The following is a 105958-nucleotide window of genomic DNA, read 5'->3' as shown; positions in this document are numbered from 1 at the left end:
TTGAATGAAAGCAATTGATAAATGTCCAAAAGCATTTGCAATTTGTTGGAAGGAATGAGAAACTGCTACTATGATGTGCACAAATTACTACTTGTTTTGAGAAATGCAAATGTAAATAGCGTTGTGAGAAATGCACCAAAGTGACTGAGGAAAACTGTAATAAACAATGGTGTCAGGACTTTTCATTTTGATGACTCTGACACTTTCATTGACATGAATACTTGCTTTTGAGAAATGAGCTATCCATTTTGAGCAAGTGACACTCTTTTGCAGATTACATCTAGGTTTCGCAGTTTGTACTAATTGTTTTTAGAAATGCATTAACTGTTGTGCAATTGTAAATAGTGTTGTGAGAAATACACCAAAGTCACTGAGAAAAACTGTAAATATTAAAAGTCTTATTTTATTGGTTATTCTTCTTAAAGTGAAGGGACAAATGGGGCATATGGGGTCAAATTCTGTACTTTGTCAGATGAGGTGTGGGTCATTCGAACAATTATTACTTCATGTCACCTTATACAGTGTGCATTTAGGTTAAACACCTTAAAACTTTTTTATATTGTTATGATTACATGTGTTATTATCAAAACATTTTTTTTTTATTCGCATACAGTAAATTTTAGGTTGACACTATGTAAACTAGCTAACTATCCTCATCCAGGTTCCATCTTGTGTAAATAATGTTAGTTATAATTAATAAAGTTTTAGCGGCTAAACTCCACCAGACTATATATCTGAAAGCTCAGTGTAGGCTTTATAAAAATGATTTCTTAAACTGCAACATTTGTTATTGTAATATTACAGTGCTCATATAAGGCACTTCATTACACGAATGACCCATATTTTTATGATGCAGAATAAACATGGAATGTGTTTAGGGTGAAACCACAGGGGGCTGCAGAGGACGTTGTTTACAATCATCAGCATAAATCAGTTCAGATTATTGGTGCATGAATATGAATTTAAACAAAGGCCTCTTAACAAGGTCAGACTGTACATAAACCATCTAGGGAAAAATATGTTTTAACATTCAGCTCACTACAAATATGAGCGCTTGTTTTACATTACCAATAATAAAATAGATTTATTTTACTTTAAATGATCTAACCCTTATATAATCTCTACAATTTATAAGACCGTCTTTTTTTATTTACCCAAGACCTTGTGTTGAACTTAAGTCAGAATGTGCCTATTATAAATGATGATGTCCACTGTCATGTTCTGAATTTGAAAATCCAAGTCTGTGAGGAGTGACTATGAGGGTGGGACACAGACAGTATCAAAATCCCACCCAAACCCAATGTGCACAAACCAAATCAGTTTTCTGTGTTCAAATTGAATTCTGCGTTCAGTGCTGGGTAGACAATATTTTACAATTGACAATATAAATTACATGAAGTAAATTGTTTCATTAACTATTAGATTTAGCATTTCTTGTGCCATATACTGTATGTCTATTATTACTGACTAAGTTTGATTGCTTTTAATACTGTTACTTCCCAGGTAGGAAAGGATTTTTGCCCAGATTTGGTATAAAGATGGCACAGCAGGCATTTATCCGGCTCTGCCATACAGCATGTGGGCCAAACATGGCCAGGGTTTGGCAGTGGTGGCATCGTCTTTAAGGTGGCGTGCAAGACATAGGCCCGATGTCAAATGTAGTATTTGGCCCAGATGTTAAAAGTTGATATGTTGGGCATGTAAGTTTGGCCTATCTTGACCCACTTTTTAAAATTTACTTTTTAGTAAATAAATATTTTGATGCACAAAGTCATCCCAAAGTCATTCCATCTTCCTGTTTGCATCTTCTAATGCCTTCATTTTAATCCAGGAAACAACAAGATTTATTAATCTAGCTTTTCCTGTATGTCGCAAATTAACAGAATTTAACCTATATTAAGGAAAGCACGGTGGCGCAGTAGGTAGCACTATCCCCTCACAGCAAGAAGGTCACTGGTTCGAGCCTCGGCTGGTGTTTCAGTTGGTGTCTCTGTGTGGAGTTTGCATGTTCTCTCTGTGTTCGAGTGGGTTTACTATGGGTGCTCAGGTTTCCTCCACATGTCCAAAGACATGGGGTATAGGTGAATTGGATAAGCTAAATTGTCCGTAGTGTGTGTGCGTGAATGAGAGTGTACTGTATGGGTGTTTCCTAGTGATGGGTTGCAGCTGGAAGGGCATCAGCTGTGTAAAACATGTTCTGGATAAGTTGGCGGTTCATTCCACTGTGGCGATCCTTGATTAATAAAGGGTCTAAGCCGAAAAAGAAAATGAATGAATGAACCTACATTACATATATTTTAACAAAATTATGTTATTATTAACCAACCATTACAATTATTAACGCACCTGAAGCACAGTGCTTCACGGGTTTATCAATTTATGATTTACAGTTTATTAATCATCAAGTCGTGACACCAAATATGGCTTCCAGACAATGGCCAAACATGGGCCAAAGCTGGCCCAGTTCAGGTCGAATTATGGGTTATTAACTTGGCTAAGACTAGACCCAGATATAGTCCATGTTTGGCCCTTATATGGAAGCCAGACTTGGTCTAGTCAGGTACCGTAATTCACAGCAGTATGCGGGCCACGCAAAATCTGATTGTGTGGGCCAGATCTGGTCCAAAAAAATGTTGCTATGTGGGTTGTTATGTCTTTATGTAATTATTTTACGACTTACAAGGAAATTGTTCTAAAGTGACTCCTACATCCTATAAACAAACACCTGAACACACATCAGTGAGATAAAAACTACCTAAAATGAGAGACAGCACAACTGAAAAAAAAAGAAACATTAATAAGCCTATTGTATTTTTTTAATTCAGCTCACAAAGGCTTTTCATTTAGTACAGGGGTGTCCAAACTCTGTCCTGGAGGTCTGCTCTCCTGTACCGTTTACCTCTAACTTCCTCCAAGACACCTACCTGGAGGTTTCTAGTATACCTGGGCTGCGTCCGAAACCGCCTACTACTCAGTAGGTACTGCATTTGAATTTAAGTAAAGTACGTTCTATACAGTATGGGTGTAAAAAGTATGAATAGAATTCGGACATACTACATCCGCCATTTTGTCATGGTCATGTGACCTATCTGCGTCAGTTGCGTCACTTCACTTCCATTCAAAAATTCTCTCGTGGGGTATCATGGTATAGCACAGCGTGCATGGGATGGGCACTTCAGAATCTCGCCGGAAGTTGCAAGTCATCCGGATACTTCTCGCATACTGATTTTTGAATTCTATGAATTCGGACATACTATCGCATACTGATTTTACCGTACTATACAGTATGGAAGTATACGGTTTCGGATGCAGCCTTAGTAACCTAGAAAGAGCTTGATTAGCTAGTTCTGGTGTGTCTAAAGGGGGTTGGAACTAAAATATGCAGGACACCGGCCCTCTGGGACCAGGTTTGGACACCCCTGATTTAGTAAATCGAGAAGACGGGTTTATGGCCTGTATTGCAGCCAGCCACCAGGGGGCACTCCAAAAATATGTTCAGTTTTTTTAGGATCGTGTGAGGTAAATTTGCACTGGTTTCCAGTCACAAAATAACTACTCATTGTACCATGGCCTAAAGTTTCCATCATTTGTATTCCTCAAATCCTTCATTCCAAAGGGCCCTTTGAATTGGCCAGTTTGAGCACTTCGGTTTGGAATGACACTTTAATATGGCAGCCCTGTCATGAATGTTTTGACTCCAAAGTGCCCTTCTGAGGGCAATATCTTGTTTGGAATGCAGTGTGGTAACTGTATGCCATTGGACTTTTATTTTGATAGAAAACCACAGGGAAATTATTCTTTTGAAATGATACTCTTCAGCTAGCAACCATTGCATTTTCAAATGTACATTTTAATGTGACCCAAACTTACAACACTTGCAAAGAGATCATTTGGATGTGAACCAAAACACATTGAAAACACTCCTATCATGAGCTCACTGTTCCGCTCTACCCTTGTTCACTTCACTCGCATAATTATAAACACAATTTAACATGCGAAACCATGTTTACAGAAACACCAATCAGCAGATCTAAGGCAGTGAAAGACGTGGCATAGATTCAACAAGGTACTGGACATATACCTCAGAGATTTTGCTCAGTATTGACATGATAGCATCCCGCAGCTGCTGTAGATTTGTCGGCTGCACATGCATGATACGAATCTCCCGTTCCACCACCGCCCAAATGTACTCTATTGGATTGAGATCTGGTGACTGTGAAGGCCATTTGAATACAGTGGATTCATTGTCATGTTCAAAAAACAGTCTGAGATGATTCAGAAGATGGATAGACTATGGTTATTAAGGTACCTAATAATGTGGCCGGTGAGCGTATATAGATCTGTGCAATTCATTATTTGGTAAAAAAAAAAAAAAAAATGTATCATAATCTTTTAATCCATACCTCATTGAAATTAATTTTCTTCACTTCTGGTCACATGGATTTCCTTTCAGCATGGGCTATCAAGCTGGCTCTTGTTTCTGCCTTGCTTTTGTCCCTTCGTTAATCTTCATTTTGTTAGCAATAACCATCTTCCGACGATCCAGTTGGTTCCCAAAAGACAAAGTCCTGTACCACCCTACATTTTTTTTCTCATTTTAGGACCGTTTCAATTGGATGTACATCATATTATGGGGACAAAAAGGACAATATTAACCTCAGTCTCATAATGATTTTAAATTTAGATGATTCACCTCCTATTACGGATTTGTGTTTGACTTAGGTAACTCGTGGTGAGCCTCTCAAGTTGTACAGTAAATGAATGCAAAATTGATGGGTTGATGAATCTTCTGAATCCAGATTTGCATGACAATCTGAGCAGCTTCATTCATTCACTCAAAAAAATATTGATTTTTTTCCCTATTTCTAACTGCTTATTTAAAATGAGCTGAAACAACACAGTTCTTGAGATTTCATCGGGACAACTTAATTTTTTTATGTTCAATGCACATAAATTTGTCAAAAAGTGTTAAGTCAACTTAATCAATTTGCGACAACATGAAGGAATTATGTGGAACCCTGCATTTTTTTACAGTGTTTATTTTCTTTTCGGCTCAGTCTCTATTAATTGGGGGTCGCCACAGCTGAATGAACCACCCACTTATCCAGCATATGTTTTACCCTTCCAGCTGCAACCAGAACTGGAAAACAACCTTATACACCCCTACACTCTTATTCACACACATACACTACGGCCAATGTAGCTCACCCAATTCACCCATAGCGCATTTCTTTGGACTTGTGGGGCAAACCGGAGCACCCGGAGGAATACCCCACGAATGTGCAAACTCCAAAAAGAAATGCCAACTGACCCAGCCGAGGCTCAAATCAGTGACCTTCTTGCTGTGAGGCGACAGCGCTACCCACTGTGCTACCCTCTGAGCAGCTTGTTACGTGTTAAATCCTCTCCCAGATTTCATCCACACTGTTGGTGTCAGAATGACTGTGATCAAACAGACCCGCTTAATCTCAACACAAGACACCCTAAGGATGCCAGAGGAGGGCACTCTTACTCCAGCAACTGAAGACTGAGAGACAAGCGCAAATTCTGGACTTTGGTTTCACAAAAATAGCATGCTGATGTTGAGATCCAGGAAATTGTCTCATTAACAGGGATAGCTCACCTCAAATAGAAAATTTACCCACCATTTTCTCACCTACAAGTGGGTCCAAACCTTTAAATGTTTATTTATTCACAAAAGAAGATATTTTGAAGAAAGTTTTCTTAGTGTTCAATAGAAAGTCGAATAAATTGGCAACCAAATAAAGGCTGAGTGAATATTGACAGAGTTTTAATATTTCAACGATCCCTTTAAGGGTCTTTAAATTCATTTGACATGCAGGTGCTGTGCTTAAATTGAACTGTGGTACACCAACATCTAAGGTTATCAGAGGATGTGAAAATGATTTCTCAGGATTACCTAGTTGCAGATTTTCTTGAAAATAGTGTTACTTAAAATATAAAAGTGATTTCTAAAACCTTTAGATAATTGTATATGATATCAGAAGTTAACACTATGTATAAATGGGTCACACACAAGATGTCCCATTCAAATAAAAATTTTAAAAGTGGCTATAAATGCAAAGACATATTAGATATTGATTCAGTTTAATGTTTCAAATAACTTCAGTGAAAATAAATGTTAAAATATGGATTAAATAAAAGTCACAAGTAATTCTGATAATGGCTCTGGAAAGCCTGAAATTTAAAGTAGTTTTAAACGTTTGAAATATGATTTGACATTTAACAAAGTTTTAAAAGCTCAGAATTTAAAGTTTCTCAGAAAATGCGCCATTCATGCGAAGGTGGTTTTTGAGTGATTGCTAGTGTGTTCTGTGTGGTTGCAAGAATATCAATATGCATTTACTAGGGTGTTGCCATGCAAATTCTTTTGCTGATGCACGTAGATAAATTTTTGCTCAGTATGTTTTGGTGTAATCTTTTCTTACACTGAATACTGTTTTAGCCCTTAAACTGCCGGCTCTTGCAAATGGTTAATCATATTTTGACTGTTTTAAATAATGACTTTAAGTCATTTAAAGAGTGATTGATTTTAATAATGGTTCACACTCACAGCATTGTTGGCTTACAAAAAAATAAAACAAACATTAAACAAGCATTACTACACTTGATTTTGGTTTTATTGTAAAAAAAAAAAAAATCTTAAATGAGAACCTGAAGTATTTTATAGCATACTTCAAAAAAAAAAAAAAAAAAGATGATATAGTATTCAAAAATGTTTTATTTTGAATATATATATATATAATATAAATTGGTCTTACACTTCAGATTTTTAGATTTATGTATTTATTATAGGTATTTTTCTATAAACTAACATATAAACTATTTGGAGAGGTTGCTATTTATAACATTATGGGTTGAAAACAAATGCATTGTGTTAGCTAGCAACATTAGGAGTTAAGAAATGCAATACAAACCGTTTGTTTCTTAGTGAGGTAGTTAAAGGGTTAATAAATGTATTCTGTAAATCATGGTAAAATGCATGGTAGATATTTTTGCACAGAAACAGGACAAAAATGTTTTAAAGCTACATTTCATTTGAATTTTTGTTGTTGTTGTTGTTTGAAAACGCTTTTTATCATCTATGTATAAATTCAAACACAAATAAAAAGTGTGTTGGTCTTTAAAAAGCACATTTGTCAGGAAGAGTTAAAAAAAAAATCCCCATTGTGTTTCTGGAGGGCTTGTGGCAGCTTGCAGACGTCCTGTGTTTCCACACCGGTAACAAGAGAGCTGATAGAAGAGCAGGCCATCGATGACATCATCAGCAGTTTCCTTTTTTAGTTTCTCGTTCACTCACTGTCAGTCCAACAACAACTGAAGCCGTCACATTTGTAGATATGGAATTGACCTTCATATGTTTTAAATGCATTATATGAATTGCTGCTAATTATAATTTCATAATGCCCTTTTAAATTAATTTAAAATAATATAAACATATAATAATTATTAGAGTAGACAAAATGTTTAGCCTTACATTCGTCTGAATAGTCGCTGGAAAAACTAAAACTTGATATAGCATTTAAAATTTTAACATGCCAAACAAAACTAAACACACATACCATAGTTATGAGTTACTCATATACTGTTAATGATTTTTGTAAATTACACGGTATTTAACTGTAATATCAGCTGTATTTAACTGTAGGACACTTTTGCAGTATGTTATTGTATTTTAATGTTGCATTATGAAAATTACTGTATATTTTACAGTACAGATATAAAATACTGTAAATATACAGCAAGATAAATGGTACTGTTAATGTGAATGCAGTATTTTTGCTGTAATAGATTTACAGTAAATTCCTGGCAAACTGAACTGTAATATGAACTGAAGTTTACTGTATATTTTACAGTAAAGATATTTAATACCGTAAATACATAGACAGCAAGATAAATGGTGCTGTAAATGTAAATACAGTATTTGGTTGTAATTGAATTACAGTAAGTTACTGGTAACCTGCTGCCAGTGTTACTGTAGATTCTACAGGAAATTATTAGCAGTGTATATCGCAGACACAATATGACCTGATGTGATGATCTGATGTGTTCAGGTGATGAAATCTGTGTCCAGTGCTGGGTAGATTATTTAGGGACTATAATCCATTACTGATTACAAATTACATTAAGAAAATGGCTACATTAACTATTAGATAACACATTTTTGTAATGCAATCAGGTTACTTTTGAATTGGTTTAAAGCAGTGTTACTTCTCTTTTCTTTCTAATTTTATCGGTTCATTTGTTTTAAAGTGAAAATTGATTTCAAATAAAATATGCTCAAATAGTGATTTTTGCTACTTGTTAAAAATGAGCTGGATCAGCACTATTATTGAGTTGTTGTTTTTTTGGACTTGAATTTAATTGTTTTATGTTCAATCCACTTAATTTGTAAAAACCAATTAGTTTAACATATTCGAATTGTGTTGGGACAACAAGAAGGAACTGTGTGAAACCCTGCTTTTTTCTTTTTTTTTTTTACATTTTTAGCAAATTTCCAAATGTATTTTAAAAAGAAAATTCTTCCAGCAAAGAAAATCACAAAATATTATTAAAAATATTAATGATATTATAATAATATTGTAATTTTGATGCTTGTTAATATATATATATATATATATATATATATATATATATATATATATATATATATATATATATATATATATATATATATATTGACAGTTACCTGACCTTATATTTGAACATAAACTAGTCGGCGTGTGGTTCATTCAAGAGTGCATTTCTGTTAAATTACCCTTTTGAATTTCATTTCAGGACCTTGATGTACTGACTTTTCTTGCTATTTTTAGTAGTTTGATACAATACATTACCTAAACCGGTCATGTAATAACTGGTGTAAAAACAGGAAAAGAGCTCCCTGTACATTTGTTGTGATTTTAAGGAACTTTTCTTAGAGTGCGAAATTGGAAACATTAATTATTTGATTAAGTTTTTTTTCAAATTTTCAGTTATATAATCTGATTACTTTTGTTTATCTGTCCTTTACTTATTTTAGAAGAAAACAGTAAACCACACTGACATAACAATAAAATAAATTCAAACTAAATTATTGGCTGCAAGTGTCCTTTAGGAGTTGGTGCAAAAACTGTGGTCAAAAATGTTTCTCAAAATTGCTTTGAACACCTTTGACAGACATTAACAGACATCAGAGAGCAATATACATGATGTAAAGGTGTTGTTAAAATGTTAATAAAATTTTAAACTTCAGGGGTAGCTACTTCAAGCTAAGAAAGTCTTTAAAACAGCTATCGAAAACTGTTATACAAAGTTTAACTTCACAGTTTAGTCAGTTTGATTGATGACAAAAAAGTTAATTTAATTCAGCTAAAAAAATAAGGCAGCAATTTTTTACAATGTGTGAAATATATATAAAAGTAATCACGCACCAAAAAAAGTATAGTAATATAATTATCACCATTTTAAAATGTAATCAAATTACAAGTGTTTAGTTTGTAATCCAGATTATATCAGCAAGAACCCAGCACTTTTTATTTTATTTTATTTGTGTTTTGCTTTTTTCCACCTCGCTGTGTGTGTGTAATAAATAATGAGTTTAGAGATGTGTTTCCTGTGAATGTCAGTTCAGTCTCTGTCCGAGACTCTCTTCATCTTCCTCTCTCTGGCCACAGTGCTGTGAATCTCAGCCTCATAGTCTCTGGCCTTCGCCCTAAGTTTGGCAATACTGCAGGACCGCAGATCTTCTGGACCGGGAGCCTCAGAGTCCTGCTGGTCTTGGAGCAGGTCTGTGACGGGGCTCTGGATGGCTGAGGGCGAGGGTTTGGGGTGAGCAGGGTTTGTTCTGTCTTGGTTTCTGTCCCAGCATGGGCTGGGGCTGTTGTTGTGGAGCTCTGGGTTGCTGATGGATGATTCGGGGTGTCTGGTGTCAGTGTCCCGTTGGCTGCATTGCTCCCCTGTTTGGATCTGGAGCTTCAGCTGACGACGCATTTTAGCCCGACGGTTCTGGAACCACACCTGGAAGAACAGGAGGTTTTTTACTTATTGTGAAGTTTATGCTGGTTTTAGATCGAGTTAGATTGTGTTATGCAGATATTTAGAATACAAATGCTGGCATGAGCTTTGCTTTTCAGAGATAAACAAAATAACATTTGTCCTTTGGTTTTAAGTCAGATGCTGTTAGGTTTAGTGCATTTAGTAAATATAACTTGCACTAAAAAAGATTTGAGGAGATAGGAAGAGTTGCTAGACATTTTCACAACCAGCTAGAAACACGTTTAATTAAATGTAAAAGAAAAATAGTTTTAAGGTAAATGTATTCCAATAATATGTGTTGTTTGTTATAAGGTGCAAGAGCTGTTACTGGATTACTGAAATTGTCCATATCTTAAATGGTGCATATACAAAGTATAAATAAAATGATACTTTTTGAAAAGGTACGGCCACAGTCACACAACAATTAAACCCCTTAATTGTAAGCATCACACATGTAGGTCTTTTTGGTATATTAAAATTAAAAGGATCATATTCATATCCCATGTACCATTTTCAAGTCTAAAAACAATGGTGTGACGGTTAAGTGGTTAATTTTACAATTATTAATAATGACCTTAGTCTTGTTTTCAGTGGCAAGCAGATTCTTCTCTGTATGTATAAATTATAAAATGTAAAATATTAATTGTGATATAATCATTATTTTCTCAATAAGAACTTTTTTCTGTTTGATTTTTCTAAATTTATTATTTTAAGAATATATTTTATATTTGAATTCTCTAAATTTAATTTCCAAAAGTCTAATTTACTTTTGTATAATATATAATTTACTTATTATTTAATTTACTAAATAACATTTTTTCATTTCTTAATATAATATGAATTAATAAAAAATAGTGTTCCCCCATTTTTCCCCTCAGTTTTGTCTCATTTTATGAGTAATTTGTAATGCTATTTTATTACTTATTTTTCGAAATATTATGTTTTACATTTATATTCATTACATTTCTGGCGTTTGGGTATTTGGGTACTGGTATTTGGGTAGGCTAAATTGTCCGTAGTGTATGAGTGTGTGTGTGAATGTGTGTGTGGATGTTTCCCAGAGATGGGTTGCAGCTGGAAGGGCATCCGCTGTGTAAAAACTTGCTGGATAAGTTGGCGGTTCATTCCGCTGTGGCGACCCCAGATTAATAAAGGGACTAAGCTGCCAAGAAAACGAATGAATGAATGAATTCTGCAAAACTCTTTGTTAATTATTAATATCATTTAATTTGTACATTTTAAAATTAATTTCTTAATTAAATAATTTTCCCCTTAATTCCCTATACTTATTTGTAGGGGGAAAATAAATATAATATTTAGTTCCCCTTGATCTCACTTTTTATTTTCAATATGAATTATCATTTTCAATATTTCTATAATAGGCCCACTTAAAGTCACGCTGTTGTTATTCTCCTTATTTTTTTCAGTTGTTTTCTAAAACAGACTCGAATATTTAGCCTACACTAAAGATCAACAAGGCTTCATTTAGTGAAATGTAAACATTAGAAACATGCATTAGGACAATATATCTCCAAATGTGTCCTGAATCCTAGTGAGAAAGAGAGAGCGGGACGGACCTGCACTCGGGCCTCTATGAGGTCGAGTCTGAGCGCCAGAGCTTCCCTCATGAAGATGTCCGGGTAGTGTGTGCTCTGGAAGGTCTTCTCCAGCTCCTCCAGCTGCCAGCTGCTGTAGTTCGCGCGCGCCCGCCGCTGCTTCACTGGCCGCGGTTCATCTGGAAGCCACATCGCAGCCGCCAATTAGACAATTGCCAGCGGCTGACAAGGAACTAATGGCTCTAGATTGGATAATTAGCGCGGCGTTCATTAAGGCCTCTTCAGCCGAGCCGGATAATTGATTGTTAGTTACGAGCTGTTAGCCGATCCTTTGTAAACATTTCGAATCCTATTAAATACTGTAAAATGAGGATGGACAATTATGAGTGAATATGAGTCGCTAATGGACTCTGTTAATGAACCTTATGCTTATTAAGTACAATATGTTATTAAGAACAAATCAACGAAATATATACGTGGTGGACTTAGTGATTTGGGGGCCCTAAAAAATTCTAGGTAGCCTATATGGGGCCCCATTGAAACTCAAAACATTCTCTTTCTTTCTAGATATTTTTCTCTGTAGATTCATTTATTATTATTATTATTATTATTATTATTATATTTTATTTGCTTTTATTTTTTGTAAATAAATGGCATGTTAAAAATATATTTAAAATAGACCCTTTTTTATTTTATTAATGTAAAATTAAATTGTACCCATCGCCACAGAATATATTGGACAAAGCTATGATAGTAAAAACACACAGCACTGTCATTTTTCAAACTAATCTTTTCACTTGTAAATGAATAATAGCTGTTTGTAAATCGGTGACCATTGCTGTTCACTGGGGAAAAAAAAAAAAAAAAAAATTTATTTGAACAGACCCTTCTTAACAAGCTAAAAAACATTCCACTATTCATGGGGGCCCCCAGATTAGAAACGAAGTAATAATGCTAAAAATCTTAATGGTTGTACAAAGATTTTACATCATATGATAGAGAATTAATAAAAGAGCTATATGATTAATATTCTTGGCATTGGTGGGGGCCCCCTAAATCCCTGGGGCCCTAAGCGGCTGCTTACCTTGCTTATTGGTTAAGTCCCCCCCTGGGCCTATATATATATATATATATATATATATATATATATATATATATATATATATATATATATATATATATATATATATATATATATATATATATATATAATCATACAATATTTATAGGATAAAACAGGTTCTAGGTGTGTTTATATATAAGATAAGGCAGTTGTAACACAATTTTAAAAAGGTTTATTTTGCCTTTGTGGTCATAAATAAGTAATTTTATGGGCAATTTATTAATTTTTATTATTTATTAGCATTAACATGTATTAGGCCTATAGTAACCTATGTGTATTGTGTATGTCCAGAATTGTACATACATATAAATCTTTAAAAAATAAAATATATAAGCAAAGTGCTCTAATATCTCAAACAACTTTTGAAATATAAAAAAAGACGAATATTCATTGTCATTCTGGGTGACAGATATTTTGAAACAATTCATTTATTCTGATCTGATCTTAATATATAAAAATCTTAAAATATATACAGTTGCAATCAGAATTATTCAACCCCCTTTGCATTTTTTAAATATTAATTGCTTATATTATATTGCATATAATAATGCATTTTTAAATATTGCAATAATGCATTTTCTAAATGATGTTTAACAGAGCAAAAAAATAAATAAATAAAAAATCTTCACAGTATGTCTGATAATATGATTTTTCTTTTGGATAAAATCTTATTTGTTTTATTTTGGCTAGAATAAAATCAGTTTTTTTTTTATAAACATTTTAAGGTCAAAATTATTAGTCCCTTTAAGCTATATTTGTTTTCTATAGTCAACTAAACAAAACATCATTATACAATAACTTTCCTAATCAACCAAACCTGCCTAGTTAACCTAATTAACCTAGTTAAGCCTTTAAATGTCACTTTAAGCTATATAGAAGTGTCTTGAAAAATATCTAGTTAAATATTATTTACTGTCATCATGACAAAGATAAAATAAATCAGTTATCACATATGAGTTATTAAAACTATTATGTTTAGAAATATGTTAAAAAAAATTATATGCTCCCTGTTAAACAGAAATTGGGGGAAAAAATAAACGGGGGGGGGCGGGGGCTTATAATTCTGATTGCAACTGTATTGAAGTCAGAATTATTAGCTGCCCTTTAAATTTTTATTTTATTTTTAAAATATTTCCCAAATTAACAGAGCAAGGACATTTTCACAGTATATCTGATAATGTTTTTTTCTTCTGGAGAAAGTCTTATTTGTTTTATTTTGGCTAGAATAAAAGCCGTTATTATTATTTTTTTTATCAACCATTTCAAGGTCAAAATTATTAGGTCCTTTAAGGTAATCTTTTTTCCCCAATAGTCTACAGAACAAACCCTTGTTATACAATAGTTTTAGCCTAATTACCCTAACCTGCCTAGTTAACCTAATTAACCTAGTTAAGCCTTTAAATGTCACTTTAAGCTGTATAGAAGTGTCTTGAAAAATATCTAGTCAAATATTATTTACTGTCATTATGGCAAAGATAAAATAAATCAGTTATTAGAAATGAGTTATTCAAACTATTATGTTTAGAAATGTGTTAAAAAAAATTCTGCTCTCCGTTAAACAGAAAGTGGGAGAAAATATTATATATATATATATATATATATATATATATATATATATATATATATATATATATATATATATATATATATATATATATATATATATATATATATATATATTTAAAATATAAATAAAAATAAGTGATTAAAATATGTTGTATTATCAAATTGGTAAAATGATGGTTTAGATTGAATAATATAATATAATATAATATAATATAATATAATATAATATAATATAATATAATATAATATAATATAATATAATATAATATAACAAAACATAACATAACATAACATAACATAACATAACATAACAGGACAAAATGGAATAGAATAGAATAGAAGAGAATAGAATAGAATAGAACAAATTAAGTATTACTTGCTTGTAAAAAGTAAAGCAATACTTAATAAAAATATTACACAATATTTGTAATAAGTGTAATAATACATACTGTATATTACAAATATTTTACACAAAAATCCTTTTACTTTTTACTTTATTAAAAGATAAAAACTTAAAACATAAAATACATGTGTATTAGATGCTCTAAGAAAGGGACTTCATGTTTTAGTGTGCTCACCGATGTTGTCAGCAGGGTGTCCTGAGGACGGATGAGCGGCCAGCAGAAGGCTCTGCTTGCAGGGTTCAGGCTGTAGGTAACTGCGCAGGAGCTCATAGCTGAGCAGAGGCCCAGGGATGAAGATCTGCGGAGAACTCAACCTGCTGGGGAACGCTGGGAAGAAATGAGCAGCCGGAGAGTGGAAGACTGCAGGAGACAGAGGAGACACCAAATGCCCAGCGCCAAACATGACCAAATTCAGCAAACTCCAGAAGAAAAGCTCCAGACACTGTGGAGATCCAGCGGGAAGAAGGACTTCTTGAAGATCTTCACAGGTTTAACATTTCTCACCTGAGTCAGGTGTGAGTCCCGCCTTCTCACGGAGTCACATGACTTACCCATGAGCACTAATCCAGGCAAAACAGGCTTGGCTTTGATGGAAAGAGCCCAATCAAATAGGGGACTATTGTCTCCACGCTTCATTTAAGAGAAGTTTCTTTAGCATCACTCTTCAGTCTACATCCAGGGTGACACCTAATGCCTCCTAATCCACACATCGGCTACTCTGAAGGAGTAATAAGTGAGTAATCCCCCCTGATCGTTTTGAGTAGGAGTGTATGGAAAGGCCTGTCAGGCTGAAGTTTTCCATAGACAAGTTCAGGCTTCTGTGTTCACTTATTAATGTGACAAACCAGACATGTGCAATTGGAGTGTGGCGGGGAAAAATGGGGAAAAGCATCGCAAACGCTTTGAAAGACACGTACAACTGCAGGCAAAACCTGTTTGCTGTCTGCGTGCAAGGTTTAGATCTTAAAGCAGCAGATGGATCTTAAATCATTAAGGGAGAATCCAAAGGTTCACAGCTCAGGAGCGTTCTGTAAGAAAAGCCAACACAAACAGAGCTTCGGTTGAATTCTGCAGAGAGCACAAACAAACAGCCTCTGTTTACACAGTCAACACATCACACTAATTGGGCCACATAATTGACATTCATTTACAAGCCCATTTGCAGCATTTGGGTGACGTTCATTTGCGATACAGCATGGCTAAATGAACAAACAAACAGATTAAAAAAAATCTTCAGGAAAGGCTTTGATGAGCTTCCATAATCAACCTGCTTGTCTTTGGCGATTTTTTCGTTTGCGTCTGAAATGGAGAATGTGTGGCTTCGACTGGGAATTCTGCTGTCAGATTAAAGCCCGCTGCTTTTGTTGCAAAAGACGTCTAAGCCTGTTATCTCACTCAAAGCCTTCTTCACATTAGGAATAAGATCACCTGTCCAAACAAGGTGTATTGTTCGGTCCTGAGCTGAGGACAGAGTTCACTAACAATGGTTTTGGGTCACAGATTTGTGGTCTTTGAAAACAGATCACTTTCCCAGCTCGGGACTGAATTGTACTCAGGGAGGAATGCAAAAGTATTCACTGCAGCACATCACATATAGGACATTCTGACTGAGAATTAAATAATTTACATGTAGATATTTGAGTGATTTAAAAAAATAACAACTTACTCATTCTGACAATTGAATTTACACCAGTCACACCATTATCAACAAAATAAATTGTGTTTTCAAGACTGAAAAAATCTTATTTTATGTTTTAAAACAACGTTTTGTAAGTCTGAAAATGCAAATTTTTAAAATCAGGTTTCAATATTTTTTTGTAGTCTGTGTAAACTATAAAAGGCAATTTAATGAAAATACTGACGTTACACAAGCATATCACATATTGAGATTATTGACCTTTATTCTTTAATGCAGAAGTGTTCTCGTTTTTGTGATTGTTTTGGAACTTCCAATTCAGCTCTTTGAGAATTTAACAGGAATAATAAACTGCAGAAAACAGTCAAACTTGCTCTGCAAACAAGTGTTTGCATGATTATACAAACAAAGCAGGATCAAATAATAAGATTTAAGAATAAGTTTGACCAGCCTGATCTCACGAAGAAACATAAGTATTTTATGTTTTGTCAGTTTAGTGGCTAATTTGTAAAAATTTGCATGAGTTCAGTCGTACAAAAATGTACGATTTTAAAAAGGAGGCGTGGCACCCAACCCCACCCCTAACCCTAACCATCATTGGGTGATGAGCAAATCGTACTAAATTGTACAAATTAGATTGTACAAATCCATATGAATTAGCCACTAAATCAAAAAGTTACGAATTGCCGTGAGATTGTGTTGGTTTGCCACATCAAGCAGCATAACAAGCTTTAAAGTTTTAAAGGTCTAAAAATGAATAGAAGTGAATGACACCGGAAGTCTCGAGCAAAAAAGGTTTAAATGGCTGCGCCTGCTCGTACCCGAAGAATAAGGTGGATAGAGACCTGAACCTGACTAAAATTACATCATAATGTGCACTAGCACATGTTTATTTCAGTCCAACCTACCGAGGAAATAGAATTATTTTACGAATTGTCAGAAAAGTGAAAAATTCATACAAACTGTGTACGATTTTTAAAGGAAGACGTGCCCCCAAAACCCCACCTTTATTGGGGAATGATCAACTTGTACTAAAATGTACAAATAAGATTAATCAAACTAATACATTTAATAATTAATTGTACCTTTACTATTGTTGTGTATATTTTTTATATTATTTTTCTTGTTGTTTCATTGCTCTTACTTTAATGCATGGTGTCCTTGAGTTGCCAGAAAGGCGCCTATAAATAAAATGTAATATTATTATTATCATTATTGTTATTATAATAATAATTAAAAGTATAATAATAATAATAATAATTATTATTATTATTATTATTATTATTATTATTATTATTATTATCATCATTATAATCAAGCTACTAAATAAAAAATTTTACAAACATTTTTGATTTCTTTGAAGTCAATCAACTACTGGCTCGGCATACATAATACAGTGTATTTTATCATATTTGAGCATCCATGTGAATGAAGTTAAAGATGCAGTAGGTGATCTGCCAAAATGCAAACTGGTTAACATAATATGTTTAAAACACAGTCCCACCCTGCCGTCCAAAGCGATGCCTCCTGAAATCACGAACGCGTGCACCTTAAACATGACAGCAGACAACCCACTAGATCATGTCATTCGCCAGATAAAAAACTTTGTTGTACTTTATAATACTACAATTCTAAATGAAAAACTGTATTTTAACTAGCACATTTTCAGATGTCTAGCAAGCAAAACTTGTCATATTTGCAATACTGTATGTTTAGTGGTTGGCCGGCGGCATGCAGGAATTACAATTATTACTAAGCCATATACTTACATGCTATTTCAGAGTGAATATTCAAAGTAGCATGGTAAACAATATAAGGAGCATGTCACAGGTTGTCATTGTTCAAAAATGAACCATGTGAATATAAAATCTATATAAATCTATATAAAACTTCAGCTCAGGAAAGCAGGCTATTTATTCAGTAATATCACTATTTACTAATGTTTTGTTGTAAAACTAAATAAAAATCTATTTAAAAAAAAAACATTATCAATGTTGTAAAAGGTCCCTAATAAAACTGAAAATAGTTGCATTAATCTTTCCCCGCAAGATTTCAGAGGCTGAACAACACTTCTGTGCTTATAACCCATTCGTATAACCCATTCGTAGCAACAACACAATCCACATCAGCTTTGCTTGGCTAAAATAGTTTTAAAACAGAAAATTACCTGTCTTAAAGAAATATTTCAGCCATAGTGTCATTCTTCCTCAGGCGTGCAAAACTCACTCCAACATTGATTCAGGATTTTTAAAAAGTTTTGATTCAGCATTTGATTTTACGTGACTGTGTCTTGTGTGTGCATGACCTACTGCTGCTGAAATCAGGTCTCATACACAGCTAGGCCTTCAAATTGATGTCAAGAGGTCTGGGAAACTTGCCCACTTTGAAAAGTCAAAGACTGCCCATTAGGCCATATGACTGATGGTTTAAACAAAAAATACATTAAAAATGTCACATCTATTTCTATAAAAGTTCATACTCAATTTAAACCTACATGAAATTAAACATTCTGAAATTGGAAAATATATATAATTATCCACTAAAAACACAAACCAAGAATGCAGTTACTAATCACTGTACAATATTGTGCACTTCATTGACAGCGATGCTAATGAGATGCTTGAGGTAAATCAGTTTACAGTGTCTCCATTTTTTTAACATCAACAAGCAGTTCTGGAAAACTGAACACAAGACTAAATCATCCAAATACTATTTCAAAGTCTAATTTTGGCCCGGTATCCTCTCCTGGTTTAACTAATTCACTTGATCTTCCATCAAAGATTTAAGAGGGCAAACGACTTGATCTTTAGGGAAACATTCCTAACAGTCGGCCTGGCTTGAAAAACAAAACTCTTGCCATGTATAGTTGGCAAACAAGCTACCTTCTGGAAAACTCATGGACGTTTGTTAGTGAGGGATCGTCTGTGAAAAATGAGTTTATTTTGAATGGGTTTTTTAATTTGATAATGATTTGCTTTGATTATGCTAAGAACCTTGTATATGTTTGAGAACCAAAACAGTAGTTAATTAATTGATATTGATAAATCCTCATGGACAGAGATTTAAATATATATATATTTTTTTGATCAGATGGCTTTGTGTTGTTTCCAGGCAAACTATTAAATATATATTTTTGGTCGCTTTTATTTGGATATAATAGATGTTGGAAATGACATCGTAATGAGGCTACATATCAAAGCTTTGTCCATGAAGCTATTAAAGCCAATGGGTGAACCGTTAAAGCATGCAGAACGAATATCTCCAGAAATCCATGCAAGATTCAACCATACAGAGGACGACATTGATTCTGTTGAATATTCAGCATATGGTATATGGCCATGATGTCTTAGGCTGAGACTATAACCATACTTAGGCATATTTGACCAGTTTTAAATTTCAGCACCTAAAAGCCTTGATGTTCTGTAATTTGAACTAAACCTCCAAAACCATAATGCTTTGTTGACACTTAAAAATTTATTTGAAAAAAAACAACAAAAAACGTTGTAAAATATTTATATTATTTATATATTTCAGTCGTAAAAGGGACAGTTCATCAAAAATTCTCAATTCTGTCATAATTTACTCACCCACCACACCACACTTCAACCGATTTCAGTTTCTTTCTTCAAAAAAACTGGAAAAATTCTGGAAAATTACATTCATATACCTAATCAATACTTTTTTGTGTTCAAGAGAAGTGTAACATGGTAGCGCCCCATTCAAACAGGACGTCAGCGCTTCCCTTTCACTTTCAATGGGTGACGTCAAGCACTGACGAACTGAATTGTGGATCCGTCGGCACCACTTCAGCGGCGTTGTTTGCTGCAAAAGTTGAACATTTCTCAACTTTTCAAGCGCCAACGGACACGTCAGCCAATTAAATCACTTTATGCAAATACCCCAGCTCAGACAGTATCCAATTGCGGACTTACTTTATTCAGACACTTACTTTACGGACTTACTTTATTCAAATTCAGACACGCCCTCCGTCAAGCGTTGCCACTGAAGCCATATGTGAATGCACGGTAATGACAACGGCGTTGAGGATCCAAATGCAGCATGCTAATTTAAACAGAAAATGGTCAGACAGGCAATAGTCAACCAATCAGCAAACAGTATCAAACAAGGTAATCCGAGAGAAAAGTCAAGTCACAGGCGAAGAGGTGGCTAATGGCAAAATTCAATAAACAAAACAAGGGTTTAAAAACACGGAACGGAAAAACAAGACAAGGAAAACGATTTGTAATGTTTACAGGTTAATGAGACTCAGCACTGTGTGTGAGTAAGAGTGGTGTATTTATAGTCTATCAAATGAGTCCTTAAGCAGCTCACAGCTCATTGTGTGTGTAATCGATATAAAACTGGAACAGGTGTGTGTGTGAGGTGCATGACAGGATATGTAGTTTGTAACTGTGGCATGTGAGTAGTTCTCCAGTGAAACTGCAAAATAACAGATATCTTTTTACAGTCTATACTATACAATAATCAGTTTGTGTTCTAATTCTAAGTAAATAATCACTTACTGAGTTATACAGTATAAACATACATTGATTGAGAAAAACATGAAGGCAAGTAAAAGATGATAAAATTGGTGACTAAAATGACTGGTCACAATGCAACACCATAACAAAAAAAACAAACAAACAAAAAAAGAGTCCAGTAGATGACTGATACCTTTGAATAACAGAAACTCTTCCTGTTTTAGACATTCGCACTGAAAGAAGACAGCATCGCACTCTAAACATCTGCATCCCAGTCGCTGATGGACGAGCGAGGAGTTGTCATGATCTCTCCGAGCACAAAACACAGGTGCGCGAATTAATTCCCAGGAACGTTTCAGCCCACAATCATCTTCATCCACCCTCTATCTGCTAATCCGATCAAACTGCAGAGAGACTGGAGGGCTGTCACCGGCATCAGCGCTAACCGCTAATCCCGTGCTAACTTTGATCAGATCCAGACATCCAAGATTCACAGCTGGGCCTTTCTGAGTGGAGTGAGTCACCCGCTTTAAGGCCACAACAGCGCGGAAGGACAAAAACTCTTCAGGCAGCTGTCAAAACATCCAGGGATCCGAGTCCTGCCTGCTCTCCTCATACTTTCACAACCGTAATTACAAGAGTATGCTTGTTTATCTTTTCCACCAAACAATCTGGCAGGGTTCGAACACATCTGAAGATAGAGAAGTGACACTTAGATTTATCTGAAGTGTGAGGCATCACCGGGTTACATTCCTGTGGACTTAGAGGTTGTGAATCACCAGTCATAGGCCATTTTAAACCAGTGTTGGGGAAGCTACTGTGAAATAGTTGTGCTTATATAATACAATATACCACCCCCCACCCCAAATCGGACTGCCCTAGACAGGAGGAGAATGCACTCATCTATACACAGAACTCTGAGACTGAGCTAATACGCGCAAATTAATTTTTTTCATTTCTAAATTTTTCATTTTCATTTTATTTTTCAGTTGCCGTGTGGGATGCACATGGGATTGCTTGGAATTGCACGTGGGATCCTTCATGGGTAAGCCCTCATGGGTCCAACATGGACTCCTTAACCAAACACACCTAATTCAGATCATCAGCATATTAGCAAAGGCCCAAAGACCTGTAATGGGTGTGACAAACAAAGGAGACATCCAAAACATGCAGTGTTGGTGATGCTGGAGGAACGTGGTTGAGAAACACTGCCATGTGGGATCCATGTGGTATTGCTCAATACATGACATAAGAACTGTCATTGAGCTACTACCATGAAAATACAGAACTCTTTGACTGAGCTACTACCAGCAATTTAATTTTTTAATCTAAAGTTTAATTTTTTTATTTTATATTAATTTTCCTATGATGGACCCAATCCTGAGATTCCCAACAAGGGGCCCACCTGGAGTAGCCTGGGGTTGTCCACGTGGGGCCCACCTGGGGTAACTTACATGGGGGCCACCTGGGGTAACTTACATCGGGCCCACTTGGGATAGCCCATGTCGGGCACACCTGGGAATGTCCATGTGGGGATACACGTGAGCTTGCCCATGTGGAATCTATGTGAGATCAGTTTACCAACTCTGAAGCCAAATACATTGGCATCCTGTAGACTTCATTGCCCATACTAAATCTGCTTGGCTTTGTCCATGAGGGATCTAAAACCATGCTAGAACCATGTTTTTTGTTAATAGTTCTGAATTATCACATAATAATGTATAAAACTGTCTAAATGCATATAATTCTCAATGGTGTGTAACACACTTTAAACGAAGACAAAACAACATACTTTAACACATATATATATATATATATATATATATATATATATATATATATATATATATATATATATATATATATATGTTAAAGTATGTTGTATTGTCTTCGTTTAAAGTGTGTTACACACCATTGAGAATATTGAGCTGTTAATGAAATTAAAATCCCAAATGGCATCTAAATTTCAGAAAAATCACAATTAGATTTTCCCCTTCTTGGACAGCCCTATTATAAATGCATAATTCTTATTACCAAAAAATAGTCAAGAAAAATGTGTATGTAACATAATGTGCAGTTGTATTTGAGCATAAAGTCTTTATATTACACCAGGGGTTCTCAAACTTTTCCACTTCAGGGCTCACCTCCCTCTCTGAAAATGTTTTTTCCCACGTCTTGACATTTATTTTTTTAAACTGATTGTCTAGAGAAAAGGCGTATTTTGAACCTTTATTTATTAGCAAACTATTTATTTTGCTTAAACTATTATTATACTATATATATATATATATATATATATATATATATATATATATATATATATATATATATATATATATATATATATATATATATATATATATAGAACATTAAATAATATATATTTTATTTATTTTTTAAAAACACACACAGTTTCAAAGCTCCTGAATTCTTCAGGTATTTTTCACAACTGCAGAGTATTTGGGCCTTTTTTAAATAAATGATCCTGAAAAAAACTGCTGCTTTGAATTGGACTGACTACTTTTAATCGATTGATCGTATCCATTAAAAATAAACAAAAAAAAGTAACATAGTGGAAACACTATACGTCTGTTGAAATACATCCATCTGGAGACGCTTGGGTTTTAAGTATATTCGGTGACAGTAGTCTTATATCTGGAAGGTCATTAAAACTAAACACCACAACTTCTGCACAGTACTGTCTCTTGTAAAATAACCATTATTTGCAGCTTATGTTAATATCATGATGATTCCCAACATTGTGTAAAAAGCTTTAACAATTACTGCAACTTGAATATTGTATTATCGTCTCATGCATACTCAGGAATGTCAAATTCATTTGTATATTCCAGACAAAACCTTACCGACTCCTTTACATAAAAGTTATCATCAATAACAACAACAACAACAACAAAAAGATAGTGCCCAGGAAGTTAGGAAGGTGTCTTTTTTCTTCCTCACTTTTTGTTAAAAGCTATTCGTACAGTGCCAAATAAAATGCGATTAACACATAAAAATTCAGACATACAGCCCTTTCAACCATAGGGCCAAAATAAAAAGTGTGTGAAGCCAAAATAAAAAGGAGTTAAAGAGATTTCACATGCCTTTCCTAGCAAACTGAAGAAGGCATTAGGACAACAATGGCAGCAGATCTTACAGGCCTGCATTGATCTTTTAAACTCACACTTGTGTGGCGTCATTTGAATACACTGGGGCTTAACAACAACTTACAGCATCGACAATAGCTCAAAGTGCTTCTGGGCTTTAGTGGAGACATTCAAGGAGATACAATAAAAAAGAGAGCGTGTGTTCTTTGAATCAGAGAGAGGAATCAAGACGAGCATAAAAAAAACTCCTTTGAGGGCGAAGTCGCTGGTGTCAATTGTTTTAATACGGAGTCCTAATTAAAGAAAATCATTGAAATATAAGATGGAAAACAAGCTGCCTAAATGGCTCGTCCAATCGTCAAACAATAAACGAGGAATGTCATTTGATAGGTTTAATTCAAGACGGCGTTTTTCATTTCAGATGTTTCTTATTGTAGCTTGATTGATATATTTGTGATGCTGGATCATAATTTAGAGAGGTTAATTGCTTCTGCAGCAACTGGAAATGATTCTCGCATTCATATGTGGCTGATGAGGGCAGGTTTGAAGAGCTCAAGGAGAAAGAAAGGTAATTTACTAATAAAAACTACACCAACTCAGTCCTTCTGTCTGCATTTTAGCATTGAAAAAAGGGTGAATTAAGTGAACAGAACACAGCTCTAAACCGTTTTTGATGTAGATTTTTACATTTTGCTCATAAAGTGAACAAAGATGTAACTACTATAATTTCTGCAATTACTTAAATACATAAATTTGTAATCTACTGTAAACCCAAAAAGTTAAGATAACTCAAACCATTTGAGGAAACCACTTGCAACAAACTATTTATGTTCAAAATCTAAATCTAATAGAGCACCCAGAAGAACCCCAGACAGGATGTGAGGCTAATTCTAATTACATACCCCAATATTCATTTTTGGAGAGAGCAAAATACGTACTAGGAGTTTTTTTGGCAGTTTTAGTTTTCGCAAATCCAGCAAGGGCCGTGTACGCTTTTTCAGATCACAAATTTGCCAATCGTGCCTGCTGTTGCCGTGTAAATCCACCAAAGGCCGCTGTCAACTGACTGACTGACTGACCAACTGACTGATCCCCCACCCTAACCCTACTCTAAACCCAACCAATAGTGTTTTTTAAAACCACCGATTGACCCGCCCACCACCTTTCGTTAACTCAACTGCAGTTTTTTAAAATGCAATCCAGTAAAAAAAAAAAAAAGTCTAATTTTTAGCATGTTTTTAAATTTTACCATGTTCTCACCCTGTTTTTTACTTGTTTAATTTATTATTTTTTTGTTCTTGCTAACCCTCTTTCTGGAACCGTTCTTCACCGGACCCTATTGTTGTGGTCAAATTCACTCTGAGTCTCAAGTTCACTGATGTAGATGCCGAGCTATTGGACAAACTGGTAACAGTGGAAAAGCCGTCCATATGGTAAGCGGTCAGCTGATAATCGAGAAAAGGAACGGCGTCATACCGCCCTACAATATTCGTAATAAAGATGAAATGCAGCCATACATAATTCTGGCTACATAAATCACGATCTCCAGAAATATATATAGAGCTACGGTTTCAGAATGAGCACATGTTGCAGAAATTCCAACTGGTCCAGCTGGGACTTAAACCAGCAACCTTCTTGCTGTGAGGCGACAGTGCTAACCACTGAGCCACCGTGCTGCCTTATGATAACAACATATTACACCAAATTAGCAGAATGACAGTTTTTTTTTTTTTTTTTAATAACTTTACAAAAAAAAGTTATGTAGTTTAACCATGGTAACCATAATGATAGGCATACTAGTATTTTACTAAAAACACCAAATGATAGCATTGTGCCAATCATGTTAGCAGCACACAGACAACATGCTATTTGTAATAACATAATGATGATAGCAAAGGTGTCAAATTAGCATAATTAATTGATTTCTGAAGGATCATGTTACATCCCTTACGAAAATTAACCATGGTTTTAATACAAATTCATGTAAAATTTGTAGGGGTAACACAATAGCACAAGTTAGAAACATATAAAGAGTATATAACATGCTAGCGTTATGCAACCCGAAAAAAGTTACCAATAGTGTTTACAAATAGCTTGTGCATGCTAATTATGTTAGCAGCACAAGCTATTTGTGTTAATGATGATAGCAAAGATGTTAACATCAAATTAGCATATTAGAATGATTTCTGAAGGATCATGTTACATCCCTTGTTAAATAGGCAAGGTTATACTAGAAAAAATGTATTGTAGTTAAACTCTTGTAGTTAAACCATGGTAACCATAATGATGAGCATACTAGTGTTTTACTAAAAACACCATGAGAGCATCATGCTAATCATGTTAGCAGCATCCAGGCAGCATGCTATTTATGTTAACATAATGCCAACAACATAATGTCACAAATAAGCATATTAAAAAGTGTTCTAAAGGATTACTTTACCTTTTGAAAATAACTTATTTTATTAAAGGAAAAAAAAGTTCACCATGGTTTTGCTACACTAACCATAGTAAAACTGTGGCTTCTATTATGGGTTATTAAAAATGACATTCCATGTAGTGTGTAACAGCTCTAAGTGAAGTGAAATATCCAGCTAAAGGCCCGTGCACACTGAGATGTTTTTTGCTCACGTTTTCTGTCGACGTTAAACGTCTCGTGACTAAATAAAGGGCATCAATATGATCTTGCACACCAACGCGCAAAACGGTGTAAAAGCGTCATTTAAAAAAAAAACACCTCATGCTTGTTTCTCCACCAATCAGATTGGCACTTTTGTTCACGTTCACAGAGCTGCTGAAGTTAAAGTAAACAGCACTTGGGGGCGCTCAAGTGCAAAACTGTCAATGCGAGCGCACATTGAAGAAGAGGCCCAGAGGCGATATGAACTTGCAGCTGCTTTTTTCTCTGATGAACAATAATAATTTCTTCATCGCTAGAGCTGGAGCTGCTACTTGAACCATCCATAACAACAAGCGTGTCAACTGTCTTCTTCTGTGTCACAAGTGGGTGTCAGAAGCTTAAAGTTGGGTAGCGCCATCTAACGTCAAGGAGTGATTTTTCATACTCTTCTGCTCGACGCCAGTGAACATCACTTGGGTTTGAATCCGGAAAAATGTCTTGAAAAACGCTTACCATAAACGTAAACGAAAAGCATCCCGGTGTGTACGAGCCTTAAGGCTTAAATCTGAAAGTGGACCGTGTTTAAAATTATTGATTCATCTATAAAAGACTCATAGTGGTTTAACCAAGCCAGCGTGACGTCAATACGGAACTTAAGCTCCGCCCTTTTGCTGCGCACAAACCTGGGAAATTTGAAACCCCCGGCCCTGCCCACAAACACTGTAGAAAGAAAAAAGTAAGACACTGTAGCAGATCCCGGTTGAATCATGTCGCAAAGACGCTGTGCTCTGAAGTGTGAGGGAAAGTTAGTGTTATTTTCCTTACCAAAAGATGAGGCTGTGAAGAGTCAGAGGTTGAAGTTTATTTTTGCAAAAATACCCCAGCATTGTAGACCCAGCCTTGTGCTGTGTTTTCGTCATTTTTTTGACGAGTGCCTCAACAACCTACATGTTTACAACAGGGGATTCATCGGCCGTTTGTTAAAAGAAGGATCAGAAAAGACTATTTGACTTTGCAGAGTTTGACAGGAACTTGACAGTACACAGTTCACGGATCAGTTTCTTTCTCCATTTCGCAAGTGTAAGTAGGTGCGATTAAAATGGTTTCTGGTTGTACTGTATCTGGTTAACTCTTGGAGTGTCTAAAGCCATGCTGAAACGCTATGCGCGCCGCTTTGTTTACAGATTTAAATTAGTTTGTGAGCTCGCAATCCACTGCCGTTTGTCGTTGCTATGGCCACCGTCAGCTGTTCCTACACACGTGCAGCGGTCAAGTTTCAAAATTACAGCAGTTTTTCGGAAGAAATAACAAAACTGGAGGGTGGCAGGAGATGGGTCTGAAATGACTGCCAGGAAAAACGGGAGTATTGGCAGGTATGCTCACACATACACACTGCACTCTGACTACTTCAGTATTGGTAATAAGCTGTGCTGGGCATTTCTCTCTGTCTCGCACTTAACATAGTCGACCAATCATAACAGACTGGGTCATCAGTCCAATTAGCGCAGATTAGCATCGTGCTAAGGAGGGATTTGGGAATAAATGACTCACTGATTGATTCATGAAGGAGTCGCTGGGATAAATAGATAAAAATAAATGCGTATTTGTCACCGACTCGGTCCCAATCATTCCCCTCGCTGGCCAGCAGAGGCCACCATCACCGGACTTCTAAGCATTACGTTATCCACTTAAACTGATAAGCACACACACCTGCAGCTCATCCCGCTAACGACCCACACTCACACATATATGCAGCACATACCCTCCAGTCCTGTGCGAAGTCTTGTTCTGCCCTGTCTGACATTTCTAAGCATTATCTGCTGGCCTATTTCCCCATTGATTACCTGGACTGCTACTGACCTTGTGTTGCCTTCTGCCTGCCCCGAACCTTGCTTGTTATCTCGACTCTGAACCACGCCGCCTGTCCTGAACCACGTCTGATATATCTACTCTGAACCACGCCGCCTGCCTCTGACCCATTCCTGCTACATTACTCCTTGACAGCCAGCCGCCAGCCCTAAGACCCTTACTGTATGCTATTGATGTGAGTTTGCACGTAAGTGCGTATTGTATGATTGTGTTTGAACTGTGTGTAATTAATATACTGCAAATGGATCCCTCCGTGTCTGGCTCCCCATTACAGTATTATGAGACAATGAAAGTTTTTTAACCTTGCATCCATATCAACCTGTTGTTGGAGACCCCCAAAACCAAAGTATGACCCTTTTTAATGCATAATAGGGTCTCTTTAATATACAAATAAACCTGATGGTTAATTTATGTCCACTTATAATTCATATTCATAAGGGACTGAATCAATTAATGCCAAAATAAATGTCTTGGTCAACACAAGATAGCATCTTCTTTCAATATATTATCCATTACCTCCTTCACGGTGTCTGAAAGCAGCTCTGAAACGATCAGATTCGCCTGGGGATTTGCCAGCACAGGCTCCTGGAACAATGCATAATAACATTAGCAGTCACTGGAGTGACACTTAAGAATACACAACACCTGAAACACTGAGCATGATGGATGACTGTCTCTGAGTCATGGGAAAATCTCTTAATTTACACAGAAAAACTCGTACAAGTCTAGAACGCAGGTAAAAAATGAACAAACAGTGAACATGAGCCATTATTTGAGTAACTGGGGTTACAGCTGGATATGTTTTGGACTTTTAAAAATGATTTTGCACTGTCCCGTGGTCTACCTTTTCACATTTTAAAAACTCATACATTAATAATGTAATAGCATTAGTCTATCTGTCCTGTTTATTTTTCTTTCTTTAATCTCCCTCACATCAATTGTACACACTGTTTGAGTAGATGAGACAGATTGTAGACTTCTAAGTGAATGCCCACTCTTGTGATTGGTTAACAGTTTGCACACACTGTCAAAAAATACCTGTTTATTAACAGTTTCCATATTTTGTCATTCATAAGTGTTTTCTATTTATTTATAGGTGTAAATTGAATGATGGGACTTTGATCTCAGCTCTCTTGATTTCTGATGTTGAAAATTCAACTACAGTTTAACAAAGTCACTTTTATTGACATTTTAGTAGTTTGAATTAATATAAGAAATTATATAGAGAGAAATAAGTGTGTTGTATTACACAACAGAAACTGTATGGCTGTTTATTTGTAGCAACAACTAGACAGTATATCACTTTAAGCTATTTAAAATGGGTCCCATAAAGCAGTTCAAAAGCACACAATAAATGGGAAAATATAAAAAAATAAAAACAGGAATCACAAAATATAGAAAACTGCTAATTTAAAGATCTTTTTTTTACAGTGTATTTAAAGTTATTATTATTTTAAATTAACATTTACTCTTATCATTTTCACATAGTACTGCTTGGTATAAATGACATATCTGTGCACTTTATTATTTTGTAAAAATTAATTACATTTTTAAATTGTAACTTTTATTCAAATACAATAACCTTCTCTCCATGCTCGACACAACTTCTCTTCACTTCTGGTCACAATTAATGCCTTTCGGGCGGGGCTATCAGGGGCGTCTCTGTTCTACCCTACTTTTGTCTATTCGTAAGTCTTAATTTTGTAAGCAACGCCCTTCTTACAACAATCCAATCGGTTCCCAAAGAACAAATCATGCGCCGCCCTTCTTTTTTTCTCATTTCAGTACAGTTTTAAGTGGATATACATCTTGATACAGGCAAAAATAGGACAGTCAACTTTCGTTTCATGGCAACTTAAAAACTTTTGAAAAGCTCAATAATGTAAGCTTGCCTACATCCTTCATAGATGGACACTGCTTGATGGAGGCTTAAACTAAAAAAAAAAAAAAAAAGTTTATTCTTTCATCAACGTTTTTCTATAAAATGGAAAGTCTGTGTTTTCCACAATTGTTGACAGCATGCAATTTCAGTTATTGTATTGCTTACAACATATTAACACTGAATTACATCAGAATAATTTCTGAAATATCAAGCAACACCACTTTTGAAAATTAACTATGTTTTACTACTAGTAAAAGTAGTGGTAAATACTTTGTAGGTTTAAGCTTGGACCTGCATTAGTCTCTTTTTCTATTTAAGCCATGCTTACATAGTGCAAATTCTGATGGTCGAAATATTTTATGTCCATGCATGTGTCACAAATTAATTTGTGTCAAAAATCAGTTGCATAATCACATAAGACACGATTTTACAACCTAGCGAATTCCGAAGCAATCACATTAAATTTGGTGCCCAAACACATAGGAACTTCTTTCAGAGCCTCTGTCTCTCTCTCTCTTTCATTAAAGTTTATGGATGTGGGCCATGAACGTTTGCTACACATACATCATACATACATTTTTTTCTACCACCGGGTGGACATCCTGGAATTTTTAACAACCACAAAGAGTCAGGACCTGAGTTTAATGTCTCATCTGAAAGACAGTGCTCACTGACAGTATAGTGTCCCTATCACTATAATGGGGCATTAGGACCCACACAGACCACAGCATGAACAATGGAGTTTTCCCATGTAGTCTCCCCTCCTGACGAAGCCCTGCTAAGCTTCAGTGGGTGACCATGTGAGAGCTAATGGCTACCGGATTAGCTCCCAAACAATTTTTAACACGTTTATAAGTGATTATGAGCTCTCAAGCCACTCGACTTGTAAATTCCTCTCAGAATGAACCACAACTATGTGAGCATCAGCGGTTTCCATGTGACGTCTCCCGATCATGTACAAGCTCGTACCACATCAAATATCACAGCGTACACTCATCTTTAACCAAGCAGGTATAGCTGTAGCCCAGAGACCTTCAAGTAGGTTGGGTGACCTCCAAGTGGAAGGGACTTATGCCACATGTAGGTTGAGTTTAGGTGTTGTAGATGTTAATAAAACACATCAGGTTACTGTGAGGTTGGGTTTAGGTAGGTGTAGAGATTGATAATACACATCAGGTTACTCTGAGTTTGGGTTTATGGTTGGAGTAGGTGTAGACGTTGATAAAACACATCAGGTTACTGTGAGGTTGGGTTTAGGTAGGTGTAGAGATTGATAATACACATCAGGTTACTCTGAGTTTGGGTTTATGGTTGGAGTAGGTGTAGACGTTGATAAAACACATCAGGTTACTGTGAGGTTGGTTTTAGGTAGGTATAGACATTGATAATACACATCAGGTTACTCTGAGTTTGGGTTTATGGTTAGAGTAGGTGTAGACGTTGATAAAACACATCAGGTAACTGTGAGGTTGGGTTTAGGGTTGGAGTAGGTGTAGACATTGATAAAACACATCATGTTAATGTAAGGTTGGGTTTAGGGTTGGGGTAGGTGTAGAAATTCAAAAAGCACACTATTGGACTCCGTATCATGTACAAGGCAGTAAATAAATAAAAACTCCAGGTTTGTACAGCCTACTTTGAGCTCAAGGCCCACCCATTTGGAGCATCCGTTTATACCCTTCTCGATTTAACTACATTATTGAACTAATGGGCCGAGCTAAAGAACCAGTGATGTAGAAGTGATCTACATGCGTCGAGGTAAACTTTAGACACACTTTTATGTAATAAAGCTGCACATTTTAGCAGACAGGCTTAAATATAAGCATCAACAAAGTTTTGAGTTCTAAAACTAAAACAGAAATTTATTATAGTACAATGACAATGAAATACAGTTGAAGTCAAAATTATTCGTCCTCCAGTAATTTTTTTTCAAGTATTTCCCAAATTGTTTAACAGAGCTTAGAATTTTTCACAATATTTCATAATATTTATTTTTCTGGAGAAACTTTTATTTGTTTGTTTTTTCAGCTAGAATAAAACTGATTTATTAAAAAAAAATTAAGTTTTAAAATTTGAGGTCAATATTAATATTCTGTAAATATATAATATTTTATTTAAAGTTACTATATTTTCGATTATCTACAAAACAAACCATCATTATACAATTGCCTAATGCCCTAACCTGCCTAATCAAGTCTTGGCCTACTCACACTATGCCATCCGTACCGTGCCCAGGCCCGTTTCCTGGATCGTTTGAGAAGTGCGAGTGCGCTGAATTGGGCTCAAGCACGGTTCACTTGGCCGGCCCTGGCCCGGTTCGAAGAGGTGTGCCTGAGCGCGGATCACTTGGGCTTTGGCGCGGTACACTTGTGTGTGAGTGCAAAACGCGCCAAAGCCCGAAACTGAAAGCGATACGTGACTTTAAGGGGTTGTTTCATATGGATTTATTAATCATTCTTACTGTTCAGTGAACGCAAACTGCCGTCGTTTATTCAAGACGCAAACCTCTCACTGCACGTCAGCTGCGCGCCTTCAGCAGACCTCCTCATTCCTGCAGCACGAGGGCTTTATGGTTGTTTATGAGCGCCAAAAGTGGCGGATCTGTCCGGTGAAATATCTGACTGCGTGTCCCCGCATCCCTAAGGACTGTTTGGCGAAATATTTGACTGCATGTCACTGCATAACAAACGACTGAAAGGATATAACTAGAGAAATCTCCACTGTGCTACTGGGTGAGAGTGTATGGCAAGCCGTTTTAGCATTTAAACCTTGTTCTGACTATCCACAAATATATTTAGAGATCTCTAATTATATTTTGACTAGTCATAATTATAATTCGACTAGTCAGATTGGAGATATCTGCAAATATATTATGACTGACTAGTCATATTCCTCCATTGACTTCCATTGAAAAATATTTGCAGATATCTCTAAATAAGTTTTGACTAGTCACAATTGTAATTAGAGATATCTCCAAATGAATTTTGACTAGTCAAAAATCCAATTCAAGATATCTACAACTGTAATTCGGCTATTAGTAAACTGATTAGAGATATCTTCAAATATATTTGTAAATATCTCTAAATATGACGAATTAAAGACATCTCCAAATGTATTACGACTAGTAAAAACTCAGTTAGAGATATCTCTAATTACAATTGTGACTAGTCAAAACTCATTTAGATATCTGCAAATATTTTTCAATGGAAGTCAATGGAGGAATATGACTAGTCATAATATATTTGCAGATATCTCCAATCTGATTTCGTACTAGTACAATTGTAATTGCAGATATCTCTAATCGTCATTCTGACTAGTGGAATTATAATTATGACTAGTCAAATATAATTAGAGATATCTCTAAATATATTTATGAAGTCAGAACAAAGATTTAAATGCTAAAAAGGCCATAGAAAGCACTTCTCACTGAACAGAGCAGCAGCGATGACGTAAGCGCGCCGAGGCCCGATATGGTGTGAGCGCGGGCCGTCGGGGGAGACGGAAGGGGGGACAAGCGTGCTTTGGCCCGGTTCGAGGCAACTGTACCTAGTGTGAGTACGGCCTTAAAGTGACTTAAAAGTGTACTGTTATCATAGCAAAGATAAAATAAATCAGATATTAGAAAATAGTTATTAAAACTATTATGTTTAGAAATGTGTTGAAAAAAAATCTGCTCTCCGCTAAACAAATTGTGAAAAAAATGTATAAAAGGGGGCTAATAATTCTGACTTCTACTGTACATGGAAAGAAAAAACAAAATCACTCAAGCTGGTCAACACCAACTAAAACCCATTCAGACAAAAATCAGCATGCGATCCTCAACAAATGGGCAGGAATTTTTCAGTCATCTTTCTGGTAATTGTACCTTGCAGGCAGTGAGCTGATTGCTTTAGTCCTGGATCACTGGCAATGGGATAAACCTGAGAGCTCGGGCTGCTTTTCATGTCAAAGTCTTCAATAAGAGCGGCTGCGATCCAAAAGCAATCACACTTTGCACTTCAAAGCGCGAGGGAAAAGGAAGGCGAGAGCCGGTCCGCATTTTTTTCCACGCTCGCCAGGCACAACTCATGCGTGGAGGAAGAGGAGATGATCTAAGCGCAGGAGCTGTTGAGGAGCGGAGTCGACAGGTGTGCGCAGGCAGGTAAAGGCACATCTCCCGCCCTCCTAAAGCTGACACATGAGCAGCGCTTTACTCAGCTTTTATTACATTTATTTGTGGTCACCTGCTGGTACTTGCGGATAGTTTTGCTACCCCTACAAAAGTTATCAGGGTAATTAATCATACTATACAACTTTGGAAATTTAGTATAATTGTACCAAACAATTAAGAACACTTAATGCAACCATTAAGATTCAGAATCATGCAACGTTTTTGACTAAAACAAACACAATCTAGGGGAGAGTGGGGACAAAAGTAACAAAGTATTTTCTCTAAGCCCTGACAACATTTGATTTTCAGGCTAACAGCACATTCAGCATGCAACCCTTGATAGAGTTGCTAAATATGTGATTGCAGGACCCCGCAGTTAGGTCCGAATTTCAGTTTTTAAGTGCAAGTAAATGATTGTGGCGGTTCTTTTTACCTCATTACAAGTTGTGTTTCTCTTTTCACATTTCACACTAGATCAATCTACCGGTTATTTAGTGCAGTAATACATCCTTGAGTTTGAAATGTCTGAGGCTTAAGAGTAAATCAGACTTAAATGGCAAGAGTCCGTGAGAACGACAAGTAGCACACGAGGAAACACAAGTATTTTACTTTTTGACAGTTTAGTCAGTGGCTAATTCGTACGAATTTGTACAAGTTCAGTCGTACGAAAATGTACGATTTTAAAAAGTAAAATCATTCGGTGATGAGCAAATCGTACTAAATTTTATGAATTAGATCGTAAGAGTTCATACGATTTAGAACAAAAATAAAAAAGTTACGAATTGCCGTGAGATTGCGTTGAATAGCCATACCTTAATTTTCATTTTCACATTATACCTCATTCACACTAGCAGCGACTTTGTAGCTGCCTTGCGCTATGGGTGGCGACCTGCTTCAAACACAGGGGATTATGTGAGTTCTACTGGTGACCCTATTGGCTATCACTAGGGCCAGACGGAATCTGCAGATGCTTTTTGCTATTTCTGCAGGAAATTTCGCTAAAAATTGCAGATTTCTGCAGAATTTTTTGGGGAAGTATCATAACTAAAACCTTAATATGTAAAAAAAGAAAAAAATAACATCCTTTTAACTTTTATTTAATGTTTAAAATGCAAATTGCATTACTTTATTTGGTAAACAATGCAAGTTTCTTATATCTTAAAGACAGAAAAAGTTACTGTAGAAACTGCATTGTACATAAATCAGATGAACATTTTCATAGTAATTAATTTTAGGCACGTGCACACATAGGGCTCAACCTGTGCAGTGCACACGCCCTTTTTAGTCTTGGATAGAAAGTGCCCTTCCAAAATGATCTGAAATGCCCCAGCGACAGAAACCCCCTTGCATAAAGCTGAAGGATTCTCAACTCTGTTGCGTCACTCGACACGCCCACCTGGTCGCCAATAGTTCCTGTCGCTCGTGTGGACAGAGGTCGCTGGAAGTCGCTCAATTTTCGTTTAAATGAGCATGTCGCTTTGCCTTTGCGAGTTGCTTGCAGTGTGAATGAGGCTTTGAATGAGTTTTCAATGTTTTGATTCATGTTTTATAAGATTAATGCATATTGCCAATAACAATAATAAAAAATATCCAAACATTTTTGAAAATTCTAACATTTTGCATTGTTTGGTTGCTTTTGTATGGAAGCCCTGAATCGCAAAGTAGAAAAAAAGAAAAAGAAAACTTATCTTGTTAGATAGACATAATATCTCGAAATAATGACATAAGTTGTTATAACAACATAATATCTCGAAATAATGGCATAAGTCGTTATAACAACATGGTATCTCGTTATTTCGAGATAAGTCTTTATAATATCTCGTTATTTTCGAGATATTAAGTCACTATTACAACATAATATCTCGTTATTTCGAAATAATTTAGTCGTTATTTGGAAATAATTAAGTTAATTTCTATATGAGCCACTAGATGGCAGAGTAAGAATAGGAACAGGTCAATGTGAAAGCTCTAAGTAAAATCTTTACTGTTCCGAAATCAGAGCTTTATAATGGGCATTTACAAGCCATTTTGAAACATCTGAGCTGAAATTTAAAATAAAAATGCAGTGTAATATATTTTTTTTCAAAAATAAGACAAAATATGTTTGCAGTTAACATTAACAAGGTCATAGACAGATGTAATTAAAATAAACAAGAGTAAGCCAGTAAATCTAGCAAATATTGTAGTTACGTTTGACCCACCCATGACTTACTTTCGTCCCTGCTGACAATGTGCAACTTTTGTTTAAAGTGAAGTTATATTGGAATTGTTGATACAAAATAACACCACTCCAATTATGAGTTAGTAACCACATGAAAATATATCACTGATAAAAACATTATCTTTTAAATGAAAAAAATTCGACCCCGCTCTCCTCCAAAGGGCAGTTTAGAGAAACAATAAATTAAGTTTAAAATGATCTATTATAGTTCATCGATATTTCCTGGATTTATATGGTATGAGTTCGAGTAAAATGTTAATATTCGTTTCATTCTATAAAAGACTGAAAACTTTTCCAAATTAAAAAGAAAAAAAAGAGACATTAAGAGCTTTTTTCTTAAGGCAATGGCATTTCGTCACCTTAGAATTATAAGGTTCTATCTGACGTTTTTGTCAAAATTGAGTTATTGACATATTCTTATTAATGGGATGTTTTTTTTTTTTAATAAGTTGTTTACATTTTAAGACTTTTTATTTAAAAAACAGATTTTATACACATACTGTTTGCTATATGGAATGCAAAAGCTCAATATCTCAAAATCAATCAGAACGCAGATAGAAACGTATAATTTCAAGGTGACGATTTGTCATTGCCTTTGTGTGTATTGCCTCTTCTTGTTGAATCACTGAATGTCTCAGTTGTAAGTCTCTTTAGACAAAAAAAAAAAAAGCCTCTGCTAAATTACAAAATGTAACATTTATTATGCTGATTTTTTCATTTATACAATATTTTTTCCTGTAAATCAAACACACATCTTTAGCATTACACGCCCAAACTCTATCAATTTGTCCACACAAAATCTGTGCCCATAGACATCTGCAGATTTTTGAGTCCATCATTTTCGATCTATTCACTTACGTGTGCAAATATACTGATTCAGTTTTTATATTAATTTCAGCAACATTATTAAATTGAACATGCAAATGTTTAGATAATGTATGTACAATATAATTTGTAAAGTAATATTTTTTGTCTTTTAGGGAATGTCTTATTATTTGAGACATCTGCTGCAGCTTTATTTAACAAAAATGTTTCTTAATTTGATTGTAAACTTGTAAACATTACAAAAGTTTTTTTATTTTATTTTATGTATTAGATTTTCAGCTCCTACACTAAAAAGCATTCCACATAAATCAGCAAATTTTCAACTAAATTCTGTGTTGAATTAGCAATTAAATAAATTATTTAATTATTTAAAAGTCAGCATATTCTATCTGGCCCTGATATCAGCTACAGTAACAGATAAGCCTCTGCCCGAGATTAAGATTAAACGCTGTAGCGCAGCTGTTTTTTGGGACAGCGAGGGCATGCCAGTGGTTTTGGATGAGTGTCAGAGCCTCATCACACTCACTTCTCCACCCAGTGCTGTCACTCATCTCCGTTTCACCCCACTGCAAACCAGCCTATGGAAACCCGAGCAAAAAGTGCACTAACAGCCCTTCTGAAAGACACCCGTGTTATGCGACACCTTACAGGTGCAATTAAGACTGATCAAGCGCATCAGCACAAGACAAATTGACTACAGCATCTCTGAGGAAATTAGTCCAGCGTTAAGTAGTCATAACACTACAGAAGACAATTACTTCTGCCCTTTATGCATAAATCAGTCCTAGCAAGAAAGTTTTTGCCACAAATCTGAGCAAATGATCTGACAATTAACTGACAGCGGGGTGTTTTCTTGTCTAATTTATCATGGAATGTGAAGGTTAGGATGGATAGCGGCATTTTTTGGCACAGAAAATCAAAGGGATGACATTTTGTGTGATTGGGATAAGAAAACAAGGCCTTTTTAAGTAAAGGTAATGTTAAAAGTGCATGTTATAAAAAAAAAACACTTATTTAAATTGAAATAAATAAAATCACAGGGTTATTATTATCCTCAAGTTTATAATGCTGAGTGTATATTTACAAATTAAAGTTGTTATAAAAAAATATATAATTTTTTTTTTTTACTACATGTAGTACATTAACATATATACAGTGCTCAACAAATACAAGTACACCCCTCAAAAATCTCTCATTTAGATTAATATTTATTAATATTTAATATACTCTAGGAAGCCTTACAATGTTATATTTGTGCAAATAAATTAGATTAGTCAATACTGAAGCCAAATCTGGAGCTTATCTAGCTAAATAACTTATGATATGATGGTCCAAAATTTGTAAAAAATTATTAATTCTATTTATCTATTTTTTTTTTAAAAGAGCAAAATTCAAGAGAAACAAAAATGTATAAAATGTTGTAGTTTGGAAAAAAAAATAACAAAAAATAAACATTTTCAAAATGGAATGTACTTAATAATGTTGAGCACTGTATGTTCAAATATTGTAAATAAATATATAACATTTATTTTAAACTGTAATATTTCACAATATTCCTGTTATTATTAATGTAAAGGGGACCCATTATGTGTCTTTTCAAAATATATAATTTCATAAGAAATCAAAAGTACCCCACAAATTATTTGTTACACAAAATAGTAAAAGCAAAAGCACCCTGTTTTATGCATTTCCTTAAATACATTTAAGCTGACACACACAAACCGGCCACTATATTAGGTACACTTTATAGTACTGGATTGGACGCCCTTTTGCCTTCAGAACTGCCTTAAGGCATTGTGGCATAGATTCAACAAAGTACTGGAAATATTACTCAGAGATTTTGGTCCATAATGACATGAAAGCACGACGCAGTTACTGCAGATTTGTTGGCTGAACAGCCATCCCAAAGGTGCTTTCCTGGATTGAGATATGGTGACTGTGAAGGCCCTTTGAGTACATTGAACTCATTGTCATGTTTAAGAAACCAGCCTAAGATGATTCACGCTTCATGACATGGCGCGTTATCCTGCTGGAAGTAGCCATCAGAAGATGGGTACACTGTGGTCACTGTGGATGAACAAAGTCAACAACAATACTCAGGTAGGCTGAGGCATTGAAACAATGCTTAATTGGTACTAATGGGCCCAAAGTGTGCCAAGACCATTCAGAGATCTTCTTAACGTACCTTGCTTGTAACAAATGATTATTTGAATTACTGTTGCCTTTCTATCAGCTGGAAACAGTCTGACCATTCTCCTCTGACATCAACAAGGCGTTTGCGCCCACAGAACAGCCACTCACTGGATATTTTCTCTTTTTCAGGCCATTCTTTGTAAACCCTAGAGGTGGTTGTGCATGAAAATCCAAGTAGATCAGCGGTTTCTGAAATTCTCAGACCAGGCTGTCTGGCACCAACAACCATGCCACTTTCAAAGTCACCTAAATCACCCTTTGTCCCCATTTTGATGTCTACATGCCTAAATGCATTGAGTTGCAGCCATATGATTGGCTGATTAGAAATGTGTGTTAACGAGCAGTTGAAGAGGTGTACCTTTTAATGTGGCCGGGGAGTGTATTTGTCAACGCATGTCAAAAACAGCTCCTGCCATAAATAATCTTACTACACCATGTCACATTATAGTCTCTGTAAAAAATCCTTTTATGGATTTTATGTTGGTGAGAGCCATTTCTTTACCCTACACTCAAAACAAATAAATAAATAAATAAAAAAAAAAATTATATATATATATATATATATATATATATATATATATATATATATATATATATATATATATATATAATTTAGTTTTATGTTCAAAACACTTAAATCTATAATAATAAGGTAAATTAATTCCTTCATATTGTTAAAAAACAAATCGACTGTGTGGAACCTAGCCTTTTTTACAGTGCACTTCCACACGCACACGCACACACACAAAAAAGCACTAAACAGAATCCCAAATTCCACTTACGCCACTGTCAAAGCAGAGCAGAAAGCATGAACGTGAACGGAGGAAGAAGAATCTCCTTTCATCATCAGACGGGCTTGGTTGAGAGTCTCCGCCAGTGCAGACACGTCCACCCATCGGCTTCTACAAAACACACAGATCTCCCCAGTGAAACACAACACCCGCTCTGAACAGCGGGCCCTCATGAGCTCTGAACACGGGGCCCTTTGGTCTGTGTGATTGAACAATTACCACCATGGTTCATTTAGCTGTGCTTGAGATCCACGCTCACAAACATGCCGGCGCTTCTCCGTACAGATGAATCCAGCGACAACGGACCACAATAACTTGCACTTTCATGGCAAATAGACTCCCATCACAGCATTCACCGCATAGCTGAGACCTATATGGGGTGAAAAAAAGCAGGGCCAAAAAGCACAGACTTGACTCATTTGCAATCATGCGCAGGAATAGATCACAGCCTTGCCTATTCTCTGAGTTATTTGATAAACAATAGCAATCTTGAAGTGTTAAGAAAAGGGGAAATGGAGTAAAACAAAACTGGAAAACACAATTTGTGTGACGTATTGTTTTATTCAAAGCAGTAGACAATATGACAGAATGTCACTGGAAACTAAAAAGCTTTTCCTAAAAAATTAATTCAAGAAAGTTGGATGCCGGGTGTTTGAACACAGATCGAGACATGATCAGCACTGCAGAAGTTAAAAGTGTTTAAAGAGGACGACTAAGTAGTCGCTTCCATGCGCAAGACCTTCATGGATTCTGCTATCATGGAGCTGGTGTCGATCTGACCGTAGATGCCCACTAAAAACGCCTTGTGGAGGAGAATATCAGCATGTTCTAAGGAGGACAGAAAACACACAGATGGTTCTTTAAACATAGAGTAGCACTGTTAACATCAATCGAGTCAAAAAGAACGAGGGAACAAAAACACCTTTGCAAAAATGTAAGCTGAGTTTGTGCTTCAAACACTTTGAAATAGCCCTTAGTCTTGCACTGCATTTAAACACATTTAGATGCATATTTTAATATATTTAGATTCAATTCAATAACTGATAGCAAGGCATAAATGGAACCTTTTGCTACATGGGTCATAGGTAATTTACAATTCACTTAAAAAAAAGTCTTTACCTAATTAAAACCCAGAATATTAGGTAAAAAGTTAAATCATATGTGTAAATATAGTATTAATATATAATACTTATGAATTATATATGCAAAACATATAACACTTACATTTATTATAATCAATAAAGAAAATCAAGAAATATCAATGTGCTGCTACTGAACAGTAAAGTGAATCAAATTATTTTATAATATTAATTGTAATTACTACATAAACTGAATGATTACTATTAAATAGTTATATAAATATTAAAAATATTATAAATGACATTTTCTATAAATAAAAATTATTAATAAAATATAAATAATATAATTATGTTGTATGACACTACATTTTACTGTATGTATGCAATAATAATCATATTAAAATTTTAATAAATCATATTAAAATGATCTTATTTAAATAAAAATATATATATTAAATAATACTTTACTGTAAATTAATAATTTCGGAAATTAATAATCAGAGACAATGAAAATATTAGTACTAATTCATAAAAATTACCAATGCTGAATTTTATTTGCAACTGCTGCTTGGCTAGTGTTCAGTTTTTTAACCGCAAGTAAACTTATACACTGTGGCAGATTACATATTAATCTGCACTGACACTGCTAAAAAAATTTAAAGAAACACTCTCATTTTTTTGGAATAGCCTCATTTTACAACTCCCCTAGAGTTAAAGAGCTGAGTTTTACCATTTTTTAATCTATATAGTCCATCTCCGGGTCTGGTGAGAGCGCTTTTAGCTTAGCTTATCATAGATCATTGAATCGGATTAGACCATGAGCATCTCAATCAAAAAATAGTTTTTCAAAAAAAGAGTTTAGATAAGCTTGCTATTTAAAGCTCGACTCTTCTGTAGTTACATTGTGTACTAAGACCAATGGAAAATGAAAAGTTGCTATTTTGCTATTGCCATTTTTGATATGGCCAGAAACTATATTCTTATTTTAGCGTAATAATCAATGAACTTTGCTGCCGTACAATGACTGCAGCAGGCACAATAATATTATGCACTGCATGAAATAGATAACAGCGCAGTGTAATATGTTTGTGCCTACTTCAGCCATGATCCAGTAGCAGAGTTCAATTTCCAAACAGCCTACTTCCAAAATATCTAAAGTGTTCCTTTAACATCTGATAACAACAATTGTTACAGAAGAAAAAAAAACAAAACATTTGGAATAAAGTCTGTTTGTATACCTTGACAGAGCAGCACATATTCGGGCAGGCTTCTCAGTGCCGTCTGCACTACATCAAAACTCCCGCTGCCCAGACAGTACATGAAGGTTGGCAGGAATTCAGCAGCCATACTGCAGTTAGAAAAGATAATAATGAGCACACTTGTACATGGCATCTGCATTTAATATACACCATGTATTTCCCTGCAGGCGTCTCACCTGGGGCTGTTCTGGATGCAGCGTAGGGCCAAACTGAATGCCATGTTGCGGCAAACCTCTTCAGGAGAGCTCATCAATCTCTGTAGATCGTTCTGATAATACATGACAGGACCGTTGTACTTGTTAAATCTTGCTAATTTTCTGTCTCTTGAGCAATTATTTTCTTTTAGTTGTGTAAGATACTTACGACAAAATACTGAATGATTTCTGGATTCCGTTTGGATTTCTCATCCACCTCAGTCAGGCCCTCAAACACATCTAGAACAAACAGCAGTACGTCATCAGAAATTCTCATTTATTCGCTCATTTACAATAATCTATCATATAAAATGTAAATGAATACAAAATTATATTTAAAAAAACATTTTTATCTGTAAAAATATATATTTTTTATCTATAATAACATTTATACTATAAAAGTGTCAAAAATATTTTTACTTTTATAATAAGTAAATTAATACATTTATAATTGATAGTTTTAATCCTGTCATAATAAGACTTTTGAATAATCCCATATTTTAAATAATATTGATAGCTAGTAATACTAGTACATAATAATACATCAATGAATAATTAAACTAGCACAAATCATCAATATTATAACTATTATAACAAACTGTGCAATGTTTATTCAAGTAATAATTTATTCCCTTCTGTGATTTTTAAAAAATGGGTTTTATTCTTTATTCATTTTCTTTTTGGCTTTCTCAGTTTCTTTATTAATCTCAGGTTGCCACAGCGGAATAATCTCACTCACCACGTTTTTACGCCCTTCCAGCGGCAAAACATCTCTGGGGAACATCTATTCACACTCATTCACACACATACACTATGGACAATTTAGCTTACCCAATTCACCTGTACCGCATGTCTTTGGACTGTGGGGGAAACCGGAGCACCCAGAGGAATCCTACGGGAACACGAGGAGAACATGCAAACTCCACATAGAAACGCCAACTGACCCAGCCAAGGCTCGAACCAGCAACCTTCTTGCTGTAAGGTGAACGTGCTACCCACTGCGCCATATATTTCATATATATATATATATATATATATAATTACAAAAGCTTATTTATTATGTTAGGTTTTTATAGTGTTTGATGTTATTTTATGTTCTTGTTTCGTCTGATGCAACGTAACTTTGTTCTGCATTACAATTTATTGTGATGATTTAAATGATAAAATAAAGGAAACTGAAACTAATAAAAAAAAATGTAAAATAAATCCCATAAATATAATAGTAACCATATGAATAAGTAAAAAAATCACATTAATACATTTAAATAAATACAACTGGAAAATTATAAAAACCATCATTCTATAATTGTATTTAAAGCTATTTGAATGAAACTTTTCAATTACTAGTTAAAAATACAACTGAAGCAAAACAAAAATTGTATAGATCTAATTAAACAGTTCTGAAAATCATTTAATTTTGAATTGTATATATGCATTGGTGTTTATATTTATATTATTTATATTATATTATTTTATATTATTTATGATGACCTGGGGCGACGCAGTGGTGCAGAAGGTAGTGCTGTCACCTCACAGCAAGAAGGTTGCTGGTTCGAGCCTCGACTGGGTCAGTTGGCGTTTCTGTGTGGAGTTTGCATGTTCTCCCTGCGTTCATGTGGGTTTCCTCCAGGTGCTCCGGTTTCCCATACAGTCCAAAGACATGCGGTACAGGTGAATTAAGTATGCTAAATTGTCCGTAGTGTATGTGTGTGAATGAGTGTGTATGGATGTTTCACAGTGATGGGTTGCAGCTTGAAGGGCAATCGCTGCGTAAAACATATGCTGGATAAGTTGGCGGTTCATTTCGCTGGTGTGATCCCAGATTAATAAAGGGACTAAGCTAAAAAGAAAATGAATGAATGAATGAATAGGATGACCTAGAATCTAAACATTATGAAATATTAAAATATTATTATCATTATTATTATAATTATCATTATTATTAATATATTTAATAATAATTATAAATTTGTTGTATGTTTCTTTTTTTGTTTTTGTTTATTTATTCCCACGTCAGCAACTTGTCATGGCTTTTCAATGGCAAGATCAGTATACATGAGAACATCACATGATAAGAACTTCATATTTCAAAGAGATGATACACAAATACATAAAAATAAATAAATAAATAAATAAAATTCACAAAAAAAGTAATTCATCTGTAACAATGGATATTTTATAATCTATAATAACATATAAGTTATACTATAAAATTGTCAAAAATATTTTATCATTTTTATTTATAATAAATTCCAGAAATATTCATTATTTGCTATAATTTATACATCTAAATAAACAATTATGAAATTTATTTAATTTATAACTATTTTGAATTGTGTATATGCATTGGTTTAATTTTTTATTTTATATATGACAACCTAGAATCTAAACAATATGAAGTATTTTTTAAATTGTAACAAATATTTTATAACAATAATAATACATAATGATAATAATAATAATTATTATTATTATTATGATTATTATTATTATTATATTTAATAATATTTATTGATTTGTTTGTATGTTTTATTAATTTATATTTATTTATTTATTGCTACATTAGCTTTGTCATGGCAGGATAAATATACATAAAAACACATTACATGATAAGTGGAACTTCTTATTTCAATAAGAGATGATACACAAACACATACATAAATAGAAAGAAATAAATAAAATTCACAAAAAAATATATTAAAAGTTTAATATAAGTTTCAATTCAATATTTAACAAATAACTTAAAATTCTTCCTGGTGATACCTTTTTAAAAACATCCATCAAAGTGTTTTCATTATAAAATCTTGCCCAATGGTACTTACATTTTAACATTCTAATAAAATAAGGTTTACGGTGAGAGCCATTTATATTTATTGATGCTATCGTGTTTCTAAATAGATATAAAGATAGTACAATTTTCAACAGGGTTTCTAGCAGGTTTCAGCAAGTCAAATTTAAGACTTTTTAAGGCCCTTTTAAGACAATTAGTAATCACATTTTAGACTTATACCATTTCAAGAATCAGCTTGACTAGTCTCACCTTCAATGGCTTCCCCTCTGGAGATCTTCTTCAGGCATTTGGTCATGTCTGCAGCGGTCAGAGACATGGAGGCAGAGATGTTGACCAGCGGTAGGGATCCTGAGGAGGACTCCTCCACTGAAACACAGAGAGCGAGAGAACAGAGTGAGTCTCTGTTGTTGTTCCTCAGTCTCCTGTGGTTTGAGTGCCTACCGTCTCCATCCTCAGCCGAGCTCTCAGAAGAGCCACACTTCACCGGCAGAGTCAAGCCGGCCAGCAGAGACTTCAGCTGCACCAGGTCTGGATTCTCCGTAGACAGACCCCTGACAGAGAGGAAATAAACACAGGCTTTACACCAGGAGACATCACAAGCAGACAGTAAATGTAGCACTGTGAGAATGAGATACTGCCGAAACAAGGTAAAAGCATTCTTACTGAAGCACATCTGAGTGTTTCTGAAGGAAAGGGACTGCTGATGCGGCATCATGGGTAATGTATTTTTGGATGAACTGCACAAATTTGTTGATTATTGGCAGACGGGATGATCTCCTGAAGTTCTGAAAGAAGGGCACATTAGTACACTTACAGCAGTTCTTAGCCAGGTTGTACTGTCTTTAGTTATTTAATATATATATATATATAAATAAATAAGCCCTATAATTTCTCAGTGAATATAGACAATTTTTGTTTGTGCATTCAAACAGAGCTGTTTTATTAAGGCCCCGTTTACACTAGTGCGTTTTAGTTTTAAAACTGTTTCTGAACATATCTCCGTCCACACTTTGCCACCAAAAACGTATATCACGTGACCATTCACGCACTCTGGGCATGCGTGTTCTAGTATAATCAGGACGCATGCATCTCGCTCGGCATTTGGTTGTTGTTGGTCAATAAATGTCAGTTGAAAAATAAACGCGATGGCAAAGAAAGCAAGAGAGGTATTTTTGTGGACAGACGACGAGGTGTTGTTGTAACTAAACGTAACAAATGAATACCTGCACAATGGTGCCTAAAACTGACAATAGTGCAAACAGTGCTTCGATTTCTGTGTCCATGTTGTTGTTTACAGTGAAGGCTGGTCTGCTGTCTTCCAGCAGTGTCAAAGCCATGTGTTATAGTCATGTGATAGGGGCAGGTAGCGAATCTCAGCAGCTCCGCCTCTGTTTTCAGATGTCTCCGGTTTCCTTCATCCACACTGAGATGGAGCAGCAGCGTTTCACAATGAAAACGGCCTCTCCAGCGTTTTCGAAACGCTCCGTTTTCGCCGCTCGAGAACTCCGGCATAGTGTGGACGAATGCCCTAACCGTAGCAAAACTTACGCGTTTTAAAACGAAAACGCATTAGTGTAAACGGGACCTTAATAGTTATATGCATTGAAATAACTAAGTTAATAATTAAGTTAATAATAGTTAGTTATTGAAATTTTTTTTTATTACAAACAACAACATTTCAAGTGAAGTTTATGTTTTGTGTTTCTCTTGATTTTTTGACTGAGACCATTTTTCCTAATATTTTTCTCCAACATGTTAATTAATTTTTGGACCGTGATCTTAAGGTTTTTTGTAAGCTTAGGATAGTTTTGACTGTGGTGCTGACTAATTTAATGTACAGTGCATCTGGAAAGTATTCACTTTTTCCACTTTATTTAATGTTACAGCCTAATTCCAAAATGGATAAATTAATTTATTTGCTTACAATTCTACACAAAATAGCCTATAATGACAATGTGAACAAAAGATTTTTTTTGAAATTGTTGCAAATTTATTTAAAATAAAAAAACTGAAAAATCACATGTACATTAATATTCACGGCCTTTGCAGTGAAGCTCTAAATTGAGCTCAGGTACTTTCTGTTTTTACTGATCATTCTTAAGAGGTTTAGCAGCTTCATTAGAGTTCACCTGCTATAAATTCAGTTGATTGGACATGATTTGAAAAGGCAGACACCCTGTCTATGTAACGTCCCAGGGTTGACAGTGCATGTCAAAGCACAAACCAAGCAAGAAGACAAAGAGATTGTCTGTAGACCTTCGAGACAGGGTTGTCTCGAGGCACAAGGCTGTGGAAGGTTACAAAAACATTTCTGCTGCTCTGAAATTTCCAATGAGCACAGTGGCCTCTATCATCTGTAAGTGGAAGATGTTTGGAACCACCAGGACTCTTCCTAGAGCTGACCGACCATCTAAGCTGAGTGATCAGGGGAAAAGGGCCTTAGTCAGGGAGGCGATCAATAACCCAATGGTCTCTCTGTCAGACCAGACCCGTGTGGTAGAGTGGTCAGATGGAAGCCACTACAAGAATATGAAAAACAAAATTCTCTGGTCTGATGAGACTAAAAATGAACTCTTGGGAGTGAATGCTAGATGTAATGTTTGAAGAAAACCAGGTACCGCTCATCACCAGGCTAATACTATCCCTACAGGGAGGCATGGTGGTGGCACCTTCATGCTGTGCGGATGTTTTTCAGCAGCAGGAACTGGAAGACTAGTCAGGATAGAGGGAAAGATGAATGCAGCAATGTACAGAGACATCCTGAATGAAAACCTGCTTCAGAGTACTCCAGTCCTCAGACTGGGGCGACGGTTCATCTTCCAGCAGGACAATATCCCAATGCACACCACCAAAATATCAACGGAGTGGCTTTAAAACAACTCGGTGAATGTCCTTGAGTGGCCCAGCCAGAGCCCAGACCTAAACCCAATTGAACATCTTGGAGAGATCTGAAAATGGCTGTACACCGTCTCTTCCCATCCAACCTGATAGAGCTTGAGAGGTACTGCAAAGGACAATGGCCAAAAATTCCAAAAGACAGGTGTGCCAAGCTTGTGGCATCATACTCAAAAAGACTTGAGGCTTTAATTGCTGCCAAAGATGCATCAACAAAGTTATGAGCAAAGGCTGTGAATACATGTGATTTTTCAGCTTTTTTATTTCTAATAAATTTGCAACAATTGAAAAAAAATTTTTTCACATTGTCATTATGGGGTATTGTCTGTAGAATTTTGAGGAAATAAATGAATTTAATCCATTTTGAATTAGGCTGTAACATAAAAAATGTGGAAAAAGTGAACGGCTATGAACACTTTCCGGATGCATTGTAGATGCACAAATATTAATTTAAATAAGATAAATGCGAGGGGTATACTTATTTATGCTGAGTGTACTGGGAGAAATAATTATGCTCGTATATACAAGCACATATATATGTTTGTACAACTATTAGAAATACCCTTTTTCACAGTATTCCCTATTATATTTTTCTTATGGAGAAAGTTATTTCAATTAGTATGGTTGGAATAAAAGCAATTATTTTAACAAATGTAAAAACTGATAAGGTCAATGTTATTAGCCTTTTAAGCAATATTTTTGTTTTGATTAGCTACAGAACAAATCACAGTTGTCCAATGACTAAACTCAGTTAATGCAATTAACTTAGTTAAGCCTTTAAATTGTCTAGCAAAATAACTAGTAAAATATTATATACTATCATGATGGCAAAGACAAAAGAAAATATAATTTATACACAATATAATGTGTCTACAATTTAAATAATATTTTTAATAATATAATATAGACTAGAGGAGGTCTGTGTTTTTAATTACCTGCAGTACTTTGATGAAGGACAGTAGACAGTCCTGCAGCGCTCTCTGGTGGTCAGAGTTGAAAACCAGCGGCTGCAGGAGCTCCAACACAGCCAGAACATCAGTGAAGAAGCCCAGGTGATTCTGCTGCCTGATCTCCTGAAGGTTTAGATGGATGCGACCATGCAGGAGAGCAGCAATCATGGGCAGATGTCTGGAAAACACAGACAGGTCTTTTACACACTAAGAAGATTACACAATTATGCATCTTCACATATAAGAACACAATTATTTTGGTAAATTGCTCCTTTTATAATATTTTTAGAATTATTAATATACCATAGGACCACAGCGTCACATAATAAGCAATACAGAATTTAATTAATTAATAATTGCACAATTAACAATGGAATTACTAATTAGTTTAAAAATCTATAATAAAATATACTTGCAAACTTATTCCCAATTTGATATTTTAATGGACAACAAATGTTGTTTTTTTATTATTATTATATGAAGTAACTAGTTTTAACTGTCCAGTAATAAACTGTTTTGCAAAAACATAAAACACCAAGTAAATACACAATGCATAAACAAATTGAAGAATAAAAAGTAACATTTTGAATTGCAATTTGAAAAGAGAAGTAAATTACGAATTTAAATACAAATAATAATAAATACAATCAACAAATTGTCCCTTTGTTTTTTCTTTTCTTTTAGATTTATTTGGTAATTTAGCCAAATATTTGGTCATTTAGCCAATTAAATTTATGCCGTATTCTTCACATCAGATGTGAAAATATTACTCAAATAAAATATTTTTTTTGCTGAAAAATTAGTTTCACCCATTATTAGTATGTTTGATTATGTAAGTATAAAGTTTTGAATAAAAAAAAAATATATATTAATATTAATATTTTAATTTACAAACACATCTGTATGATCATTGCTCTCTGATTCCAGTTAGCGATCACTTCACAGGCAGGTTTTCCCCCCTAAATGCCACAACACCACAACTGGTTGTAAAAAGCAACACAAAATTACAGATTTAAATTTCTGGAGGAAAAAAAAAAGAATTTTATGTTAATATTAGAGGTTACTTTTTTATTTTTTTATCTTTTTAAGGTCACGTAAACTAACACTTTCTTATTAAATCAAAACTGTACTTTAGACCAGTGTTGGGTGAGTCACTTAAAAAAAAGTAATTAATTATCAATTACGTAACTACATTTGTATTTAAATTATGTCTGAAAAGCAACTTAGTTACTCAATAAGTAATTAAATTTCTTACTAAAACTCCACATAAATCTTAATGCATTGACTATAGAAATAAAAGTTTATAAAAATTTGAGGTAAACGGCCAAAAAAATGAACACTTAAAAATTAAACTAAATATATATCGAAACATAAAACATTTCAAAGTAATGCCACTATACATATATTAGCATAAACTTTTAAAGCATTCAATTGTTTCTTAAAAGTGCAGTTTTTGGAAAAATAAAACCTTGTTTAGTTGAAAATTTGAGGTATTATGCAAAATATCTGAACAACAAAAATACATTTACTATTACTCTGCTTCTCTGAATTTACATTGCCACTAATGTTGTAACGGATCACAAATCACGCGGTTTGGATCACACTATGATCGAGTCACGGATCAAACCATTTTTCGGATCAGCAAAAAAGAGAGGAAACAAATACCATTTGCTTTCCATTTATACAAAAATATTACTGCTAAAAAACATTGATTTTAACAAACAGAACTTAGAACCTGTAATTTTAATAAAATCAAGAAAGAACCTGCTGAAAAAAAAGAAAATATTCAATATGAAACATGATCTAATGCTAAATATAGAAATCTTGTACAACAGATTATATTTAGTTTCAAGTAATGATTTAACAACTCACACATAAAACATGTTTGGTGGAAAAAAAATTTTCAGGTGGATAATTTTTGAAAAGCTATAGTGACAATTTTGATGGTAGTAACCACCTTTTGGTTAAACAATGTAATTACTACAACATTCAAGTTCAACATTCAACAGTCAAGTTCCATTAACCTGCGATTTTAATCTTAACCATAAACATTAGTGTTTATATCTGAGCTATAGACTGTTCTCCTAGTACTTCTGTCTTATTTAAATGTTTGTAACTAACTGAAAACATGTAAAAACTGAATCTCTCTCGATCAAACGCAGATTGAATGCAGCGCTTCGAAGGATTAGGAAACATATGCAAATCATTATGATTTATCATTCATGTTATGCAGGATTGAGTTGAGATCACAATCTTTTAATGTTTAATTGTGCAGCTTTGCACTTAATGCATTAATGCAGGCTAAACAAACAGTGACAGAAACCACCTTTAATTAATTACCTAGGAAAGCATTTAGGTCCCACCACAACTTTTTCTGTCATCATTATATTTTACAAGGAAGCCAAAAAGCTTTTATACACGTGATTTGAGAATTATTAGCACCCCTGAATTATTAGCCCCATTTATTTTTTCCACAATTTCTGTTTAACAGAGAGATTTTTTTTCAACACATTTCTAAACATAATAGTTTTTATTACTCATTTCTAACACGTGATTTATTTTATCTTTGCCATGGTGACAGTAAATACTATTTCACTAGATATTTTTTCAAGACACTTCTATAAAGCTTAAAGTCACATTTAAAGGCTTAACTAGGTTAATTAGTGTAGACTGGGCAGTAGTTCTGTAGACTATCAAAAAAATATAGCTTAAAGGGGCTAATAATTTTGACCTTAAAATGGCTTTTAAAAAATTTAAAACTGCTTTTATTCTTGCTGAAATAAAACAGATAAGACTTTGTCCAGAAGAAAAAAACATTATCAGACATACTGTGAATATTTCCTTGCTCTGTTAAACATCAATTGGGAAATATTTAAAAAGAATAATAATTAAAAGGGGGCTAATAATTCTGATTTCAACTGTATATAATACTGTTGAATCTATGCCCTGTATTTAAGCCAAGTATATTATAAGTCACAGCAAATAAATAACCTAAAAATGAAAATAACCCTTTACTTTTTCAGCAGAAAATTAATTTAATTACAGTAACTAGTGATATTGTAACTAATTACACCGAACACTACCCCAGACACGGATATAACCACTTGCTACAACTATCCAACATGACCTATAGAAAGCCATTACTGTTTATTCATATATTATAAATCCCACATACGAGTACAACCCATAACCACACATTCAACAGTTTGTTGGACTGAACAGAAAGCTGTGATGCGTGTTGTGCAAACCTGAGCAGGAGCACTGGGTGAGAGACAGCAAGTTTCCTGCAGGCCAGATTGGCATCAGACACACGGTTTTCAGCTGATTTGGAGTCTCCAGTGTCAGCCAGCAGAGTGATGAGCCGATGCACAAGGACGTCCAACTGAATATGCGGATACACACACACATAGAGAGAGAAAGAAAACAAGCAGAGTATTAATAATCTGTGCAGTGCTATTAACAGGAGGTGTCAGTCTCTGCAGCCGGTACCTTGCATGTGCTGCCGTCTGCTGCCCCCTCGCCACTCAGTGTGGCCTCTGGTAGGCGGATGTGTTGGATGACCTCCGGGAAGTGCAGATAGATCTGAAGCAGCAGCGTCTGACACTTCTTACTCATTATACTGTAAACAGCACACAAACAATAAATAACTACTTAAACTGCCAATAAAAAGCTAAGAAGAGCCTGTTCTGATTCTCTAAATCTTTTTATATTAAATCAGCATCAGGAGTTTAGGTTAAAAATATGAGGAACATGTACAACGCAGCGACTGGTTAACATTTTATTGCAGTTTTTTTAAACCCACTTTTGGGTTCACCAGGTCACATTAGTGGGTCTAGTGGTGTAACAAATGAGTTTTAAAGCATCAATAAATAAATAAATAAATAAACAGTTTATGAACTATATAGACACTGGTCTAACTGTTTAGTTTGGTTGTGATTATCATGCCATCAATTCGGTTCAATTCGATATCTCAGAGCATCACGGTGCATTGACGATGTTTTTATATACACAATATAATATTTTATTTTACAGCACAGGAATTCTTGTGTTAAAATAGATAAATATATTTATATATTATTTGCAATACAATTTTGTCCTTTAAAACAAGCAGTAAGATATATGAACTGTACCTTTAACAACTCAAGTACATGCACAGAACAATATGAGCAAGTATAGCAAATAAACAAATGTAAATACCCTGCTCACTTTCTGATCATTGTCTATCTAGTTCTTACACCCCTAATGCTCTGGCGCTGTTCACCGATTAGTGACACTGCTAAACGGCAGCAGCGATCATAGCTGATCCATGATAGACGTAGAGGAGAAAACTAAAGTATTACTTTAACAGCCTAGAGGAGAGGAAAAGTTACCTCACGCCAGTAGGTTAAATGTCCACAGTGAGAGAGTGAGAGAGACAAAAATTGAGTTTACTTTCTTTTTCTTAAAGAAAAAGCAATCACTCACAGTGAATTTTGCAGAGTTTCTTTGTTTTTCTGTGGTTGGAGCATTTTAATTGCTCGCTTTTAATTACTTCCCAAAGAGGGAAGAAATCACTTTCGCGAATGCTCACGCTCAATCTGCCCAGTTGGTGGAATGAACTCCCTAACTGCATCAGAACGGCAGAGTCACTCGCTATTTTCAAGAAAAGACTAAAAACTCAACTATTTAGTCTCCACTTCACTTCCTAATCTGCAATTGCCTGAATATCACACTACCTGTACCCAAAAAAAATAAATAAATAAATAAAAATACTAATACTACTAATACTTCCCTTCTTAGACTTTACAGACCTGAAACTTGCCTATAGCACTTATTCATTGTTGCTCCTAGTTGTGTAAATTGCTTCCTTGTCCTCATTTGTAAGTCGCTTTGGATAAAAGCGTCTGCTAAATGACTAAATGTAAAAATGTAAATGTAATAAATTATTATTATTATTATTATTATTATTATTATCATTATTGTTATTATTACACATTTTGAGCAACAAAGCATAAACTATTAAAATTATAATCAATATAATTACAAATAATTATTTATAATTAAAAAACGCAACTTTTTCCACAAAGTATTGTCCTTTATGCAAAAACTATACACTTTGACAGTAAAAAAAATGTCAGATTACCACAGTTTAACTTGAAAAACCGGCCAATATCAAAACAGACTGCACAATAATAAGAAGAGCACAGTCATTACAGCTCACCCAATCAAGCGAAAGCTTTTTACACCGACAACTTTGTTGCTTAATTGTGGTTTATGCCTGCTAATCCGCTGTTGTGCTCAAAAGCAACAGATACGGAGAGAATGCCAAACAAGCACACGAATGTTTATCCCACCAAACACGCGCTTTACACGCCAGCATTACCCGGGCCCATTCTCAACCAAAAGACAGCTTAGCTTGACTTAAAAACATCGTATTTCTGTAGCAATTTTTTTTTTGGTCTGACCTTGTCCAAAGTTTTCTCCCCCTCATTAAGAGGGTTTATTAACCCAAGGCAGATTCATGAAAGGAAGGCACAAAGAGGCCAGTTCTGATCTTTCTGACAGCCTCGGTCTGAGCTGCGACTCACAACAGAAGCCAGAGGAAGAGCCGGAGCCTTAATCCTCACGCATTCATTATACTACACTGAGCTCTTTCTGCTAGATCACAGCTTCAGCTGCCTCTCATTTCACACCACAAGAGCTAATTACAGCTCCTCCTGCTATTGTGCCTGATGTGGGGCATTTCTGCTGTAAGCAAACCGACGATGGTGATATCGCACGCGTTTATCAGTGTCTTTAAGGAGGAAGTTCAGTGCGCTGGCTTTGTTATGGTGGTGAGTGTGATTGAGTGTATGGTAATATGGTTCAAATGCTGACCTCTGTCTGACACTGTTTTGATGCGATTAATATTGTTTTTTGTAATGGAAAATATATTTAGTTGCTCTATTTTTATAAAAAATAAAACTTTTTAACAGTCTTCTAATAGTCCTCCTGACTTTGTATATGGCATCTTGAATACATAAGTTTATTTAAACATATTTACTTAATTAGAATCATCATCAAAGTTTCTAGCGAAGAATTTCTTTCAGTGCCACCTTTGTCCTCTTCCCCTACAGGTATTATTGTTTTTGTATTTTTGTATTTTTTAATTTTTTGTATAGATTGTGTATAATTTACCTTTTGTTGTTATTTGTTGTCATCTATATTATTATTATTCTTTATTATAACTATTTTCTGTTTATCTTTGACTTTGTATAATAAATTATTCTTTTTTTGGCAGTATTTTGGTTGATGCAGGGTTTTCTCTTCCTTCCGCAATACACACAATTGTCACAATATAAATGTTACATACTTCAGTCCATAGATTAACATTGTGAAGTCATAACAATAATATTTTTTCATATTGTAATGATTACAATGAGCAATATCACATGCCTTTACGAGGACGCAGACAAAACAGCTTTGTGAGAAAGTAGCAATCTTGTAAGTACAATGTTTAAATTTTTGCATTTTACTTAGTGACATTTTTTATTTTTAGGTTGGACTCATTATCATTAGTTTTTGAAAAGTGTTTTGTATTGTTTTTCATCAAACATTTGCCCTGAAGTTCTAAATAGCGCAAGAAATATTATCATTTATGAATGAGTACAGTTCTGAGTGTATACTTTAAAATGCAAAAAAGAAAAGTCCTTTAAATGTAGTCAGTACACTACCTGACAAAACTGGCCTATCCAAGTTTTAGGAACAATTCATTATAACTTGACTTCTAGTTGATCATTTGGTATCAGTAGTAGCTTTTATGAAAGGCAAAGGCCTCTAGATTATGCTTATTTTACCAAAATAAAATATGATCATGCCTTGATTTTTTAATTATTTAATTTGGACGGTAAGGTCTGACTTAGATGTACAGTATAGAGTATTAAGTCATGGTGCAGTGGAAAAAATAATTAGTATTGTGTATGACTCTCATGAGCTTGGAGGACTGCATCCATACATTTCTTCAGTGACTCAAATAACTTATTAATAAAGTCATCTGGAATGACAATGAAAGCGTTCTTGCAGGACTCCCAGAGTTCATCAAGATTCTTTGGATTCACCTTTAACGCCTCCTCCTTCATCTTACCTCAGACATGCTCAAAAACATTCATGTCTGGTGACTGGGCTGGCTTTCAGGAAGGCTAAAGGGGATGTGGAGGCTAAAGTATGAGAAGTAGCGCTATCCTGCTGAAGAATTTCCCCTCTCCTGTGGTTTGTAATGTAATGGGCAGCACAACTGTCTTGATACCTTAGGCTCAGCAGATCTCTCCCACGAACCCCCCTACTAAATGTAACCCCAAACAATGATTTTTCTTTCACCAAACTTGACAGATTTCTGTCAGAATCTTAGATCGAATGTCAGAATCGAGTTAGAGTAGGTCTTCTGCAGTATTTGTGATGATTGGGATGCAGTTCAACAAATCTGCCACTTTTCCAAATGATCAACTAGAAGTAAAGTTATTATTTGTTGCTCTTACAACTGGGATCAGTGACAAGACTTTTGTCAGGTAGTTTACATATAAGCTATCAATTGATTGAATTTACCGAAATATTACTATATTGTGATATATACTGATATCAGGATATGATGATTTATATCGTGATATGAGATTTTTGTCGTATCGCCTAGCCCTAAGTCAGACGTTTCACTGGTGACGAGTAATCTATCCACATTTAATTGGCTACTGCGATCAACAGAAACGTGTGATTGGTTATAACGTTCAACATTGCAATATAAATAAATAATAATAACTAATAAGAAGCAACCTTTGGACATCAGAATATAGTTTTGCAAATTGACACTTTCCACGTTAAACTTGAATCATGACAGTCATAATAGATTAGTAACTGTGCAGGGGTACTTTTTTCCTCTTATCTTGTATTTACGGGGTATTTTAGTTAAAGCTACATCTTAGCTCCCTTAATTTTCAACCTGCTTTACAACAAAATTAAAATTTGTGGTCATTTTCTGAGACAAAACAAATTTAGTGACCAGCTTTGTAACTAAGAGCTAGCAACAATCTCCAGCAAATCAATCTGAGTATTCATACTCAGCAGAAGTAATAGATTAATCGTGTGCTTTTCGATTCTTTTTTAAAATAATAATAATTTCAACCTGGTACTCATCTCGCATACTATTTTCCACCTTACTATATATTAGTGAGTTCGGTTGGAGGAAATGTCTGTACATTACGCAGTTTAAGATAAAAAGAACAGGAAAAAAAAAACAGGAAGTGGAATTAAAAATCTATACAGAATGGATCTGCATTACCCATTCTGCACCATTATACAGTGCTTTAAATGCATATGTAAAATCACTAGATTGTGGTTATTAATACAGCTGTGTTTAATAAATAGATTCTGCATTGATTTGGAGATTTTCTAACTGCTTCGCTATTCTCTCTTGAATAGACTCTGATCTCAGTTTTTAAGCGCAGATGGAGCGGTATGCTTTATGAACAGCCATACTCGACTTGCATCCAATTCCTTACAAATATGATAAGCTAAGGGAATTTATAAGTTATAGTTTCCATTTTAAGTTTGCAACATGTTTGAAAAAGTTGATTCTAATGCATGAGTTTTTGTTGCATTTACATGGTGTTGACCAGCAGGTGTCCCTACCACATGGTGTTTCAAATGCTTCAAAACAGTGAATCATTTTGCAAAGCAATTGATTCAATTGTTTTTAAACCTTTAAAATATTTAGTTCCTTCAATCCCTATTAAAAATTAGCCTAGTGCGCCATCTGCTGTTAAAAAAATAACAACCGCAAAATCAATTCAAGATGGAAAGATGATGCATTTTGATGCAAAGTGACAGCTCAGCGAATGTATGAATGAAAACAGATTCAGTGTGAAGAGATTCGCTTAATGGTATGATTTAAAGGGAGAAAATGTAATGCCACATGCAGACTCAAAGGGTGTACCTGTCTCCCCACTTCTTCACGCAGCTGATGAGGTACTCGGAGACCCTCTTGACATTGTCCAGGTCTGAGTGCAGACAGCTGTGCAGGAGTGGCAGTCGGGACTGGAGAAGAGAGCAGGAGACCGGGTCCAGAGCGCTCTTGGAGGAGCCAGAGTCCCGGCAGCTCAGCTCCGACTCAGACAGGATGAGATCCACCAGACTGATGAGCTCCTCAGAGCTTAGCTTTAAAACAAACTGCTCTGTGCGCTTCTGCAGATACACAAATACACATTTTACACAAGCAAAAGAGAGAATACACGTTTTGATTATACATTTAATGTTTAACACTGTAAAGTTGTCTGCTTAATGAGCAATATACGGATTGAAGTGCTTTATAAATCAATCTTACATTGTTTTGGTTGCATATTTTAGGTATTAAGGCTTTGCAATGAGAATATATAGGAAATAGTCACCCGGTCAATACCAAGGAATTAAAATTTTCACTCAGGCATTTTCTTGATTGCATTAACACTGTCACTAGGAACTTTACTTTTTTGTTATTGTTGTTTTTTTTTTTATCCTGTCAAATATGTTTATAATAAACGGTCTGAAAAACAATAAAAGTGAATTGTAAATTGAAATGTAGGTTATTCTAGACCTTTTGTGCAAAACAAATTGGTTAAAATCAAATGATATTATAACATTGTAACATTACAATCTTAAGAGAAAAAATAATGCTTTATAAAGCAAAAGTTAAGGCAAACTTTTTGATTATAATAGTTTACAGTTATTGATTTACTTGTCACATTACAATTTAAAAGCAAAAATAATGTGTTTATAGCAAATGTTAAGGCAAACATTTGTGACTACTGGAACTGCTTTATAGTTATGGCTTTCATAAAAAAACAGGATATTGTAAGTTTACATTTGTACATTTAAAATCCAATAACCAAACATTCAACCAAATGTAAATTGATGTCACAATAAATGCAATCTGACTTTTTTGGTGCTTGTTCTGTCATAGTTTATGAAGTTTAACAGAAAAAAATGCTATTAGTATATCAAAGTCATGTGTATCAAACAATTGTGTATAAATATAAGAGAGCGATGGATGGATGGGAGGATGGATGGATGGGTGGGTGGATGGATGGACGGATGCATGGGTGGATTAGATGGATTGGATGGATGGCAAGAAAACATTAATATATAAATATATAATTATATTATAATATATTATAATTATATAAATATAATTAATACCCTTAATACATAATGATAATAACTATAACCATACCTGAGGTGTCTTCTGATCTCGCCCCTGCCAGATGCGGGGAATGTGACTGCAGGCCCACAAGAAGTCCAGAGCTGAGGTCGGGTCGAGTCTGGAGATGAGATGAAACAGAGTTACACACTCTGCAGGTGTGAGAATGAAATGCAGCAAGTGTGTTTGCTAAAGAGAGCAGCTGCTGACCTCTGCTCTCTGTGTTTGTTGAGCAAAGAGCTGATGCATTGATGTAACGTGCTCCAGTTGGACTGATGCGTGAGGAGGGCCAGCAGGTATGGCCTGTATGAAGGAGCCACACTCACACCACTGCTTTTAGCCTATAGACAAAAATAAGAAACTTTATACTCAAATTTTACAGACACGTCACATCTGTTTGGTATTTCAGTTTCCTTGATTTAAGAACAAATTTTCCCATTTATCATCATTATATTCTTCTTAAACAAATGACTGAATTTCAAATTCTTTAAGATAAGCAGAAGTCTATATATATATATATATATATATATATATATATATATATATATATATATATATATATATATATATATATATATATATATATATATATAATATATATATATATATATATATATATATATATATATATATATATATATATTTTTGTAGTCATAATTTTCTATAAACATTTTTGTTTATTGGAGAGTATTTTTTTCAACACATTTCTAAACATAATTTTCTAATAACTGATTTATTTTATCTTTGCCATAATGACAGTAAATAATATTTGACTAGATATTTTTCAAGACACTTCTATAAAGCTTAAAGTGACATTAAAAGGCTTAACTAGGTTAATTAGGTTAAATAGGCAGGTTAGGGTAATTTGGCAAGTTATTGTATAACAATGCTTCGTTCTGTAGACTATCAAAAAAAGAATACCTTAAAAGGGCTAATAATTTTTACCTTAAAATTAGAGGAAAATATGTCTAATTAAATTATTGTAAAACAGATGCATTTATGTACTTTTGACAAAATAATTAAACATTTGGAACGAAAACTTCACACTTAAATTAAATAAAGGAACCACTGCTGTCTATGGGGAGGGAGGGAGGGAGGGAGGGAGGGAGATCTCTATCTTTAGTCTAATCTTAATTTGTGTTCTGAAGATGAATTAAGGTGTTAGAAGTTTGGAACAACTATGAGGGAAAAGTACAGAAACAATAACAGAATCTCCACTTTTTGGCTGAACTAACCCTTGAATTTTAGAAAGTTTTGTCACCAAATACAAAACTAGTAAATCCTATGAAAACCAGGATACAATGTACTGTATCATTTATTGTTGCTGGACTGGACTATAAGTGTAAAATCAAATAAATAAATTAATAAATAAATAGTCATACCAACATAATCAGTTTAGATCGGTTTACCTTGTTTTGAGCAAAAAGCAGCTTCTGCTGAAGATCTGAGCATACAGAGGTCACCTCAGGGTCAAGCAACTCCAGCCAGTCAACCAAAAGCCCTGAACATGAGCCAGGCTTCTTTGACTCAGTGCTATCAGGGAGAGAACACACACACACACAGCAGTAAACAAATTAGAAAACACACTTTTTCTAGCAAATAAATAACACATTTACTAAATTTGTTAATTGCCATCAATGCTTCTATATTTGCCTGATCAAAAATAAAGTAAACCAGGGGTGTAGTGGACATGGTTAACATTCTTAATCACCTGTTTCTAAATAGTCTGTCTCTAAAAGTGCGGGGGACGTATTCCCCTCTCCCCGTCCCCGTCCCCCCCGGTTGCTACGCCCCTGCAGTAAACTAAGAAGTAATGTGGTCAAATAATAATACAATTTAAAATAATAGTTTTAAATTTTTTTAATAAGGAGCAAAGTACCACAGGTGGGTTGACACCTATTGTTTTTGTTGGCGTTCCTTTTACTATTATTGTTATTCCCTCTTCTGTTTCTTCCATCAAATTTAAATGGCAGCCCATATAACCATATGAGGGAAAGTTGTATAATTTGGCACAATGATAGAGGGCAGTCTCAACATTAACCACGCAAAGAGTTCCTCACATTCATACGGTATAGAACGTACTTTTATAACGGCCAAGTAGTACATTTAAATTTAAATGCAGAACTAACTGAGTAGTAGGTGGTTTCGGACAGAGCCTTGTTGTGTTATGACAACAATGCTCTGAGAATATCTGCAGCGCTTTTTTTTTTAATTATAACTTCTCAATCGTTTGTCACAAATTCATAAAATTGGTCTCTTTACATACAGCGAAGCGTGCCAAGTGCGACAATGTCACATTTTGTCGATCGGCTATTACATACTTAAAGGGTTTTTAAAAACTTTGTTTCACTTTGTCTGATGCTCTATACTAACCATGTTGATTTTAGACTGCTTTGCCCATTCTACCTCTGGAATGCTTTGCTCATTCCGGCTGTGAACTGCTTGGCCCCCAAATTGCTGCTTGTATGTATATATATATATATATATATATATATATATATATATATATATATATATATATATATATATATATATATATATATATATATATATATATATATATATATATATATATATATATATATATATATATATATACACACTAGGGATGTAACGGTATTGTAAATACCGTCATACCGCAATATTAATTTTTTTCGATATTACCGTAGTCGCATGACTCGATAAAACTATAGGTCTTCTGAGAAAATTTACTCAGGCGAATGAAGCGAACGGGAGGTAGCGGAAACTACAATTCCCAGGCTTGGCCATCATCCTTTGCGGTCTGTTGTCACTACAGATCCAGTAATGCGGAAATGGAGTGTGCTGCTAGAAGCGGGGATGAAAAAGAGCTGGAAATGATCGAACGTAAATCGGGTGTTGTCGCCGCACGCGTACTGAATAGCGGTGTTGTCGCACGCGTTCTGATCAGCTGTGTTGTCGCGCGCAAAATGAATAGCGGTGTTGTCGCGCGCGTTCTGATCAGCTGTGTTGTCACGCACGTACTGTAAAGCTGGGAGGGGGGGTTGAGCGCGCATACTCAAGAGCGGTGTTGTCGCGCGCCTACTGAAGGGCGGGACGGAGGTTGTGTCGCGTCGCGGGGGCACTTTTGATTATTTTGGAAGGGCACTTTCTATCCATTTTCTATACTAAAAAGGGCATGTGCACTGCACAGGTTGAGCCCTATGTGTGCACGTGCCTGCAAGTTGGGGAATACGACTAATAACAGTGATGGGGACTGCAGAAACACAGCACACTGTTCAGATTGATGCAGACATTGACTTGTACTGCAAAGAGACCTCTATCTCACTCATGGTTTGTCCTCTCAAGTGGGGGAAAGACAATGCACAACGTTACCCACTGCTGTCAACCTGGGCCAAGTCATATCTCTCTGTCCCAGAAACATCAGTCCAAAATGAGAGGGGTTTTTTTTCTGTTGCAGGGGACATTGTAAATACCCAGAGATACCAGCTTTTACCAGATTATATTTAAATGATAATTTTCCTTAAAACCCATCTCTATCTAAGTGAGTGAGTAAAGGATTAAATGTTGAATGTGGTGAGTTTTCAACAATACCAAATTGAAACTTTATTTTTTTTACATGGTTTAATATTTTTTTTGTTATTAAAATTGAAGTTCCTGTTTCAAAGCTTACAGATAGATGGCTAATTTGTAAGTCATTGACACTTTTGGCACTTTTTTGGAGTATTTTCATAAGTTTTGTTTTTTCCTGTAAATGATTCAATAAATACCGTACCATGACATTCATACCGAGGTATCACCGTACCGTGAAATTCTGATACCGTTACATCCCTAATATATACACATCATTTTTTTTAGATAATTTATTCCAGTGATGGCAAAGCTACATTTTCAGCATCAATACTAGCGTAATAAGTTCTTCTTTTAGAAATCACACTAATATGCTGATTTGGTGCTCAGGAAAAATATCTGGTTATTTACAAGAACAGGATTCTTTGATGAATATAGTGTTTTTTTAAAAAACATTTAACATTAATTTTACATTACATATTTCTTTACTATCATTTTTTGATCAGTTAAAAGCATTCTTGTTGCCTGCAATTGCAATTACTTATTACTTGTCAATTTCTTCTAAAGATATAGCAATGCATAGTAATGGATGTCTGCATCCATAATTTATATGGCGTGTTAAGTGTTTGGGTCATTTTATTCATTCATTATTTATTTATTGCCATGTCAAGTGTTTGGCTCAAATGTAAGTTTTAATATACTGGTTAAACTACCGATGACATTTCTTACACATTTGAAATAAAAATGTTGTCATCAAAACAACAAATATAAAAAAACAGAGATGTATTACACTTCAGAAGAGTCCAGCAACAAGTATTTGGCCGAATAATTCTGACTTTCAATCACAACATCTACAAAAAAAAATTGCTCTCAATGACTATATTGTTATTTGAAACTTTGAAGATTTTTTATAGAATATTACAAATATTGGCCCTGATTTTACTCAAAAACATACCCACTAAATCCAGCAAATTCTAATAGTGGTATCTTAATAGTTTCCATAACTATGTTTGATATCACATTCTCATTTGAATAAACACAGTTGTGTTCTGTCACTGTAGAGTAATACTAATAAGTAATGTAATAAGTAATAGATTTTTCCCTCAATAAGACGACTAACAAGGAACACATTTCTAACTAGCTGTTCATGAAGGGATACTAGAGATTTCGTGTAGTGCTATAAAGCCAAAAACAAGTTGAGATCACTACATATGATGTGATGATTTGATCTCACTGTTCCTTACTATGGTAACTTTGGCAGTTCAACAAGTACCATAAAAAAGTGTAAATGCAATTTTACTGTGTGTTCCTTCCCCACCTAGAAACAGTAACAGCAGCACACAGTAAGGACATCTCATCGTGACTCATCATGATCTTACATTTTGGAATCCAGCTCTACTTTCACCCCGCGCTCCTCTGTTTCCTGAAGCAGGAGAGAGATAACCATGGCGACGGGGCCCGCTGTGCTTCCTGGGCTTCCGGTCTCTGTCCCGATGCTCATAAGCAGAGACAGCAACTCCTCCAGATATGGAGACTTCACCTCCATGAGGCCCTGCAACACTAAGACACACAGGGTTTTAGTTTTATATTGTTTGCACTCCTGAAACATACACACAGGCCAAAAAAATAAAAAAAGGAAAAGAAACAAAGAAAAGAAAAACAGCATCCCAGCCAATCCCACAGTATAAAAATGAAAACAACTACTTTGTCAATTTTTAGCAGTCATTACTCCAGTTTTTAGTGTCACAAGAAGTTTCAAAAATAATTCTTAAATGCTGATTAAGAAATCATGTTAAAATCATGCTGAATAATATTATTTAGTATTATATTTATATTTTGTATACATATTTATACAACAATTATGTCTGGTTCTTGAATCTGATTGGCTGATAGCCGTGTAATCTGCCAATAACAGCGCTCGTACTGCCTCTTCCCCCTTCACCCTTGTGTATTACTCTGTCCACATACACCAACAAGCAGAGGCAACATAATGTACTTTTGAGGTTTTTTTAGTCGAGAACGTAGTTATTTAGATTATTTATTTATAAGGATAGTGCCTATTTTAAATATTTATAATTTCTGAGAGATGGCGGCCATTAGCCTGTCATTGAGCAGAGCAAAGAAGGTTGACGTTGTCCATGATGGTGACAAAAACCGTATAATAAGTCCTTAGAGGAGGAAAAATACAGTGTCATTTTAAACTAAAGCTGACCAAATCATTATAAAACAGGTAAGTGACTAAGTCGATCTCTCTCTCTCTTTTATGCTGTAGTGCTGTATTTATACCATAGTAATTGTAGTGTGTTGAGTGTGAGATGGGACTAATCTTAAAGTCTTAAAACCGGATATAGGCATCTGTTTCCAATGAATCTCCTGATTTCGCTACTGCAGACTAGTTCAGTAAACAGAAAGAAGAGATACCTGCATGTGTTTAGCATTTCTTCTATCTGTGTTTACGTTGCTTTTTCTGGGTTAATTATTGTGAGATCCTGATTGCAACAGAAATACTAGGAAATCTTAGTAGACTGATGGTATTTCACGCCGTTCAGCCTTATAATCTTAAAATGTCAGCCAAATCACTTGTTTTGTCATCACTTTAGGCATTACGCTAAAGAATCATTCAAACACTAGCTTTAAAGTAATGTGTGTGATTGAGCAACTGCTGTATTGACATCAGCTGCAGATGTGAATGAGTGGCGCAAAAAAGTAGTTCCTCTTACAAAAGGATTTTGAGACTCTCCATGTTGGATTTTCTTTTTTATATATATGATTTTGCTGTTGAACTGTTGTATAAACGCAATATCACACTCGAAGCTCACTATAATGATAATATTTATTATTATTACAGTAATAATAATAATTATTAAAATAATAATTATTATGAATTATATAATATTATATAGTAATTATAATATATATCAAATTATATAGTAGCAGTGCAATTTGGCTGTATATCGTCACGGGTGGGACACTAAGGCACACCTGCGGCCTCATGACAATGCACGCCTCCCACCAGTGCCAATATACAGCCACATCGCACTGCTACTCGTGTGGTATTGCTCATATTTATATAATTAACAATAATAATAATAATAATAATAATAATAATAATTATTATTATTATTATAGAAGTAATATATTCATATTATTATTCTATAATACATATAATTTTATAATGTTTTTTATTTATTATTTTTACTTTTTTAGGATTTGTTGATGAACAGCCTTCTTTTTAATGCTATGCCAGTTTTTTTTTTTTTTGCTTGTGCTCAAAGAATTCATTTATTTTCTTTTCAGCTTAGTCACTTTATTAATTTGAGGTTGCCACAGTGGAATGAACCGTCAACTTATACATTTTACTCAGAAGATGCCCTTCCGGCTGCAACCCATCACTGGGAAACATCCATACACACTCATTTACACTCTTACACTACAGACAATTTAGCTTACCCAATTCATCTACACTAGATGTCTTTGGACTGTGGGGGAAACCGTAGCACCAGGAGGAAAGCCACGCCATTATGAGGAGAAAATGCAAACTCCACAAAGAAATGCCAACCGACCCAGTCGAGGCTCGAACCAGTGACCTTCTTGCTGTGAGGCGATTGTGCTACCTACTGCGTCACCATGACGGCCAAAGACAGAATTAAGCTTTGTTATATCCTCCCAAAAATTAAATGTTTACGATTTTTTTTTCCTTAAAACTTCACAACTTTTCAAAAATGTATCAGCAAATGTTCCTTGCAGTGGTAGAAGAATTACAGTCTAATGAAAAATAATTAATGAATAGTGAATTTAATCCAGATAGCAGCAAATGATGTGGCATCATTCTAAGACCGATCAAAAATCTCGCATAAATGATTATTTTGAGTATATTGTTGTTTAAAGTTTCACTAAGCAATATTTTAAAAATACTTTTGACTCCTGTGTTGGACCGAATCACCAAATACACTTTCAGCCAATCAGCGGTAAGGGGCGTGTCTATTACCAATAGTGAAGATTGGGCTAGATAGGGGCTAGGTCATGTTGAGTTATGTGCGCATTTGTTTTGGAGCTTTCAAATATCAACATAGTTTGTCAAAATTTGCTTAGTACATCTTTATATTTACTGATCCCATTCTGCATGTTTTTTTTCTGATTATATATTTAGAGTTGATCTCAAGTCTGTAAAAAATACAGAGCATTTCTTTCATGAACACAAGATCCAAAAACAGAAACACACACAGGCCGGAAAAAGAAAAAGAAAAACAGCACCGTAGCCAACCCCACACTGCAAAAATGAGAACTACCACACGCTTTGCTTCTGAGTAAGCCAGTCTCTTTAGGCCTCCAGCCTCGCCACATTAACTTTCATGAGGATGTATGTTTGAAAAGGCCGTTCGAGCTGTCGCTGGGCGTAAACAAGCCCTGCAGTGGATGTGTGGCCAGCCCAGTGTGTGGCTGTTTTTGTTTTGGTGAGGTTTCAGAGCGGAATGTTCAAATCATAAAGAGAAACACATTAAGGATGGCGGCAGGAGTGATGGTGCATGAGTCAAACGCTGCCCTACGGAGAGACTGACTAATGCTGGCAAACACTTTGACACCAACACACACACAGACTCACACACTTATGCTTACGTTGGCCTCAGCCTGCCACAACACATACTTTCCATAGCATACATTGTTGCAGAAAAACACCATGTGGTTCCTAGAGGAGCTACAATTAACATCATATACAAATAAGTGCTGTGTAATATAGGCCACAAAATATTCAAATGATTATATAATATTGTTTACAAATAATGGTTTCCTTTTTTTTACAATAAGGTTAATGTACTTACTTACATGAACTTATATTTGTTAATGAATTTTAATTTCGACATCTGCTAATGCATTATTAACATCCAATGGTGTGTTAATGGTCAGAACTCTTCCACTGTGTTAATGTAGGATTTCCCACAGGATATTGTGAGACTGCATTAAAAGGAATACAAATATTCAATGTATTATTCGAATTAATTATAATTAAAATTCAAAAATCAATGAAATCATAAGCAAAATATGCCTCAAATCTATTTCCAGAGCCTTTTTTAAAATGTATTATTATATCTGATTAATTAATTTATTATTTTCAAATTCATATTTATTAAGATTGTTTGTTTTTTCAAGTTTAAAATATAAAACTTAAGCAATAAAATAAAATCCCTGTGTTTATTTAATTTAGAAAATTTTAATTTATTTCAAATTTATTGTAAATTTATTTAGAACGAACAACTTGTTTAGGTGCACTTTCTCAGAAGAGAGAATGATTAAATGTACGCCAGTACGTAGAGTGTAGGTAGTCTATAATGGTTTCTTAAATGCATTCAACCACAAGTGTTTAAACTACAATCTAATTGTATCTCAATGCCAGGTACAAACAACTTTATCTGTGTGATTCCACAAACATGCTGATTTGCATTATCACTGGTAACAGGTAATGCTTGAATTTTCCTAAGACGCATCAATTACATCAGGTTTCCACTTTTTTCTTGTGCTTGAATGGTAAATATACCTCCTATGAGTTGTCAGTCACGACAATGGCCCAAATTTGAGTTTGACACCCTTGCTGTAAGTAGTCAAAACTATATTTCCTGGTGAAAAAAATCCCACTAAAATACCTTTTCTGATGAGTTCAGGTTCAGCATTGCACTTTTCTCCAGCTCTCAGAGAAGCAATAATGCCCCTCACTGCCACTTCAGAGTCCCGTCTGTAAGCTAGCGCTTCAGCCAAATGCAGAAATCCTGTACGAACTGATGACACAAGACAGAATCAAACACACTAGCAGAGCATATATTCTGCTGACTGCATTTATTTCACATGTTTTCCCTATTTCTCTGTCGTCATTTGGATTACACGCTAGTAAAAGTGATCTGTATGGCTAAGAATCAGGATCGGGAGCTGCTCACCATCTGTGATGCGATGTTTGTGAGAGTACTGCGCTGCCAGAGACTTCAGGAGGCTGTGGAGAGGACCCGTGTCTACCGCCGAGTTCTCCAACCACGTTAACATTTGCACAACGGCGTTAAAGAACAGTGATGAGAAGCCAACGTCCTGAGAAACCGACCTCTGATTGAGAAAAACAGAAGTAGAGAGTAAGCAAAAGCAAACAACAATAGATTCCAGATTTCAACCCAAAGATGTGAACTTACTTTATACTGTAAAAATTAAATATTGCATAAAACATCTACAAACAAAAGTGTTTCTATCGCATGTGTTAAAGAGAACAAAAATCAATGCTTCTGAAGAAACTGGCATGATGTATGATTGATAAATTAATTGGTTTTGCAAATTCAGAAACCGCTTTATCTTTATTCTTCATAGTAAGTTAGTAGTAGCTCAGGGGTGCGTTTCCGAAAACCATCGTTAGCCAACAAAGGTCGCAAGTTGTATCCTTACAAACATAGTTTGTTGATTTGCCGTTTCCCAAATCCGCCGTTCCAACAAATATTTGCAAACTGTGTCGCAAACTTCTATGCTTGCAACTAAACCTCTGGAGCTGTAGTTAGAAACATAGTTCCTGGCTGTGTTCTATTAGTTATCCCTCCTATGCCCTATTAGTTTAGAACATTCTTACATTTAAACTTGGAATTATAAAAAAAGCATTAGAGTCATCACTCTTACAGGTAATTTGCTTTCAATGTATTTTTACATATCTGTTTTAGAGATCTTCATGTTTACAATTGCGCTCCCTTAGCAGTGCACTTTGAAAACATTGATGTCATTTTGAAAACAGCAGTGGTTTATGACCAAAGCTATAGGTGACCTATTTTTTAAAAGAGAAATTTACCTTACATCTCCAAAGCTTGTGAAAACAAAAAATGTAGCATACGTTAATTGTTAAAATTTATAGTAGGTTAATTATGAAGTATCTGTACTGTATATGACATGGCATGGGCCAGTTGGTTAGAACATTTCTGCAGTGGTGTGCATGTGTCAAATTGTAAAAGAAAACTTAAAAAAAAAAAATAATAATAATTAAATTAATTATATATACATATACATATACATAATTATACATATATTAATAGGCGAGGCAGTGGCGCAGTAGGTAGTGGTGTCGCCTCAGAGCAAGAAGGTCGCTGGGTTGCTGGTTCGAACCTCGGCTCAGTTGGCGTTTCTGTGTGGAGTTTGCATTTTCTCCCTGCCTTCGCATGCGCCGGGTGCGCCGGTTTCCCCCACAGTCCAAAGACATGCGGTACAGATAAATTGGGTAGGCTAAATTGTCCGTAGCGTATGAGTGTGTGTGTGGATGTTTCCCAGAGTTGGGTTGCGGCTGGAAGGGCATCCGCTGCGTAAAAACTTGCTGGATAAGTTGGCGGCGGTTCATTCCGCTGTGGCGACCCCGGATTAATAAAGGGACTAAGCCGACAAGAAAATGAATGAATGAATAATAATAATAATAATAATCGTCATCATCATAAAAATTATTAATATTATTATTAAAATAGATTTTTTTTCATTTCCTAATAAATAATAAATATTAAATTAAATTTTCTAATAGATAGTCTATTTATTATTAATTAATTTATTTATATGATATATATCATATTTATATGATATTAGAATATGTGTTAGCTTTTACAAGTGATTTTATGTTAATTTAGAATAAAATATGTAATTCAGTTAATATATAAAAAGAGTGCATGTTTTTACCGAAACTAATATTGGATTTTTTTTAACGTGTGTGCGTGTAAAACAAAATAATTTGCACAAATAAATGATGGAGTTCTTCTTTAAAGAAGCTCTAACCACCCTGCTTAGAGCATGATTATGGATGTCTGATGTTATAACTAACGTGGTTCAAACGATGGATCTGTGACAGAGAAACTTCGGGTTTTGGGAAATACTCGACACTACATCGTTCTTTTATCATAGTACTATGATAGTTCAGCCGCGAGTTAAGTCGTGGTTTGGGAAATGTATCCCATATGTAGAACGTACCAAGTAACGTAGAAAGCAGCGTCAGTGCACCAAGATATCCAATTGAACCGAATTGATGGCATTATAATCGTAACCGAACCAAACCGTGAGACCAGTGTAGGTTCACACCCCTACTAAGAAGTACATAAAAATAGATGGATGGAAAACAATGTTGGTGCTGATAGTGAGTGTGTAGGAATGATTAGCTTTAGTGCCTGGTAAAGATGCAGCTGGCGCAGTAGAGGGCAGGAGATAGTATGGCTGTGGTGCATTGCCATGACCAGGGCTCCAGCATGGCCAGAGTTGAGAAGAGCTGCTAAAGCTTGAAGGAGTCTTCCAGCAGCTCCACCCGGCTGGATGTGACCCTGGCGTGCCCGCAGCACCTCCTGAGCCAGAGTCTGCTGCAGAGCTAATGATAATGGCCGGACGGGGGGTGGAGGCCAGTGGGGGTCCACCTTCAGAGGGAAGAGCTGAATATAGAAAAAAAAATACATGATTTATTAATGACTAGATATGCCATCAATATAATCAGACATGGAGTTCTAAACCTAAAAGATCCACAATAGATTTCAAAGAGCTCATGACTTTTTTAGTTGTCTGAGTGTCTAAGTATAAATCGATTTTTACTTACATATTTGATCTAATAAAATATTTACAACGAGGAAAATCCAATTCATAAAATGTATATAAATGCAACTTTATGCAAACATAAATATTAAATATAAAATGTATTCAGAAATATAAATGTAATTATAAATATTTAAATAATTGTATTGATTTATTTATTTATTGAGGACTACACAGCCACAATATGGGTAATGCTCCATTTTTATTCAGTGTAATCTATCCAAAAATGAAACAGCAATTATTCTGCACTGTATAATATTAGAATATATAACATAATTAGAACTAACAGTTAATCTTTATACTTTAATGATTATTATGTACTTTAATTATTAAATAGTCTTGCTTTTTAAAATAATGGTCAATTGACAATTTGCTAAATCTTATGAATTGCTTTTAAATCAAATTCAGGAAGTTTGAGGAAGCATCCTATTTTTGGTGGAATGGGTTTTCAAAGGAGGAGAGGAATTTCAGAAATTTGTGGCTTTATGATGAATCAAAATCGTATGGGTTTGGAACAACATGAAAGTGAGTAAACAACCAAATTGGTTGACCATTCTTTTAAAACCAACTCAGTACTTCTGGAACATTCTACAAATTCAGTGCAATACAATAATGATATTTTGATGCACTGCAAAGCCTTAAACCATGTCATCACAGTCATTACGTTCTGAGCTATCTGGAAATTACGGCTGAACAATATATCATTTTAGCATCTATATCGCAATGTGATCATTCGTAATAGTCACATAGCAAAATTTGCCATGTTATGCAATGATATGCAATGTGTTTTTGAGGCCTGTGACTGTATAATGACTTTTTAAAAGAATTCATGCATTAAGAAATTGTACAGTTTGTAACTTTAATAACGATTAATTTTACTGAATTATTTTTATTATTCATTTACTGTACCTGAATACAGTACAGCATTTTTTTCCTTAATGTATTTATCTACACTCACCGGACACTTTATTAGGTACACCTGTCCAACTGCTTGTTAACGCAAATTTCTAATCAGCCAATCACATGGCAGCAACTCCATGCATTTAGGAATGTAGACATGGTCAAGATGATCTGCTGCAGTTCCAATAGAGCATCAGAATGGGACTTTGACCGTGGCATGGTTGTTGGTGCCAGACGGGCTGGTCTGAGTATTTCAGAAACTGCTGATCTACTGGGATTTTCACGCACAACCATCTCTAGGGTTTACAGAGAATGGTACGAAAAAGAGAAAATATCCAGTGAGCAGCAGTTCTGTGGGCACAAATGCCTTGATGCCAGTGGTCAGAGGAGAATGGCCTGACTGGTTCCAGCTGATAGAAAGGCAACAGTAACTCAAATAACCACTCGTTACATCCGAGGTGTGCAGAAGAGCATCTTTGAACTTTGATCAGAATTTGGAGTCAACAACATGAAAGCATGGATCCATCCTGTCTTGTATCAACGATTCAGGCTGGTGGTGGTGGTGCAATGGAGTGGGGGATATTTTCTTGGCACACTTTTAAAGCGCAAATCATCTCAGACTGGTTTCTTGACAGTGACAATGAGTTCACTGCACTCAAATGGCCTCCACAGTCCCTAGATCTCAATCCAATAGCGCATCTTTGGGATGTGGTGGAACGGGAGATTCGCATCATGGATGTGCAGCCAACAAATCTGCAGCAACTCTATGTTGCTATCATGTCATTATGGAGCAATATCTCTGAGGAATATTTCCAGTACCATCTTGAATCTTTGCCACGAAGGATTAAGGCAGTTCTGAAGGCCAAACGGGGTCCAACCCAGTACTAGTAGGGTGTACCTAATAAAGTGGCCGGTGAGTACATGTTTGTAGATTGTTTATAAGATTTTATTTGCACTTTCTTGCATAATCATCCCAATCGATCTGAAACTATCAATTCTTTCCAAATAGATTTACACAATGTTAGGTTTTTAAATATCGTGCAGCCCTACTGGAAATCATCTCACTTATTTCTGAGAGCGACTGGAAATGCGGGAAAGAAAGCGTGAATGTAATAAAGAATCCAATGCATGTCAGACCATAATTACATGCATATCTGCTGTACCAGATAACATGACAGGAGTACATTTTAGTTGGAGCTTTATTCCTTTATTGACCTTAATCTGTGATCTGGAAATAAGCTGTTTTTAGAATGTTTCAGAATTTGGGGAATTGACTTATATGACTTATTAATGGCATTAAACAGTCAAACTACTAGCTTCACAAACAATTATATTAACGACAACACAAAAAAATAAAAATAATACAATAAGAAAATACCAGTTTGCAACATGAAGTAGCATAACAAGCTATTTCTCAGAGGTAAAAACCAATACAAGTGGATGAAACTTAAAGTCTCAAGCCAATAAGGGTCCAATGGCTGCACCCTGCTCAAACCTAAAAGACTAAGGCCAATAATAAAATGTCGTACCTGTAGTAGGACCCCAGCAAGATCATCCTCTGGGCCGATTACTGGCACCTGACTCACTGCTCTCATCTTCACAGAGCCATGGGGTGTTTCAACAGTCACTTTAGCCCTGCTCACCTCTGAGCTGTCTGTAACACACAAGACCAGCAGAGGATTCATTAGTAGAGAATTTAATCACGCCGTGCAGTAAAACAGCACCATTAATCATTGCTGACTCAACCCATGGCGTAAAGCAATAAATCCTGACCTCTACGTTGAGGAAGTGAAGCGCTGAGCAAAGTGTGGAACGTGTGTCCTCCTGTGGCTCCTCTCTCATGCTGGACCTCCACCAGATGAGCCATATAATCTAACAGGCAATAACACACATAATGCTAGTATCTTTTGGCACACTCAATAATGGAGAAAAAAAGACAACTGAAAGAGCCTCACTCTTGTCCATGATGTTTTGCTCCAGTGTTTGGGGATCATGAGACACGGCCTGGTCCAGATACTGCAGCAGTTTGCTCATGCTGGAGACGGGGATCCCGAAAGACTGGACAAACAACAGTAGCTGTTGGGGCTCCAGATCTTGCAGAGCTGAAAATGACCGAGAAAATCAGATGGACACCAGAAGGGTGGGATATTTATCATCTAAGATCACAGTGTACCTGTTGTTTTAATGATATCTTATGATGGCTGACAATATGGCTGCATTTACACTGCAGATCTTGATGATCAATTCCGGTTTTGTGACTGTATTTGATTTTTTTGATGACCTGCTTACATCATCTTTTAAAAGTGACTCGTATCCGATCGTCTGCATATACACAGCACATGGCAAAGGCGCAATGACCAGGAAAACAAGCTGTTTTGACAAGCTGTTTTACTATAGTTTATGACAGAAAGGTTTTCATTTGTACATCTTCTTTTATATATATATATATTAACCCTTAGGCATCTTAATGTAATGTTCATGGCGTGATTTATGCACGTGATGTATGCACTAGTTTTATATTAGTTTATATTGGTTATGTGGCAGAGATTGCGCACTATTGCTCTCATTAACATGCTTAAATACCTGTGCTATATGACAATACAAAAATTGTTAAGTCCTCGTGTATGAGATTTAAGGTTTGGGACTCTGCGGAAGTCTGTTCTGAAATGAAAGTGTCAGACTTGATGTCATGCACGACTCGCATTGACAGGTGAAAATTCAATCTACCTGTTAACACTGCAGAACACAGATCCGATTCATATCGGATTAATTTCATATAATTTATAATTAGGTTTATATAATAATTCAGATTCTCATTTAGCATGTTTTCCTGTTGTTGTTTTTTACAATAAAACCAAAATCAAGTGTAGTAGTGCAACAGGATTTTGTGTGTTTGATTTTTATTTTTTTGTAAACCAACAATGCAGTGTGTGTAAACCATTATTTAAAATAGTAAAAACATGGTCAACTGTTTGGTAGAGCAGCAATCAAAGGGTTAAATGTGATATTCTTTATAATTATTCTGTAAAATACATTAGTATAAGAAAACAAAAACAAACAAAAAACAAATTGCTCTGCTTCTCAAAATGATTTACTTTATAGCAGGGATCACCAAACTTGTTCCTGGAGGGCCGGTGTCCTGCAGATTTTAGCTCCAACACTAATCAAACACACCTGAACAAGCTAATCAAGGTCTTACTAGGTATACTTGAAACACCCAGGCAGGTGTGTTGAGGCAATTTGGAGCTAAACCCTGGAGGGTACCGGACCTCTAGGAACGAGATTGGTGACTTTAAAGTGTCCAATGCAAATATATTGCAAGTAACTTTAATCACCTAAAAGTAAACAGCATTCCTTACTTTACGTTTTCAGCAATTAAGTAATTTCATTAGTTACTAGCTGCACACTGCATTTGTTCCTTCTTTATAAATTCTTTGGGTTAAAGTGTCTGTTAAAAGCACTCATGTAAAGTCCTAAACAGAAAACATCCATACCTGCATCAACCAAGCGGGAGACCTCAGATCGGATCATTCTCAATTTCAGCCAATCAGGCAACAGAAGAGCCTCCTCAGAAGTGTCCACCAAAAATGCAGTAGGAAGAGGCTTTTTATCAGGAAACCAGATATCCAGGAGTATGTAGAACTCACTTTCCCCTTATAAAATCACCAAACACAGTATCTGTTATAACAGGAACAGCAATCACCACACACCACAACAGAGGAAACACTCACCTTTGGGAGGTCCAAGTGTGAGCAAGATGACCATGGCATGGACTACCAGAATGTGCATCGTGGCTGTTTCTCCAGTGGTCCATCGCAGGAACACTTGATCCTGAGACTCTGACTGAGGATTCAAATCTGTGAGTTATTCATATGCACAAGCAGTATTTAAACTGTCCAATCAAGTGTTTTGTTCCTCACCCAGCTGTAAAGGTCCTCTCCCTCTTTTGTCTTCCTCATGCGACGGATGTAGTTGGAGAAGATGGAGATCAGAGCGGAGAGAACCGCATCAGACTCGGGTCTGCAGGAGTGCTTGGAGAACAAGCAGTTCATTATAGTGGAGCGTTCAACTATTAGACGGGCCACATCCTGACAAGACGGAAAACAACATTAAAACAGGTTAGACTTCAGCTTGGTTAGTGCAGGAAAAAAGGAATTTATTTTTATTACTTTTGGGTCTTTATTTTTTATTAGAAAGATGTTTAGACTAACAACAGATTAATCAATCTTTTCTATTGTATTATAAAACATCTTGACCAGACACATTCCTCTTTTTTTACTGTGCTGCATTATTTAGAAGAACTGCTGACTAGAGGAAAAAGCAGAATAAGAATAAATTTAGGTTTGTTACACACTGCTGTCTGGACATGTCACAAGGAGCATGATCATTGTAGAAGTTATGAAATATATTAAAGATGCACATAATTTTTCAGTTCTGGTATGCAGAGAAGGGTTGCAGAAAAAGGAAGTATGTCTAGGGGTTACAAAGAGCCAAGGGACTGCAGAATGACTGATCAGTGACGTCAAACCAAAACTCCACCTGTTATTATCAGTTGTGCATATATGCTGGAGTCAGGAAATGTAACTAATGTATGTTTTGGCATTGAAGAAAACCCTCTCCAGACCTTTTCTTATTGAACACGCATGGAATTGGCATGATATTTCAACATTAGTTAATTGCTAATTTTTTAATTTAATGTTAGCATCCGAAGCTCTCTTCATATAAAAAACAAAGGACAAAAATTCAAAAGTTAAAAAAATACAAAACAAAACCTTAAGCAGAAAACTTTAACCAAAAAAATCAATTCAACAAAATCTAAAATACTTCTCATACATTAAACAAAATTCCACTTAACTTATTGTCATAGTCTAATTAATCTCAGTGTATACATAGCCCAAAAAATACACAATAAATAAATGACAATATATATATAAACAACAGTTTACAAGTTACAAGGATAGTGAATGATTCCCTATCCTGTTTGTGCGAGTGCAAAAGGTGTAATAAACGTTACAGCTTTTGGTAAAAGCTGATTCTCAGTCTATTTGTGTGCACTTTAATGTTCCTGTATCTACGCCATAAAGGCAGGGGGGCAAATGTGAGTGGGATCCTTAGCAACATACATTCAACTGCATTAATATTATACAATTACGTGAGTAAGTGCACTTCACAAAAATTAAACCAGAATGACTGAGGACCGGAGCAGACCAAGCCGGTTGGGTGTTGAGTTTGGGCAGTTCGTCGGTCAGGCTATTTGGTATATTCTATGCGCAACCTTTCGTCGGGTTAATGTTAGAGCTCGTTGGTACCAATTCAGCATGTACAATTGGTTTCGGCCATCGGCTGAAGAGAGCGCTCTGACTGGTTATTCAGCAATGAAACGTAAAGTGATGTAACAAGTTAACAAATCAAGCCAAAAACGCAAAGTCACAAAGAAGCTGATTGAAATTTCCCAAAATTTCTCAAATATTTGCAAACTATATGGATTATTAGATTATCAGACATATTTACATGGGTGAATGTCTTTCTGGTGAGTGACAGTTAAGGTCTTTGCACATTGAAGTCTGAAATGTTTGTAAGTTTTTTTTCGTACAATCATATGCGAAAAATCCGTCTGATGCGTATAAATCAATCCATTGCGAAAAAATGCTAAACATTTCGTAGTCGAGCAGTGATATGTTCTCCTCTCTTCTCCAAAATAGAAACAGAAAGAGGAATAGGCTGCATATTGTGTTTATCCAAGAGGAAGGAGAGTTTAGCTCATTATCAAAGAGCTGCGCTGGATTATCCCGAACGTTCTTTCAGGAAATCAGTGGAATTTTGATACATTGGTTCACCTTTACATTACAAATCCTGAACAGAGACTGGCATATATAACATTATAATAGATAGCGGCCAAGTTGATGTATCGAAGCAACAGACCGACCATGCTTTCTATTATGTTTATGAGCAGTACGTCAAATGTATGGACACACACACACACCAAGCAGAAGCAGGGGAGAGATGCGCCACCCACTGAAACTGTTTGTCATCAAGTCATCTGTAGCTGAAATGACGGCATTCTGTAATTAGCTTTATGCTTGTACGGTGGCTCTGAACTGTCAAAACACCTCTCAAAAACTCTTTTTCGGATGTGAAAAGAGGAAAAAAGTTTAACGCGGTTTGATTTTTTTTGAATGGTGGACCAAAGTTTCAGAGGCAGTTTTTAATTAGGATTCACACAACCTGAGATTAAAATTATTTTTTTTTATGTGGGAAAATTATGGACGAAAATTCAGCGTGCAATAACCTTTACTGTGATAATGTAATAATGGAAGTTTGGTTTCTCTTTGTGGCAAGACAAGTCCACTTGTGCAGGCACAGAACACGGCTCTCGTTTCAGTCGGCTTTTGCCCATTTGGTGTGTTCACACAGAGCTTTTTGCTCAAGATGCCATCCCACTTGAGGTGACAATTCAAGTCAATTCAATTCAAGTCAATTTTATTTATAAAACAACACAGTTGACCAAAGTGCTGACAATAGTAAAACAAAGTGTAGCACAAAGTTTAAAACAAATAAATAAATAAACAAAAAATATCAACATCTCACGCTGTGCTAAAAGCCAAAATGAACAAGTGGGTTTTAAGAAGAGATTTAAAAACAGTAATGGAAGAGGCTTGTCTAATATACAACGGCAACTCATTCCTCAATTTTGGTGCAGCCACAGCAAAAGCCCGATCCCTTCTGAGCTTTTGACTTGTCCTGGACACACCCAGGAGGAGCTGGTCGGCTAACCTGAGCGAACAAGAAGGTGTGTAGGGACAGAGAAGCTCAGAGAGGTAAAGTGGTGCAGCACCGTTCACTTACTTAAAAACAAATAAAAGCAAATTAAAATGGGTCCTGAAATGCACAGGCAGCCAGTGAAGTGAGAATAAAACCAGGGTTATGTGCTCGTATTTGCGTGTGCCAGTTAAAATACGGGCAGCTGCATTCTGAACAAGTTGCAGTCGAGAAATAAAACACAGTTGGGTTTGGTTGGTGCTAGTTGGTAGTGTTGGCTTGGTGTGTCCTGGCTCTAATTAAAAAAAAGAGTGTTCTAACACATCACACACAGAAGAAACTGAGCAAAATTCAAACCGATTAAAACCTGCAGATTTACACTAACCAAGGCTAGGTCATTGTGGAGGGACTGCTCTTCTATTGGTGCATGCTGGGAAAGGTAAATCAGGTATGCACTGATGGTTTGAGGATCCGTCTCCACGTGAATGGCCTGGAAAAAAAGGAAAACCATGCACACACTTTAAGTTCAGCAAGTCACAGGTACTGATAAACTTATATTTGTGTAGGATTTGTGTAGGTGGACTAACCTGCTGCAAAGCACTGGCCGTTAAGCCTCTCACGCTGTCAAACAGAGGCAGTTTAGGAAGGTCCTGAAGGAGCCACTGGTAGCTTGGCAGTAACTCTGCATCTCTGGAGTCCTCCTCCATGAGATGATCCCTGTCCTCTCCATCTTTCAATCCGCCCTCCGTCAGCACCAGGGACAATCCCTGATATGCACATCATAATTCACCATATCACACAAGTGTGTAAAGAACCATGCTTAGTTAGATGGAAAATGAACTCTGTACCTTTATGGCCAACACTCTTGAAGCCACTTGAGAAGAGCTTAGACGCCGGAGAAAGTAGTCCAAGACCTCACATGTGGTCTGTTTATCAGCCTTAGACCCCAGCAGAAGGTCCTGCAGCCGCCCAAGAAGCTGCCTCTGTTTTTGCTGCCGCTAACACAAACAAAAAAGCAAGAAAATTATTAATTTTTGTTTTTACAAAATACATGTTTTCAAAACTATGCAGCATATTTGTGTGCTTTCAACTTTCAGTAGTCAATACTTAAGACCTAAATGTCACGTGATCCTTCAGATGTCAATCAAATGTACATATTTGATGTTCAGGAAATATTTTCCATAATTATTATTATTTAAAGCAGTTGGGCAGATTAGAGATACAGTAAAAGTACAAGATTTAATTGAAATAATTCATTTGTAAATGTTATAAATTCCTTTATTTAGATCAATGTAATATGCCTTTGTTAAATAACAGTATTCCTTTAAAAAAAAGAGTATATAGTTGTATTAAACTATTGAGTAATTAGTTGGATTATTTTCTTTTAATATAGCATAATTGTTTGAACCACTCTATTACACCATACTGTAAACTACTATGGGTCATGTAAAATTAAACATTGGTTTAAGACACCACCATTGATATTGCAAGATGATAACAAAAAACAAAAACATTCAAACAATAACCAATGCCGTAATCATTTTTACCTGTCTTTTCTTTGCTCTCTGTTCTTTGCTTTCTCCTTCCTCTTCATCATCAGCAGAAGAGGCATCATCTGCTGCATCATGGAGGAGAAATTCACACAGGCACTGAACGGGCAGCACATCTAAGGAGCCTTCGCTGGACTGGACAAGATCAGCCAGCCACGGCATAGACTGAGAAGAAGCCTGAATAAAGGACAAACCTTCAATTAAGAGGATCTGCGATTACACAAGACCTTGAAAAGCCATAATCATAAAGCCATAATACAAAAGTCATAATATTACATCACACTTTACAGCCTAAAAAATAAAAAAAATGTTACATTTCAAATGGAAAACCCCATGTGGGTCCAATATGGGCAAAAGAAATTAATTACATACCCTTTGCCTATGTAAGTAATGAGCATTAAGTATCTGTCTATATAAAGACATCATATAAATAATGTATATAGACAGACATGGGAAATAGAGAGATGGGTATTTATACAACAATTCTGTCTGGTTCTCAAATCTAATTGGCTGATAACTGTGCGATATTCTGCAATATCAGAACTCCTACAGCCTCTTTACCCTTTGTGTATTACTCCGCCCACATACAGCCAGCAAAAAGCAGACACTACAGATCTAAAGCTTCAAAGATGCTTGCTCAACTGTTTAACTGTCAGCTTATGATATGAATCCAATGTGGAAGAAAGTAGTTCCACATACAAAAGGGTTTTTGAAACTATTCGTGTTTGATTTTGTTTTTATATATACAATTATGCCGTCAAACTGTTGTATAAACGCAATATCACACGACTCGGCCTGTGGCCTTGTGCCATCGAACGCCTCCCATGAGTGCCGATGTACAGCCATATCGCACTGCTACTCGTGTGATATTGCTCATATATATATATATATATAAGGGCTTGACATTAACTTTTTTGATCACCAGCCACTGTGGCTAGTAGTTTTTCAACATTACTAGCCACTTACCACTTTTACTAGCCACAATTTTGCTATAAGGAAAATGTATAATTATATGCATACATTTGATTTTGGCATGCCAAAGTTACGTACTTTACATTTTGTGTAATGTCCACATAAGTCCTCATTCATTTCACTTTTTGTGTGTTGTGTTTGACCTTGCTCAATGAGCATGAGCATATGGGTTATGGTTTCAGTCGCATTCAGATTAGTGTCGCATTGCAATTAGGTCTTGTTTCACAAGGCTTTTCAGGGCTAAACAGCAAGATTTACCTATTTTTTCTCTGGCCACACCAAAACAATAGTCTAACAGTCTCTAGTGGTCTTGAACACCTTAATTAGTTGGATCAGCTCTGTTTGATTAGGGTTGGAGCAAAACTGTGCGCGCGACACTAAAGCCCTTATCAGTCAGTGACAGGGCTGATAGCGGAAAAAATTCCTGAGCCTGAACTTTTTTTCCTTGCCCCTGAGGTGAGTAGGGGTGGGGGTACTATGTATGCAACGCACTTTTAACACATAACTTGTGGGCCCCTGGGCCCAAATATATTAACAGCCTATGTGTAACCCTGATCATCATTATTGTCAAGTGGCTCTTTTTAGACACATGCCAGTAATGTCAGTGACACATGCCAGTGTCAGTGATCTTGTGACATGTGCCAGTAGGTGTCAGTATAAGCACGTTATAAGCACATTAATCTTATAAGTCTCTTTGCTTTAATATTTAAAAATCATTAGGCAAATGACACCTGTTATCTTACATGCATATATGTTATGAGTTTTCAACATGCATTTTATTATAACTTTTTAAAGGATATTATTTAAAATACCTTAAAATGAAAATAAGTTAAATAATAAAATAAATGAATGAATTAAAAACATAGAAAAGTCCATATTGTAGGGAACAAAGGAACTGCCAGGGTGCAATAAACAGTACAACAGATAAGTGTAACCCCTCCCATACATAAGCATGCCACAATAAATTTGACTGACATGTACTGTCAAATGACTATATTATGTACGGAAGTACGACTACGAATACATAAAATAAATGCGTTTAAATTAAAACATCGTGGAGTAGCTCAGCAAATAAACTAACTTGCGACGCAATAAATTAGGTTAAAAGTCGCGTAATGATTAAATATGGTTTTGCTCGTGTTAATTAATGTCATAAGCTTCGCCGGGTGTCGATGTCACTGCAGTGACATGCAGCGCGACACTCTGAGTGACACAGGTCACTACACATGCCACTAGCGAGTGACACATGACAGTGGAAACCCGGACGTGCCACCAGTGGCGTAGCGCAAAATGCAGAGGCCCCCCTGCAGGGATCGCTGACGGGGCCCCCTGATGAAGGGGGGGGGGGATACGTCACACGTCAATTTGCATATCACTGGCGTCATCACGTTCTACCGTTTCTGTTTGTTTAACAGCCTATGGTTAATAAAGGGGTATTTATAATTGCACTACACTTTATATAAGCATGTTTATTTAACTAAATGTATTGCTGTTTGAATACAGTATGTCATTATAGATATGTAGTGAATGTGCAGTAATCTCTCATATGTAATAAACTCAGACAAGTTCAGAAACTGTCACTAAAATATCTGTGATTGTGAACAAGAAAAGAATAAACGGTCCAATTAAATTGTTAAAATAAAGTAGCAGTACATCGGTTTGACTGTACAAGGGAAATACCTTCACACTGCCTGTGCTAAATCATTTGTCGTCGGTACGCAGAGGGGTGATCTGCTCTCGGGCTGCAGGTGGGAGAGGCTGCTGTATGAGGACTGACTGGGCCGCCTGTCAGTGCTGTGAGGCGAGGGAGGGGCCGGCGGCATCACACGCAGCTCGTTGAGAAGAGTAGGGACGGTACAGTATGGACAAATGACAGTCTAAAAAAATCTCCAATAACACAAAAAAAAGTCGCTAGATTTGTCGCTAAGGGGGTCTGAAAAGTCGCTAAATCTAGTGACAAAGTCGCTAAGTTGGCAACATTGGCGGCAAGCAATCAGAATGAAGTAGTCCACCGCTTGAGAGGTGTTCAGAGAACACAGACCTGTGAACTTTGGTTCCGACCACAGTTGTTCCCAAGAGTTTGATTATTGCGTTCGCCGGTGGATTTTTAATTATTGAAAATCACGACGACGCGGGGCCCCCTAATCACGCGGGGCCCCCCCGCGGTGCGTGCCCTGCGGGCCCGTCCGCTACGCCACTGCGTGCCACCGGAAGTGTCACTACACTCAGTGGCATGTGCCAGTGTCATCTGTACGTCAGATGTGGTGTCACTCCATGTTAAAACTGCTACTGTGAATCCGCGTTCAAGCGCACACAATAAGCTAAAACTCGCCCCAAGCACCGGCAAAAACAAATAACAATGAATGTGTCGAGGAAAGAGTACATATCTTAATTATTTATTAATAAACTTATTCTGAGTCAGTGTCGCAAAGATCCTGACTGGCAATCTCCTCTTGGACTCGCCTTTAGAAATTCATCTTTACGGATTACATGAAGGAGTTTTTTTGTTTTCGATTTGTTTTATTTCGTTAAGTAATAATTTAAAGCTTTCTATAAATATATTATTATGTCTGTGAGGCATATACATTTTGCTTCATTTTGTTAAGCGCTCCTGTTCAAAAACCTCGATGTCCTGCAAGCTTTTTATAAGCAAACTATGCGCCTAATAGCACACATTCTTTAACGTTTAAGCTACCATTGTTTTATACTTGAACTGTTTTATATCTTTTATTTTAGGCAAGTCGTGATGATCTGAGAAGGCAAACTGATCAAACAGACAATGATGGTCTTCCGCTGGGCGCTGTTCGTTAAAAAAAAACTTATTTTTAACGAATAAAAACTGCTCCAAACGTATTTCTAAATAAGCTGAATAAAAACGAAACTAAGGATAAACACTTTGCCATTAGGCTACATACAAAACTGAACTATGTCATAGCTGAAACACTAAGTTGTTTAAGGAGAAGGGGGAAATATATTTTTGTCCCGTCTATTGCTTCACCGTTATTTCGAGAATAAACCCAGCGTAAATATGCAGATGTCATTCCCAAAACATATCAGCGTATATGTGCCGAAAACGAAAGTTTCATACAAATTCTGAATGGATTATAGCCTGGAAAGTGCAAAGCACGCTCCTCTTATTATCACTAAAAAGCGTCACTAATCTTAGTTCATAGAGATCTCACAAAGATCCGTTATATTTTATAAAGCTCTCTAAATTACACAATTAATCTTTTATTTACATGGCGTCTACACTCAAAAGATGATTCACGAGCACACAAAATGGCACTTAATAAAAACCAATCCGGCGCTTTCAGCAGTGAGTGAATTCTGTGAATCTAGAGAAATGACAGATCAATATCCGTGAACCTGATTTTTTTTTTCCCGCAGCCACAGTACGCCGGAAATCCGGCGTGGTGCCGGAACGCTATCACCCCTGCAGTGAGTTAGAGTCTCTCCATGTGCATGATCATCCTCTCACTCAATATTCACCTGCTTTCTTTTGCTTCTTTTACTCACTTCTTGTTGTATGGCGACAGCACTACCTACTTCGTTGCCCACACATCAATTCATTTTTTTTAAATGAAATAATAATTCAATATTAATCTGACCAGTTTACGTGGCAGTTGTCGCTTGGAATAATTAACCGAAATGATCCCTAGTTTCCACAAACTATTGACACACTTTACAGATTATTTTAATCTGCTCCTCGTCACACTTAAGATAGCCAAACCAATTCCATATAACAGAATTCGTGCAGCCTTTTTTGTCGATAATTTAATCATCTTTAGATAATAACTCAAGGTTAGTTTACTTTCGTCACTACTTCTCTCATTATTTTTTCATTTTTGTCATCTTGACGAGTTTGTTAGCAAAGTGCGGTAGAAAATGGTCTTTTGACTTCATGCTGATTGGTTGTTGTTGTCGCATATTGCTGCTGTGTGATTGACTCTTAGATATCCAGTAAAATTATTCAGAGCTTATCATTGTTATCGAAATAAAATTTAGTGCAATTCAATATGAAATCGTATATTGGCTCAGCCCTAAATGGATGTCAGTGGAAGTGTGGCATGAAACAGTTCTCTGTCAGCAGCTCCACGAGTAAATGAGTGTGTTCACCTGTCTCTGGATGATATTGAGCAAGAAGTCAGGGCTGCGGCTGCGGCAGAGCAGATGACCCAGACGCAAAGACTGATTCAAACTCTTCACTTGATCCAGGACAAGAGGTGGGGGTCGACGTGGGGGACCCCTGAGCACAGAAAGAAATCAAAGAAAAGGCTCAGTTACTTCATACACACTGTGGATTGCCTTTATAGACACTTTCAGGAGGTCATACTTTGGGTCCAGGCTGGTGAGCTGAGACAGCAGAAGGCTGTTGTTCTCGGTTATGGTCTGTTTGGTGGAGGCGGCTGCCAGATGACTTTCAAAGGCCAGAATCTCCTGCCTCTCCTTCTGAGAGATCTGCAGCTCACGGTTGATCATCTCAGTTTTGGTCTCTTCGTCGGCCACCGTGCATGGAGGGTAGGAGTAGTTACTGAGAAGAGAGAAATTGGATATTTCAATAGTGGAAATATCCATGAAACCACATTTCCACCCAACCCGCAGAACACTTACTTCGTCATAACCATCTCCATAAGCATTTTCAGAGTGGGGTAACCATCCCACGCTGCCAAACCTGAAACCATTGGTGACAGTGATATATTAGCATTCTAATAAGAAGTTATTATGAAATGCAAGTATTGCAACATATCTGGCCTCACCGATTTTCTGTGGGTTAAACGCTGCCACCACAAGCAGCAGGAGCCAGGCCTTCCAGTAAAGAGTTGATATGGCCAGATTTGGAGGTTGATACCTAGAATGGAACATTTAATAAAGCTTTTCACCTCCTGGTAGAATAAACAGCCCACAAATAAGTAAGGGATGCCAGGAGCCGACAGACCACAGTGTAGCTTAAACTTTCAATGCTAACAGCCCATGACAGCCGGTTATTATTTGACAATATAACGCTGATGAATCACTGCATAATAAAACAAAGTAAAAAAACAGCCGGCTATAAACTCGGTTAGGTAAAGTCATACCCTGCTGGAAGCTGGATGTTCTCTGGATGGTGGTAAGTGCAAAGATTCAGTACAGCATCGATGAGTTGGATCCTCTCAACCCGCAACACTTCCAAATCTACCGTTGAAGATGTGGAAGGACAAACGGTTTTATGAGCACACCACTTCAAAAAAGTTCTGAGCTATTTTTGAAATATTGAAGAGGGCTTATGATGCTTTGTAACGTTTTCCTTTTCTGTACAAGCAGTACAACACAAAGCTTGGGTACACTGCACTTTAAGGAGGATTGCTTGATGAAGTGGATAGAGCACAACTCCAGCTTTACACAAACAAAACCACTACGCATAGTTGCTTAGAAGCTTTGGAAGTTGAAACAAGGGCTGGTTGCACCAGCAGTGTGTAAGTTAAACATAAAACATAGCCTAGTTGTGACTTAAAGGGACACTATGGCCTCGTTTACACTGCCAGTTAAATGTGACTCAATTCAGATTTTTTTTGCTCATGTGACGGATTGGATCTGTTCTATGACCATGTAAACACAAAAAACAAAAGCATGCATTCGGATATTCAGAGACCAGTTTTAGGCCTCCTTCACATGTGGAAATAAATCAGATATAGATCGGATATGTGGCAATGAGGCTATCATGTAAACAGGCAGATCGGATTTATTGAGGCATTCCGTTTTGTACATCATTAAACTTGTGACAATGTGGTACTTCTCCGCAGTTTTATGATGTAGAAGGAAGAGCATGTGTGTGCTCATCCTAAAATTTCGGACCCACTGCTCCTCTCACCTGACCTGAGAATTCTCTCGTACCCACACATTCCTCTGAATGGTGAAGGACACCATATATAAGCCATAGACGTAAGTTGCGATGACGACCCTTTCCCTCCTCCTTCGCTTCAAAATCATTTTAAAGTTGGGCGAACTTCGCATATTTCGCAGAGCTAAAAGAAAGAAAATTTCTTCAATCGTGGCTAGTGTGACGCAGATGCTAGAACCTGCCTTTACGAATGCGTGGCGTCGTAAATTGTATGGCAGGTGTAAACCCATGAATCGGATTTGGGTCACAATTAAAAGATCAAGTAAACGGACAGGCAAAAAAATCAGATATAGACAACAAATGGGAATTGGGCATCAAGACCTGACAGTGTAAACGTGGCCTGTGTTACAACTTCCACACTACTAAATATTTTTGTTTTGCACCACTGAACTTAGTTTAAACGTATCGATACGTTTCAATTAAATATTTACGGCAGCATCCCCCCCATGTATAATGGTAGAAAAGACATAACAGCGAGATTAGTTTACATCGAGGAGCTCACGATCATAATGAAGAATGTTCTCCCTCTACTCACAGCCTTCATTTCCTCCCAAATCTCACATTTTTTTGGTCTGTGAAAGAAGAATTTATTTTATTTTAGGAGTGTTTTTTGTTTATTGCATTCATTAATTAAATGAGAAGTTCTTCTCTGTGAACTTTTCTCTTTCATGTGTAGGTTATTTGCAACAAGTTTAATGTTTTGATAACTTCGTGTATTTTGCGTGTGAAATGTGTCTCGTCTGTTATGGTGAGGGACTGTAATGTAATGTACTATAACAATGTAATTTGTTGTTTCATTTTCATAGGACAGTTATATACAGTTGAAGTCAGAATTATTAGCCCCCCTTTGAATTTTTTTCTTTTTTTTTTTTTTTAAATATTTCCCAAATTTTGTTTAACAGAGAAAGGATATTTTCACAGTATGTCTGATAATATTTTTTCTTCTGGAGAAAGTCTAATTTCTTTTATTTCAGCTAGAATAAAAGCAGTTTTAAATTTTTTAAAAACATTTTGAGGACAATATTATTAGCCTCTTTAAGCTATATATTTTTCGATTGTCTACAGAACAAACCATTGTTATAAAATAACTTGCCTAATTACCCTAACCTGCCTAGTTAACCTAATTAACCTAGTTAAGCCTTTAAATGTCACTTTAAGCTGTAGAGAAGTGTCTTGAAAAATATCTATTAAAATATTATTTTCTGTCATTATGGCAAAGATAAAATAAATCAGTTATTAGAAATGAGTTATTAAAACTATTATGTTTAGAAATGTGTTGAAAAAAATCTGCTTTCCGTTAAACAGAAATTAGGGGAAAAAATAAATAAGTGGGCTAATAATTCAGGGGGGCTAATAATTCTGACTTCTACTTTATAGATGTATTAGTTGCAGAATTGAAAGCAGTTTGATGATTTAAATGCTTTTTATTGGATATTAAGTTATTCAATGAAACTACGCATGACTTTACGGAGAGCTTATGACCTACTAACTACGTTTGCCTTAAGAGCATGTGGTGCGAACAAATTTAGTTACAATTTAACTAGTAGTTACTAAAGCCCCTAGTGTGAACTTTACATTCCAGTTTAAGAAAGAACATACGAACAGCTGGTGCATCCCTACCCTGGTGATTACAGGAAGTAGGTAGATATGCCTAATTTAAATGATTTACAAAAAAGAAAATAATTATATTATTAACTTAAATGTCGATCAATTTAATAAAATTTGGAAGATGAAGAAAAGATAGAACTTATTTATACGTGTTTTTGTATATAAATATGCGCTTGACTGATGTGTTTGTCGTATTCACCTGAAGTACAGGAAAGGGAAAACAGCAGCAGGTCAGATTTTCTTTGCCACAGAATGTTTACTAAAAACTCTGAAAACTTTTATGCTAATTATCATTTTATTTCAATTTATCTTGTTTTAGTTTTTCTTTTATTGTGAAATTTTGATTTGATTTTATTAATTAAAATAGTTTTCCTTTACTAAATAACATTGGTACATGCAACAAACTAAATAATGACCTTTTCAAAAAAGCATCACATGGCCACTCTAAAATAAGGAAAACCATCTCTGTAACCAGAAGTGCTGTCTTACCATCAGACTGAACTCCTGCAGCTCTCTTCACCAGGTGATCGGCCAGCTCCATGGCATCAGCTGGGCCCAGGGGCAGATCACGGGACAGACCAATCACCAAGATGCGCATCAATGTGTCCTCCAGCAGAGGAACCTCAGAGCACAGCCGAAGAAAGAAACTAACACAGAAGAGAGATAGATTAGCATTTGTTAGACAGACGCTGAAAACATCTGCAAGATGCTAAAATAGAGGTAACTCACTTTCTGTCACTCTCAGGAGGCCAGTTGTCCCATTTATAATACGTCTCAGGCTGCTCGGTGAAAAGCACCTTGTGGAGGCTGTTGAAAAACACAACAAAACAATCAGTATACTGCACGGGTGTCATTGATAACATTGAAAAAGTTACACTATTTTGAGGTGTCCTTGTTGCAGTTGAACACAGGGTTTTTACTGGTATCAGCAAGTCAAATTTAAGACTTTTTAAGACCTTTTAAAAACATTATGAAATAAATTTTAGACTTACACAAGAGTAAACGCAAAAGATTTTTTCTACTGGTTCAGTTAAAACATAAAAAAAATGTTTAAAACAAATGTTATTGTAATGAAGATAATTAAACCACATTGGTAAATATAGTAAATAAATAATCTTCAGTTAAAACTTTAATTGAGATGGACTTTTATTAGACGAGTTTTGGAAATAGAAAAATTAAAACCTGTTAAAAATTATTTAAGACCTACAGCCCAATATTTATGTGAATTGAAGGCTTTTTGTTTTTGAACTTTAAGACATTTTCAGACGTTTTAAGACCCTGCAGATACACTGGTAACAGTTCATTTAACTACTAAATAATATTAATTACTTGCATGTACTAGGTTTACATGTTATGCTTAATAAAATGTAATTACTATAGTAAGTACATGAAATGTGTAACAACAGTGATCGATTACAAAGTACCTAGTTTCAGTAATTAAATTACCTAAAAGTTATGTATGGCAATACATTTAATTTTTAGATAATGTAATTAGTTATTTAAAGTGCACCTGCCTTAAATACTCTATATTCAACATTACTGTATATATCAAGCAGAAGAGATTATGTTTTTATGTTATTACACTTACAGTTGAAGTCAGAATTATTAGCCCCCCCATGAATTATTAGCCACACTGAATTATTAGCCCCTCTGTTTTTTTCTACCCACTTTCTGATTAACAGAGAGAAGATTTTCTCAACACACTTCTTATCATAATAGTTTAATGACTTATTTCTAATAACTGATTTATTTCATCTTTGCCATGATGACAGAAAAATAATATTTGACTAGATAATTTCCAAGACACTTCTAAACAGCTTAAAGTGACATGTAAAGGCTTAACTGGGTTAATTAGGTTAACTAGGCAAGTTAGAGTAATTAGGTAAGGTATTGTATAAAAATGGTTTGTTCTGTAGACAATCGAAAATATATATAGCTTAATGGACCTAATAATTTTTACCTTAAAATGTCGTTTAAAAAATTAAAAATTCCTTTTATTCTAGCCAAAATAAAACAAATAAGACTTTCTACAGAAGAAAAAATATTATCAGACATACTGTGAAAATGTCCTTGCTCTGTTAAACATCAGTTAGGAAATATAAAAAAAAAAAAATCAAATGGGGGCGAATAATTCTGACTTCAACTGTATATTTTCAGAAAAAATACATTTTCAGCTAAAGAAGTATACATTTGAATTGAGATTGAAGTTAATTACAAATAATTCAATTTAAAAAAATTTTATTAAATTAATTAAAATGTATTAAATAGAGCAAAATGCCCTATTTGACTTACAATTAAATAATTAAGAGTTTAATATATAATATATTATTAATATTAATTGTTCATTTAGTATTTTGAAAAACTTATGGTGCAGCTTAGGTAGAATATGGTTAACGTTAGGGACTAATGGACCTTTTTCACAAGACTGTTATGAGGAGTTTAAATGTCATCATAAATCCTATAAATCTTAAATCCTTAAAGGTTTTTAATGTGTAGATTTTTTTAAAACGTATGAACATTTACATTTGTATGTATGCATTATATCATCTTTGCCTCAAATGACAAGACTCGAAATGCTGCTTTTAAAAGATGTTTCTAATGCAGCGTCTATGGGGCTGAGAGTAAATTTGACGTTATTCTCTCCTCTGGCTGCCTTCATCAGTTTCACATTATTATTTTTATTATTTTTCTGAAAGTCTTGATAACATCATCTTGGCATTTTTTTTATTATTTCAGCAAATAGGATTGTAAAAAATAATTTGTTGTACTATCCCATTCACTCAGCTCTAAGCTTACCCAACTATGACGACTTCTGCTGCTGAGAATCCCAGTAATGTGAAAAGGGTCTATTTAGTGGTACATGTAGGATTAGGGGGTAAATGCTAGCACAACAGTGTAATTACTATGTATTTACTAGGGGTGTAACTCAAACATTTGCATTGAAAGGTTTTTCCAAGTATTTTTTAAGCTTCAGCTTTATTTTAAGTACCAATAACCATTTTACTAACATTATTTAACAGCACAAATCCTGCAATCCTCTGAACCATACCAGTGCACGTAGTCTTTGGGTCCCACTTTACTGATGGTGGGAACAACAGAGTGCAGCCACCACACAGCATCTCTCTGAATAGCAGCGATCTGGTTCTGAAAGGACCTCAGTACCTCTAGATCTGAAATACATACACATAATCATTAAGATCAATACTACACATTTGAATGTTGGATATTTGTGTCACTAACAGTATAAAACAGTATTACTCTTCTTTTCCCCTTTGTCCCAGGCAATGCCGGCCTCTTTGACCTGAGCTGTAATCCCCAGCATCATGGACACGGTCAAGAGATCCGTCACTTGGATGACAAAACGCTCCTAAAATGGAAACCAAAAACAAATTATATACATGCAAAACTGATATTCTTAAAACACACAAATGCAGCAATCCAGTGCTCACTTTAAACTCCATGTCCACATAAGTGGCCTCTTTCCTCTCCTGCATGAGGCCTAAACAGAAGGACTGGAAGTTGATCTCATGTTTGGTCTGTTTAATGATTTCCCTGAGCAAGGCCCTCGAGGCCCGCAAGTAGTCGTCCTTATTGGTCAGCAGGTCCTGGAAGACCATGGCAAGAAACTAGAGACAAACGAGAAAACAAAAAATTGTAAAAAACTGCAACATTTAAAGTCTGATACTCAGGGTCAAGAGGTTTTTTTAATAAGTATGAGCAAAACTAACATATGATAACTTTTTATTTAGTAAAAGTTGACATTTTATCTTTGCATTAATATTTTGTAAACAAAGCAAATCTATTAAGTGTGTTCAAGAGAAAAAAAAAATAATAAATTTTATTGGCAAGTGGGACAAAGTTAATATCAGAGGCCCACCTAACATCTTCCATCCTGCATGTTAATGCAACATCACAACATGAATATAAAAATACATGGATGGAAACAAAGCTAGTTAAACTTTTCTAAGAAATCGAGGTCCCACTTTGTATTAAGTGGCTTTAATTATATTCATCTATTTATTAAATATGTACATATGTTTTTACACTGCATTTATATTTTTAAAATGACCAGCATGCACTTATATCTGAAATTAGTTTCTGCAATTACATTTGTAATTACACCCATCCTTTAAGTACCTAATAGTTAAAGCCACTTAAGATGAAGTGGGATCAAAATCCACACTATTTAAGAAGTATTTATGAAAACCATTTACACTTATTTGTGGAGTTTTGTAGGTTGCAGCTCACAGATATTCGCTTAACTGTTTTAGCAATGCTTCATGTGTTCTTAAGGTGTCAACCTGTCTTTGTGTAAGTAAAAACATCTGCAACTCTTCTAAAACGATGATTATTTGATGAACATTATCAAATAACTATAATCAAAGCACAAATTGCTTGAAATTGAAGTCATCTGAAATCATTTCACATTTCAGTTTAATGTAAAAGACAAGTTTCGATTAAATAAAAATATCATATATATAAAATAATTGAACAATTCATTGTCAAAAGTGAAAAATAACCAGCATCTCTTGCAAGCAAAATGAAAGTTGTTACAAATAAACAGTGAACTAAACCTAAACATGAAGTTCATTCTGCTAAGTCGACCCCTTATAACTTATAAAGTGAGTGAGGGATGCTTGACGTGAAATAATGGCAAAAATTTTGCTCCATAGTGAAAATGCGTGTGATACATGAGTGCGGAGCCTTTAAATTACACTATTCCCGCACAATACCAAATAGACGAGCAACAAAAGAAATATGATTTACTTGAGGTATGAGACACTGGCATATGCACATGCACATTATGGATTCTCTCAAGAAATCCAGGGAAATTATGTCAGTTAGGTTATGAATTTTTGGTTCGGTTTATTTTCAATTAACCGTCCAGCCCAACCATAAAGCCAGCAAAGATGGAAAGTCACCTTGGGTGCCTGCTCTGGGCTATGCTGAAGAACTGTATGGAGCACTTGCATATTATTGGGGTTTCTTGCATTTGACAATTCGTTGAAGATCACAAACTTCACCATGGTTCCCAGATTATCTCTGTGAGCATTCAAAAGCTCCCTGCAGAACATGAGAAACCAAATGGGTACAAATTATTAACAATGATTTATTATATGCAAAAAATATCCTAAGCAATTTTAAAAGAGATCTGCTGTGTCTGAATGTAATTATGTGACATTATTTAAAACAGTCAGTGTGAGGTTGTAATGCCGACCTGACACACAGCATGTAGTGGTTGAGGAGAACTTTGGGTTTGAGGCGGATCTTGATAAGGTTGGAGATGACCTCCATGTCGTCTGAGCCGTGTGTATTACAGTTCATGCACAGAGACATGAGAAGATCCTGTGCTGGCCGAGTCAGCTGGAAACACATCAAACACACAAACAAATCTTCAGATATGTGGTTTCACTCTCTCAGACAATGACACTTCCTCTCTTTTGTTTGTACCTTCGGATTCTGTAACCACATCTCCAGTCTCTGGACTGCCATTAGTCGGACCTCTTTATAACCACAGGTGGCCGTGAGCAGGCGTAAAAGGTTTCGGGATACATTGTCCATGGGCTGGCGACGGTTCAGCTGATCCCTCAAAACATCCAAGACGTATTCCTCCACACTTTCAGCTAGCTCCTCGTACCTTTAGCCGAAGATATGAAAATAAAGGACAACAGACAGAATGAAAACGTAAATTCAAATTTGTATTTGAAGCTTTTCACACAAAGCCATTTATACATATTACAAGCTGCAAAATGATTAGAATGAAAAAAACACATGATCAAGCTGTTGTCAAAATTTCAGCATAGCAGTAAAATATCTAAAATATTGGTGACAATTTCAATACCACCGCAAAAATGAAAATAAATGCGAGAGACAGTGCGTCAGCGGCCATTAGCCTGCCATACTGAGCAGAGCAAAAACATTGGCTGTTTCTCACTATGCTTTCTTCAGCGACCTTGCGTCCTCGTGTTCTCGCATAACATCATCATCAACTGCCAAAGTTCAGTTTCAATACTCAAGACCGCAAGAACAGAGGATGCGTGAAACTTCCCGGATGTGTTCTTGATATCGAGGACACACCGATGCAGACTTGAGCATCGAACTCGCTCTAGAAGTCCCAGAAGTCATTGCGACTGGAGATGAGAAGCGCAGCATTTTATATTTATTTTTACTTAAAGTTTAGAGATATCACTAATATACCTCAGGAGTTTCCCTAAATGAAACGGTGAATATAAACATTACCAAGGAAATCTTAATAAAGGAAAAAACACATTATGGATGTTTGTTTGCTGAAATTTGTAATAAAATCTGTTTTATTTATATTGTGCGATGTTTATTTATGGTGTTTTTATGCAGAGTACATATTTTAAAAAGGGGAAAAACAATAAATCGTTGTATGAATGCTGTAATGTTTAAATGATTTTCAGTTAAAAATGTGTGAAGGTCATGTGACCATCAGGAATATCACAGCATCTCATTTCCCACAGGATGCATTCTCTGTTCTCGTGGTCTTCCAAGTTCGTTCTTCCGAGGACACCTGGCAAGACCGGTCTCCACAAGAACACAAGTCTGTTCTCTGAGTTCTTGGCCAATGTCCATCCACAAACTGGCGACAGAGACAGCATAATAATCCCTTAGAACAGGCATGCTCAAACTCAGTCCTGGTAGTAATCAGACACACTTGGGCTAGCTAATCAAGCTCTTACTAGGCTTTACAGAAACATCCTTGCAGGAGTGTTGAGGCAAATTGGAGCTAAAATTTGAAGGACACCAGCCCACCAGGACTGAGTTTGGACACCCCTGCCTTAGAAGATAGAAACAGCGTAATTTCTAACTACAGCTGATCAAATCATTATTAAACAGGTAAAAGATATTCTAAGTCGATCTCTGTCTTTTTGTATGTTGCAGTGCTGTATTTAACCATATAATTGTTGTGTATTGAGTGTGAGATGGGACTCGCATATCAGGAATATGTGTTGTGTTGGCAGAAAGAAAAAAGAACTGCCCGCATGTGTTGAGCGTGTTTCCTTATCACAAACACAACAGTGATCTGGTAGTGATTGCCCTGCTTTTTTCAGAGGTTAATCATTGTGATTTCCCGATGGCAACAGAAAAATAATATAGACTGTAATACTGTATACGATCAGCCGTATAATCTTAAAATGTGAGCAAAATCACCTGTTTTGTCATCACGTTAGACAAGTAGAAAGTAGCAATAAAAAAGGGTTTTAAGATTTTCCGTGTTTGATTTTCTTTTTTTATATACACAATTTTGTACATCGAACTGTTGTATAAACGCAATATCACACTCGTAGCAGTGTGATGAGGCTGTATATCAACACTGGTGGATTTAGGAAATTCATTTTATTGAAAGGTTCTGTATTGTAATTAATAGAACATTTTCCCACAGTAAGGAAAAGTCTTTCATCAACATTCTCAATTACAAAAAAGAAAAAAAAATCTTTCCAAAGCAAATTAGAAAAACTGCACTGCCAAAATAAGTGAACTAGGGAGTCAGGGTGTTGCTCACAAAAGGAACAATTAGTATCAATATCTTTATTGTATTTTACTAAAAGAGTATTCACTGGATTTGCACGATGTATAATTCTAAATGACTTATTTTATCTTATTTGTAATTAAGTAGCTATTTGAAATGAGCAATAATTTTTTTCCAATCAATATCAGGAACTAAAGAATTCCAATAAAAAGTAATATTTGGAACTTAAAGTCAATAATATCAGGACAATAAACTTTTGTCAAATATCTCACCTAATTAACCTAGCTTGCCTAGTTAATCAAATTAAACTAGTTAGAGGAAGTCCTTAAATTGAATAATAGCACCTTGCAAAATAAGCTTAAGTTCAGTCATCATGGCAAAGACTTAATTTAAAACGAGTTATTAAAAAATTAGTTCTTAAAACTACTGTGTTAATGAAAACCTTAATTAAACAACATTTGGACTGAAGTATTAGTCGAAGTATTAGTCGTACAAATAATAATCTTGTGCTCATGAAACATTTGCTATTTTTAGCATAGCAATGTTGAAAACAGCTGTGCTGCTTAACATTTGTGGGCAAAGTTGTTATGCATTGTTTTTCAAACATTCAACAAGTCATTCTCTGTTGACCAGAGCAGTAAAAATATTTGTTTAATATAATTGTTTTTTTTAACAATTTTAATTTTAACAATTTTTAATGAGTTTTCACTCTCACTTGTTATGTATCAATTCCCATTAAATATTATATTATTATATCATCTAACAAAAATAACACATTTTAACAGTAGTGTAAAAAATTAACCCGGGAATTCAAAATGCAACCCAAAGTGTTAGCACATTTTACCTCAAGTCAAGTAATGAGGTTTAGTCCCTTTATTAACCTGGGGTAGCCACCGCAGAATGAACCGGCAACTTATCCAACATATGTTTTACGCTGTGTATGCCCTTCCAGCTGCAACCCATTACTGGGAAACACCCATACACTACCATTAACTCACATAATTTAGTATAAATAATGAAATAATGTAATTAAAGACCCGCATTGTCTTAATCATCAGGACATCCTCACCTGGGCATGACCTGTCCATCATCCTCAGGACTCAGTTTCTCTTCAGCGATTAAAAGCTCAGTCTGACCTTCATCTTCATCTGGAGTGGAAGGATGAGGGCTGTTTCCTAACATACAGCATTCAGTGTTATTTACCCTCCATTTTATTAACAAACACTCTTTAGCCCATGACTGAGAATGCTTGAACCACCAACCTGCACTGAGGTCACCCCCTGATCGCCCTGTTTCCGTCTGTAACAGCATACTCTTAGGAGGCATCTTGGTTGTGAAGGCGGTCTGGATGTTATCAACAAATGTTTTGCAGTGCGAGCTGTCAACCCAAATACGCTCACCAAGAGAGTCCTCAATGTAGACCTGAAGAACAACACCATGATTACTTTTGAGTCTGTAAACCTGGGGTCTTTTCTTTACTTAAAACAGATGTTTAGAAAGATGCAGAGTCTTTTAATCATAAATAGGGCTGAACAATATATTGTTTAAATATCAATATTATTACAGTGGCCGAGAGAGCTTAACGCAATGCAATTTAAGAAAGCACATGCAATTACAAAAAACACCAGCAAATAAATAAAACGATCATTAATTTCACAACACACGTGTTGCAAATTGGTCACAACACAAACAACTGAACAAACGCTTTGCAAATTGGTCACAACACTTTCAAAAATCCACGTAACACAACTGAAATGTTTCAAGAGCACCCAAAAACATGATGGACCCTGCTGAAATATGGATGTGTTATTATGCAGTGACTGTTGCTCTATGAAGTGATTGGTGGTCTATGAAAGGTGAGTTGTTTCTCATTTATTTTAACATCCTGATTACATGATATAATCTTTACCATGTACATCAGTCAGGGTTTCCTCTAGGATTTCCTCTAGGATCTAGTCCATTTTCTTGTGCGCTCTCAAATAAACGCTGCTTAAGTGTGATTTAGTGCGTTTATGTAACGAATGTGTCTCCAACATTTATTAGACTTACTAAGAATATTTATGAATTTCTCCAATAGACCTACAGAGCGGCATGAACGTGTCCTGAAGTAAAGTAAAACGGCTTTTTCTCCAGCAAGATAAAGTCAATTTATGCAGAGCTATAGACCTTTATCTATAAAGTATAATTATGGAAACTGTGTTCATCATAACTAAAAGCTACATCGTGTTAGCTTGCCTCAAGCATCACGCACCTGTCAGTCAGTCAGTCAGCAGGTAACCTTGAAGGGTTGAACGAATAACGCACAGCACTACTACGGTTACAGAAAAGTTTGCGCTGTAACAATTCACTTATCTTTTAAAACTTTTTTGTGCGATTAAAACCCGCTATTTAAAAAAATAATAACTGAATGTTTTGAATGAGAAGCTGTAATGTAGCCATGGCGGGATGAATTTTGGTTTGGCGCCCTGCCATGGAGGAATGAATGTAGTGAAAACAATGTCAGTGTTTATATCTGAGCTATAAACTGTTCTCCCAGTACTTCTGCGTTATTCAATTGTTTGTAACTAACTGAGAAAAACTGAATCTCTCTGGATCAAACTTAGATTTGAATGAAGCGCTTCAAAGGATTAATAAATAAATGCAAATGGTTGGCGCAATAGCCTAGTTGTTAGCGCGTCGACATATGATGCAGTAACTCGTCAGGGCGTCTTGAGATCGAATCCCAGCTCAAGGCCATTTCCCTACCCTACCCCCTCTCTCTCTCCAACTTTGCAATGCAAAAAATAAATCTTTTTAAAAAAAAAAAAAAAAATATATATATATATATATATATATATATATATATATATATATATATATATATATATATATATATATATATATATATATATATATATACACATGCAAATCATTATGATTTATCATTCATGTTATGCAGGTTTGAATTGAGATCACAATCTTTTAATGTTTACTTGTGCAGCTTTACACTAAATGCATTAATGCAGGCTAAACAAACAGTGACAGAAAACACCTTCAATTAATAGCCTAGAAAAGCATTTAGGTCCCACCACAACTTTTTCTGTCATCATTATATTTTACAAGGAAGTCAAAATGCTTTCAAACACAAGAATTAAATGACGCTGGATGCGATCTCTCTGCAATTGTTATAAATGTTGGATTAATCTACAAGTTATTAAAAGTTATTCATCTACGAGTCACGTGCATTCCCAATTGTGGGTTTTGATACGTTACACCACTAAAGAACAGCACCTTGAAAAAATTAGCTGAGCACTTACTTTGACAAATATCTCAGGCCAGTTTTCATCCTCCTCATAGGCGGCCATGAGCAGGTTACATGCGAGCACAGAAACCAGGTTATTCCCTTTGGCCTTAAAGTTAATGGAGGCGTCACGACGGAGCAAACTGCAGAGAGCCTGAATTTGAGACGCACAACACTTTATTAGCTACGTCACTTTAAGAATCAGCAAATACCAGTAGAACAGCACAGTAGACTCAATCCACCTCTATCACACCCTCCGTGGCGAAGACATTGGGCTTGATTTTGGCCAGAAACATGAGGCTCAGGTAGAGCGTCATGTCAGGCTTTGCTCGGTTCATCTTCAGCTGCTTGACGGCGCCGCAGAGCACCCCCTCAATGCGGTCATCATTACCCTCTGCCTCCGCCGCCTCAATCTCATCCAGAAGAACAGCAGGAGACACTGGAAAACAGGAGATTTACATGATGCAGAAATTCATCAGAAACAAGAAGAATGATTAGTTCTTCTTATCGCTTTTATTAGTTCCACTTATCGCTTTTATGAATTTCTTTCTTCTTAAAGAAAAAAAGTAACAACTGACATGCAAAGGAAACAAATTAAATATTATGGATGTCAATGGTTTTTCACATTATTTTTCAGTATCTCTTCCTTTGTGTTAAACAAAAAAAGAAAATGAACAGGATAGAAACAAGTCAAGGATGAGTAAATTATGGCTTTTTTTTGTTTATTTGTTGCTTTAAAAAGTGTTTGAATTTTGAAAATATATTATAACTTATAATAATAATTACTTGCTCCTGACCACATGTAAATGGTGAATTAAAAAAAAAGGAAAGTTTTGTTGACTCAACTATATTTAAAATATGTTAAATGAAATATATGAGTGATATGAAGTTTCGGTAAAAACAAATAACACACTAGTTAAATTTATAATCAAGTACTTTGTGTTTTCTTTAGTTTTGTCAAAACATCAAATAACCACAATAACTGGCTGAAAAAGTCTTATGTTTTCACACATGGTTTACTTTAGCCCCACACAGAATCTCTCCCAGCAGATATTTGTTTACTCTATGTTTATATTAATTTCAGTAGTAATATTGAATAATGTGCAAATGTTTTGATGACTCATGCACAATATAAATTTTGAAGTAATATATTTTTAAAGCCTTTTAGTGGATGTATAATAAGGCTATGCGATATTGGAAAAATCTGACATTGCGATATTATGTTTTTCTGCAATATATATTGCGATATGAATTCATTTTTACCAAATGACTTGAATAGCTCTATTTGAAAATAATTTATCATTTTAGATCGATTGTGTCAATACTGTAGTGCAGGGGGGTCCAAACTCGGGGCCATTGTACGCAGAGTTTAGCTCCAGCCTCTCTCAATTTTGACCTTATTCTAAAATGCGGAAGTGCGTCTGTTTTCGTGATTGTTTTTGAACTTGCGATTCAGTCGCCTATGGGAGAAATGACTAGGAATAATAAACGGCAGAAAACGGTCAAACTACTTGCTCTACAGACAAATGTTTGCATGACTATACAGACCAAGTAAAATAATATAATAAGAAAATATCAGTTTGCAACATCAAACCGTGAAACAAGCAGTTTTTAGTTTCTAAAAATGAATGGAAGTGAATGAGACTGGAAGTCTCGAGCCAAAAAGATTCAGATGGCTGTGCCCACTTGTACGCGGAGAATAAGGTGAATACCTCCCTGATGTTTCTAATACACCTAAAAAGAGCTTGATCAGCTGGTTCAGGTGTGTTTAATTGGGGTTGGAACTAAAATATGCAGGACACCGGCCCTGCAGGACCGAGTCTGGACACCCCTGCTGTAGTGGGAGTGCATCTGCATTAAATACACAAGTTAAAAAAATAATCATTTAACAATACAAATTAAATCAAAAGTGTGTAATGCTTTTGAAGGAGTCATACGGTATTCAGGAAAAGTAACTGAATAACCACATGTTAAATAATACTGCATAATCTTCATTGCATAATTTAATAAAATGCATTGTTATTAAAGTTAGAAAATGATACAGATTCTTATGCTTGAATGTTTTTAAAACCAAATCACATGCAAATTTTGAATTATAATACAGAATTAACATTGCATATCCTGCGATATGACTAATGTGAATGATCACATTGTGATATCGATGCTGAAATGATATATTGTGCATTCTTAAGGTATAATATTAGAAAACCTCTTCTTAAGTTTTTGGCTTTTATACCTCAAAATCATTCTCCACAAAGCCACAGATTCTTTACAAAATTCTGGGCAGAAAAAGGAAAAAAAGGCAGCAGATTCTGACCTGCTTTTGACAAAAACATAAAGACAGATAAAATACTTACCATAATACCTTTAACATGCATTTTGAAATGTTTTAAATTACAATTTCATGCAAACTTTGCATTCATTTCTTTTTTTATATAGCTGACATTATAGTAAAAATAATCTCTTGTTCTACTACATGATTATTTTTTATTTAAATAAGTAACAATGTTTTCTCTTTTTAATGATTTTTGTATTTTGAAAAAGATCTTTGCAAAACTAATATATAAAATAAAACTATGTTTTTTTTAATTTTGTAACATTTAGACCTTTCAAAGAGATTTTTTTTGCTGTGATATCAAAGGCAGCTCCAAAAACTCTAAATTTCACTGCAATTATGATCAAAATAAACATCAGATAAACAACATTTTACAATAAAATAGAAAGGTTTGTTGGCGTTACCTTCAATAGGAATCACAGACGGCTCTTTGATGGAGGGAGAAATTGACCTTTTGTCCACAGCAGCCACCTCAGCGAGACGAGAGAGGGCGCTGGGTGGAGTATTGGGGTGTTTGGGCCGTTTGGACAGACTGGACAAGCCGGAGGAAGAAGGCAGAGATGAAGATGCCTCTCTCTTGCGATCTGGTGGCAAACCAGTGGATGCCGGCTTCAGCAAAGCTGGGTTTGCTTTCGGTTCACTGCTCTGACTCTTCGACCCAAGAGCAATGAAATCTCCAGGAGGAGGGTGACCTGAAGGGCGCCAAAGGGGGAACAGGAAATACAAAACAATACAATACAATACAATATAATGAGTGTTCATCAAGTCAAAACAACTATTAAATGCCATGGATAAGAGATATGTTTTAAGAGTACCGAATTGTCCATATTGAGGTAAAGTTAGTTTTATATTTGCACATTCGTTCATTTTTGAATAGGTTCGAACTCCCTATATTGTTTACCATGCTACTTTGAATATTTGGTCTGAATTGGCATGCGAGTATGACTTCAAAACACCATTAGCTGCTACCTACTTAACTGTCTCTGAACAATGCAGTATTTTGATAGTCATTGGATGCTAATATGTTTTCTATACTTAGAATTTGTAAAGAATGATTTTCTGAAATTATATTATTAAGGAGAAAGTCCAAATGTGCAAATATAAAACCATCTTTATCCAAATCGTGTCCGAAAAGTAAGCTTAAAGTCTTACCTGATGGCTTGGTGTTACTAGGGCGCCTGATGCTTGTTGGCTTTGGTCGATTCATTGTGACAGTTTCCACAAGTTAAACAACTCACTGTAACTGTAAGACACATAAACAGCATTAGTCTTCAATTAGATAAAAGTACATTTGAGTCTATAACTTAAAATGACTATGATCACACCCAAACAAAATCTAGCATTTAACTTAGGTTAACTTTACATGGTGATATGGACTGATGTTAGCAGAAATAATTTGATACTGAAGTAAAAATATATATATATTTCCTATGCTGTACATAAGCAAGACAAAAATAGGTTAACTATTTTTTCGACTACCTGTAAGAGCTCTTATTTTATTTAATGTTTTGTATTTGTTTACATGCTAGTCTAAGCGTTTTAGCAGGTGATGCCTTGTAACGTTTTGTAAAAACATCAAATACTGGCTGAAATGTTCATTTTGAAAATGTTTGCTCTACCAGTAACATATCGTTTACATAATGGTACAGTAAGAAGGCAAAAAACAGGAATTGAGGATTAATAAAGTACCTCAGTTGTTGTTGAAAGGGGCAGCTACATGATTTGCCGAGTGCTGTTTGTGCTTCTGCTGCAGTGGAAGAGTTTGATGAAAAGAGCGGCTGCGCCTCCTGCAGCACTGGAGCTGAATGACTAAACTAAACTAAACTAAACTAAACTAAACTAAAATAAAATAAAATAAAATAAAATCCCAGTGCTGGGTTGCAGCTGGAAGGGCATCCGCTGTGTAAAACTTATGCTGGATAAGGTGGCAGTTCATTCCGCTGTGATGACCCCAGATTAATAAAGGGACTAAGCTGAAAAAAAAGAATGAATAAATGAAATAAAAGTAAATTAAATTTGATCAAATAATAAATACAGTACAATAAAAAGTTTATTTGTATAGAACATTTAAAACAACCACAGTGAGGGGTATAAAAACAAAGACAAGTCAACTAATTTGTATACAATAAAAAAGAACAAAAGCGCACACTACAAATGGAGATTCATTAAAATAAAGAATTGTTGCTTATCAAGTCAAAAAAAAATATTGAATGCCAAAGAGAACAAATACGTTTTAAGAGTTAGTTAAAAAAAAAATCATAAATAAACAAAAATAAAAATCAACATGTAAAAATTTAGGACAAAACAAAATAACATAAAAAGCAAAATATAATCAAAGAATAAAATAGAAAAAAACTAAAATATGTACAATAAAGTCAAAGACAACAAAAATATAATTAATTATAAAATAAAAATAATTTAAATTATTTAAACTATATAAATTTAATTAAAAAAAACTATAAAATCTTGGCATATAAGTATATAAACTAAACTAAAATAAAATAAAATGAAATAATAATATAAAATAAAATTGATAAAATAATAAACTAAAATAAACCTTAAAAAGTAAATAAAAATAAAAATAAAATGTGAAAAGGCAAAGACAAAACAAAATAAGACAGAAAAAATAAAACAATAAAATAGAATATACTTAAACAATTAAAATCAAGTAAAATACAATTAAAATACAAATGATTATAAAATTAAGACAATCAAAAGTAGTTTAAAAAAATTAAATAAATAATTATTTAAAATAAAATTAATAAAAAACTACATATTAATCATTAAAAGAAAGTAAATGAAAATAAAACAAAAAATGAAGACAAAACAAAATAAGATAAAACAGCAACAAATAAAAGAAAAAAAAACTAAAATTACTTAAATAAAGTAAAATGCAAAACACATTAAGATAAATGACGTAAAATAAAAGAATGAAGTATAGAATAAACTGAAATAGTTTAAATATCAAATTAAATCAACTAAACTAAATTAAGTGGAAAATAAATTAAATAACAATGAATTTAAAAAATATAAAAGAAGATTGATTTCTACAAGAAAGTTGTAGAAACTAAAAATAAAATAAAATATAACATAAAATAAGCACAGAGATCCCTAGTTTAAATTAATCTTTATTAAGCTTCAATTTTTTTCTCTTTTAGTCGGCCTTAGTTTTATGGTATTAGTTTTAGCTATCATAACTGCATGGAACCATTCGGCCATCAGGACAAATCATTCAGTTATTTTGCTGCTCCAATCTTTTA

At 35.3% G+C, this 105958-nt stretch overlaps 2 protein-coding genes across 3 annotated transcripts; both read right to left on the bottom strand.

Moving 5' to 3' along the window:
• Nucleotides 1-9335: 9335 nt before the first annotated feature.
• Nucleotides 9336-15239, bottom strand: si:dkey-43p13.5. The gene is made up of 4 exons (XM_068218300.2): nt 15236-15239; nt 14859-15164; nt 11613-11770; nt 9336-10017 (listed from the first exon to the last, which is right to left on the bottom strand). The coding sequence occupies exons 1-4, from the start codon at nt 15237-15239 to the stop codon at nt 9628-9630; spliced, it is 858 nt and encodes a 285-aa protein (XP_068074401.2). The 3' UTR covers nt 9336-9627.
• A 25758-nt stretch (nt 15240-40997) lies between these two features.
• ints1 (integrator complex subunit 1) lies at nt 40998-104462 on the bottom strand. Of its 2 annotated transcripts, none has more exons than XM_073944937.1 (48): nt 104178-104462; nt 103851-103941; nt 103103-103390; nt 100606-100802; nt 100380-100517; nt 98346-98505; nt 98153-98258; nt 95040-95226; nt 94807-94952; nt 94511-94652; nt 93038-93214; nt 92847-92955; nt 92638-92758; nt 90318-90395; nt 90078-90235; nt 87178-87274; nt 86860-86951; nt 86714-86774; nt 86436-86633; nt 86219-86348; nt 81128-81307; nt 80429-80578; nt 80168-80347; nt 79966-80070; nt 76742-76909; nt 76553-76664; nt 76316-76474; nt 74777-74923; nt 74595-74693; nt 74351-74475; nt 71510-71764; nt 69281-69440; nt 68993-69124; nt 64733-64913; nt 61214-61337; nt 60015-60145; nt 59838-59925; nt 58566-58813; nt 53114-53243; nt 52873-53006; nt 49610-49802; nt 46443-46564; nt 46221-46330; nt 46029-46145; nt 43158-43228; nt 42971-43062; nt 42774-42883; nt 40998-41284 (listed from the first exon to the last, which is right to left on the bottom strand). In XM_073944937.1, exons 2-48 carry the CDS (start codon nt 103903-103905, stop codon nt 41169-41171), a joined length of 6579 nt encoding a protein of 2192 aa, XP_073801038.1. In that variant the 5' UTR covers nt 103906-103941; nt 104178-104462; the 3' UTR covers nt 40998-41168. The 2 variants fall into 2 exon arrangements, with proteins under 2 accessions (XP_073801038.1, XP_003198200.3); XM_003198152.7 differs by having other exon boundaries at nt 104388-104462.
• Between the last annotated feature and the right edge of the window lie 1496 nt (nt 104463-105958).

Source organism: Danio rerio, chromosome 3, assembly GCF_049306965.1.
Source record: "Danio rerio strain Tuebingen ecotype United States chromosome 3, GRCz12tu, whole genome shotgun sequence".
NCBI lineage: Eukaryota > Metazoa > Chordata > Actinopteri > Cypriniformes > Danionidae > Danio > Danio rerio.
This window is presented reverse-complemented; position numbering and strand designations above follow the sequence as displayed.

Coding starts and splice junctions, on each gene's coding strand:
- si:dkey-43p13.5 (XM_068218300.2), bottom strand. Junction 11,771..14,858: donor ACACCCTGCTGACAACATCG/GTGAGCACACTA, acceptor TGTGGCTTCCAG/ATGAACCGCGGCCAGTGAAG. Junction 10,018..11,612: donor TCATAGAGGCCCGAGTGCAG/GTCCGTCCCGCT, acceptor CTGTTCTTCCAG/GTGTGGTTCCAGAACCGTCG.
- ints1 (XM_073944937.1), bottom strand. CDS start 103,905: ATGAATCGACCAAAGCCAACAAGCATCAGGCGCCCTAGTAACACCAAG. Junction 92,956..93,037: donor ATGTGGACATGGAGTTTAAA/GTGAGCACTGGA, acceptor TTTCCATTTTAG/GAGCGTTTTGTCATCCAAGT. Junction 41,285..42,773: donor ATATGTGCTGCTCTGTCAAG/GTATACAAACAG, acceptor TGTCCTCCTTAG/AACATGCTGATATTCTCCTC.